The 141371-nt window shown below is 40.0% G+C and overlaps 11 protein-coding genes across 15 annotated transcripts; 6 read left to right on the plus strand and 5 right to left on the minus strand.

Moving 5' to 3' along the window:
* Window positions 1-1623: 1623 nt before the first annotated feature.
* LOC105926620 (carbonic anhydrase 4-like) lies at window positions 1624-53562 on the plus strand. Of its 2 annotated transcripts, XM_036141745.1 has the most exons (11): window positions 1624-1710; window positions 1839-1914; window positions 2556-2582; window positions 2665-2835; window positions 3748-3896; window positions 4801-4896; window positions 4971-5046; window positions 5129-5292; window positions 6545-6777; window positions 38419-38453; window positions 52639-53562. In XM_036141745.1, the coding sequence occupies exons 1-9, from the start codon at window positions 1663-1665 to the stop codon at window positions 6722-6724; spliced, it is 987 nt and encodes a 328-aa protein (XP_035997638.1). In that variant the 5' UTR covers window positions 1624-1662; the 3' UTR covers window positions 6725-6777; window positions 38419-38453; window positions 52639-53562. The 2 variants fall into 2 exon arrangements, with proteins under 2 accessions (XP_035997638.1, XP_035997637.1); XM_036141744.1 differs by lacking the exon at window positions 52639-53562 and having other exon boundaries at window positions 38419-39338.
* LOC118564318 (matrix metalloproteinase-17-like) lies at window positions 8530-12850 on the minus strand. The gene is made up of 3 exons (XM_036141749.1): window positions 12752-12850; window positions 11469-11762; window positions 8530-9337 (listed from the first exon to the last, which is right to left on the minus strand). Exons 1-3 carry the CDS (start codon window positions 12828-12830, stop codon window positions 9075-9077), a joined length of 636 nt encoding a protein of 211 aa, XP_035997642.1. The 5' UTR covers window positions 12831-12850; the 3' UTR covers window positions 8530-9074.
* Window positions 15094-23204, plus strand: LOC118564317 (carbonic anhydrase 4-like). Its single transcript, XM_036141747.1, has 9 exons — window positions 15094-15119; window positions 15248-15323; window positions 15965-15991; window positions 16074-16244; window positions 19081-19229; window positions 20155-20250; window positions 20326-20401; window positions 20484-20647; window positions 22088-23204. Exons 2-9 carry the CDS (start codon window positions 15248-15250, stop codon window positions 22262-22264), a joined length of 936 nt encoding a protein of 311 aa, XP_035997640.1. The 5' UTR covers window positions 15094-15119; the 3' UTR covers window positions 22265-23204.
* Window positions 24662-44778, minus strand: LOC118564411 (matrix metalloproteinase-17-like). Its single transcript, XM_036142565.1, has 4 exons — window positions 44677-44778; window positions 44444-44596; window positions 43161-43454; window positions 24662-24915 (listed from the first exon to the last, which is right to left on the minus strand). Exons 2-4 carry the CDS (start codon window positions 44520-44522, stop codon window positions 24662-24664), a joined length of 627 nt encoding a protein of 208 aa, XP_035998458.1. The 5' UTR covers window positions 44523-44596; window positions 44677-44778.
* LOC118564316 (carbonic anhydrase 4-like) lies at window positions 28605-38420 on the plus strand. Of its 3 annotated transcripts, none has more exons than XM_036141742.1 (9): window positions 28605-28626; window positions 33456-33531; window positions 34156-34182; window positions 34265-34435; window positions 35360-35508; window positions 36421-36516; window positions 36592-36667; window positions 36750-36913; window positions 38186-38420. In XM_036141742.1, exons 2-9 carry the CDS (start codon window positions 33456-33458, stop codon window positions 38363-38365), a joined length of 939 nt encoding a protein of 312 aa, XP_035997635.1. In that variant the 5' UTR covers window positions 28605-28626; the 3' UTR covers window positions 38366-38420. The 3 variants fall into 3 exon arrangements, with proteins under 3 accessions (XP_035997635.1, XP_035997634.1, XP_035997636.1); XM_036141741.1 differs by lacking the exon at window positions 28605-28626 and adding an exon at window positions 33241-33327; XM_036141743.1 differs by lacking the exons at window positions 28605-28626; window positions 33456-33531 and adding an exon at window positions 33950-34004.
* LOC118564412 (carbonic anhydrase 4-like) lies at window positions 44836-52625 on the plus strand. Its single transcript, XM_036142566.1, has 7 exons — window positions 44836-44845; window positions 47804-47974; window positions 49412-49560; window positions 50464-50559; window positions 50635-50710; window positions 50793-50956; window positions 52396-52625. The coding sequence occupies exons 1-7, from the start codon at window positions 44836-44838 to the stop codon at window positions 52570-52572; spliced, it is 843 nt and encodes a 280-aa protein (XP_035998459.1). The 3' UTR covers window positions 52573-52625.
* Window positions 53563-54218: 656 nt separating the features above from the next.
* Window positions 54219-74012, minus strand: mmp25b (matrix metallopeptidase 25b). Its single transcript, XM_036141737.1, has 11 exons — window positions 73915-74012; window positions 73709-73797; window positions 72459-72591; window positions 70951-71095; window positions 69054-69349; window positions 68761-68940; window positions 63626-63710; window positions 62500-62582; window positions 62266-62418; window positions 60983-61276; window positions 54219-55229 (listed from the first exon to the last, which is right to left on the minus strand). Exons 1-11 carry the CDS (start codon window positions 73934-73936, stop codon window positions 54967-54969), a joined length of 1743 nt encoding a protein of 580 aa, XP_035997630.1. The 5' UTR covers window positions 73937-74012; the 3' UTR covers window positions 54219-54966.
* Window positions 74013-92102: 18090 nt separating this feature from the next.
* Window positions 92103-101293, minus strand: pax10 (paired box 10). The gene is made up of 8 exons (XM_012863051.3): window positions 100741-101293; window positions 99756-99958; window positions 98615-98818; window positions 96442-96524; window positions 96206-96365; window positions 95389-95462; window positions 92371-92503; window positions 92103-92286 (listed from the first exon to the last, which is right to left on the minus strand). The coding sequence occupies exons 1-8, from the start codon at window positions 101181-101183 to the stop codon at window positions 92186-92188; spliced, it is 1401 nt and encodes a 466-aa protein (XP_012718505.2). The 5' UTR covers window positions 101184-101293; the 3' UTR covers window positions 92103-92185.
* An 11804-nt stretch (window positions 101294-113097) lies between these two features.
* On the plus strand, window positions 113098-120693 carry zgc:92313 (serine protease). Its single transcript, XM_012863089.3, has 6 exons — window positions 113098-113410; window positions 113588-113700; window positions 113890-113966; window positions 115823-116094; window positions 119705-119871; window positions 119982-120693. Exons 1-6 carry the CDS (start codon window positions 113365-113367, stop codon window positions 120228-120230), a joined length of 924 nt encoding a protein of 307 aa, XP_012718543.2. The 5' UTR covers window positions 113098-113364; the 3' UTR covers window positions 120231-120693.
* Window positions 120577-133107, minus strand: mapk7 (mitogen-activated protein kinase 7). 2 transcript variants are annotated; one of them, XM_021316730.2, is made up of 7 exons: window positions 132985-133107; window positions 131075-131349; window positions 130806-130971; window positions 129172-130643; window positions 124696-125750; window positions 124465-124595; window positions 120577-120940 (listed from the first exon to the last, which is right to left on the minus strand). In XM_021316730.2, the coding sequence occupies exons 2-7, from the start codon at window positions 131340-131342 to the stop codon at window positions 120793-120795; spliced, it is 3240 nt and encodes a 1079-aa protein (XP_021172405.2). In that variant the 5' UTR covers window positions 131343-131349; window positions 132985-133107; the 3' UTR covers window positions 120577-120792. The 2 variants fall into 2 exon arrangements, with proteins under 2 accessions (XP_021172405.2, XP_021172406.2); XM_021316731.2 differs by having other exon boundaries at window positions 132849-133106.
* Window positions 133108-134354: 1247 nt separating this feature from the next.
* On the plus strand, window positions 134355-136822 carry vkorc1 (vitamin K epoxide reductase complex, subunit 1). Its single transcript, XM_012863092.3, has 3 exons — window positions 134355-134647; window positions 136211-136320; window positions 136470-136822. Exons 1-3 carry the CDS (start codon window positions 134466-134468, stop codon window positions 136679-136681), a joined length of 504 nt encoding a protein of 167 aa, XP_012718546.2. The 5' UTR covers window positions 134355-134465; the 3' UTR covers window positions 136682-136822.
* Window positions 136823-141371: the final 4549 nt, after the last annotated feature.

Here is a 141371-nt window from a genome sequence, read left to right on the forward strand (position 1 = left end):
AGAACTCTGGCTGAACATTTGACCTCTTTCCATATCTGAGGTAGAACTCACGTAAAAGGTTTTTTTCAATTGTCCGACATTTTGCAGACTTTTAAGTATAGTCCGTACATTTTTAATAAGGGTGCAGTCAAGGACACTCCAGCTCAATGTTAGCGTAGTTTAGCCATTCCTAAACCAGTTTTAATGCATCTTTGGCATCATTGTCCTGGCAGAGAAGCAGTTGTGTCCAGATTTATGCCTCTGATCTCTACACACGACAGCCAAGCAGTTAGGATGTTCAGTAACCACCAGCCTCCAGCCTGCCATACCATCATAGTTATTGTTCACAGCGTTAATGTTGCCTTGGGTCTTTTAATGCCTCTTTTAGGGTCAGCTCAGGCAACTTGGTACAAAGCTCTGTCACCCAAACATGAAGGCCACACCGCGGGCCCTGAGGAGTGTGCGGACCTGGATGGTCATCCAGGGCCTCTGACTGGAAGGAGTCCAGATGTTTTTTTTTTTTTTTTTTTTTAGTCACATTCTTGATAGAGAACTGGATACAGTCCAAATAAGCCCCTTGCTGTCTGTCCTGTAGTTTTCCCAGTGCGTTCTCAGGCCAGGTTGCAACAGTCTTTTTGGTGGGACTGGCCCCGGGTCTTAGGGGTGGTGTAGGTTGGGAAAAGTAGGAGCGAAAGATGATCTGACTGGCTAAGGATTTGGAGGGGTGCAGCTCTTTAAGTGTGTCTGATGTTGGTGTAAGCATGATCCAAAAATGTTCTCTCCCCTTGTAGAACATTTAACATTTTGGTAAAACTTTGGGAGTGTAGTCTTTTAGTTTGGCCCTGTTAAAGTCCCCATAAATTACTTGAACATCGTTGGGGTGGACCACTGCTGTTTATTAATGGTGTTTAGAAGGAGCGAGAGCGCTGAGAGAGAGGCGCTACGATCATAACCGTTAGCGTTCTCTGCAGAAAAAAAACGTCCGGCATCTAACAGACATGTTTCCTGTTCTTTTAATAGACCCATCAGAAATATTATAAATCTGGTTAAAAGCTTAAATACAGCCACTCTAAAGGTGACCGCCATGCTAATTTGAGTTTTTTATGGTTGATTGGAACTGATCTTCTTCCCATTCCTATGGAAATACATCATACACCTTCACTGAACAAGTTTCTGAGATATGGAAGAAATATAGTCTCAATAGAATAAAACATCTGATTCAAATGAGAGTATATTTCTTCCTTAAATAAAGAGGTCAATTTTTTTTAAAATATGCAGACAAGTTATTCTGAAAGAGATAATTCTTAAATTTTTCTTTTCTGTGGTGAAGGTTTCCAGCAAACCCTCAGACTGCTAGTTTTTGTTATTTTGAAACTTTTATGCTTATTATTAATGGTCATCAATCAGGAAATGACTGAATGCACCAGAGAGCTGACACGCAAAAAGTGAACCAACGCAGTATCCAATTTATGTTAACATTTCATGTCCAGTTAACACACAAAGTGTTTACTGGGTCACTTTTCCCGAACCTAAATAACACATGTAAGGCCTTTCAGGTTTGTAGACAACCTGTATGTTCTTTTCACAAGTCATCATGTCAGATGGTGACATCATCTAATTTAGGAAAGGGTGTGGAACTCTAAAATGCAGAAATAAGCTGGATGAAAACTATAAAAGGGGAGTATGAGGCTGGACAGCAGATATCTCAGAGGAAACATCGCTACTGCAAAGGTAGGACAGTTGGAGAGGCTTAACATTCTTACTTTAATAACATTGACTGCAAATAAAAAATATATTCTATGGTCTTTATTTGTATAGCGATGAGTAACATCTTTAACTCATGTTTTTCTCTTCCTCAGATGAATTTGCTTGCAGTTATTGCTGTTGCTGTGTGTGTCCTAGCACCACATGCTGACTGCGCATCAGATAACATCGGTAAAAATCCCTTGTCAGACCTGGCTTGTGTTTGAAGTTATATGCCATCTACTGGTTATTAACTGTGCTTGAATTGATATTAGATATATACTGGTTGGTCTGTGTGGTAATATTCATTTATTGTTATGTTTTTTCACAGAAACGTCTTTTATATTCAGAATTGTCTGTAGTGTCACAGTCTTCTCAGAGCTGAGACACAACAGGAATGTTCAAGGTCTTCTCCGTCTCCTATCTGCAGGCCTGTTGCATTTAGACGCACGCCTGAAACCAAAACACACTGTTCTAGCGTATTACACTGAATGAACCTTGCGGAGGCTGGTGCACCCACAGTGTTTGCGTAGAGCCAATTAGATTGCATTTTGTGCTGAAGTCCAGCCTATTGTACAAGGTGCCTTTGGCCCAAGAAGATAAGTATGTGATGTATTCTGATGACGATGGTCTTTCTACGGATAGAGTCCCTCGGCGTACATTTTGGTATGTGACCAAAATGAATTAGACTTTGGCTTCTGAGAGCATAGGTCTCTGACTCCTTTCCCCAAAAACTGGGTGATAGATAAAGCTAAAATCAATGCAGAATAATTGTTCCTATTCTCTGGGTCAAACTGCCCCTCACTGAACTAACTGGCTTATTTCTCTTCCAGCCTGGTGTTACCACCACCCATGCTGCAGTAAGTATCCACTTTTCGCCTCTCTGCGCTCCATCCTCTCGCTCTCTTTGCTCCAGCCGCTTAAACAGCTTCTCTCCTGCAGACTACCGCACCTGGCCGGCCATTGCTCCTCAGTTCTGCAATGGAACACGTCAGTCCCCCATCAACATCGTGCCAGCTGCGGCAAAGGGGAACAGTGACCTGGTGGAGTTCAGCTTCAAGGGCTACGGCAACACCTACGCCTTGAAAACCATCGAGAACACCGGGAAGACGGGTATGTGGAGAGGCTGGGTTCGGCATTTCTTTATCCGTTCACGCTAAACGCGAGATTTCATTGGATCCTACTCATTACTGTTTTGTTGTTAAGAATGATTTGCTTGAATTTCTTTCTTATCAATTTCCATTTACTGAAAAAGTAACTATTTAAAATCATTTTACGGCTGTGTTTTTCAACCCTGGTGATCAGCGCGCTTGCTCGAAAGCTACTCTTCTGCCACTTCTAGACTTCTCCCTGCTCCAAGCACAGCAGTTGATTTAATTCAGGTGTGTTGGAGAAGGGCTGAATCTAAACATTGCATTAAATTCAATTCAGTTAAATTTTATCTATATATATATACATAGCCCAATAGCCTCTCACTCGCATGCTGTCCAGCTCTGCAAATGAGCTAATTAATGAGCTGCGTGTTGAATCAGGACATTGAAACCACTGTTCTAGGTTCAGAAAGTACACTGCATGGTTTTAAAAGGGTTTAATTGTACACTTGAAAGTAAAAATTCATAACCACCTTAAGACTTTAGGTCACGCATATACCAGGAAGTTAATTTGATTGATTATAAGTCCACTTATTTGCTGTTTTTCTTTTACCATGAGTGAGAAAACACCAACTGTATGACATCTGTAGCTAGCTACTATACTGGGCGGATGGAAAGTATAGTTGGAGAACAATTTATTCTAAAATCTAACTGGATATAAATGTAACAGAGACATTTTAGTTTGCATTCATAAAATATCAGTTGCCTGGGATGAATTCCACTTTCCTACCAGAACTCTTGCAGCATCGGCTACTTTCTGCCAAATCTGTGCCTAAGTCTTGTTTTTGCAGCAGCAAAAAAAATGTTTATCTACGGTCAGAGGCAATGTTTTCTTGGACTATGAGTTTATATTTTTTTTTATTTATTCTTATAGTTAAAGTGACCTTAAAAAGAGGCATCCAGATCTCAGGGGGAGACTTGTCTGAATGCTACGACAGCCTGCAGTTCCATCTTCACTGGGGAAACGGAGCCGCTTACCCCGGGTCAGAACATACTGTGGACGGCAAGCGCTACCCCATGGAGGTATTTCCAGTCTTTCTCTAAACTTTTTATTACTTAATAAAAAAATTGATGTGTCCTCTCTGGCAGTTTCGCACTCTGAATTGCTTTCATAGTGCCAAAGAGAACCTCACAGATTTACATACAGGTGGAGCATTACTGCTTTTGCTATAGTGCTCAGCTTGATACGCATGCAAAAAACTTTTTTTGGACATTATTTTGGGATTATTTCAAATTCAATGGACACAGAAATGGAAAGGTAACAAAGATTGAAAGGAAAGGCGAAGGGAGAGAAGGTGACAAAAATAGAGCAGAGAATACAAAATAACATCCCTGGAGTCTGCTCCTACACCTGCAGAGAGAGATATATAAAGAACAACAAAACAAACAGAAGAAGTATCACAGGTACAAACAACCAATAGCTATGATGACATCACCGAAAAATAGGCATCTTGTATTTAATACAAGATGTGTCCAGTGACAGCCAAAGCTAATAATAGGGTTTATCTGTAAGCACCGGAATCAAAGCACCTGTAGGTGTTTGTGAGGGTGTGCTTGTATATGTAAGGTTTGTCCATAATGAAAATGCTCAATATTGGTTGTAAGAAACCAAAGACCCTCCCCCAGTCAGACACTGCAGAGACCAGAGCCCTAGACATTCAAAAGGACAGCCACAGGACAGGACAGGACCAACGCAGGGGCCGCTGCCTTCTCCATCCCAGAGGAGAGCTCCCAGCAGCCGCAGTGCAGCAGCCTCTGGGGCTGCAGAAGCCTGCTATGGCAGAGCAGATCCAGCCATGGGTCCAGACACCCGAGACCTGAGACTGCCCTTCAGCAGAACCCCGGCAGAGCCAGGGGGGTTTGTAAACTTTTTAGACTATACTATATTATCTTGCTTTAAAAATGTTTTGTTTTATTCCTCCCTCAGCTACACATTGTACACATCAAATCCTCCTTCAAGAGAAACACCGATCTTGCTGTTGCTGATTCTGAGGGAGTTGCTGTTCTTGGTTTCTTTATTGAGGTAAGCAGAGATGATCTGAAGTGAGAGCTTTTTTTCTCTACAGCTGCTTTATCAGCATCTCTTTGCTTTTAAAGGAGCTGCCAGGTACGAGAAACCAGCCAGCCAGCTGGAAGACCTTGACCTCCTACTTGTCAGATGTCTCGTTGGCTGGTAAGACTGACCTCCTCTGAGACTTATTTGTGAGTCTGTTTAAGTGCAAGTGTCTTATTTCAGTGGTCATTTCTCTCCTCAGGCCAGAAGTCAAGAATAAAATATAGGATTTCTCTGGACGATCTTCTCTCTGGGGTGGACCGCTCAAAGTACTATCGCTACCTCGGCTCCTTGACCACCCCTACCTGTGATGAGGCTGTGGTTTGGACCGTGTTCAAGGAGCCAATTAAAGTCAGCAAAAACTTGGTAAGCATCATCATAGGGGGTCCAAATTCATATATATATATATATATATATATATATATATATATATATATATATATATATATATATATATAACCTGCAATGGTCACAGAAATAGCTTGAACCTTAGTGATGTAATAAAAAATGAACTAATTAGCATCACAGGTGTCTAGTTACAATCTTGTAACTAGCAATGATGCTAATTAGGACTACAGGTATTCACTGTGCTGTTTGGTGACATGGTGTGTACCACACTCAACATGGACCAGAGGGAGCGAAGGAAAGAGTTGTCTCACTACATTAGAAAGGAAATTATAGACAAGCATGTTAAAGGTTAATGCTATAAGACCATCTCCAGGCAGATTGATGTTCCCGTGACTGAAGTTGCACATATTATTCAGAAATGTAAGATCCATTGGACTGTAACCATAAAATAAATTATAAAAAGGCCAGACAGGAATTTGCCAAGCTACATGTTGACAAGCAACAATGCTTTTGGGAGAATGTCTTTTGGACAGATGAGACAAAAATAGGAACTTTTGGCCAAGGCACATCAGTTCTGTGTTCACAGACGGGAAAATAAAGCATATCAAGAAAAGAACATTGTCCCTGCTGTGAATCATGGAGGAGGCTCTGTGATGTTCTGGGGCTGCTTTTCTTCCTCTGGCACAGGGTGTCTTGACTCTCTGCAGGATGCAATGAACCCTAGAGAGAAATATGCTACCCAGTGTCAGAAAGCTTGGTCTCAGTCGCAGGTTGTGGGTCTTGCAACAGGATAAGAACCCAAAACAAACAGCTAAAAACATTCAAGAATGGCTAAGAGGAAACTTTCGACTATTCTGAAGTGGCCTTCTATGAGCCCTGACCTAAGTCCTGTTGAGCATCTTTTGAAGGTGCTGAAACACGCCGTCTGGAAAAGGCTCCCTTCAAAGCTGATACAACTAGAGCAGTTTGCTCATGGGTAGTGGGCCAGAATACCTGATGAGAGGTCCAGAAGTCTCATTGACAGGAAGCTTTTGATTGCAGTGATTGCCTCAAAAGGCTGTGCAACAAAATGTTAAGTTAAGGGTACCATCATTGTTGTCCCGGCCATTTCCATGAGTTTAGTTTTTATAAATCATTCTGTTGAAGCATGGTTGAAAAGCAATGTCTGACTTTCATTTGTTCATTTGTATATCATTTTTATTTATTATTACTTTTGTCAGATTTAAGTTCTTTATGCGAAGGAGTCTAATTTTTGTAAATGTCCCCCCAGATTGACCTCTTCAGCACAAGGCTGCACATAGGTGACACGCCCTATTCACCTCTCATGGTTAATGTGTTTCGAGGCATCCAGCCATCGCAGCCAGTCTCAACGCAGCCGTCCTGCACCATACCTCACCGCCTTCTGAAAAAAAAGGGGACAGGCTGGGCTTTTTTCTGGGGAGAAAACTAAAAAGCTAAGGTCACAGCTCAACCAGTGTTTGAACTATCCTACTTTGGAATCAAATGTGCGTAAAAAGCTTCAACTGCTGTAAAACATCAATGCATATGTAATAGTTTTTGTTCATTCCTTGTTGTTCTTCTTCTTCTAATGACAATAAGTTTTATTTACAAAGCACCATTCAGAACACTCAAGGACACTGTTCAGAACAAGCAGAACAATAAAGATAAAACATTCAACAGTGAAAGTTACAATGAACCGGTAATCAGAGAAAGAATGCACTATGCTTCAGCTTTTTTGATATCTTTTATCATTTTCATAAACTTCCTTCTTAAAATGTTTTGCATTTCAATCACATTAGAATTGGTCCAGCTCAATTTATTAAAATTCTAAACTCCTTAAAGCTGGTCTACATCGTTCTGTTCTAATATGAAAATCTTTCAAACCCAGTTTTGTGATTTATGAAACTTTTATTTGCCTATTTCAGCTTCATGTACTTAGTATACAGCATTACCTAAACTTTAGGTCAGTTCCTTTTTGACTATTTAGGTTTTTCAAAAGATATTTTGTCTTTCTTTTGCCAAAATTTGTATTAATTCTTTCAAATTCAATAAATGCTACTTTATCGGTTTTCTCTTCTTGAGCACTTTTCTGTAGGAGTTTGCGCTTCTATAGCAATCAGCTGCAGCTGATGCCTTGATTCTGAAATATTTCCTTCATTTCTTTCACCCTTCAACAGAAGGTTTTGCAGACTTCTGTCTGTTATTCCACTTTAGCTTTCAGTTTTTTTGTTGATCAGCTGACAGCTTAGCTGTTGTTAATATTTATGCTCCTGTCAAAGTAAGAATTGGTTCATCTGATCATGGAATAAAGTGGGTTTGATTATTTGAGCATTTGTACTGTGTGGATTAAATGCATGCATTTATTTAGAGATTTAAGGCACACATAAGAATTAATTTCTAGATAAACATCTAGGTGGTGACGCATTTTTCCTACCGATGTCACGTTATGAGGCACCACCCCCTCTGGGGGGGATTCCTACACGATGCTGGAAAAGACTTAAAATTCTCACAAACACTTAATTGTTGCTGCTAAGGGTTGCCCAATTAGGTTTAGGGGTAATCACTTTTTCACACAGGGCCACGTAGGTTTAGATTTTCTTTTTCCCTTAATAATAACAATTTTTATTTAAAAACTGCATTTTTGTGTTTAGTTGTGTTGTTTTTGGCTAAAATGTGAATGTGTTTGATACTCTGTAACAAACAAATGCAAAAAAACAGGCAAATGAAATTATCTGCCAATTGAAATAGATTTTTGCACTTAAAATGAGAACAACTCATCTCCATCATCTGATTTCAAGTGCAGTATATTTAATTATCTTATGTTAGGGGTGAAAATACTCATTCCATTGGTAGCTTACCTTGTTAAGCTGCTCAATTTAAGGACAAATACACACTTTTCAAGAAAATGTTACTTACTTTTAGTTTCCTTTTTGCAGTGTGAAAGGTTCTGGGAAACAAGGTTCAGGGTAGCCTAGTCACAACTTTTAGACCTGACAAAATTTGTATGCACAAAAACCCGCTGTCTGTTCTTGTAAAAAGAAAAAAGCCAAATAGTGAAAGGTTCTGATTACATTTTTGAATATTTGGGAATTATATGCTTAACAGTTGTTTTTGCTTTTTTGCACACCTGCAGTTCCATTGAAACAAACATTTATAGTCCATCTGGGAGAATCTCTGAAAATGTGTTTTTTTTTGTTAATTTTGTTAATTAAGCAGTGCAGCTACATAGCTTGCATTTAGACAGATACACGCCAACCCTTAAGCCTTACAGACAAAGACAAGGAAATTCAGATAATTACCAACCTTTGAGCTCCACAAACAGCATTACAAAGTGTACAAAATCCAGTTATCACATTTCTAATTGTAATAATATCAAAACTGCATGAACTTATAAATAATCTGTTAAATACATTTTTTAAACACATCTACAAATAAAAAATAACAGTTAGATTTGGAAATGAAATGAAGGTGGCTTAACTGTCATAACCATCTTAATTTGCATGGCTGGATCAGATATGGAGTTAAAAGGATCGCTCCACTTGCTGAATGGTGGTGCTAAATACCAGTCAATCCCAAAGAGACTTTATTTTTGTCCATTTTTATCCTGCAAACATGTGAAACTGAAGCAAGATGGGAGCGTATTGCTGTTTCCGGGCTGTCAACGACACATTCTGAGCAGTAACAAAACAAACCTCTCTGCAAGCAGACCCTCTAATAACTCATCTAAGGCTGAATGATGGTTAAAAAAAGGGTTTCTTCTATAATTCAGTGCAGCAAAAACAGGTTCCCTAAATAATCCACTAATTATTTAGGGAAATCAACGCGTTAAACATCAGCAGGACAGCAGCCAGGATCAGATAGTCGTTCCTCAGTGACAGAGAAGATCTGCTGAAGGCACAGGCACATTCCTTTGGATCTCCAGAAACCTCCGGAGTGAACGTAGGAGGAGGACCTGGACAACGCAGCCAGTCTATGGCGGTGGACTTGGGGGATACGTATTCCTGGTTTATCCCTCCGTTTTTGAGCACCCAGTAGAAGTCGTCCTTGAAGAAGTAGGCGTCTCCTGGAGAACAAGGACGGCAGCAACTTTCAGTGAGGAAAAGGGCAACCAGAAACGCTTCACCTGAGCGACACGCGAGCGCATCAACAAGAACAAACTGTAAACTGATCTGCCTCTATAATAATGTTTGGTGATTACATTTGCAGATTCCTCTTCTGTCCCATGGATCTTAAACCTTGGTGTTTTCCCAGAAACAGTTAGAATCCATCAGGGGTTTGATTCCTGACTTCTGCTTCATGGCTGCTGTGGACAAAGGCCTCTACAGCCCCAGAAAAACGTATTAAAGTTGTAGTGGTGTGGTGATGAGTAGAATCCTAGTCAATTGGTTAATGTAACATTGTGCCAAAGACAGTAGCTTGTTGTGACTCTTGAGGCAACAGCTCTAAGAAACTGTTAAACAACATCTTTATAAGTTCAAAGACAGAAATTAATCAATGGAAGACAATAATTCTAGGTATTTTACAAATATATTGAAGATATTTTTGAGTGCTGATGATCTAATGACTAGTGTATGTTCTACATAAACACTGACATGAACTTGCAGAACAGCAGCTCTTGAGGACAGGAAATGGGCAGCCCTAATTTAGGGGAAAACATGCAAATATTCATGCATATTTATATAAATTACATCAAGATCAAATCGTGTTGCATTCTTAAAGAGCAGGACTGTTAGAGACACATGCTGCCTGTTGAAATCTGGTGGAAACTTTTGACACAGATAAAAGAATGTTACAAGTCACAAGTCAAGTAGAATTAATGATTTCTAAATTCGAACCATGTGCTTTTTAAAATCTTGTTTGCAGCTATTTGCTTGCAGACATTAAATATGTGCTGATATTAAATATGTGCCGATATTAAATATGTGCCGACATTAATGAAACAGCGTTGCTTTGTAAATGTGTCCACTGTGTATCGCTTGCTCCATTAAAACCTCTGCACACAAATTTGGTCAATCCTTGAGAAAAGACCTGATCACTGTGGCGAGGTTTTTATTTTTTAACTCGTCATCATCTGCTCAGAATCAAGTTTGTGAAGGTCTTGTGTTCCTTCTAAAAACTCGCCCATATTCGCCACATTGGCAAAAGTGCTTAAGTCGGAGGCAACCGGACTTCCGCTCAGTTTCTCTAAAAACCTTTCGACACCTCTTCAGAAGTCTTTGTCAATGCAGAATTTAGAAAAATTCCCGGACAGGTGTTGAAACGTTTTCAGAAAAAAATTACAGAAAGTCCTCCGATTTGAGCCAGTTTGCTGTTGCGATGACCCGAATAACGGAGAATTTGCGCAGGCAATCGCCACATTGTTATTTAGAACATCTCATTTTATTGTGATCTCCCACTGGGTTTACCACGTTTTTAGTTCATCTTCGTCAACATGTCAGATAGACTGGTGTCATTCATATAAAAATGTTATTTTGTTTATCTGCCTGCACTCGTCACTGAAAATGATGATAGAAATAAACTCGCTTGTAGCTCATGTCCAGATGTGGGCAGTAACTAGATAGGAACTTTTTGAAAACAATCATCTTTTAGGAGTACTTTTACTACACTGTGCTCTTTACATTTACTTGAGTAATATTATTTCAAAAATATCAGGACTCTTACTTGAGTGAAAGTTTTGGCTACTCTACCCACCATGAGTAGCTTCACTGAATAAAGAACATAAAAATGCACCAAACACACACCTATAATTTATGTTACTGGAAGTACATTGCACTGTTCTAACATACTGGATACACATTAACTGCTGTAAAGTATTGGTCTAGTGTGTTATGTTGAAAAAAAATCAGAAAAGTGTTTCTCCTGTCTCTTTTAGTTTATTTGTAATTGTTTTTTTGTTGTTGTTGTAGTCTTTAAAACACCAGAATTTGTACTTTATATTTTGGTCTGTCCAGTTAGATCACTTTTAAATATCGTATCAGATGTTATGATTAGTTACTCAGTACTTTAGCAGCCTTCCTACCTAATACTTTTTTTTTTTACTTTTACTTGAGTAATTTCTTACTTGGCTGCTTTTTACTTTTACTTGAGTAAAAATATGTGCTGCTCTTACAGTAATTGAGTTCAGTTTTTGCTAACTCCACCACTGTTTATGTCACACCTTCACAGCATATTTGTGCAAGCGAGCAGATTACTACCTTCCCCAAAGGTGATGATGTCATCCATGTGGGTTGGCATTCCCGTCCAGAGGTCGTTACTCCGCGGGTAGTTGGCATCTGGCTCCTTGGTCGTCTGCTCGGCGTTCTGGCCTTCCTCAAACCTCCAGAACTGCCCCCCACTGAACAGGTAGGTTTTGCCGTTGTGGGCCCAGACGAAGGCAGCATCCACCCTGTCCACCTTGGTGCCGCTCGGCGTCCGCATGTTCCAGTCGGACAGGGGCCGAGGGTAGCCACTCATGGCAATCGTGTCTTTGAAGACCCAGTACTGAGAGCCTGAACACGTGGAGGGAACATGTCTGAGTCAAAATGGTTCAAAACACTTTGTGGCTATCTGTTTGGAGGCAGTGCCTCGCTAAAAAATATTCACACCCCTCAACCTTTTGCATATGTTGTGATATTACAACCACAAATATCAATGATTTTCACTGGGATTTAATGTGACTGAACAAAACAAATCAGTAGAAAATTGGGAGTTAGAAGGAATATGAAACGTGGTTTTAATTTTGTGTTGTTTTATTTTTACAAAAGAAACTCCTGAAAAGTGCAGAGTACAAATTTCTTAATCACCCTTTACACTGATGACCCTGAACAAAATCCAAGGCAGCCACCCACCTTTAGCAAAGTGTTTTCAAAGAAAGATGGACCTGAAATGACTTTTTATCGTTATTTTGAAAAGAACTAGACTCCTTTCTTTTAATAAGGTAAAGATGCAAAACCCTTTTTAAATTTTGGATCTACAATGATTTACTCATCCCATTCCTACAAAAACTTTACATTATTTAATTTGTTAAATAGAAATATAGCATGCTGAATTCACAATATATTTTTTCTAACTTTAGATATTTTTTCCCCTTCTTTTTAGGCCCATGAGTACTTTTGGCTTGACCTGTTTTGGCAGATGTGACAAAATGTTTTCACACCATTGATCTAAACTGGCAGCAAGAATATTAATAATCAGAGAAGCAGCCAAGAGATCCTCGGCATCTCTGGAGGAGCTGCTGAGATTCACAGCTCAATAAGAGCTAAGAATATTCAATAAGATTCAATGAGTACAAATGAACCTTAGAGAACCAAGTTGGTCTTAATGCTGAAATAGTTTATATCAACGAAAACTCCCTCCCTGCATTCTTTTGAAATGGAACAAACATGTCAGCGTATATTAGTCACGGTCACACCTTCTGCTGCCAAATGGAGCTACAGATCGAGCTACGTCATCAGCCGAAGCAGCATGGACTCTATCCGCAGCTTTTTGTCACCCGTACCAATGAAGAAGATGATTCTGCTGTCACTCTTCCTCTCATAAACGGCGTCAACCTTGTTTGTCCCTTTTGGAAGGCCCATCCAAAAGTTTGTGATCAGAGCCGGCCTTAAGGACACCAAGGAGCCATCTCGCTTGGTCCTCCAGAAATGTGCACCTTTTCAAGAAAAGAGAGTTGAAGCTGTTTGTTTTTGACACGCATTTAGAGGAAACCTTTCTTCACATGGTTTTTCTTACCTCTAAAGAAGAAGACCTCTCCTCTGATGTTTGCTACTGCATCAAAGCCTCCCTGGTATCTCTCACCGAATGAAGGCTCAGGTCTGGGACAGGGAGAGTTTAGTTAAACTCAGATTTGTTTGAATGCAGTTTTAGTAAAGCGCCACTAGATGGCGCAACATGATCAAAGGTGGCCACAGCAAAGCTCTGACAGCCTTGTTGTGACCCGGCAAAAGCCACAGCTTCAGTCAGAAGTTTGCATACATCCATAATCTGCAGGAATATAACGATTTTTAAAAAAATAATAAAAATAAAACTATATTGCCGTGGATAGATACTGCAACATACCGATTTAAATTAGAAATGAAAATAAAATTGGGTGTAAAAGTTTGACTATATTGTTACATATTATACATAAACCTCCAATAATACAGTGTTTGGATAAATCTGTGTTTCTAGTCAGGGACACCACAAAGTTTTAGGCAGACATCAACAAGCTTCTGTCAGAACTCTGGCTGAACATTTGACCTCTTTCCATATCTGAGGTAGAACTCATGTAAAAGATTTCTTTCAATTGTCCGACATTTTGCTGACTTTTAAGTATAGTCCGTACATTTTTAATAAGGGTGCAGTCAAGGACACTCCAGCTTAATGTTAGCATAGTTTAGCCATTTCTAAACCAGTTTTAATGCATCTTTGGCATCATTGTCCTGATGGAGGAGCAGTTGTGTCCAGATTTATGCCTCTGATCTCCACACATGACAGCCAAGCAGTTAGGATGTTCATGAACCACCAGCCTCCAGCCTGCCATACCATCAGCGTTGTTGTTCACAGCGTTAATGTTGCCTTGGGTCTTTTAATGCCTCTTTTAGGGCCAGCTCAGGCAACTTGGTACAAAGCTCTGTCACCCAAACATGAAGGCCACACCGCAGGCCCTGAGGAGTGTGCGGACCTGGCTGGTCATCCAGGGCCTCTGACTGGAAGGAGTCCAGATGTTTTTTTTTTTAGTCACATTCTTGATAGAGAACTGGATACAGTCCAAATAAGCCCCTTGCTGTCTGTCCTGTAGTTTTCCCAGTGTGTTCTCAGGCCAGGTTGCAACAGTCTTTTTGGTGGGATGGCCCCGGGTCTTAGTTGGTGGTGTAGGTTGGTAAAAGTAGGAGCGAAAGATGATCTGACTGGCTAAGGATTTGGAGGGGTGCAGCTCTTTAAGTGTGCCTGATCTTGGTGTAAGCATGACCCAAAAATATTCTCTCCCGTTGTAGTACGTGAACATCGTTGGGGTGGACCACTGCTGTTCATTAATGGGGTTTAGAAGGAGCGAGAGCGCTGAGAGAGAGGCGTTATGATCATAACCGTTAGCTTTCTCGGCACAAAAAAAAACGTCCGGCATCTAACAGACATGTTTCCTGTTCTTTAAATAGACCCATCAGAATTATTATAAATCTGGTTAAAAGCTTAAATACAGCCACCCTAGAGGTGACCGCCATGCTAATTTGAGTTTTTTTATGATTGATTGGAACTGATCTTCTTCCCATTCCTATAGAAATACATCATACACCTTCACTGAACAAGTTTCTGAGATATGGAAGAAATATAGTCTCAATAGAATAAAACATCTGATTCTAATGAGAGTATATTTCTTCCTTAAATAAAGAGGTCAATTTTTTTAACAACAGAACATTTTTTAAAAATATGCAGACAAGTTATTCTGCAAGAGATAATTCTTAAATTTTTCTTTTCTGTGGTGAAGGTTTCCAGCAAACCCTCAGACTGCTAGTTTTTTTTTTATTTTGAAACTTTAATGATTATTATTAATGGTCATCAATCAGGAAATGACTGAATGCACCAGAGAGCCGACACGCAAAAAGTGAACCAACGCAGTATCCAATTTATGTTAACATTTCATGTCCAGTTAACACACAAAGTGTTTACTGGGTCACTTTTCCCGAACCTAAATAACACATGTAAGGCATTTCAGATTTGTAGACAACCTGTATGTTCTTTTTAAAAGTCATCATGTCAGATGGTGACATCATCTAATTTAGGAAAGGGTGGGGAACTCTAAAATGCAGAAATAAGCTGGATGAAAACTATAAAAGGGGAGTACGAGGCTGGACAGCAGATATCTCAGAGGAAACATCGCTACTGCAAAGGTAGGGCAGTTGAAGAGGCTTAACATTCTTACTTTAATAACATTGACTGCAAATAAAAAATATATTCCATGGTCTTCATTTGTATAGCGATGAGTAACATCTTTAACACATGTTTTTCTCTCCCTCAGATGAATTTGCTTGCAGTTATTGCTGTTGCTGTGTGTGTCCTAGCACCACGTGCTGACTGCGCATCAGATAACATCGGTAAAAATCCCTTGTCAGACCTGGCTTGTGTTTGAAGTTATATGCCATCTACTGGTTATTAACTGTGCTTGAATTGATATTAGATATATACTGGTTGGTCTGTGTGGTAATATTCATTTATTGTTATGTTTTTTCACAGAAACGTCTTTTATATTCAGAATTGTCTGTAGTGTCACAGTCTTCTCAGAGCTGAGACACAACAGGAATGTTCAAGGTCTTCTCCGTCTCCTATCTGCAGGCCTGTTGCATTTAGACGCACGCCTGAAACCAAAAAACACTGTTCTAGCATATTACACTGAATGGACCTTGCGGAGGCTGGTGCACCCACAGTGTTTGCGTAGAGCCAATTAGATTGCATTTTGTGCTGAAGTCCAGCCTATTGTACAAGGTGCCTTTGGCCCAAGAACATAAGTATGTGTTGTATTGTGATGACGATGGTCTTTCTACGGATAGAGTCCCTCGGCGTAAATTTTGATATGTGGCCAAAATAAATTAGACTTTGGCTTCTGAGAGCATAGGTCTCTGACTCCTTTCCCCAAAAACTGGGTGATAGATAAAGCTAAAATCAATGCAGAATAATTGTTCCTATTCTCAGGGTCAAACTGCCCCTCACTGAACTAACTGGCTTATTTCTCTTCCAGCCTGGTGTTACCACCACCCATGCTGCAGTAAGTATCCGCTTTTTGCCTCTCTGCGCTCCATCCTCTCGCTCTCTTTGCTCCAGCCGCTAAGACCGCGTCTCTCCTGCAGACTACCGCACCTGGCCGGCCATTGCTCCTCAGTTCTGCAATGGAACGCGTCAGTCCCCCATCAACATCGTGTCAGCTGCGGCAAAGGGGAACAGTGACCTGGTGGAGTTCAGCTTCAAGGGCTACGGCAACACCTACGCCTTGAAAACCATCGAGAACACCGGGAAGACGGGTATGTGGAGGGGCTGGGTTCGGCATTTCGTTATCCGTTCACGCTAAACGCGAGATTTCATTGGATCCTCCTTATTACTGTTTTGTTGTTAAGAATGATTTGCTTGAATTTCTTTCTTATCAATTAACATTTACTGAAAAAGTAACTATTTAAAATCATTTTACAGCTGTGTTTGTCAACCCTGGTGATCAGCGCGCTTGCTTTGAATTGGTGGCTGATAAACAGGCTGCTGTAGAGCTTTCAGTCACTGGAATCTGGTGCCATAAAGCAGGGCAGTGTGTAACCCTGAAGCACCTATCAAACACTCTTTAACCCTCCTATTATGTTCATTTGTTAGGAACAGCAATGCTGTTCCCGGGTCAGTTTGACCCGGTGCATCTTTAATTATCCAAAAGATGTCTGAAACCAAAAAAATCCTAACAAGCATTGTTAATATTTCATTACTAACTCCATTACTAACTATTCTATCAATATTTAGTGCAATGGTGTTCCTTACCTCTAACAGGTAATGATCCAATTATGATAATTCACTCGTTCTTCAAAAAAAAACCTGCATGTTCAAACTTTTTTTAATGTTTCACTACTTTATTACTTTTGAAAGACCAACATATAAAACACAATAGTTTTACACAACATTGAAACTTAACATTTAAATTTTGTTTTACATACATACACTGTTTATGAACCAGAAAATAACAAAATCGCAATACAACAAACAAGCAATTGCAATATGAACAAGGTGTATGTGCGTGTGTGTCTGTCTGTCTGCCTGTCTGTACATCTACACAGCACAGGTGTGACATGTCATCACACTGTGCTTTGTGCAAATTAATTGTGCACATTTCGCGCAGGTCATGCTTGTCTTGACATCGTCAGATGGCCTGCAGACCTGGCTCCTCTTCCTCTTTCTTTTCCCCTCAGCAGCAACCTATAAACAAGAGGACCATGATTATTTTACTATGGTGTCTTTTTGCTGATCCCAAGACACACACAACTCACTCTCATACACTTATACACACACATGCACACACACACACATTTACTTACTTACTTATTGGTGTACTTGATGCAGTCCTCTCCTGGATCTCCCTCACCGTGGCTGCAGCGGCTGTGGTCCTTGGCAGGTGCTGCCTCCATTGGATGTGCGGTGTCACAAGCGCCTTCCCCAGCTCCTTGAGAAAGATGCGCCTCTTGTACAGCTTTGACACATTCCAGTCAGAAAATATCTCCGTCCAGATGATAAATGCATTGTAGGCTGATACAACGATCATGTTATAAAAGATGACCAATGGCCAGCGCGCAGTCATCCGTTCGGTGCTGTAGTACCTTGTCACTTTGTCTAAGTTGTCTAACCCCCTTTTTGGTGGCATTGTAATCAAGGATCATGCTTGGTTTCTGGTCCTCTATTGCGCCGATTTCAGCATTTTTGTGCAAAGTGCTCATGAGCACAACATTTTTTGCCTTTTTGGGGCAGTAAGACACTAGGGCTGTGGTGTCTGTGAAGGCAAACATGGAAGATTGAGGGGCCCTGTCCTTGATTACCAGCAGCTCAGCAGGGAGTTCAGCCCTGTTCTTTCGGACAGTTCCGACCATAGTAAGCTTTCTCTTTAGAAGCTCCTGACCCAAGTTGTAGTTTGTGAAAAAATTGTCACAGGTTATGTTCTGTCCCCTGAGACCCTGTGCCATGTCGAGCACGACCCTTGTGCCCTGATTCTTCCCTTATTCCTCCAACTGGCTTTCCAGTGTAAACCTGCATGTTCAATGCATAGCTGGTGTTTGCATCACATGCTGCCCAGATTTTTAGGCATGTATTGCCTAAATGGGCAGCGACCTCTGAATGCCACCAGTCTTTCATCCACTGTGTGTGTGTGTGTGTGTGTGTGTGTGTGTGTGTGTGTGTGTGTGTGTGTGTGTGTGTGTGTGTGTGTGTGTGTGTGTGTGTGTGTGAGAGATTGGGGTGAAACATGTCTCACAGTTGCAAAGAAAGAAATAGTGTGACATTTCTGACACCCTTTTACCTCCAGTTTGACTGCTGGGTCAAATTGACCCGAACAGTATCTATGTGATATAAACATACAGGGGGTGGTTGCAAATATGTGAGATGAACCATTTTCATATTATATGTTGATTACACTATTTAAGGCAAGCAGAAGAAGTTTCATACTAAAAAAATACTTTTAACTATTTTTCCTAGATCTTCAAACTTTAAAACGGGTCAATTTGACCCGCAACATAACAGGAGGGTTAAAGTGAAAGATTCAAACTGTAACTTTGTGCTTCAGTCCAGCCTACCGATCAAAACTTTGAGCCTGTGTGTCAGCCTCTTTCAGACCTGAAGTCAGCGTTTCATCCACACATTGCTCTGATTTTCATAAACCAGGTGTCTTGAACTTCAATCCTTGAGAGCTACTCTCCTGCCACTTTTAGACTTCTCCCTGCTCCAAGCACAGTAGTTGATTGATACCAGGAAGTTAATCTGATTATTTATAAGTCCACTTATTTGCTGTTTTTCTTTTACCTTGAGTGAGAAAACACCGACTGTTTGACATCTGTAGCTAGCTACTATACAGGGTGGATGGAAAGTATAGTTGGAGAACAATTTATTCTAAAATCTAACTGGATATAAATGTAACAGACATTTTAGTTTGCATTCATAAAATATCAGTTGCCTGGGATGAATTCCACTTTCCTACCAGAACTCTTGCAGCATCGGCTACATTCTGCCAAGTCTGTGCCTAAGTCTTGTTTTTGCAGCAGCAAAAAAAATGTTTATCTAGGGTCAGAGGCAATGTTTTCTTGGACTATGAGTTTATATTTTTTTTATTTATTCTTATAGTCAAAGTGACCTTAAATAGAGGCATCCAGATCTCAGGGGGAGACTTGTCTGAGAGCTACGACAGCCTGCAGTTCCATCTTCACTGGGGAAATGGAGCCGCTTACCCCGGGTCAGAACATACTGTGGACGGCAAGCGCTACCCCATGGAGGTATTTCCAGTTTTTCTCTAAACTTTTTATTACTTAATAAAGAAAATTGATGTGTCCTCTCTGGCAGTTTCGCACTCTGAATTGCTTTCATAGTGCCAAAGAGAACCTCACAGATTTACATACAGGTGGAGCATTACTGCTTTTTCTATAGTGCTCAGCTTGATACGCATGCAAAAAACTTTTTTTGGACATTATTTAGGGATTATTTCAAATTCAATGGAACAGAAATGGAAAGGTTATAAAGATTGAAAGGAAAGGAGAAAGGTGAAGCAAAATGTTAAAAGAGAGAGAAGGTGACAAAAATAGAGCAGAGAATACAAGATAACATCCCTGGAGTCTGCTCCTACACCTGCAGAGAGATATATATAAAGAACAACAAAACAAACAGAAGAAGTATCACAGGTACAAACAACTAATAGCTATGATGACATCATCGAAAAATAGGCATCTTGTATTTAATACAAGATGTGTCCAGTGACAGCCAAAGCTAATAATAGGGTTTATCTGTAAGCACCGCAGTCAAAGCACCTGTAGGTGTTTGTGAGGGTGTACTTGCATATGTAAGGTTTGTCCATAATGAAAATGCTCAATATTGGTTGTAAGGAACCAAAGACCCTCCCCCAGTCAGACACTGCAGAGACCAGAGCCCTAGACATTCAAAAGAACAGCCACAGGACAGGACAGGACCAACGCAGGGGCCGCTGCCTTCCCCATCCCAGAGGAGAGCTCCCAGCAGCCGCAGTGCAGCAGCCTCTGGGGCTGCAGAAGCCTGCTATGGCAGAGCAGATCCAGCCATGGGTCCAGACACCCGAGACCTGAGACTGCCCTTCAGCAGAACCCCGGCAGAGCCAAGGGGGTTTGTAAACTTTTTAGACTATACTATATTATCTTGCTTAAAAAATGTTTTGTTTTGTTCCTCCCTCAGCTACACATTGTACACATCAAATCCTCCTTCAAGAGAAACACCGATCTTGCTGTTGCTGATTCTGAGGGAGTTGCTGTTCTTGGTTTCTTCATCGAGGTAAGCAGAGATGATCTGAAGTGAGAGCTTTTTTTTCTGTACAGCTACTTTATCAGCATCTCTTTGCTTTTAAAGGAGCTGCCAGATACGAGAAACCAGCCAGCCAGCTGGAAGACCTTGACCTCCTACTTGTCAGATGTCTCGTTGGCTGGTAAGACTGACCTCCTCTGAGACTTATTTGTGAGTCTGTTTAAGTGCAAATGTCTTATTTCAGTGGTCATTTCTCACCTCAGGCCAGAAGTCAAGAATAAAATATAGGATTTCTCTGGACGATCTTCTCTCTGGGGTGGACCGCTCAAAGTACTACCGCTACCTCGGCTCCTTGACCACCCCTACCTGTGATGAGGCTGTGGTTTGGACCGTGTTCAAGGAGCCAATTAAAGTCAGCAAAAACTTGGTGAGCGTCATCATAGAGTTTCCCAATTCATATATATATATATATATATATATATATATATATATATACACAAACGCAAAAAATTGTTGGTACCCGCAATGGTCCCAGAAATAACTACAGGTAGGACTACAGGTATTCACTGTGCTGTTTGGTGACATGGTGTGTACCACACTCAACATGGACCAAAAGGAGCGAAGGAAAGAGTTGTCTCATTAGATTAGAAAGGAAATTATAGCCAAGCATGTTAAAGGTGGAGGCTATCAGACCATCTCTAGGCAGATTGTTGCACATATTATTCAGAAATGTAAGATCCATTGGACTGTAACCAACCTCCTGGACGTGGCTGCAGGAGGAAAACTGATGACAAATCAAAGAGACGGATATTATAAATGGTAACAAAAGAGCCAAGAAAAACTTCTAAAGATATTAAAGGTGAGCTTCAACCTACAGGAACATCAGTGTCAGATCGTACCGTCCATTGTTGGAGTTAAAGTGGACTTAATGGGAGACGACCAAAGAGGACACCATTGTTGAAAATAAATTATAAAAAGGCCAGACTGGAATTTGCCAAGCTACATGTTGACAAGCAACAATGCTTTTGGGAGAATGTCTTTTGGACAGATGAGATAAAAATAGGAACTTTTGGCCAAGGCACATCAGCTCTGTGTTCACAGACGGGAAAATGAAGCATATCAAGAAAAGAACATTGTCCCTGCTGTGAATCATGGAGGAGGCTCTGTGATGTTCTGGGGCTGCTTTGCTTCATCTGGCACAGGGTGTCTTGAATCTCTGCAGGGTGCAATGAACCCTAGAGAGAAATATGCTGCCCAGTGTCAGAAAGCTTGGTCTCAGTCGCAGATCTTGCAACAGTATTAGAACCCAAACCACAGCTAAAAACATCCAAGAATGAAAACTTTGGACTATTCTGAAGTGGCCTTCTATGAGCCCTGACCTAAGTCCTGTTGAGCATGTTAGGAAGGAGCTGAAACACGCCGTCTGGAAAAGGCTCCCTTTAAACCTGATACAACTAGAGCAGTTTTCTCATGGGTAGTGGGCCAGAATACCTGATGAGAGGTCCAGAAGTCTCATTGGCAGGAAGCTTTTGATTGCAGTGATTGCCTCAAAAGGCTGTGCAACAAAATGTTAAGTTAACGGTACCATCATTGTTGTCCTGGCCATTTCCATGACTTTAGTTTTTATAAATCATTCTGTTGAAGCATGGTTGAAAAGCAATGTCTGACTTTCATTTGTTCATTTGTATATCATTTTTATTTATTATTACTTTAGTCAGATTCAAGTTCTTTATGGGACCATTATGGGTTTTTCTTTCATTTGACGAGGGGAACCAACAATTCTGTCCGTGTGTGTGTGTGTTTGTGTGTGTGTGTGTGTGTATATACAATCTTCCCAGGAATCTAATTTTTGTAAATGTCCCCCCAGATTGACCTCTTCAGCACAAGGCTGCACATAGGTGACACGCCCTATTCGCCTCTCATGGTTAATGTGTTTCGAGGCATCCAGCCATCACAGCCAGTCTCAACGCAGCCGTCTTGCACCAAACCTCACCACCTTCTGCCTAAGTGGGACAAGCTGGGCTTTTTACTGGGGAGAAACTAAAAAGCTAAGGTCACAGCTCAACCAGTGTTTGAACTATCCTACCTTGGAATCAAATGTAAAAAGCTTTTATACATTTCTTGTATTTATAGACTTGCCTGTCTTCAACTGCTGTACAACATCAATGCATTTGTAACAGTTTTTGTTCATTCCTTGTTGTTGTTCTTCTTGTAATGACAATAAGTTTTATTTACAAAGCACCATTCAGAACACTCAAGGACACTGTTCAGAACAAGCAGAACAATAAAGATAAAACATTGAACAATGAAAGTTACAATGAACCGGTAATCAGAGAAAGAATGCACTACGCTTCAGCTATTTTGATATCTTTTATCATTTTCAAAAACTTCCTTCTTAAAATGTTTTGCATTTCAATCACATTAGAATTGGTCCAGCTCAATTTATTAAAATTCTAAACTCCTTAAAGCTGGTCTACATCGTTCTATTCTAATATGAAAATCTTTCAAACCCAGTTTTGTGATTTATGAAACTTTTATCTGCCTATTTCAGCTTCATGTACTTAGTACACAGCATTACCTAAACTTTAGGTCAGTTCCTTTTTGACTATTTAGGTTTTTCAAAAGATATTTTGTCTTTCTTTTGCCAAAGTTTGTATTAATTCTTTCAAATTCAATAAATGCTACTTTATCAGTTTTCTCTTCTTAAGCACTTTTCTGTAGGAGTTTGCGCTTCTATAGCAATCAGCTGCAGCTGATGCCTTGATTCTGAAATATTTCCTTCATTTTTTTCACCCTTCAACAGAAGGTTATGCAGACTTCTGTCTGTTATTCCACTTTAGCTTTCAGTTTTTCTGTTGATCAGCTGACAGCTTAGCTGTTGTTAATGTTTATGCTCCTGTCAAAGTAAGAATTGGTTCATCTGATCATGGAATAAAGTGGGTTTGATTATTTGAGCATTTGTACTGTGTGGATTAAATGCATGCATTTATTTAGAGAATTAAGGCACACATAAGGATTCATTTGCAAAATACAGATAAACATCTGTATTTTGGTGGTGACGCATTTTTCCTACCGATGTCACGTTATGAGGCACCATCCCCTCTGGGGGGGATTCCTACACGACGCTGGAAAAGACTCAAAGTTCTCACAAACACATAATTGTTGCTGCTAAGGGTTGCCCAATTAGGTTTAGGGTTAATCACTTTTTCACACAGGGCCACATAGATTTAGATCTTCTTTTTCCCTTAATAATAACAACCTTCATTTAAAAACTGCATTTTTGTGTTTACTTGTGTTGTTTTTGGCTAAAATGTGGATGTGTTTGATGCTCTGCAACAAACAAATGCAAAAAAGCAGGCAAATGAAATTATCTGCCAATTGAAATAGATTTTTGCACTTAAAATGAGAACAACTCATCTCCATCATCTGATTTCAAGTGCAGTATTTTTAATTATCTTATGTTAGGGGTGAAAATATTCATTCCATTGGTAGCTTACCTCGTTTACCTGCTCAATGTAAGGACAAATACACACTTTTTAAGAAAATGTTACTTACTTTTAGTTCCCTTTTTGCAGTGTAAAAGGTTCTGGGAAACAAGGTTCAGGGTAGCCTAGTCACAACTTTTAGACCTGACAAAATTTGTATGCACAAAAACCCGCTGTCTGTTCTTGTAAAAAGAAAAAAGCCAAACAGTGAAAGGTTCTTATTACATTTTTGAATATTTGGGAATTATTTGCTTAACAGTTGTTTTTGCTTTTTTGCACACCTGCAGTTCCATTGAAACAAACATTTATAGTCCATCTGGGAGAATCTCTGAAAATGTGTTGTTGTATTTTTTGGTAATTTTGTTAATTAAGCGGTGCAGCTACAAAGCTTGCATTTAGACAGATACACACCAAGCCTTAAGCCTTACAGACAAAGACAAGGAAATTCAGATAATTACCAACGTTTGAGCTCCACGAACAGCATTACAAAGTGTACAAAATCCAGTTATCACATTTCTAATTGTAATAATACCAACTTATAAATTATCTGTTAAATACATTTTTTAAACACATCTACAAATAAAAATGAACATTTAGACTTGGAAATGAAATGAAGGCGGCTTAACTGTCATAACCATCTTAATTTGCATGGCTGGATCAGATATGGAGTTAAAAGGATGGCTCCACTTGCTGAATGGTGGTGCTAAATACCAGTCTCTCCCAAAGAGACTTCATTTTTGTCCATTTTTATCCTGCAAACATGTGAAACTGAAGCAAGATGGGAGCGTATTGCTGTTTCCGGGCTGTCAACGACACATTCTGAGCAGTAATAACACAAACTTCTCTGCAATCAGACCCTCTAATAACTCATCTAAGGCTGAATGATGGTTAAAAAAAGGGTTTCTTCTATAATTCAGTGCAGCAAAAACAGGTTCCCTAAATAATCCACTAATTATTTAGGAAATCAACGCGTTAAACATCAGCATGACAGAAGCCAGGATCAGATAGTCGTTCCTCAGTGACAGAGACGATCTGCTGAAGGCACAGGCACATTCCTTTGGATCATCAGAAACCTCCGGAGTGAACGTAGGAGGAGGACCTGGACAACGCAGCCAGTCTATGGCGGTGGACTTGGGGGAGACGTATTCCTGGTTTATCCCTCCGTTTTTGAGCACCCAGTAGAAGTCATCCTTGAAGAAGTAGGCGTCTCCTGGAGAACAAGGACGGCAGCAACTTTCAGTGACCAAAAGGGCAACCAGAAACGCTTCACCTGAGCGACACGCGAACGCATCAACAAGAACAAACTGTAAACCGATCTGCCTCCATAGTAATGTTTGGTGATTACATTTGTAGATTCCTCTTCTGTCCCATGCATCCTAAACCTTGGTGTTTTCCCAGAATCAGTTAGAGTCCATCAGGGGTTTGATTCCTGACTTCTGCTTCATGGCTGCTGTGGATACAGGCCTCTACTGCCCCAGAAAAACGTGGTGTGGTGATAAGTAGAATCCTAGTCAATTGGTTAATGTAACATTGTGCCAAAGACAGTAGCTTGTTGTGACTCTTGAGGCAATAGCTCTAAGAAACTGTTAAACAACATCTTTATAAGTTCAAAGACAGAAATTAATCAATAGAAGACAATAATTCTAGGTATTTTACAAATATATTGAAGATATTTTCGAGTGCTGATGTTTTAATGACTAGTGTATGTTCTACATAAACACAATGTACACAATGTAAGGTTTACTTTATTTTAGGATTAATTTGGGAACTAATTCTGATTTGCTTAAGTAGCTTTGGTTGTTCAACAATGTTAGAACGTTTTCAAAAAGCTCTCCTGCTCGCTGCTTTGTTTTGTAGAACCTTGGCATACTTGAACAGTAACAGCATGGTGTAAATATTTTGTCTTTTCGGTGCAGAACAGCACCTATCTTTCTTTAAAAAAAAGAGGGAGAGAGGGAAAAGGCTTTCACATGGAAAGGCTTTCTTTTTCTGAGTTGGGTTTTCAAAATAAAACGGGAAATGACATGAAACGAATATGTTGATGAACTTATGTTGCAGAGAAGTTCAACTGTCAGACAACAACAGTTAAGACACACATTAAAAGCATTCTGTTAAGAATTATTATGAATTTACTGCAGATACATTTGAACTTAAAGATTACTCTTTTAACTAATAATTAAATTGCAGAATTCTGAGAGCTAAATAATTGTGGACAGAAATATCTTGAATGTGAAAGTGCTTGGAGAATGTTTAATAAATGACACATGAAAGGGGTTTTGATAAGAACACAAATTACACCTTGTTTCTGTTCTCCAGTGGAAACAAGGACTTGTGTCTGCAGACCATCTTCACAAAGTGTTTTATTAGAGAGAAATGCAAAATAAAATGCTCAGTGCCCATCTAGAACTGAACATTCGTTACCATCCAGCACAATCGTCCAACCTGCGAGGAGGAACCAGAAGAGGACTAGGGATGAAGAAGCCAGAGAACTCTGATTCCTTATTCTTCAACGGGAGGAGTTGCCTGAAGAGACCCTAAACACGATTAGATTATTTTCTGCCTTGTGCCATTAAAAAGGCCTGAAGGCTTTCTTAACTTTGCGTTCTTGACATTTAGGACTCTTCTCATATTGTGTTGCTGTTTGTTTAACTGCTCTGTTCCACTGACTCACATGTTCGATTTTTTTGTGTTATGAGATCTACACTTTAATGTTACATCATGTTGATCAATATGGGTTTTATGGTAAAAAATGGAAACTGTTTGCTTCAGACACACAAGGATCTATGGTTATGCACCTTTTGATTTGATATAGGAAGAACCAGGATCAGATTGGCTCTAAAGATCCTTTTAATATTAGCTGGTAATGTTAACACTTAGATTCAATACAGGGTTTTCAGACTCAGATTGGCCGAGAGCAGATCTCCCTGGGAGGGGGGCCTTGCCAGTTTTTACTGCCCCCTAGGGGTAGCTTTTTCTGGGGTTCCCCTGGTTAATGTAACATTGTGCCAAAGACAGTTGCTTGTTGTGACTCTTGAGGCAATAGCTCTAAGAAACTGTTAAACAACATCTTTATAAGTGCAAAGACAGAAATTAATCAATAGAAGACAATAATTCTGGGTGTTTTACAAATATATTGAAGATATTTTTGAGTGCTGATGATCTAATGACTAGTATATGTTCTACATAAACACTGACATGAACTTGCAGAACAGCAGCTCTTGAGGACTGGAGTTGGGCAGCCCTAATTTAGGGGAAAACATGCAAATATTCATGCATATTTATATAAATTACATCAAGATCAAATCGTGTTGCATTCCTAAAGAGCAGGACTGTTAGAGACACATGCTGCCTGTTGAAATCTGGTGGAAACTTTTGACACAGATAAAAGAATGTCACAAGTCAAGTAGAAATAATGATTTCTAAATCCGAACCATGTGCTTTTTAAAATCTTGTTTGCAGCTATTTGCTTGCAGACATTAAATATGTGGCGACATTAAATATGTGCTGATATTAAATATGTGCCGACATTAAATATGTGCTGACATTAATGAAACGCTTTGTAAATGTGTCCACTGTGTATCACTTGCTCCATTAAAACCTCTGCCCACACATTTGGTCAATCCTTGAGAAAAGACCTGATCACTGTGGCGAGGTTTTTATTTTTAAACTCGTCATCATCTGCTCAGAATCAAGTTTGTGAAGGTCTTGTGTTCCTTTTAAACTAAACTCCCCCATATTCGCCACATTGGCAAACGCGCTTAAGTCGGAGTCAACGGGACTTCCGCTCAGTTTGTCTAAAAACTTTTCGACACCTCTCCAGAAGTCTTTGTCAATGCAGAATTTAGAAAATTCAGGTGTTGAAACGTTTTCAGAAAAAAAAGGCACAGAAAGTCCTCCGATTTGAGCCAGTTTGCTGTTGCGATGACCGAATAACTGAGAACTTGCACAGGCAACATTTTTAATTAGAACATCTCATTTTATTGTAATCTCCCACTGGTTTTACCACATGTTTTTAGTTCTTCGTCGTCAACATGTCACATAGAGATGGGTGTCATTCATATAAAAATATTTTGTTTATCTGCCTGCACTTACAGCACTTTGAATTGTCTTGTCACTGAAAATGATGATAGAAATAAACTCGCTTGTAGCTCATGTTCAGATGTGGGTAGTAACTAGATAGGAACTTTTTGAACAAAATCGAGTTTTAGGAGTACTTTTACTACACTGTGCTCTTTACTTTTACTTGAGTAATATTATTTCAAAAATATCAGGACTCTTACTGTCATGTTTTGTTATTGAACCCGAACACAACCACAACAGAGTAAAGTTTTAACAGTTTATTGAAGTTTGTGGATAGTGGAGGAAGGAACCAAGAGTCTGTGCTGAGCTGAAGCAGGAGGATGGTGAAGGCAGGAACTGGCAAGCGGGACGGAGCCAGGGCACGGAGGCAGCAGAACCAGAAGCACAGCAGAATGGAGACTTGGAACCAGGTTTGACCAGCAGCACGACAGAATGGAGACTTGGAATCAGGCTACAGCAGGCTGGCGGAGAATGGAGGAACTTCAGACTGGACGAGACTGGATGAGGTGAGCAGCAGAAACAAAAGTAAACAGGAAAACAGAACGAACCAACGAGGAATGACAGACTGCAGTGAGCTTAAGTAGTGAGGCTGACAGGTGTGCTGAATGCTGGCTGATTAGTAGCTGACAGGTGTGGATGATTACTGAACCGGAGACTGGAGCTGTATGGAAGGTGGAAAGTGTCTGAGTCTGTGCATGGTGTAGCAGACAGGCTGCATCATGACACTTACTTAAGTGAAAGTTTTGGCTACTCTACCCACCATGAGTAACTTCACTGAATAAAGAACATACATTTCGAAGGACGCAGCCGCCGAATTAAGACGCAGCTACAGTTTAACCAGGCAAGGTTAAGTTAGAAGTTTTTGTTTAACAGTACTCAACTAAAGCATTAATTGGCTATATTCAACATATGCAATTAATGATGTGATGGTCTGTGTTGTTGAAATAACTGATATGCTCATCTTTTTGCCATTGTTCACCAATCCTAAAAATGAGTTGTCACTAATTGTCTTGTAGATGTTTAATGTGCCAACCTCACTTTGAAACTATGTAGGCTAAATTCAAATGAAAATATGAAATAATACAATGCAACATACATTGACTTAAATTGTATTATTGTGTATACTAGGTCATCAAATCAGTGTCAGTTAACGCTGTCAACTAGGTTGCCTGTAGGGATTTTTAACGTCCAGCAGGTGTCAGTATTCAGTGACATAATATCGGCACAGTATCAGTACAGTTTGGCAACGCGTCGAAACACTTCATGACGCCTCATTGACCCATCACTACTGCTCAGCTACCCGCTGAACAGCTCACAGAAGCAGGAGTATTACTCAACTTTATTTTAGCTTATCCTGTCAAATGCTACAACGCTAAACCGCTATTTCAGTAGTGTGTATGAAAGCTTTTCAGTAGTGTTTATGAAAGCTTTTCAGTAGTGTATATGAAAGCTTTTCAGTAGTGTATATAAAAGCTTTTCAGTAGTGTATATGAAAGCTGTTCAGTAGTGTATATAAAAGCTTTTCAGTAGAGTTTATGAAAGCTTTTCAGTAGTGTATATAAAAGCTTTTCAATAATGTATGTAAAAGCTTTTCAGTAGTGTTTATAAAAGCGTTTCAGTAGTGTATATGAAAGGTAAAGCTTTTCACCAGTTTATATGAACAGTTCTCACTACTTTGTATGAGAACGTTTGAGTAGGTTATATAAGAGGTAAATGTTTTCACTAGTTTATGTGAGAGCTTTTCACTAATGTTTGTGCACGGTTTTCACTATATTATATGGAAGAGTTTAACTTAACAGGTGTATATGGAAGTTAATTTTGATTTATGTCCCTGGGGGCACCCCATAAACATCAATGATTTTCACTGGGATTTAACTGACTGAACAAAACAAAGCAGTAGAAAATTGGGAGTTAGAAGGAATATGAAACGTGGTTTTAATTTTGTGTTTTTTTTACAAAAGAAACTCCTGAAAAGTGCGGAGTGCAAATTTCTTAATCACCCTCTACGCTGATGACCCTGAACAAAATCCAAGGCAGCCACCCACCTTTAGGAGTCACCTTGTTTGTAAATGGAGACCACCTGAGTTTAATGTAATCTCAGTGTAAATCCCATTGTTCTGATTCTGGCCTCTGAGGTTCGTTAGAGAACGTTAAAGAAAACAAGCATCATGGACACCAATGAACCCAGCAGACCGGTCAGAGGGGGGAGGTTCTGGTCCAGTTTACAGCAGGGTCAGGTTCTAAAACAAAATCCCACACTTTGAACATCTCCCAGAGCTCTGATCAATCCATCATCTGGACAGAGGATGGACCACCTGCAGACCTACCAGGACACGGACGTCCACCTAATGCAGGCAGGTCCAAGATGTGGCCCAGGGGCCATTTGTGGCAAATTTAGCTCTCCAGCACAGTTGTCTGATGCAGATGGAGGCTTTTTACTATCAATTATGGTAAAAATGTATTTGAATGTATTTATCAAACGCAAAGTGTTTTCAAAGAAAGATGGACCTGAAATAATTTTTTATCGTTATTTTGAGAAGAACTGGACTCCTTTCTTTTAATAAGGTAAAGATGCAAAACCCTTTTTAAATTTTGGATCTACAATGATTTACTCATTCCGTTCCTACAAAAACTTACATTATTTAATTTGTTAAATAGAAATATAGCATGCTGAATTCACAATATATTTTTTCTAACTTTAGATTTTTTTTTTCTTTTTTTTTAGGCCCATGAGTGCTTTTGATTTGACCTTTTTGGCAAGCGTGACAAAATGTTTTCACACCACTGATCTAAACTGGCAGCAAGAATATTAATAATCAGAGAAGCAGCCAAGAGGTCCTTGGCATCTTTGAAGGAGCTGCTGAGATTCACAGCTCAATAAGAGCTAAGAATATTCAATAAGATTCAATGAGTACAAATGAACCTTAGAGAACTAAGTTGGTCTTATTGCTGAAATAATTTATATCAACGAAAACTCCCTCCCTGCATTCTTTTGAAATGGAACAAACATGTCAGCGTATATTAGCCACGGTCACACCTTCTGCTCCCAAACGGAGCTACTGATCGAGCTACGTCATCAGCCGAAGCAGCATGGACTCTATCCGCAGCTTTTTGTCACCCGTACCAATGAAGAAGATGATTCTGCTGTCACTCTTCCTCTCATAAATGGCGTCGACCTTGTTTGTCCCTTTTGGAAGGCCCATCCAAAAGTTTGTGATCAGAGCCGGCCTCAAGGACACCAAGGAGCCATCTCGCTTGGTCCTCCAGAAATGTGCACCTTTTCAAGAAAAGAGAGTTGAAGCTGTTTGTTTTTGACACGCATTTAGAGGAAACCTTTCTTCACATGGTTTTTCTTACCTCTAAAGAAGAAGACCTCTCCTCTGATGTTTGCTACTGCATCAAAGCCTCCCTGGCATCTCTCACCGAATGAAGGCTCAGGACTGGGACAGGGAGAGTTTAGTTAAACTCAGATTTGTTTGAATGCAGTTTTAGTAAAGCACCACTAGATGACGCAACATGATCAAAGGTGACCACAGCAAAGCTCTGACAGCCTTGTTGTGACTGGGCAAAAGCTACAGCTTCAGTCAGAAGTTTGCATACATCCATAATCTGCAGGAATATAACGATTTTAAAAAAAATAATAAAAATAAAACTATATTGCCGTGGATAGATACTGCAACATACCGATTTAAATTAGAAATGAAAATGAAATTGGGTGTAAAAGTTTGACTATATTGTTACATATTATACATAAACCTCCAATAATACAGTGTTTGGATAAATCTGTGTTTCTAGTCAGGGGCGCCACAAAGTTTTTGGTAGACATCAACAAGCTTCTGTCAGAACTCTGGCTGAACATTTGACCTCTTTCCATATCTGAGGTAGAACTCACGTAAAAGGTTTCTTTCAATTGTCCGACATTTTGCAGACTTTTAAGTATAGTCCGTACATTTTTAATAAGGGTGCAGTCAAGGACACTCCAGCTCAATGTTAGCGTAGTTTAGCCATTCCTAAACCAGTTTTAATGCATCTTTGGCATCATTGTCCTGATGGAGGAGCAGTTGTGTCCAGATTTATGCCTCTGATCTCCACACATGACAGCCAAGCAGTTAGGATGTTCAGTAACCACCAGCCTCCAGCCTGCCATACCATCATAGTTATTGTTCACAGCGTTAATGTTGCCTTGGGTCTTTTAATGCCTCTTTTAGGGTCAGCTCAGGCAACTTTGTACAAAGCTCTGTCACCAAAACATGAAGGCAACACCGTGGGCCCTGAGGAGTGTGCGGACCTGGCTGGTCATCCAGGGCCTCTGACTGGAAGGAGTCCAGATGTTTTTTTTTTAGTCACATTCTTGATAGAGAACTGGATACAGTCCAAATAAGCCCCTTGCTGTCTGTCCTGTAGTTTTCCCAGTGCGTTCTCAGGCCAGGTTGCAACAGTCTTTTTGGTGGGACTGGCCCCGGGTCTTAGGGGTGGTGTAGGTTGGGAAAAGTAGGAGCGAAAGATGATCTGACTGGCTAAGGATTTGGAGGGGTGCAGGTCTTTAAGTGTGTCTGATGTTGGTGTAAGCATGATCCAAAAATGTTCTCTCCCCTTGTAGAACATTTAACATTTTGGTAAAACTTTGGGAGTGTAGTCTTTTAGTTTGGCCCTGTTAAAGTCCCCATAAATTACGTGAACATCGTTGGGGTGGACCACTGCTGTTCATTAATGGCGTTTAGAAGGAGCGAGAGTGCTGAGAGAGAGGCGCTATGATCAAAACCGTTAGCTTTCTCTGCAGAAAAAAAACGTCCGGCATCTAACAGACATGTTTCCAGTTCTTTTAATAGACCCATCAGAATTATTATAAATCTGGTTAAAAGCTTAAATACAGCCACCCTAGAGGTGACCGCCATGCTAATTTGAGTTTTTTATGGTTGATTGGAACTGATCTTCTTCCCATTCCTATGGAAATACATCATACACCTTCACTGAACAAGTTTCTGAGATATGGAAGAAATATAGTCTCAATAGAATAAAACATCTGATTCAAATGAGAGTATATTTCTTCCTTAAATAAAGAGGTCAATTTTTAAAAAAATATGCAGACAAGTTATTCTGAAAGAGATAATTCTTAAATTTTTCTTTTCTGTGGTGAAGGTTTCCAGCAAACGCTCAGACTGCTAGTTTTTTTTTTATTTTGAAACTTTAATGATTATTATTAATGGTCATCAATCAGGAAATGACTGAATGCACCAGAGAGCTGACACGCAAAAAGTGAACCAACGCAGTATCCAATTTATGTTAACATTTCAAGTCCAGTTAACACACAAAGTGTTTACTGGGTCACTTTTCCCAAACCTAAATAACACATGTAAGGCCTTTCAGGTTTGTAGACAACCTGTATGTTCTTTTCACAAGTCATCATTTCAGATGGTGACATCATCTAATTTAGAAAAGGGTGTGGAACTCTAAAATGCAGAAATAAGCTGGATGAAAACTATAAAAGGGGAGTATGAGGCTGGACAGCAGATATCTCAGAGGAAACATCGCTACTGCAAAGGTAGGACAGTTGGAGAGGCTTAACATTCTTACTTTAATAACATTGACTGCAAATAAAAAATATATTCTATGGTCTTTATTTGTATAGCGGTGAGTAACATCTTTAACTCATGTTTTTCTCTTCCTCAGATGAATTTGCTTGCAGTTATTGCTGTTGCTGTGTGTGTCCTAGCACCACATGCTGACTGCGCATCAGATAACATCGGTAAAAATCCCTTGTCAGACCTGGCTTGTGTTTGAAGTTATATGCCATCTACTGGTTATTAACTGTGCTTGAATTGATATTAGATATATACTGGTTGGTCTGTGTGGTAATATTCATTTATTGTTATGTTTTTTCACAGAAACGTCTTTTATATTCAGAATTGTCTGTAGTGTCACAGTCTTCTCAGAGCTGAGACACAACAGGAATGTTCAAGGTCTTCTCCGTCTCCTATCTGCAGGCCTGTTGCATTTAGACGCACGCCTGAAACCAAAACACACTGTTCTAGCGTATTACACTGAATGAACCTTGCGGAGGCTGGTGCACCCACAGTGTTTGCGTAGAGCCAATTAGATTGCATTTTGTGCTGAAGTCCAGCCTATTGTACAAGGTGCCTTTGCCCAAGAAGATAAGTATGTGATGTATTCTGATGACGATGGTCTTTCTACGGATAGAGTCCCTCGGCGTACATTTTGATATGTGACCAAAATGAATTAGACTTTGGCTTCTGACTCCTTTCCCCAAAAACTGGGTGATAGATAAAGCTAAAATCAATGCAGAATACTTGTTCCTATTCTCTGGGTCAAACTGCCCCTCACTGAACTAACTGGCTTATTTCTCTTCCAGCCTGGTGTTACCACCACCCATGCTGCAGTAAGTATCCGCTTTTTGCCTCTCTGCGCTCCATCCTCTCGCTCTCTTTGCTCCAGCCGCTAAGACCGCGTCTCTCCTGCAGACTACCGCACCTGGCCGGCCATTGCTCCTCAGTTCTGCAATGGAACGCGTCAGTCCCCCATCAACATCGTGTCAGCTGCGGCAAAGGGGAACAGTGACCTGGTGGAGTTCAGCTTCAAGGGCTACGGCAACACCTACGCCTTGAAAACCATCGAGAACACCGGGAAGACGGGTATGTGGAGAGGCTGGGTTCGGCATTTCGTTATCCGTTCCCGCTAAACGCGAGATTTCATTGGATCCTACTTATTACTGTTTTGTTGTTAAGAATGATTTGCTTGAATTTCTTTCTTATCAATTTCCATTTACTGAAAAAGTAACTATTTAAAATCATTTTACGGCTGTGTTTTTCAACCCTGGTGATCAGCGCGCTTGCTTGAAAGCTACTCTTCTGCCACTTCTAGACTTCTCCCTGCTCCAAGCACAGCAGTTGATTTAATTCAGGTGTGTTGGAGAAGGGCTGAATCTAAATATTGCATTAAATTCAATTCAGTTAAATTTTATCTATATATATATACATAGCCCAATAGCCTCTCACTCGCATGCTGTCCAGCTCTGCAAATGAGCTAATTAATAAGCTGCGTGTTGAATCAGAACATTGAAACCACTGTTCTAGGTTCAGAAAGTACACTGCATGGTTTTAAAAGGGTTTAATTGTACACTTGAAAGTAAAAATTCATAACCACCTTAAGACTTTAGGTCACGTATATACCAGGAAGTTAATTTGATTGATTATAAGTCCACTTATTTGCTGTTTTTCTTTTACCATGAGTGAGAAAACACCGACTGTATGACATCTGTAGCTAGCTACTATACTGGGCGGATGGAAAGTATAGTTGGAGAACAATTTATTCTAAAATCTAACCGGATATAAATGTAACAGAGACATTTTAGTTTGCATTCATAAAATATCAGTTGCCTGGGATGAATTCCACTTTCCTACCAGAACTCTTGCAGCATCGGCTACTTTCGGCCAAATCTGTTCCTAAGTCTTGTTTTTGCAGCAGCAAAACATTTTTTATCTACGGTCAGAGGCAATGTTTTCTTGGCATGCAGTCATTTGGACTATGAGTTTATCTTTGTTTATTTATTCTTATAGTTAAAGTGACCTTAAATAGAGGCATCCAGATCTCAGGGGGAGACTTGTCTGAGAGCTACGACAGCCTGCAGTTCCATCTTCACTGGGGAAACGGAGCCGCTTACCCCGGGTCAGAACATACTGTGGACGGCAAGCGCTACCCCATGGAGGTATTTCCAGTCTTTCTCTAAACTTTTTGTTACTTAATAAAAAAATTTATGTGTCCTCTCTGGCAGTTTCGCACTCTGAATTGCTTTCATAGTGCCAAAGAGAACCTCACAGATTTACATACAGGTGGAGCATTACTACTTTTGCTATAGTGCTCAGTTTGATACGCATGCAAAAAACTTTTTTTGGACATTATTTTGGGATTATTTCAAATTCAATGGACACAGAAATGGAAAGGTAATAAAGATTGAAAGGAAAGGAGAAAGGTGAAGCAAACTGTTAAAAGGGAGAGAAGGTGACAAATATAGAGCAGAGAATACAAGATAACATCCCTGGAGTCTGCTCCTACACCTTCAGAGAGAGATATATAAAGAACAACAAAACAAACAGAAGAAGTATCACAGGTACAAACAACGCCTATGATGACATCACCGAAAAATAGGCATCTTGTATTTAATACAAGATGTGTCCAGTGACAGCCAAAGCTAATAATAGGGTTCATCTGTAAGCACCGGAATCAAAGCACCTGTAGGTGTTTGTGAGGGTGTGCTTGTATATGTAAGGTTTGTCCATAATGAAAAGGCTCAATATTGGTTGTAAGGAACCAAAGACCCTCCCCCAGTCAGACACTGCAGAGACCAGAGCCCTAGACATTCAAAAGGACAGCCACAGGACAGGACAGGACCAACGCAGGGGCCGCTGCCTTCTCCATCCCAGAGGAGAGCTCCCAGCAGCCGCAGTGCAGCAGCCTCTGGGGCTGCAGAAGCCTGCCATGGCAGAGCAGATCCAGCCATGGGTCCAGACACTAGACTGCCCTTCAGCAGAACCCCGGCAGAGCCAAGGGGGTTTGTAAACTTTTTAGACTATACTATATTATCTTGCTTAAAAAATGTTTTGTTTTATTCCTCCCTCAGCTACACATTGTACACATCAAATCCTCCTTCAAGAGAAACACCGATCTTGCTGTTGCTGATTCTGAGGGAGTTGCTGTTCTTGGTTTCTTTATTGAGGTAAGCAGAGATGATCTGAAGTGAGAGCTTTTTTTTCTGTACAGCTACTTTATCAGCATCTCTTTGCTTTTAAAGGAGCTGCCAGATACGAGAAACCAGCCAGCCAGCTGGAAGACCTTGACCTCCTACTTGTCAGATGTCTCGTTGGCTGGTAAGACTGACCTCCTCTGAGACTTATTTGTGAGTTTGTTTAAGTGCACGTGTCTCATTTCAGTGGTCATTTCTCTCCTCAGGCCAGAAGTCAAGAATAAAATATAGGATTTCTCTGGACGATCTTCTCTCTGGGGTGGACCGCTCAAAGTACTATCGCTACCTCGGCTCCTTGACCACCCCTACCTGTGATGAGGCTGTGGTTTGGACCATGTTCAAGGAGCCAATTAAAGTCAGCAAAAACTTGGTGAGCATCATCATAGGGGGTCCAAATTCATATATATATATATATATATATATATATATATATATATATATATATATATATATATATATATATATATATATATATATATATAACCTGCAATGGTCACAGAAATAGCTTGAACCTTAGTGATGTAATAAAAAATGAACTAATTAGCATCACAGGTGTCTAGTTACAATCTTGTAACTAGCAATGATGCTAATTAGGACTACAGGTATTCACTGTGCTGTTTGGTGACATGGTGTGTACCACACTCAACATGGACCAGAGGGAGCGAAGGAAAGAGTTGTCTCACTACATTAGAAAGGAAATTATAGACAAGCATGTTAAAGGTTAATGCTATAAGACCATCTCCAGGCAGATTGATGTTCCCGTGACTGAAGTTGCACATATTATTCAGAAATGTAAGATCCATTGGACTGTAACCATAAAATAAATTATAAAAAGGCCAGACAGGAATTTGCCAAGCTACATGTTGACAAGCAACAATGCTTTTGGGAGAATGTCTTTTGGACAGATGAGACAAAAATAGGAACTTTTGGCCAAGGCACATCAGTTCTGTGTTCACAGACGGGAAAATGTAGCATATCAAGAAAAGAACATTGTCCCTGCTGTGAATCATGGAGGAGGCTCTGTGATGTTCTGGGGCTGCTTTTCTTCATCTGGCACAGGGTGTCTTGACTCTCTGCAGGATGCAATGAACCCTAGAGAGAAATATGCTACCCAGTGTCAGAAAGCTTGGTCTCAGTCGCAGGTTGTGGGTCTTGCAACAGGATAAGAACCCAAAACAAACAGCTAAAAACATTCAAGAATGGCTAAGAGGAAACTTTCGACTATTCTGAAGTGGCCTTCTATGAGCCCTGACCTAAGTCCTGTTGAGCATCTTTTGAAGGTGCTGAAACACGCCGTCTGGAAAAGGCTCCCTTCAAAGCTGATACAACTAGAGCAGTTTGCTCATGGGTAGTGGGCCAGAATACCTGCTGAGAGGTCCAGAAGTCTCATTGACAAGAAGCTTTTGATTGCAGTGATTGCCTCAAAAGGCTGTGCAACAAAATGTTAAGTTAAGGGTACCATCATTGTTGTCCCGGCCATTTCCATGAGTTTAGTTTTTATAAATCATTCTGTTGAAGCATGGTTGAAAAGCAATGTCTGACTTTCATTTGTTCATTTGTATATCATTTTTATTTATTATTACTTTTGTCAGATTTAAGTTCTTTATGCGAAGGAGTCTAATTTTTGTAAATGTCCCCCCAGATTGACCTCTTCAGCACAAGGCTGCACATAGGTGACACGCCCTATTCACCTCTCATGGTTAATGTGTTTCGAGGCATCCAGCCATCACAGCCAGTCTCAACGCAGCCGTCCTGCACCAAACCTCACCGCCTTCTGAAAAAAAAGGGGACAGGCTGGGCTTTTTTCTGGGGAGAAAACTAAAAAGCTAAGGTCACAGCTCAACCAGTGTTTGAACTATCCTACTTTGGAATCAAATGTGCGTAAAAAGCTAAATACTTAGCTTTTATAAATTTCTTGTATTTATAGACTTGCCTGTCTTCAACTGCTGTAAAACATCAATGCATATGTAATAGTTTTTGTTCATTCCTTGTTGTTCTTCTTCTTCTAATGACAATAAGTTTTATTTACAAAGCACCATTCAGAACACTCAAGGACACTGTTCAGAACAAGCAGAACAATAAAGATAAAACATTCAACAGTGAAAGTTACAATGAACCGGTAATCAGAGAAAGAATGCACTATGCTTCAGCTTTTTTGATATCTTTTATCATTTTCATAAACTTCCTTCTTAAAATGTTTTGCATTTCAATCACATTAGAATTGGTCCAGCTCAATTTATTAAAATTCTAAACTCCTTAAAGCTGGTCTACATCGTTCTGTTCTAATATGAAAATCTTTCAAACCCAGTTTTGTGATTTATGAAACTTTTATTTGCCTATTTCAGCTTCATGTACTTAGTATACAGCATTACCTAAACTTTAGGTCAGTTCCTTTTTGACTATTTAGGTTTTTCAAAAGATATTTTGTCTTTCTTTTGCCAAAATTTGTATTAATTCTTTCAAATTCAATAAATGCTACTTTATCGGTTTTCTCTTCTTGAGCACTTTTCTGTAGGAGTTTGCGCTTCTATAGCAATCAGCTGCAGCTGATGCCTTGATTCTGAAATATTTCCTTCATTTCTTTCACCCTTCAACAGAAGGTTTTGCAGACTTCTGTCTGTTATTCCACTTTAGCTTTCAGTTTTTTTGTTGATCAGCTGACAGCTTAGCTGTTGTTAATATTTATGCTCCTGTCAAAGTAAGAATTGGTTCATCTGATCATGGAATAAAGTGGGTTTGATTATTTGAGCATTTGTACTGTGTGGATTAAATGCATGCATTTATTTAGAGATTTAAGGCACACATAAGAATTAATTTCTAGATAAACATCTAGGTGGTGACGCATTTTTCCTACCGATGTCACGTTATGAGGCACCACCCCCTCTGGGGGGGATTCCTACACGATGCTGGAAAAGACTTAAAATTCTCACAAACACTTAATTGTTGCTGCTAAGGGTTGCCCAATTAGGTTTAGGGTTAATCACTTTTTCACACAGGGCCACGTAGGTTTAGATTTTCTTTTTCCCTTAATAATAACAACCTTTATTTAAAAACTGCATTTTTGTGTTTAGTTGTGTTGTTTTTGGCTAAAATGTGAATGTGTTTGATACTCTGCAACAAACAAATGCAAAAAAACAGGCAAATGAAATTATCTGCCAATTGAAATAGATTTTTGCACTTAAAATGAGAACAACTCATCTCCATCATCTGATTTCAAGTGCAGTATATTTAATTATCTTATGTTAGGGGTGAAAATACTCATTCCATTGGTAGCTTACCTTGTTAAGCTGCTCAATTTAAGGACAAATACACACTTTTCAAGAAAATGTTACTTACTTTTAGTTTCCTTTTTGCAGTGTGAAAGGTTCTGGGAAACAAGGTTCAGGGTAGCCTAGTCACAACTTTTAGACCTGACAAAATTTGTATGCACAAAAACCCGCTGTCTGTTCTTGTAAAAAGAAAAAAGCCAAATAGTGAAAGGTTCTGATTACATTTTTGAATATTTGGGAATTATATGCTTAACAGTTGTTTTTGCTTTTTTGCACACCTGCAGTTCCATTGAAACAAACATTTATAGTCCATCTGGGAGAATCTCTGAAAATGTGTTTTTTTTGTTAATTTTGTTAATTAAGCGGTGCAGCTACATAGCTTGCATTTAGACAGATACATGCCAACCCTTAAGCCTTACAGACAAAGACAAGGAAATTCAGATAATTACCAACCTTTGAGCTCCACAAACAGCATTACAAAGTGTACAAAATCCAGTTATCACATTTCTAATTGTAATAATATCAAAACTGCATGAACTTATAAATAATCTGTTAAATACATTTTTTAAACACATCTACAAATAAAAAATAACAGTTAGATTTGGAAATGAAATGAAGGTGGCTTAACTGTCATAACCATCTTAATTTGCATGGCTGGATCAGATATGGAGTTAAAAGGATCGCTCCACTTGCTGAATGGTGGTGCTAAATACCAGTCAATCCCAAAGAGACTTTATTTTTGTCCATTTTTATCCTGCAAACATGTGAAACTGAAGCAAGATGGGAGCGTATTGCTGTTTCCGGGCTGTCAACGACACATTCTGAGCAGTAACAAAACAAACCTCTCTGCAAGCAGACCCTCTAATAACCCATCTAAGGCTGAATGATGGTTAAAAAAGGGTTTCTTCTATAATTCAGTGCAGCAAAAACAGGTTCCCTAAATAATCCACTAATTATTTAGGGAAATCAACGCGTTAAACATCAGCAGGACAGCAGCCAGGATCAGATAGTCGTTCCTCAGTGACAGAGAAGATCTGCTGAAGGCACAGGCACATTCCTTTGGATCATCAGAAACCTCCGGAGTGAACGTAGGAGGAGGACCTGGACAATGCAGCCAGTCTATGGCGGTGGACTTGGGGGAGACGTATTCCTGGTTTATCCCTCCGTTTTTGAGCACCCAGTAGAAGTCGTCCTTGAAGAAGTAGGCGTCTCCTGGAGAACAAGGACGGCAGCAACTTTCAGTGAGGAAAAGGGCAACCAGAAACGCTTCACCTGAGCGACACGCGAGCGCATCAACAAGAACAAACTGTAAACTGATCTGCCTCTATAATAATGTTTGGTGATTACATTTGCAGATTCCTCTTCTGTCCCATGGATCTTAAACCTTGGTGTTTTCCCAGAAACAGTTAGAATCCATCAGGGGTTTGATTCCTGACTTCTGCTTCATGGCTGCTGTGGACAAAGGCCTCTACTGCCCCAGAAAAACGTATTAAAGTTGTAGTGGTGTGGTGATGAGTAGAATCCTAGTCAATTGGTTAATGTAACATTGTGCCAAAGACAGTAGCTTGTTGTGACTCTTGAGGCAACAGCTCTAAGAAACTGTTAAACAACATCTTTATAAGTTCAAAGACAGAAATTAATCAATGGAAGACAATAATTCTAGGTATTTTACAAATATATTGAAGATATTTTTGAGTGCTGATGATCTAATGACTAGTATATGTTCTACATAAACACTGACATGAACTTGCAGAACAGCAGCTCTTGAGGACTGGAGTTGGGCAGCCCTAATTTAGGGGAAAACATGCAAATATTCATGCATATTTATATAAATTACATCAAGATCAAATCGTGTTGCATTCTTAAAGAGCAGGACTGTTAGAGACACATGCTGCCTGTTGAAATCTGGTGGAAACTTTTGACACAGATAAAAGAATGTTACAAGTCACAAGTCAAGTAGAATTAATGATTTCTAAATTCGAACCATGTGCTTTTTAAAATCTTGTTTGCAGCTATTTGCTTGCAGACATTAAATATGTGCTGATATTAAATATGTGCCGATATTAAATATGTGCCGACATTAATGAAACAGCGTTGCTTTGTAAATGTGTCCACTGTGTATCGCTTGCTCCATTAAAACCTCTGCACACAAATTTGGTCAATCCTTGAGAAAAGACCTGATCACTGTGGCGAGGTTTTTATTTTTTAACTCGTCATCATCTGCTCAGAATCAAGTTTGTGAAGGTCTTGTGTTCCTTCTAAAAACTCGCCCATATTCGCCACATTGGCAAAAGTGCTTAAGTCGGAGGCAACCGGACTTCCGCTCAGTTTCTCTAAAAACCTTTCGACACCTCTTCAGAAGTCTTTGTCAATGCAGAATTTAGAAAAATTCCCGGACAGGTGTTGAGACGTTTTCAGAAAAAAATTACAGAAAGTCCTCCGATTTGAGCCAGTTTGCTGTTGCGATGACCCGAATAACGGAGAATTTGCGCAGGCAATCGCCACATTGTTATTTAGAACATCTAATTTTATTGTGATCTCCCACTGGGTTTACCACGTTTTTAGTTCATCTTCGTCAACATGTCAGATAGACTGGTGTCATTCATATAAAAATGTTATTTTGTTTATCTGCCTGCACTCGTCACTGAAAATGATGATAGAAATAAACTCGCTTGTAGCTCATGTCCAGATGTGGGCAGTAACTAGATAGGAACTTTTTGAAAACAATCATCTTTTAGGAGTAGCCTACTTTTACTACACTGTGCTCTTTACTTTTACTTGAGTAATATTATTTCAAAAATATCAGGACTCTTACTTGAGTGAAAGTTTTGGCTACTCTACCCACCATGAGTAGCTTCACTGAATAAAGAACATAAAAATGCACCAAACACACACCTATAATTTATGTTACTGGAAGTACATTGCACTGTTCTAACATACTGGATACACATTAACTGCTGTAAAGTATTGGTCTAGTGTGTTATGTTGAAAAAAAATCAGAAAAGTGTTTCTCCTGTCTCTTTTAGTTTATTTGTAATTGTTTTTTTGTTGTTGTTGTAGTCTTTAAAACACCAGAATTTGTACTTTATATTTTGGTCTGTCCAGTTAGATCACTTTTAAATATCGTATCAGATGTTATGATTAGTTACTCAGTACTTTAGCAGCCTTCCTACCTAATACTTTTTTTTTTTACTTTTACTTGAGTAATTTCTTACTTGGCTGCTTTTTACTTTTACTTGAGTAAAAATATGTGCTGCTCTTACAGTAATTGAGTTCAGTTTTTGCTAACTCCACCACTGTTTATGTCACACCTTCACAGCATATTTGTGCAAGCGAGCAGATTACTACCTTCCCCAAAGGTGATGATGTCATCCATGTGGGTTGGCATTCCCGTCCAGAGGTCGTTACTCCGCGGGTAGTTGGCATCTGGCTCCTTGGTCGTCTGCTCGGCGTTCTGGCCTTCCTCAAACCTCCAGAACTGCCCCCCACTGAACAGGTAGGTTTTGCCGTTGTGGGCCCAGACGAAGGCAGCATCCACCCTGTCCACCTTGGTGCCGCTCGGCGTCCGCATGTTCCAGTCGGACAGGGGCCGAGGGTAGCCACTCATGGCAATCGTGTCTTTGAAGACCCAGTACTGAGAGCCTGAACACGTGGAGGGAACATGTCTGAGTCAAAATGGTTCAAAACACTTTGTGGCTATCTGTTTGGAGGCAGTGCCTCGCTAAAAAATATTCACACCCCTCAACCTTTTGCATATGTTGTGATATTACAACCACAAATATCAATGATTTTCACTGGGATTTAATGTGACTGAACAAAACAAATCAGTAGAAAATTGGGAGTTAGAAGGAATATGAAACGTGGTTTTAATTTTGTGTTGTTTTATTTTTACAAAAGAAACTCCTGAAAAGTGCAGAGTACAAATTTCTTAATCACCCTTTACACTGATGACCCTGAACAAAATCCAAGGCAGCCACCCACCTTTAGCAAAGTGTTTTCAAAGAAAGATGGACCTGAAATGACTTTTTATCGTTATTTTGAAAAGAACTAGACTCCTTTCTTTTAATAAGGTAAAGATGCAAAACCCTTTTTAAATTTTGGATCTACAATGATTTACTCATCCCATTCCTACAAAAACTTTACATTATTTAATTTGTTAAATAGAAATATAGCATGCTGAATTCACAATATATTTTTTCTAACTTTAGATATTTTTTCCCCTTCTTTTTAGGCCCATGAGTACTTTTGGCTTGACCTGTTTTGGCAGATGTGACAAAATGTTTTCACACCATTGATCTAAACTGGCAGCAAGAATATTAATAATCAGAGAAGCAGCCAAGAGATCCTCGGCATCTCTGGAGGAGCTGCTGAGATTCACAGCTCAATAAGAGCTAAGAATATTCAATAAGATTCAATGAGTACAAATGAACCTTAGAGAACCAAGTTGGTCTTAATGCTGAAATAGTTTATATCAACGAAAACTCCCTCCCTGCATTCTTTTGAAATGGAACAAACATGTCAGCGTATATTAGCCACGGTCACACCTTCTGCTGCCAAATGGAGCTACAGATCGAGCTACGTCATCAGCCGAAGCAGCATGGACTCTATCCGCAGCTTTTTGTCACCCGTACCAATGAAGAAGATGATTCTGCTGTCACTCTTCCTCTCATAAACGGCGTCAACCTTGTTTGTCCCTTTTGGAAGGCCCATCCAAAAGTTTGTGATCAGAGCCGGCCTCAAGGACACCAAGGAGCCATCTCGCTTGGTCCTCCAGAAATGTGCACCTTTTCAAGAAAAGAGAGTTGAAGCTGTTTGTTTTTGACACGCATTTAGAGGAAACCTTTCTTCACATGGTTTTTCTTACCTCTAAAGAAGAAGACCTCTCCTCTGATGTTTGCTACTGCATCAAAGCCTCCCTGGCATCTCTCACCGAATGATGGCTCAGGACTGAGACAGGGAGAGTTTAGTTAAACTCAGATTTGTTTGAATGCAGTTTTAGTAAAGCGCCACTAGATGGCGCAACATGATCAAAGGTGACCACAGCAAAGCTCTGACAGCCTTGTTGTGACCCGGCAAAAGCCACAGCTTCAGTCAGAAGTTTGCATACATCCATAATCTGCAGGAATATAACGATTTTTAAAAAAATAATAAAAATAAAACTATATTGCCGTGGATAGATACTGCAACATACCGATTTAAATTAGAAATGAAAATGAAATTGGGTGTAAAAGTTTGACTATATTGTTACATATTATACATAAACCTCCAATAATACAGTGTTTGGATAAATCTGTGTTTCTAGTCAGAGGCGCCACAAAGTTTTTGGTAGACATCAACAAGCTTCTGTCAGAACTCTGGCTGAACATTTGACCTCTTTCCATATCTGAGGTAGAACTCACGTAAAAGGTTTCTTTCAATTGTCCGACATTTTGCAGACTTTTAAGTATAGTCCGTACATTTTTAATAAGGGTGCAGTCAAGGACACTCCAGCTCAATGTTAGCGTAGTTTAGTCATTCCTAAACCAGTTTTAATGCATCTTTGGCATCATTGTCCTGATGGAGGAGCAGTTGTGTCCAGATTTATGCCTCTGATCTCCACACATGACAGCCAAGCAGTTAGGATGTTCAGTAACCACCAGCCTCCAGCCTGCCATACCATCATAGTTATTGTTCACAGCGTTAATGTTGCCTTGGGTCTTTTAATGCCTCTTTTAGGGTCAGCTCAGGCAACTTGGTACAAAGCTCTGTCACCAAAACATGAAGGCAACACCGTGGGCCCTGAGGAGTGTGCGGACCTGGCTGGTCATCCAGGGCCTCTGACTGGAAGGAGTCCAGATGTTTTTTTTTTAGTCACATTCTTGATAGAGAACTGGATACAGTCCAAATAAGCCCCTTGCTGTCTGTCCTGTAGTTTTCCCAGTGCGTTCTCAGGCCAGGTTGCAACAGTCTTTTTGGTGGGACTGGCCCCGGGTCTTAGGGGTGGTGTAGGTTGGGAAAAGTAGGAGCGAAAGATGATCTGACTGGCTAAGGATTTGGAGGGGTGCAGGTCTTTAAGTGTGTCTGATGTTGGTGTAAGCATGATCCAAAAATGTTCTCTCCCCTTGTAGAACATTTAACATTTTGGTAAAACTTTGGGAGTGTAGTCTTTTAGTTTGGCCCTGTTAAAGTCCCCATAAATTACGTGAACATCGTTGGGGTGGACCACTGCTGTTCATTAATGGCGTTTAGAAGGAGCGAGAGCGCTGAGAGAGAGGCGCTACGATCATAACCGTTAGCTTTCTCTGCAGAAAAAAAACGTCCGGCATCTAACAGACATGTTTCCAGTTCTTTTAATAGACCCATCAGAATTATTATAAATCTGGTTAAAAGCTTAAATACAGCCACCCTAGAGGTGACCGCCATGCTAATTTGAGTTTTTTATGGTTGATTGGAACTGATCTTCTTCCCATTCCTATGGAAATACATCATACACCTTCACTGAACAAGTTTCTGAGATATGGAAGAAATATAGTCTCAATAGAATAAAACATCTGATTCAAATGAGAGTATATTTCTTCCTTAAATAAAGAGGTCAATTTTTAAAAAAATATGCAGACAAGTTATTCTGAAAGAGATAATTCTTAAATTTTTCTTTTCTGTGGTGAAGGTTTCCAGCAAACGCTCAGACTGCTAGTTTTTTTTTTATTTTGAAACTTTAATGATTATTATTAATGGTCATCAATCAGGAAATGACTGAATGCACCAGAGAGCTGACACGCAAAAAGTGAACCAACGCAGTATCCAATTTATGTTAACATTTCAAGTCCAGTTAACACACAAAGTGTTTACTGGGTCACTTTTCCCGAACCTAAATAACACATGTAAGGCATTTCAGGATTTGTAGACAACCTGTATGTTCTTTTTCACAAGTCATCATGTCAGATGGTGACATCATCTAATTTAGGAAAGGGTGTGGAACTCTAAAATGCAGAAATAAGCTGGATGAAAACTATAAAAGGGGAGTACTGAGGCTGGACAGCAGATATCTCAGAGGAAACATCGCTACTGCAAAGGTAGGGCAGTTGAAGAGGCTTAACATTCTTACTTTAATAACATTGACTGCAAATAAAAAATATATTCCATGGTCTTCATTTGTATAGCGATGAGTAACATCTTTAACATCATGTTTTTCTCTCCCTCAGATGAATTTGCTTGCAGTTATTGCTGTTGCTGTGTGTGTCCTAGCACCACAGTGCTGACTGCGCATCAGATAACATCGGTAAAAATCCCTTGTCAGACCTGGCTTGTGTTTGAAGTTATATGCCATCTACTGGTTATTAACTGTGCTTGAATTGATATTAGATATATACTGGTTGGTCTGTGTGGTAATATTCATTTATTGTTATGTTTTTTCACAGAAACGTCTTTTATATTCAGAATTGTCTGTAGTGTCACAGTCTTCTCAGAGCTGAGACACAACAGGAATGTTCAAGGTCTTCTCCGTCTCCTATCTGCAGGCCTGTTGCATTTAGACGCACGCCTGAAACCAAAACACACTGTTCTAGCGTATTACACTGAATGAACCTTGCGGAGGCTGGTGCGCCCACAATATTTGCGTAGAGCCAATTAGATTGCATTTTGTGCTGAAGTCCAGCCTATTGTACAAGGTGCCTTTGCCCAAGAAGATAAGTATGTGATGTATTCTGATGACGATGGTCTTTCTACGGATAGAGTCCCTCGGCGTACATTTTGATATGTGACCAAAATGAATTAGACTTTGGCTTCTGACTCCTTTCCCCAAAAACTGGGTGATAGATAAAGCTAAAATCAATGCAGAATACTTGTTCCTATTCTCTGGGTCAAACTGCCCCTCACTGAACTAACTGGCTTATTTCTCTTCCAGCCTGGTGTTACCACCACCCATGCTGCAGTAAGTATCCGCTTTTTGCCTCTCTGCGCTCCATCCTCTCGCTCTCTTTGCTCCAGCCGCTAAGACCGCGTCTCTCCTGCAGACTACCGCACCTGGCCGGCCATTGCTCCTCAGTTCTGCAATGGAACGCGTCAGTCCCCCATCAACATCGTGCCAGCTGCGGCAAAGGGGAACAGTGACCTGGTGGAGTTCAGCTTCAAGGGCTACGGCAACACCTACGCCTTGAAAACCATCGAGAACACCGGGAAGACGGGTATGTGGAGGGGCTGGGTTCGGCATTTCGTTATCCGTTCACGCTAAACTCGAGATTTCATTGGATCCTCCTTATTACTGTTTTATTGTTAAGAATGATTTGCTTGAATTTCTTTCTTATCAATTTCCATTTACTGAAAAAGTAACTATTTAAAATCATTTTACAGCTGTGTTTTTCAACCCTGGTGATCAGCGCGCTTGCTTTGAATTGGTGGCTGATAAACAGGCTGCTGTAGAGCTTTCAGTCACTGGAATCAGGTGCCATAAAGCAGGGCAGTGTGTATCCCTGAAGCACCTATCAAACACTCTTTAAAGTGAAAGATTCAAACTGTAACTTTGTGCTTCAGTCCAGCCTAAAAAGACACGACTTCAACTTTGAGCCTGTGTGTCAGCCTCTTTCAGACCTGAAGTCAGCGTTTCATCCACACATTGCTCTGACTTTCATAAACTAGGAGTCTTGAACTTCAATCCTTGAGAGCTACTTTCCTGCCACTTTTAGACTTCTCCCTGCTCCAAGCACAGCAGTTGATTGATACCAGGAAGTTAATCTGATTAATTATAAGTCCACTTATTTGCTGTTTTTCTTTTACCTTGAGTGAGAAAACACCGACTGTATTATTATTATTTTTATTATTCCTTTATTTAACCAGGAAAAGTCCCATTGAGATTAACAATCTCTTTTTCAAGGGAGTCCTGGCCAAGATAGCGGCAAAAGATTACATTACAATTTACATTACAGTTTACAATAACATCTATCTAAATTAGAATTTCATAAAACAGTTACAAACCATAGATCTTATTTCCAAACCTTTGAGCAATCGTTTAAAATGTCCAATCGGAATCAAATCCTTCAACTTCCAGTCTTTCTGAAGATTGTTCCATGCTGTGGGGGCAGAGTACTGAAAAGCTGTCTTTCCAGCTTCAGTGCGGATACTAGGTACAGACAGAAGCAGAAACTCTTGAGAACGTAGAGAATACAGTCCAGCCGCTCTTGGTTGAATGTACTCAGAGGTATGAGGGGAGCAGACGCAGAATACCCTTATAAATGATCATATACCAGTGAGTGAGTCTACGTGTCTCTAATGCTGGCCAGCCCACACGTATATAAAGTTCACAGTGGTGTGTGCGAGGCTTACAATTTGTGTATGACATCTGTAGCTAGCTACTATACAGGGTGGATGGAAAGTATAGTTGGAGAACAATTTATTCTAAAATCTAACTGGATATAAATGTAACAGACATTTTAGTTTGCATTCATAAAATATCAGTTGCCTGGGATGAATTCCACTTTCCTACCAGAACTCTTGCAGCATCGGCAACATTCTGCCAAGTCTGTGCCTAAGTCTTGTTTTTGCAGCAGCAAAAAAAATGTTTATCTAGGGTCAGAGGCAATGTTTTCTTGAACTATGAGTTTATATTTTTTTATTTATTCTTATAGTCAAAGTGACCTTAAATAGAGGCATCCAGATCTCAGGGGGAGACTTGTCTGAGAGCTACGACAGCCTGCAGTTCCATCTTCACTGGGGAAATGGAGCCGCTTACCCCGGGTCAGAACATACTGTGGACGGCAAGCGCTACCCCATGGAGGTATTTCCAGTTTTTCTCTAAACTTTTTATTACTTAATAAAAAAAATGATGTGTCCTCTCTGGCAGTTTCGCACTCTGAATTGCTTTCATAGTGCCAAAGAGAACCTCACAGATTTACATACAGGTGGAGCATTACTGCTTTTTCTATAGTGCTCAGCTTGATACGCATGCAAAAAACTTTTTTTGGACATTATTTAGGGATTATTTCAAATTCAATGGACACAGAAATGGAAAGGTAACAAAGATTGAAAGGAAAGGCGAAGGGAGAGAAGGTGACAAAAATAGAGCAGAGAATACAAAATAACATCCCTGGAGTCTGCTCCTACACCTGCAGAGAGAGATATATAAAGAACAACAAAACAAACAGAAGAAGTATCACAGGTACAAACAACCAATAGCTATGATGACATCACCGAAAAATAGGCATCTTGTATTTAATACAAGATGTGTCCAGTGACAGCTAAAGCTAATAATAGGGTTTATCTGTAAGCACCGGAATCAAAGCACCTGTAGGTGTTTGTGAGGGTGTGCTTGTATATGTAAGGTTTGTCCATAATGAAAATGCTCAATATTGGTTGTAAGGAACCAAAAACCCTCCCCCAGTCAGACACTGCAGAGACCAGAGCCCTAGACATTCAAAAGGACAGCCACAGGACAGGACAGGACCAACGCAGGGGCCGCTGCCTTCTCCATCCCAGAGGAGAGCTCCCAGCAGCCGCAGTGCAGCAGCCTCTGGGGCTGCAGAAGCCTGCTATGGCAGAGCAGATCCAGCCATGGGTCCAGACACCCGAGACCTGAGACTGCCCTTCAGCAGAACCCCGGCAGAGCCAGGGGGTTTTTAAACTTTTTAGACTATACTATATTATCTTGCTTTAAAAATGTTTTGTTTTATTCCTCCCTCAGCTACACATTGTACACATCAAATCCTCCTTCAAGAGAAACACCGATCTTGCTGTTGCTGATTCTGAGGGAGTTGCTGTTCTTGGTTTCTTTATTGAGGTAAGCAGAGATGATCTGAAGTGAGAGCTTTTTTTTCTGTACAGCTACTTTATCAGCATCTCTTTGCTTTTAAAGGAGCTGCCAGATACGAGAAACCAGCCAGCCAGCTGGAAGACCTTGACCTCCTACTTGTCAGATGTCTCGTTGGCTGGTAAGACTGACCTCCTCTGAGACTTATTTGTGAGTCTGTTTAAGTGCAAGTGGCGCATTTCAGTGGTCATTTCTCTCCTCAGGCCAGAAGTCAAGAATAAAACATAGGATTTCTCTGGACGATCTTCTCTCTGGGGTGGACCGCTCAAAGTACTACCGCTACCTCGGCTCCTTGACCACCCCTACCTGTGATGAGGCTGTGGTTTGGACCGTGTTCAAGGAGCCAATTAAAGTCAGCAAAAACTTGGTGAGCATCATCATAGGGGGTCCAAATTCATATATATATATATATATATATATATATATATATATATATATATATATATATATATATATATATATATATATATATATATATATATATATATATATATATATATATATACAAACGCACAACATTGTTGGTACCCTTGTTTAATGAAAGAAGAACCTGCAATGGTCACAGAAATAACTTGAACCTTAGCGATGTAATAAAAAAAATTTCTATGAAAATGAACTAATTAGCATCACAGATGTCTAGTTACAATCTTGTAACTAGCAATGATGCTAATTAGGACTACAGGTATTCACTGTGCTGTTTGGTGACATGGTGTGTACCACACTCAACATGGACCAGAGGGAGCGAAGGAAAGACTTGTCTCATTAGATTAGAAAGGAAATTATAGACAAGCATGTTAAAGTTTAATGCTATAAGACCATCTCCAGGCAGATTGATGTTCCCGTGACTGAAGTTGCGCATATTATTCAGAAATGTAAGATCCATTGGACTGTAACCATAAAATAAATTATACAAGGCCAGACGGGAATTTGCCAAGCTACATGTTGACAAGCAACAATGCTTTTGGGAGAATGTCTTTTGGACAGATGAGACAAAAATAGGAACTTTTGGCCAAGTCACATCAGCTCTGTGTTCACAGACGGGAAAATAAAGCATATCAAGAAAAGAACATTGTCCCTGCTGTGAATCATGGAGGAGGCTCTGTTATGTTCTCGGGCTGCTTTGCTTCATCTGGCATAGGGTGTCTTGAATCTCTGCAGGGTGTAATGAACCCTAGAGAGAAATATGCTGCCCAGTGTCAGAAAGCTTGGTCTCAGTCGCAGGTTGTGGGTCTTGCAACAGCATAAGAACCCAAAACAAACAGCTAAAAACATTCAAGAATGGCTAAGAGGAAACTTTGGACTATTCTGAAGTGGCCTTCTATTAGCCCTGACCTAAGTCCTGCTGAGCATCTTTGGAAGGTGCTGAAACACGCCGTCTGGAAAAGGCTCCCTTCAAACCTGATACAACTAGAGCAGTTTGCTCATGAGGAGTGGGCCAGAATACCTGATGAGAGGTCCAGAAGTCTCATTGGCAGGAAGCTTTTGATTGCAGTGATTGCCTCAAAAGGCTGTGCAACAAAATGTTAAGTTAAGGGTACCATCATTGTTGTCCTGGCCATTTCCATGACTTTAGTTTTTATAAATCATTCTGTTGAAGCATGGTTGAAAAGCAATGTCTGACTTTCATTTGTTCATTTGTATATCATTTTTATTTATTATTACTTTAGTCAGATTCAAGTTCTTTATGGGACCATTATGGGTTTTTCTTTCATTTGACGAGGGGAACCAACAATTCTGTCCGTGTGTGTGTGTGTGTGTGTATATACAATCTTCCCAGGAATCTAATTTTTGTAAATGTCCCCCCAGATTGACCTCTTCAGCACAAGGCTGCACATAGGTGACACGCCCTATTCGCCTCTCATGGTTAATGTGTTTCGAGGCATCCAGCCATCACAGCCAGTCTCAACGCAGCCGTCCTGCACCAAACCTCACCACCTTCTGCCTAAGTGGGACAAGCTGGGCTTTTTACTGGGGAGAAACTAAAAAGCTAAGGTCACAGCTCAACCAGTGTTTGAACTATCCTACCTTGGAATCAAAAAGCTTTTATACATTTCTTGTATTTATAGACTTGCCTGTCTTCAACTGCTGTACAACATCAATGCATTTGTAACAGTTTTTGTTCATTCCTTGTTGTTCTTCTTCTTGTAATGACAATAAGTTTTATTTACAAAGCACCATTCAGAACACTCAAGGACACTGTTCAGAACAAGCAGAACAATAAAGATAAAACATTTAACAATGAAAGTTACAATGAACCGGTAATCAGAGAAAGAATGCACTACGCTTCAGCTATTTTGATATATTTTATCATTTTCAGAAACTTCCTTCTTAAAATGTTTTGCATTTCAATCACATTAGAATTGGTCCAGCTCAATTTATTAAAATTCTAAACTCCTTAAACCTGGTCTACATCGTTCTATTCTAATATGAAAATCTTTCAAACCCAGTTTTGTGATTTATGAAACTTTTATCTCCCCATTTCAGCTTCATGTACTTAGTACACAGCATTACCTAAACTTTAGGTCAGTTCCTTTTTGACTATTTAGGTTTTTCAAAAGATATTTTGTCTTTCTTTTGCCAAAGTTTGTATTAATTCTTTCAAATTCAATAAATGCTACTTTATTGGTTTTCTCTTCTTAAGCACTTTTCTGTAGGAGTTTGCGCTTCTATAGCAATCAGCTGCAGCTGATACCTTGATTCTGAAATATTTCCTTCATTTTTTTTCACCCTTCAACAGGAGGTTATGCAGACTTCTGTCTGTTACTCCACTTTAGCTTTCAGTTTTTCTGTTGATCAGCTGACAGCTTAGCTGTTGTTAATGTTTATGCTCCTGTCAAAGTAAGAATTGGTTCATCTGATCATGGAATAAAGTGGGTTTGATTATTTGAGCATTTGTACTGTGTGGATTAAATGCATGCATTTATTTAGAGATTTAAGGCACACATAAGGATTAATTTGCAAAATACAGATAAATATCTGTATTTTGGTGGTGACGCATTTTTCCTACTGATGTCACGTTATGAGGCACCATCCCCTCTGGGGGGGATTCCTACATGACGCTGGAAAAGACTCAAAGTTCTCACAAACACATAATTGTTGCTGCTAAGGGTTGCCCAATTAGGTTTAGGGTTAATCACTTTTTCACACAGGGCCACGTAGATTTATATCTTCTTTTTCCCTTAATAATAACAACTTTCATTTAAAAACTGCATTTTTGTGTTTACTTGTGTTGTTTTTTGCTAAAATGTGGATGTGTTTGATGCTCTGCAACAAACAAATGCAAAAAAGCAGGCAAATGAGATTATCTGCCAATTGAAATAGATTTTTGCACTTAAAATGAGAACAACTCATCTCCATCATCTGATGTCAAGTGCAGTATTTTTAATTATCTTATGTTAGGGGTGAAAATATTCATTCCATTGGTAGCTTACCTCGTTTACCTGCTCAATGTAAGGACAAATACACACTTTTTAAGAAAATGTTACTTACTTTTAGTTCCCTTTTTGCAGTGTGAAAGGTTCTGGGAAACAAGGTTCAGGGTAGCCTAGTCACAACTTTTAGACCTGACAAAATTTGTATGCACAAAAACCCGCTGTCTGTTCTTGTAAAAAGAAAAAAGCCAAACAGTGAAAGGTTCTTATTACATTTTTGAATATTTGGGAATTATTTGCTTAACAGTTGTTTTTGCTTTTTTGCACACCTGCAGTTCCATTGAAACAAACATTTATAGTCCTTTTGGGAGAATCTCTGAAAATGTGTTTGTTTGTTTTTTTTGGTAATTTTGTTAATTAAGCGGTGCAGCTACAAAGCTTGCATTTAGACAGATACACACCAAGCCTTAAGCCTTACAGACAAAGACAAGGAAATTCAGATAATTACCAACATTTGAGCTCCACGAACAGCATTACAAAGTGTACAAAATCCAGTTATCACATTTCTAATTGTAATAACAAAACTGCATGAACTTATAAATAATCTGTTAAATACATTTTTTAAACACATTTACAAATAAAAATGAACAGTTAAATTTGGAAATGAAATGAAGGCGGCTTAACTGTCATAACCATCTTAATTTGCATGGCTGGATCAGATATGGAGTTAAAAGTATGGCTCCACTTGCTGAATGGTGGTGCTAAATACCAGTCTCTCCCAAAGAGACTTCAGTTTTGTCCATTTTTATCCTGCAAACATGTGAAACTGAAGCAAGATGGGAGCGTATTGCTGTTTCCAGGCTGTCAACGACACATTCTGAGCAGTAATAACACAAACTTCTCTGCAAGCAGACCCTCTAATAACTCATCTAAGGCTGAATGATGGTTAAAAAAAGGGTTTCTTCTATAATTCAGTGCAGCAAAAACAGGTTCCCTAAATAATCCACTAATTATTTAGGGAAATCAACGCGTTAAACATCAGCATGACAGCAGCCAGGATCAGATAGTCGTTCCTCAGTGACAGAGACGATCTGCTGAAGGAACAGGCACATTCCTTTGGATCTCCAGAAACCTCCGGAGTGAACGTAGGAGGAGGACCTGGACAACGCAGCCAGTCTATGGCGGTGGACTTGGGGGATACGTATTCCTGGTTTATCCCTCCGTTTTTGAGCACCCAGTAGAAGTCATCCTTGAAGAAGTAGGCGTCTCCTGGAGAACAAGGATGGCAGCAACTTTCAGTAAGGAAAAGGGCAACCAGAAACGCTTCACCTGAGCGACACGCGAACGCATCAACAAGAACAAACTGTAAACCGATCTGCCTCTATAATAATGTTTGGTGATTACATTTGCAGATTCCTCTTCAGTCCCATGCATCTTAAACCTTGGTTTAAGATGCATGCATTTCACTTCAGATTTTTTCGTACACAATTAAAACAAAACACACATTACGAAACACATTAAGATTATGTAAAGGTGGAAAACTTTTAAAGAAGTAACTTGATGGAATCATAGAGCAACTTAATAAAATAAGTGGGTATTATATCAACAGTTCAATAAATGAATTAATTCGTTTTCACTATATAAGTAGAGTAATGTGAACTTTTACAGTAAATAGCATTTCATTTAATGAACATCTTGGAGTAAGCTGAATTCTGCTACTCTGGCAGGCATCAATAAAACGCAAAGAAAAGGTTACTGGCTAAAATGGGTAAGGTTGCAATAAAATTAGCATAATGACACATCCTACTAACTAACGTGGGTAAATTAAGGATTAAAGCATCAATGTACAATGGTTACCATATTTATGGAGATTTAATATCTCTCGACTAGAACACAAATATCTCAATAGTCTTATTAACCAGTTAAACCTCCTAAGGGGAAAAAACACATAACACTGAGTTTAGCAAACCTTTAACCTGGCGGCTTTTAGATCGGGATAATTTAATTGTTATTGTCTTACATACAGAAAATAAGTAAGATTACTTCAATTAGAATAAATTATGGGGACATTTTGGATCTGGTCAGGATGGTTAGGGGCCTGTGATGATAAAAGGGTAACAGCTTGGAGATGTATCAGTGAATGAGGGTTTTCTCTGAGGAACATCAAAGCAGCAAAGACACCCACATTGGAACTCCTGTTGTGTAAAGAACATCTTGAACGGGACATAAGGTGAGATCCTTACAATGAAAGATGTTCCACACAGGGGGGTGTGGAAACCGTTGGGGCATGGCACCCAGGGACGAGCTGCTGTGGTTTGGAGCTGTTGTGAACTTGACACAGCTGGTGGAACCAGGGTGGAACCAGAGAGACGACGACGTGGTCCCACAGGTTACTTGACACCTAACACTAACTGTAAAGGGTTCTGGGTTTTCAGGGTTGCTGAAAACAGAAAGCTTCAGAGAACCTTAACCTTTCCTGACCAGGCACTCAAAACACATAGATCAGATTACCAAGGCCTAGACTAATAGGAACGCAGAGATGCGTTCATCCAAGAACTTCTTAATCAAAGTCCTCAATCCTCAGTTTAAGAAGATAAATAAATAAATAATCACAATGTACACAATGTAAGGTTTACTTTATTTTAGGATTAATTTGGGAACTAATTCTGATTTGCTTAAGTAGCTTTTGTTGTTCAACAATGTTAGAACGTTTTCAAAAAGCTCTCCTGCTCACTGCTTTGTTTTGTAGAACCTTGGCATGCTTGAACGGTAACAGCATGGTCTAAATATTTTGTCTTTTCGGTGCAGAACAGCACCTCACTTTCTTTAAAAAAAAAAGAGGGAGAGAGGGAAAAGGCTTTCACATGGAAAGGCTTTCTTTTTCTGAGTTGGGTTTTCAAAATAAAACGGGAAATGACATGAAACGAATATGTTGATGAACCTATGTTGCAGAGAAGTTCAACTGTCAGACAACAACAGTTAAGACACACATTAAAAGCATTCTGTTAAGAATTATTATGAATTTACTGCAGATACATTTGAACTTAAAGATTACTCTTTTAACTAATAATTAAATTGCAGAATTCTGAGAGCTAAATAATTGTGGACAGAAATATCTTTAATTGTGAAAGTGCTTGGAGAATGTTTAATAAATGACACATGAAAGGGGTTTTGATAAGAACACTAATTACACCTTGTTTCTGTTCTCCAGTGGAAACAAGGACTCGTGTCTGCAGACCATCTTCACAAAGTGTTTTATTAGAGAGAAATACAAAATAAAATGCTCAGTGCCCATCCAGAACTGAACATTCGTTACCATCCAGCTCAATCATCCAGCCTGCGAGGAGGAACCAGAAGAGGATCTGGGGATGAAGAAGCCAGAGAACTCTGATTCCTTATTCTTCAACGGGAGGAGTTGCCTGAAGAGACCCTAAGCGCAATTAGATTATTTTCTGCCTTGTGCCATTAAAAAGGCCTGAAGGCTTTCTTAACTTTGCGTTCTTGACGTTTAGGACTCTTCTCATATTGTGTTGCTGTTTGTTTAACTGCTCTGTTCCACTGACTCACATGTTTGATTTTTTTTTGTGTTATGAGATCTACACTTTAATGTTACATCATGTTGATCAATATGGGTTTTATGGTAACAAGTGGAAACTGTTTGCTTCAGACACACAAGGATCTATGGTTATGCACCTTTTGATTTGATATAGGAAGAACCAGGATCAGATTGGCTCTAAAGATCCTTTAATATTAGCTGGTAATGATAACACATAGATTCAATACAGGGTTTTCAGGCTCAGATTGGCCGAGAGCAGATTTCCCTGGGAGGGGGGCTTGCCAGTTTTTACTGCCCCCTAGGGGTAGCTTTTTCTGGAGTTCCCCTGCCCGCACTGAACCTCTCCTGCCTTTGCTCCTGGTGTTGTAAGTTTGGAGTGGTGGATTATTGTCCATCGTAGGGGTGAGTGGAGAAAGGAGTAGGAGGGTATTCAGGGTGGGGAAGAGTAGACGGATTCGACTTTGGTTACTGAACAGGTTTAGCTTACCATAGTCTAATGTAATTTTAAAATAATGTGCGCATAGGTACCTAAAACAGGCCTTACCTAATTAGATGAATCCAAAATTGTGGACAAAAGCTAAATCTTTGATCTTGTGTGTTAAAGCTCTATGAAGCATTCATGTTGATCTGTACTAAAAGTTCCAGCACTACCCGGTTCCAACACGGGAACCCGTTGGGTCCCACTTTACGAGTTTACAGAAATGGTTCCTCTGTGCTTTGTTCACATTTTCAAGCGATGGGTCATCTTGTTTTGTCTTGATGCTGACGACGCCATCATCAAAAAAAAAAAAAAGAGAGGAATGTTATAAGAATTATTATTCTGAAGTCACTATGGCCTCACACCACTCGGACAGAGGAGGCCTGGAGACCTGATGATCCACTGTTTTCTGATTCCAAGGCCAAATGCTGCAGCTGCTGAGGGATACTGATTGTTTACGATAGACTGTCTTTGTTTTGTCTCATGGGAAGGCCACGGTGCAGTATTAGGGGAAGCCCGAAAAGCGACACAGGCAGAGACAGGGCAGACAGAGACTGCAGCGGAACCGTGGGGTGCGATTACTTTCCAACTATGTGAATCTCTGCTCTGTTTCTCAATAAAGGTGCTGGAACGTAATACCACCGTCTCGTCATTTAGTAAAGATGGGAACTCAGTTACTATTGCTTAGAATTCCACCCAAAACTCCCATAACACTATGGCCTCACATCACTCAGACATAGGAGGCCTGGAGACCTGATGTCTGTGTATAAGATCCACTGTTGCTGAGTGCAAGGCTGAATGCTGCATAGAATGATTATTGTCTATGATAGACTGTCTTTGTTATGTCTCAAACCAAGGCCATGGTGCAGTATTAGGGGAAGCCCGAAAAGCGAGGCAGGCAGAGACAGGGCAGATGCAGACGGGACCGTGGGGTGCGATTTACTTCCCAACGATGTGAATCTCTGCTCTGTTTCTCAATAAAGGTGCTGGAACTATATCACTCCACCGGTCTCCTTCTTCAGTAACTCAGGGAGGTCAGTTATCTGTTCAGAACTCCCATAACAATTCCCAGAATCAGTTAGAGTCCATCAGGGGTTTGATTCCTGACTTCTGCTTCATGGCTGCTGTGGATAAAGGCCTCTACTGCCCCAGAAAAACGTGGTGTGGTGATGAGTCAATTGGTTAATGTAACATTGTGCCAAAGACAGTTGCTTGTTGTGACTCTTGAGGCAATAGCTCTAAAAAAACTGTTAAACAACATCTTTATAAGTGCAAAGACAGAAATTAATCTATAGAAGACAATAATTCTGGGTATTTTACAAATATATTGAAGATATTTTTGAGTGCTGATGATCTAATGACTAGTATATGTTCTACATAAAAAACTGACATGAACTTGCAGAACAGCAGCTCTTGAGGACTGGAGTTGGGCAGCCCTAATTTAGAGGAAAACATGCAAATATTCATGCATATTTATATAAATTACATCAAGATCAAATCGTGTTGCATTCCTAAAGAGCAGGACTGTTAGAGACACATGCTGCCTGTAGAAATCTGGTGGAAACTTTTGACACAGATAAAAGAATGTCACAAGTCACAAGTAAAGTAGAATTAATGATTTCTAAATTCGAACCATGTGCTTTTTAAAATCTTGTTTGCAGCTATTTGCTTGTAGACATTAAATATGTGCTGATATTAAATATGTGCCGATATTAAATATGTGCCGACATTAATGAAACGGCGTCGCTTTGTAAATGTGTCCACTGTGTATCACTTGCTCCATTAAAACCTCTGCACACAAATTTGGTCAATCCTTGAGAAAAGACCTGATCACTGTAGCGAGGTTTTTATTTTTAACTCGTCATCATCTGCTCAGAATCAACTTTGTGAAGGTGTTGTGTTCCTTCTAAACTAAACTCGCCCATATCCGCCACATTGGCAAACGTGCTTAAGTCGGAGGCAACTTCCGCTCAGTTTCTCTAAAACTTTTCGACACCTCTCCAGAAGTCTTTGTCAATGCAGAATTTAGAAAAATTCCCGGACAGGTGTTGAAACGTTTTCAGAAAAAAAGACCGAAAGTCTTCCGATTTGAGCCAGTTTTCTGTTGCGATGACCCGAATAACGGAGAATTTGCACAGGCAATCGCCACATTGTTATTTAGAACATCTCATTTTATTGTGATCTCCCACTGGGTTTACCACATGTTTTTAGTTAATCGTCGTCAACATGTCAGATAGACTGGTGTCATTCATATAAAAATATTATTTTGTTTATCTGCCTGCACTTGTCACTGAAAATGATGATAGAAATAAACTCGCTTGTAGCTCATGTCCAGATGTGGGTAGTAACTAGATAGGAACTTTTTGAACAAAATCATCTTTTAGGAGTACTTTTACTACACTGTGCTCTTTACTTTTACTTGAGTAATATTATTTCAAAAATATCAGGACTCTTACTTGAGTGAAGGTTTTGGCTACTCTACCCACCATGAGTAAGTTCACTAAATAAAGAACATAAAAATGCACCAAACACATACCTATAATTTATGTTACTGGAAGTACATTGCACTGTTCTAACATACTGGATACACATTAACTGCTGTAAAGTATTGGTCTAGCGTGTTACGTTGAAAGAAAATGAGAAAAGTGGTTCTCCTGTCTCTTTTAGTTTATTTGTAATTGTTTTTGTTGTTGTTGTTGTAGTCTTTAAAACAACAGAATTTGTACTTTATATTTTGGTCTGTCCAGTTAGATCACTTTTAAATATCGTATCAGATGTTATGATTAGTTACTCGGTACTTTAGCAGCCTTCCTACCTAATACTTTTTTTTTACATTTACTTGAGTAATTTCTTACTTGACTGCTTTTTACTTTTACTTGAGTAAAAATATGTGCTGCTCTCACAGTAATTGAGTTCAGTTTTTGCTAACTCCACCACTGCTTATGTCACACCTTCACAGCATATTTGTGCAAGCGAGCAGATTACTACCTTCCCCAAAGGTGATGATGTCATCCATGTGGGTTGGCATTCCCGTCCAGAGGTCGTTACTCCGCGGGTAGTTGGCATCTGGCTCCTTGGTCGTCTGCTCGGCATTCTGGCCTTCTTCAAACCTCCAGAACTGCCCCCCACTGAACAGATAGGTCTTGCCGTTGTGGGCCCAGACGAAGGCCGCATCCACCCTGTCCACCTTGGTGCCGCTCGACGTCCGCATGTTCCAGTCGGACAGGGGCCGAGGGTAGCCGCTCATGGCAATTGTGTCTTTGAAGACCCAGTACTGAGAGCCTGAACACGTGGAGGGAACATGTCTGAGTCAAAATGGTTAAAAACACTTTGTGGCTATCTGTTTGGAGGCAGTGCCTCGCTAAAAGATATTCACACCCCTCAACCTTTTGCATATGTTGTGACATTACAACCACAGACATCAATGATTTTCACTGGGATTTAATCTGACTGAACGAAACTAAGCAGTAGAAAATTGGGAGTTAGAAGGAAAATTATATGTGGTTTTAATTTTGTGTTTTTTTTTTTACAAAAGAAACTCCTGAAAAGTGCGGAGTGCAAATTTCTTAATCAGCCTTTACGCTGATGACCCTGAACAAAATCCAAGGCAGCCACCCACCTGTAGCAAAGTGTTTTCAAAGAAAGATGGACCTGAAATAATTTTTTAATCGTTATTTTGAAAAGATCTGGAATCCTTTCTTTTAATAAGGTAAAGATGCAAAACCCTTTTTAAATTTTGGATCTACAATGATTTACTCATTCCGTTCCTACAAAAACTTTACATTATTTAATTTGTTAAATAGTAATATAGCATGCTGAATTCACAATATATTTTTTCTAACTTTAGATATTTTTTTTTCATTTTTTTTAGGCCATGGGTACTTTTGGCTTGACCTGTTTTGGCAGATGTGACAAAATATTTGTCACACCACTGATCTAAACTGGCAGCAAGAATATTAATAATCAGAGAAGCAGCCAAGAGGTCCTCGGGATCTCTGGAGGAGCTGCTGAGATTCACAGCTCAATAAGAGCTAAGAATATTCAATAAGATTCAATGAGTACAAATGAACCTTAGAGAACTAAGTTGGTCTTAATGCTGAAATAGTTTAAATCAATGAAAACTCCCTCCCTGCATTCTTTTGAAATGGAACAAACATGTCAGCGTATATTAGCCACGGTCACACCTACTGCTCCCAAACGGAGCTACAGATCGAGCTACGTCATCAGCCGAAGCAGCATGGACTCTATTCGCAGCTTTTTGTCACCCGTACCAATGAAGAAGATGATCCTGCTGTCACTCTTCCTCTCATAAACGGCGTCGACCTTGTTTGTCCCTTTTGGAAGGCCCATCCAAAAGTTTGTGATCAGAGCCGGCCTCAAGGACACCAAGGAGCCATCTCGCTGGGTCCTCCAGAAATGTGCACCTTTTCAAGAAAAGAGAGTTGAACCGTTTTCGTTTTTGACACGCATTTAGAGGAAACTTTTCTTCACATGGTTTTTCTTACCTCTAAAGAAGAAGACCTCTCCTCTGATGTTTGCTACTGCATCAAAGCCTCCCTGGCATCTCTCACCGAATGATGGCTCAGGACTGAGACAGGGAGAGTTTAGTTAAACTCAGATTTGTTTGAATGCAGTTTCAGTAAAGCGCCACTAGATGGCGCAACATGATCAAAGGTGACCACAGCAAAGCTCTGACAGCCTTGTTGTGACCCGGCAAAAGCTACAGCAGTCAGAAGTTTGCATACATCCATAATCTGCAGGAATACAATGATTTTTTAAATAAAAAATAAAACTATATTGCTGTGGATAGATACTGCAACATACCAATTTAAATTAGAAACGAAAATGAAATTGGGTGTAAATGTTTGACTATATTGTTACATATTATACATAAACCTCCAATAATACAGTGTTTGGATAAATCTGTGTTTCTAGTCAGGGACACCACAAAGTTTTTGGTAGACATCAACAAGCTTCTGTCAGAACTCTGGCTGAACATTTGACCTCTTTCCATATCTGAGGTAGAACTCATGTAAAAGGTTTCTTTCAATTGTCCGACATTTTGCAGACTTTTGCATGACAAGAGGAACGTTTGGAGGCAACACAAGGCTGTCAAACACAACGACACATCTTATCATGTAATCTCAACCTCTTATCTATAAGCTCAACAGTTAGATGCTTCAGATTTGAGTAGAGGTGGGTGTGAATAATGGTCCGAAACACATTAGAACTGGTTTTGGAAGGAATAAATCAGCAAAACACTAAATTGTGGACTATGTTTAACATTCGGATCTCTGCCTGGAAGCCAAGACATTTACCATAGCTCTCCCAATACTTGTAAGAAGAGTGGTGGAATATGTGGACAGACTTATGTCAGGACCTTGTTGATTGTTTCCAAAAGACAGAAGTTTCTCAGAAACGTGTTCAGTGAAGTTTTAAGATGCACTTCCATAGAAATGAGAAGAAGAACCGTTCCAATCAATCATAAAACCCCAAATTAGCATGGCGCTCACCTCCAGGGTGGCTGCATTTAAACTTCTGACCAGAATCTTAACAATTCACATGGGTCTATTTGTGAGAACCGGAAAGCAAATACTGAGAACGTGTCGGGTTTAATCATTTTGAACTCACAGCCTTGTAGGTCTCGGGGGAGGTGGACTTGGAAAGAGCGGTGGGTCGGGTTTATCTCCTCCTGGATGTGTTTGGTCTCTCACGCCTGAAACACAGAATAATGACATGGAATGGGAACTGAAAGCTGATGACAGTATGAGAAATGGTGGAGGAACCAGCGTTCTTCTCAGTCGGTGTTGTTTCTGACACAGGATGCAACCTGCTGCTCTTTGTTTCCTGAGAGGGGGACTTCTGCTCGGCACGGCTGCATCTGTGCACGTCAGTACTGATTAATAGCTGATTCTTTCAGGGCGTGCTTTTTAACTTAAAAAGAAGCCAGCATTATTTTTTATGCTCGTTTTGGAAGAAAGTAGCTCTAAATTCATAGCCAAAGACAACCATAGATTTGTGGATAAAATCCAAGATCCCAAAAATGGTGAACAATGTTTATTTTGTGTATTTTGATTACCAGCAAAACCCTTTGAGCTGGAATTTGATTTTGAACAATCTAAATAAGCTTAACTCTTCCATCAAAGTGACTGTGGAATGAGATTTTCTTCTGAATTAAAATAAAACACACACTTATCTAATAAATGTATAGCTTCAGCTCATGATTTTACATATTTTAACTTTTTTGTTTTACTTTGCTGAAGTATTATCAGCAATGTGACAAATGACTCTGTAAAAGGAAACTTTTAAAATCGAAAACGTTTGTGCTCAGTCTATTCAACACATAAAACACTGCTTAGAAACAAAAAAGGAAATCTAAATTAAGTCTTCAGTCTCACACTTCAAACACTCGTCTCACACTTCAAACACTCAACAGTGATCAGACGAGCCGTTCATTTGTCAGATTCTTTGATCCAAAGCTTCTGGAGATGATAAATGTTTTCGATCTTCCCTCCATCCTACGAGTCAAGGGTCATGAAAGGCGCAGCTAGCATCTCTGCAGACGCCCCACATCCAGGACACAAACTGTTTTGACTTCTAACATCAGGTTGCTGCTACAGAAAAGTATTTTTAAAAACCACAGAGAGTTTCTTTCCCCAGGCCACCGCTGATGAGCACTAGGAACCCCTTACAGCCCGAGTTTCCACGACCACAGCCTACCTTACTTTTTTTGGTTTCTTTACACATATAAAAATGTCTCTACATACACATACATACTGTTCCTTTTATATTTTAGCAGATATCCTTTCTCTATATTTAAGCTTAACGTCATTATGCGGTGCACACGTGAAACTGACGTCAAATTCCTTTTTTTTTTTTCTTTTTTTTTTTTTTTTTTACAAAAAATTGGGCCAGTAAATCTGAATCTGATTTGGAATATTGTATTTTTGGAACATAAAGCAGTGACTTCTGTCTTTTCTGCATGAAGCAGGAAGAAATCGTCACCCATTCGACATTATGAACCTAACGGCTCTAAAACAGAAGGGAAGCACAAAGAACAAAAACACGTCAAAGATGCCCTCCAAACCTGCAGGTATCCTAACTGGGATTTTGCCAAATCAGCAAGAAAGTCCAAAAGACCCGCTGCAGAACATAATGGTGAGAAGCTTAAACACAAAAACATGGTCATCTCATATGTTGCTGGAGTCTCTGAAAAACTCAAGAGGATTTTCTCCAAACACAAAATCCCAGAACATTTCAAACCAAACAGGACCCTCAGACAGAGGCTGGTGCATCCCAAGGACAAATCCCCCAAACCTAAGATGAGCGGAGTGGTTTATGCAGTTCAGTGTAGTGAGGAATGTTCTGATCTTTATATTGGAGAGACCAAACAACCTCTCCACAGACGCATGGTTCAACACAGGAGAGCTACCTCCTCAGGACAAGACTCTGCTGTCCACCCACATCTTAAGGACAAAGGACACTCTGTGAGGACCAACATGTTCACATTTTGGACAAAAAAGTGAAGGAAGCCATTTACGTTAAGAGAGAAAAAACAACCTTAAACGGAGGATAAGGCCTTAGGTTCCAACTCTCAAAAACTTATAATACAGCTATAGGGTTGATTCCGGCCGATCATCACCTCACCGCCATATGGGTGATCAAAACATCGTTCCTGTAAGCCAGGTCAATAACGACCCTAACGACTTCCTATTACTAAGGGGGTGGACTGGTTTCGGTTCAATTTGCATGTTATCTAAGCCACTACGAGCCCTTTGCTGGGCAGTACTATAAAGCTCGGAACTCCACTCTACTCCGGATTTTTTGAATTGAGAAAGTTTCCTGGAAAGGAAGTGAAACGTCTTCAAACTTCGGAAAAAAGTCCAGTTGTTTTGTTTTTTTACTTTTTTGGAACGACCATGACCTGGATGACTGAGAATCTTCACCAGCTAATGGCTCTTGCAATATAACAGATGAGATTTGACGTTTGATGGAAATAATGTGGTCCCTGTGGTTCCTAAAGTGAGGCTATGGCCTCCACCACAGGTAGTAACCACACAAAGTTGAAGAATAACCTCCAAGAAACCGAATAAACACACCGAATCCTTCCTTGCACCGTGTTTTTGCCATAATTATTAGAAAAACAACAAAAACATGTTTGTTGGTGCGGTCTGTATTCCCTTGTTTAATCTGTCTATGTTTGTACATTAACCACGAATGGCTGGGGGGGCAACTTTCTTATTTTGTGGACAGGAGGAAGAAAAGTTTGATAGCCTTTGATACGTAAGGAATGACACTTTTAATATTTCTGTTACAGGAGTCCCTGATAAAACTAAACTCCTCATACCTGTTGTTGTTGTTGTTGTTGTTGTTATAGTCTCAGTGTTTTTACTGCTGATTGAATGAATCCTGGTTTTACCCCAATAATCCAATGGTTTCTTTACCCATTTGAATGATGTTCATAGTGGCAAAACTGTATTGGCTGCTGCAGCTTTTTATGTATTTTTTTTTTTATTTAACCTTTATCTATTCAGGAAAGTCCCACTGAGATTACTAATATTTTTTTCAAGGGAGTCCTGGCCATGACACAGATCATGACAATTCAATACATTACAGACCTTTTCAGATGTAGAACACCTTCATAAATGAACATTGAGTGAGTCTACAATTATCCAGTGCTGGCCAGCCCACATGTGAGTAAAGTTCACAGTGGCGTGCGAGGCTTACAGTTTGTGATAAACCACAGTGATAAACAGAGGTCAGTAGTTTCTATACTTAATTTGGGGCATTTATATAAATGAGGTCACCATAATCCAGAATAGGTGTGTAAATATTGCAGCTACAAGTTTCCTTTTTGCATTGAAAAAAAAAACAGAGGCTATTTCAGAAATAAAAGCCAATTCTCAGTCTCGGTTTCCAAACCAAATGTCCAACATGGCCTTTAAAACTAAGATTGGCATCAATTAAAATACCTAGATATTTAAAAGATTTAACTCTTTCGATTTCTGCCCCGGAGATAGGCACCAGCACCCCCCGCGACCCCATGAGGGATAAAGCGGTTTAGAAAATGGATGGATGGATGGATGGATGGATTTCTGCCCCTTGAAAAGTGACAGCTGGAGGACTTATCTGTGGATTGCTCTTTGTCCTTGAGAGTAACATCAACTTGCTCGTATTTGCATATAAAGTAAGATCCAGCTGTAGAAACATGCTCTGAACTATGTTAAAAGCATTTTGTAATGTAGAGACACTGGCACTAAGAGATTTTGCAAAGCTGTACATAAGCACATCTACAGATGTAACTTTCTGACCTGGTCTGCACACTTTGCTCAGAAAACTCTGTGGGGAATTGATTCAGAGAGAGCAGCTGAAACCTTACTACATTTTACCACGTCCAACACAAACAACACAAAGTTTATGAAGCCAGGACACTTTCTTTGTTGGTCTTGTCCACACAGTTAACGGGAGCTGTACTGAAATATGTTTGACAACGTGATCAACAGGTCGTATCAAAACAAAGACTAAACAAACTAATGTTAGCTTAGCACTATAGCTAATATCTCCATAGAAAATGTTGAGAGTAAGACAACAGTTTATGAAGAAGTGTAGCTGTATGTGCTGGATGGAAATCTCTTTAGCAACAAAGGATGAAGCAATAAATAATTGTGGTTTTCAGGACATTGTCGTCATCTCTATAATCTAGATAAATGTGTGTTGGAGCAGCACATTAAAGCTGCGCTGTAGAAACTCCTGCTACGATTTTAGGCCGTCTTTAATTTAAAAACAACTTAAATGCTGCGTTGGCTTCAGATGGTAAATAGACTTACTGAGCAAGACAATAACAACGCTGTCAAAATTTTCCTATTACATGATTTTTTATGCCAGATAGTAGCTTTCTCACACCTGGAGAAAATGCTAATAAAAAAACAAACTTGAAAAGGTTTGAATTACAGTTGAAACCTCCGTTCTATTGTATGGCATTACATTTGACTGTTTGTTCATTTTAACTTCTAATGTTGTATTCATTTATTTGAAATATTCCTTTTGTTCAGTGCTTTGGTCATTACCTGCTGTTCCTCTAGCGCTTCATAAATAAATTTGGCTTAGTAAGTTTGTTTTGTATGTTTTTTCGGGTCTGCATCAACATGGACACCACAACTAACTACCGAGAAATAGATTAGTAAGCTGTTAAAAATAAAACATCTAGAGGGTAAATTAAAAATTTGTGGCCAAACCACAGGAAATCAGTAAGGTGAGCAGCAGTGAGATAGCTGACGTCTACGGAGGTCACAGAGCAAGTGGGCAGCTCTAAAATTAAAAGCTAGATGTTTTATCTCAGGGCTGCACAGTGGGTAGCAATGTTGCCTTGCAGGAAGAAGGTCCTGGGTTTGAGTCCAACCCTTGCCCTGGGTCTTTCTGCATGGAGTTTGCATGTTCTCCCTGTGCATGCATCCAAGTACTCTGGCTTCCTCCCACAGTCCAAAAACATGACTGTGAACTCTTAACATAAACAAACATGCAAAATGAACTATTTACCCGGATGCAACTTTTGTAAATCAAAAACCTGGTTGTTTTTGGCTTTGCTTAAAATGACATGAGGGCCATTACAATTAATAAATTGTAAGTCTATTACTTAATTAAAATAATTTCCAAGTATGTGAGCCAATTTCAAAATATGGGATGAGTTGTTTTACGTTTGCCCCAGTCTTAATGTAGCATAACTCTAATGCAGGACCTCTCCATGACTCTCTCTGGGTGGCACTGACCGTACAGCTGCTGGATGGCCAGCCTGTCGTCCAAACTCAGCTTGAACTGTGAAATATCGTCAACAGGACCCTGGTAATACGGCCTCATGATGGACGGATCGGACGAGGAATGGGAGAGTCCCAGAGCATGGCCGAACTCATGCACCGCTACCGTGAACAGGTCAGTGGTGCTGCTGTCACCTGTGGAAGTGGGAACACACAAAAACAACAATGAGGTCAGGGAGCTTTTGGGTTTCTGTTGCCGACTATAAATCCACATCTGCTACAACAGCCATCATGGTAGTAATAAATACCGTTGTAGCTCCAGATTTCATGGTCATCAAAGTGTGTGTCGCCAGAGACTTCATCTATGCCGGGAAAGAAGGCGTGGGCCAGCGTGCCGCCCCGCCCGTCGAATGGGTATCCATCGTTATGAAGCAAGCTGGCAAAAGATACTCTGATGTCCCCTCCAGCCGCGTTCTCCCCGCTGCCAGCCGGCTGCTGCTGCCAGAAGTTCAGCGGAGTGGCGTCGCTCCAGGCTTTCAAGGCGTGAGTCAGGAGAGAATTCACCAAGTCTTTCGGAACGGGGGACGTCGGATAGCTGTGGATGCTGCAAATAAGAGGAAAACTTTTCACCCATCAGCATCCTTTGCTTTTACATTTGAGCTTGACAAAAAAAATCTATACTATTGAAAAGTTTCTTTATTCGACTAACTCAGTTTACAAAGCGAAAGGCATTATATAGATTAATTACCAATAGACTGATATTTTCAGACCTTTACACTTAATTATGAGGATTTTTGGGTTACATATTATGAAAACAGGTTGTAAATCAGCCCCGCCTGAGGGTTTTTTAGCATAAGTTACACCACTGCAGTATCTTTAAGTCACAACTATAATCAGGCCACTCTAACATGAAAAACCTAAGTGTGCGTGAACTTCTGGTCATGACCATCAAGATCCCGGAGGTGACAATAGAGGGGAGTGGTTAGAGCACAGAGCTTCGGTCCCAGAGGTTCTGATTTCAACTCCCACCAGCTGCCATTCTGGGTCCCTGAGCAAGACCCTTAACCCCCGATTGCTCCCCAGGCGCCGCATAGTGGCAGCCCACTGCTCTCCAAGGGGATGGGTTAAGATGCAGAAGTGAAATTCTCCATTGTGAGATCAATAAAGTTCAATTATTATTATTAAGATGTTTGTCTGAAAAAGTGTGCTTGTGATCTTCTTTGGTCAGCAGTGGTTTTGGCCTCGTAACTCCACCATTTTTGCTTGGCCTTTTCTTAAAAAAACATGGACTCTGACCTCCACTGAGGTCAGTGAAGCCAGCACTGCTTTAGATATAGTTAAGGGTTCTTCTCTGATCTCCTGGTTGAGTTGTTAATGCACCCTTTTGGTCATTTTGGTTTATTGGCCACGGTTTCCCTACTGTTCCCTTTTTTCTCCACAAGTGGTCCCTGCTGTGGTTTTCTGGAGAACCAACATCTTACGAATGGTTTTTCAATCATTTCCACATTGATCGTAATATCATCTTTATTGTCATTGCAATATATATCCCATCCCCTTGGGGAGCAAGCTGGGGTTATAGATCTTGCTCAGGGACACAGAGTGGCAGTCTGTGGGAGTTGAACCCAGAACCTCTGGAACACATGCACAATGCTCTAACCACACCACCCCATATAATCATCCATCAATGATTTTGTTTCTCATATGTTCTGGAGTTTTGAAGTTCTGGAGTTTCTTTAGATTAAAGCATGATGTGTTATTTTCTTTTAGCCTACTTCGTGTTGTCAGACAAGTTCTGCTTAAGTTATTTCCTGATTCCACAGGCCAGGCATTAATCAGACCAGGGTAAAGTCAAAGAAATCGATCTCATCATTGGGGGATTGCAAGGTGGCAAGAACTTTTTCAGATAAATACTGGTTTTAACGTTTTAAACTTAACTGGTTTTTAAGTTAAATTATCATGTTTGGACAACTCTTCCCTCTTATAAAATAAAATAATTTAAAAACTGCTTTTTATTTATTTTGATCTCTGTTATTAAAATTATTTTGACAGTGTTAAACATTTAATAAAATGTAAAATGTTAAAATGTACTTTGCTGTTCTCCGCAGCAATGTACATGAAGATCTATTAATACGGCCTGCGGTTGAAAAATATGACCAATGATTCATTCACTCGTGGTCTAAACCGCTGCGTGACGGGAAAACCCACCTCCATGTGAGGTCTGTCTTGTGCCATTTAAGACCTGACAGAGCGTATCTCTTCCTGCGCCTCCTCCTCCTCCTCATGTCCTCGCCTCCAACGACGTCTGGGAGCGAGCATCGCGGCGTAGACATGAGCTTCAGCGTTTCGCTGTCTGGAGGAAGAGTTAATGACATGTCATGTGTTTGACCTGAACATATGAGGAGAACTTAGAGACGTTATTGGACTCCATATACAGGGCTTTACAAAACTATAAACAAGAAACACCAATGTGTCTTAAAGGGATTTCATTTGTTACAGCATAATTGATGGGGTTGTGGAGCGATAGTCTGCATGTAGGCCAGGAGTTGTACGCGGGCTTCCTTTGAACGATGCCTTTTACTCACCTCTCTTCTGAAAAGACCAGATTTGTGGATGACTAATACTTGCTGTGTCAACAGATTCTCCCATCTGAGCAGTGGATTTCTACAGCTCCTCCAGAATAATAAATGATCAATGGTCTCCTTGTTCATCCTGTCAGTCCAGGTGAACGTCCATGGCCTGGTAGTTCTACAGGAGGTCCATTCTCTCTCCAGGTCCAGATGATGGATTCAGTGGGGATTTCTAGTCCAAATTTAGCAGGGGGGCCAGGGTGGGGCCAGTGTTTTTTCACAGGGGCACAGAACAAAAGATTGGGGGGGGGGGGGGGGGGGGGACTTAACAGGTCAACATTTCATTGTTTAATATATTAAGCCAAAGAGCCAATTGTGCCTGTGGAACTGCAGGTTGCAGACCCCTGATCTTTTCTCAATACAGTGGGAGCTTAATGTGAAACAGCTTAATTTTCTTATTATTGTTATTTTTTTATATTTATTTTTTAATTATATTGTTATTTTATTATTGGGTAAAAACATACATGAAAAAAAAAATACAACTGATCCAAATGACCAGTCAGTCACGGTATCTTTGTCAGCATTTATCATCCAAAGAAATTTAATACCATGTTTTTAGTACAGGGGCCATAACAGGGGCCAGGAACAGTTCTACAGGGGCACAGGCCCCTGTCTAGAACCGCCCCTGGATGGATTGATCAGAGCTCTGGGAGATGTTCAAAGCTTGGGATGTTGTTTTAGAACTTAATTCACCTAAAAATTGGACCAGAACTTTCACCCTGACCTGTCTGCTGGGTTCCCTGGTCTTCATGATACTGTTTGATGCTCACTAAAGTCCAGAAAATCTGGATTTAGAGTAAGTTAAAAACAGACTGTAACAAATTCTTAAGGCATTTATTATGCTGGGTTTTCTTTAGGGGTGCCGGAGCAAAGGGGGCTGAATTCAAAGCATGCCACACTTTTCAGATTAATGCTCTAACAGCCTTGTATTCTTACCCTTTCACTGTCCAATGAAACTTACTTCTGTGTCGTTATGTCAGATAAAATCCCAATGAAACACACCGATGGCAGCGGCTGCAGCAGCCGGGTTTTGGAAGGCCCTGCATGGAAAACGTCATGCAGATACGATGTTTAGGTGTGTTTTACCAATAATGCCGGTTTCCCGGATCCCTCCAAATCTTTGCATGACACGAATGGCTTGCTCAATCCCCTCTTTGGTCTGCAGTTTGCTGGTGCGTGGGTCCGGAGGAGGAAGGTAGCCGTATCTGCTCAGCCAGTCCTAAACAGAAATAAGGAAACTAGAACAAATTAAGCAATTTCCTGAAAGAATGAACATATTGAGCATCTAAAAAAAAAACTGATTTTTTTTTTTTTTTTTTTTTTTTTGCTTGTAGTACTCATTACTTGTCAACAATGACAAACAGATTACTGTTACCACTGAGTCATAAAGCAGCATTTAGGCCATCAGTGTTGAAAAAACCTCTCCTCATTGGACAAGTTAGATATCAATTGTTTTACACAGAACAATAAGAAAGAGAAGGGATGTGAGTGAAGACTTGCTACGAGAAATCTCGTTTCTTAACAGTGATTTTGAAACCAGTTGTTCTTCTTTGGTGCCTCCACCCTGATTTCAACGTTTGATGTTGAGAGCTGAGAGGAAAAGGAGTTGTAACTGTTTCTCTGTGGTTTTTTAACACATTCATGTTTGGCTTTCCTTTCTGATTCTACCTGAATGAATCTCAGCTTTTGGACATTGTTTTACAGCAAAGCCCACAATTTCTTTTAAAATCAATATAAAACAGTAAACGCTCTTGGGAGGGAAGTGAAAATCTCCCTTTCTGAATAAATGACACATAACTATCTCATAAATGTAAAGTTGTGCAAAAATAAGTAATAAGGATGTTTTTCGGGAACTGTTACTGAGAAGTTCAAAGTTTTTCCTCAAGCCATTAGTTGACTCAGCTGGTATTATTATTATTATTATTATTATTATTATTATTATTATTATTATTATTATTATTATTATTATTATTATTATCATTATCATTATTATTATTATTATTATTATTATTATTATTATTATTGCTTTGTGATTAATGTTAAGTGATTCAGCAAAAAGTATGTTTTTTTTCCCAGATTTCCAAAAAAAAAGCTTTTCATGCGTATTTGATGAGTAATTCAGCCGTAGTCTACGCGTTGACCTCGCTTTGTTAATAGGCGTCATGTTAAGAACACATTCATGCTTTTGGAATATTAATATACATGCAGATGAGTCACAAACATTACATACAGCACAAGCACAATTCCGGTTATTTTTCTCTACATTAAATGAAAAGAGGTTTGCAGCGCATCGTGCGCCTGGAAAGCCACCCAGGCGGCTCCAGTTGGCCCCTCACCACCGCTCTGCTGTACTGATTGAGCTCCGCCGCGGCGCGTCCCGCGGAGTTCAGCATCACTATCCACAGCAGAAGCTCCAGCTCCATCCCTGCAAACAAAAAGCGCGCCGTTAATCGCTAAAAAAAAAAAAAAAAAAAAACTTTGGCAACTCCGACATTCCCCGCTGTCTCCGTGAACCGTCCCAAAGCGAGGAGACGAAGCTCACCGCGGTTTCTCATCCGGAGCATCCTCTTGTCTCTGGGGACTAGGCTGGGCTGATCGATGCGCTCCTTCTGGCTGCAGGGCGAAGCTTTGCAGCGTCTCTTATTTCTGAGGGTGGGAACTTCCCTAGATGTTAAACTGAAACCATGTACGGCAGCCTTGCCGTGATATTTATTCTTCATTTGACTCTGATCACACTTGGGTTTCCAGTTGCCCTCATACTGAAAATAATGTGTGGTCCATACTGGTGTGTGAAATGTAAAAGTGATTAAAAAACGGTTATTAAATTGGGTGTATGGGGGAAGATCAATATATAGCGCTTGTAAAGTAAGAAAACACAAGACATATTTTGTAAATTCTTTAGGCTGCCACTAAAATCTGAAAGGTGTGGAGTGCTTTTTTGTTCTGCCACCTTTGCTCTCATGACTCCGACAGAAAATCCAGTTCAGGTGGCTTCAGAAGACTCCTGATTCATAATTAGTGTCCTGATCTCCAGGTTTTGACTTTGCTGTTGTCTTTCCTAGGTTTTGTTTTCTCTGGTTATTTCTTAGCTGTTTGAGTTTTTGCCGTTGCTTCATGTTTTTGTTGATTCCTGTTTATATTTTGGTGGCTACCATTTTGATTAGGGTTAGTGTACAGGGTCTGTGTACATTCTGTATTGCTTCCTGTTTTATTCCTTTAATGTGTTTCCCCCCAGTTCCTGCTCTTTGCTCTCCTCCCCTCAGCTCATCTGTGTTCATCGGTCTCAGCCGTTCCTCCTGAATAAATTCACCTGTTTCTGCCTCACTTTTCTCCTCCCTGCATCAGTATATATTCTCTCTGACTCTCTTTGTTCCCCGCTGGTTTCTTCCATCTGATTTCACGCTCCCTTATTTTCAGCTCAGCCTTATTTTCCTTTGCCTCCTTTCTCGTAGTAGTTTTTAGTTCTTGTGCTTTCTCTTCAGTCTCCTTTTGTCTTAGACATATTGTAAGTTCTCTTTTTATTATTAAGCTTTTTGCCACCACCACACTCTGCACTCGGTCCGTCTTAAGCCCCATCATGCCGATTAGAGCCAAGATACATGGGTTTTCACCCATCCATTCATCCAACCATCTATCCGTTTGCTGTACCTTATCTGTGAAATTAGAAAATAACGCATAATGCAGTTGTAATTGTAATTGTAGATTCACTTCACACTCAGTGGATTAATGGGTTAATGTTGCTTAATATGATTATGGCAAATAAAAAGCACAAATTTCTCAAAAGGACTTTTTTGTTGTTCTCTTGAGCAAACTCCCAGTGAAATACAGTGGTGTGTGTTTACTGTTACAAAATATGAAAAGCACAAATTAAAAGGCTAAAATGTTTTCTTCAAGCCTGTGTAACAGCTTAAAAATTAAAGTACATTTAACATAAGGCCATATGTGAGTAAAGCATGGATAAACTAAGTATCCAATGTGTATTAGTAAATATTGAGTTTCTTCTTAAATCTTCTCTTAACTGGTTGAGTTTAGATGATTTTAAGATTTTCCAACAGAATCAGTAGCCATATTTACGTGCACACACAAAATTTCACGATTGGATTAGGATTAAATAATCGGATTGTACTGTTTATATGGGCACATAATCAATTAATCCGTTCATAATGTACACGTATATGCATCTGGCTTTATGCAGAATATAACCATGCAGCATTATCAAATATCCCTAAAAAAAAAAACACAGAAAAAGTACTTCCGTCTTTGCTAAACAATAAAAAAAGAACAGTAAACAAAGCAGAATTATACAAGTTTGTTTGTCTTCCGAGCGCCCAGGCTGGACTTGCACGATGTTCTAATTATGGTTGAAACGTTACTGAGTAAGCAACAATTTTGAACTCTTTTATTTTGTCGAACAGAAAGGTTTATCAGGAGTTTTGCTTCCTGACGTATTTCCGCCGCTCGCCAATGCAGAAGTTTGTCACGTTTACGTCGGGCGCACATGCGCACTCGGGTTAGTTTGCCACATTCGGAATAACTTAATCCTGCGTTTAAATGGATGTTGATCGGATTATCAATCGGCATTAACCACCGTCTCATTCGGAATATAATTTCATTCCGATTGAACTTAATCTGAATATATTCCGATTGGCTTGTTTACATGACACCTTTTTGTTCCAATCGGCCCTTTATTCCAATGACTATTTGTCCATGTAAACGTAACTAGTTTCAACCTCTAAATATCCCTTGTATCTAAAATGTATCTAATATAAAAAAAAAAAATTATTGCATTTGAGCCCCAAAATGCAGCATCTGTCTCTTTCCTCCTGGGTCAAGACGGTTTTCCAGGCTCACACGGTGTGTCTGAACTGCTCCTCTCCTCTGTGCCATTCCCATGAGCGACCCGTTAGGAATGCTTTGAGGAAGTTCCAATTCGGCACCAACGTCCACCCGGACTTTGACAAAGACATGATTACATCTCGCTGGTTAAAGGTGAAGGGTCTCAGCAGCTCTGACCTCAAGTTATAAATCAAAGGAACTCATTCTCTAATTCTGATCATTTTCTCACAAAAGTCTCTCAGATGAGGTGATAACATTTTATTTCCAGAAGTTCACAGGTCAGCTTTACTATGACATCATTATGGCCTGCAAAAAATAGTCTGAATGTTTTACAGATTTAGATTTTTTTCTGTAGTGGTATTTCTGGAAAAATAGGTCAAAATGAAAAGCATTCCAAAATTTCTTCAGAACTGCAGGATGTGCAGCCCTGGTAAAAATGTGAAAAACACCTGTAAAAGATCTAGTTATCGTGTATCATGATAAAAATAATCTTAAAGCAAAAAATGTAAAAAAAATAAATTAATTAAAAAATCCTACTATTTATTTTTTAACATTTATTTTGTTGGAAAAAAAAACATTAGGTATAATTATTTTTAAGTAATTTTGTGTGGATCCCTTTTGCTAGTAGGGCAGTGTTGTGATTTTATTTTATTGATGTATGTAACTCTGATCATATCTTGTCTGGATGCACCTGCATATTTCCCGTGTGAAAGAAGCTCTCATGCTCACAGATTCACTTTTGTGTTTCCACATCCAAGGACACAGAGAGGAGTTGAGTTAGATAGGAACTGGATCGTACCAGTGGCTGCACTCCTCTGACGATAACTCCCACTTTCTTCGTTAACCCAGAATGTATAAAAGTTAGTGTGTTCTTTTTCTCATTGCTCTGTTTCCTGACTGCGTTAGGGGACAGAGACATTCAAACGCTTATGCCTTTGAATTAAAATTAACTTAAAGACAAACGATGCATCATACGTTTTCATGAGTGGTGTGCTCACTTAATTGATAATTATTAATATCCATAACAATTTAGCGTTGTCGGCAGGATCTGACATGCCAGGAGGACTGCGTGGTGAGGGATAAGGACGCTTGGCTAGCCTGAAGACCTATCTTCAGTCCACCTACATTGAAAAAAGGGGAGTCCTGGAACCGGCCTGCAGCTCCTGGCTGATCGGATCCGAATCAAAGAAAATTCTGTAATGATTTCTGAGTGAGACACTACTCTAAACCATTTTATTGTACATTAACCATCATCTCCTAATACTTGTTTAATTTTCCAGAGTTGGTGGAGTGGGAACATCAGCGCGAGGGCCTGACCCTGTCTGGAGAACAGGGCTGGTCTATTGGTAACAATAGGACCAAGCAAGACAAAGGGTTTTGCGGGTGGTTTTAGCATTTCTACACCTCATAAAGGAGAAAGCCAGGACGGGCAGACGTGCCGCCTGTGGTAAAAAAAAATGGGTTCCGGAACCTCAAAGGCCTCGGGGGTTTCTCCCCCTCCTCCAGAGTGGAGATGATTGTGTTGAATGTGCTTTCATTTGGTAAGATAAGTTATAATAAGTTATTATAAGTTTATAAGTATAATAGGTTTATAGGTCAGTTTCTAAGTTTATAAGTTATAAATCAGTCAAATAAGGTTAAACAGTTGATGGAGAGAGACTATGTAAAAATGAATAAAGTGCTGCAATGAATGCTAAAACTAAATTCTGAACTGAAACAGAGGGCAGGGGGAAATATTTTTCTGGTGACATGGTAACAGACATGACAATACTGGTTGTGCTGCTAATGACCCCTTGTTTAAAATTACATATAGACATGTGGTGCTTCACCCTCCTTTCCATATGCTCCATTGCAGGTGGAGCTGCAGTCCCTCCAGGTGGCTGACCCGGATCTGGACTCCTGTCCCCCTCCGAGAAGACATCAACCTGTTCAACAGTATGCGGACCGAGGCGAGGCTGCAGAGCGAGGTGAGCTCAGCAAGCAGGGCGGCTCTGACGGAACAGCAGGTGAAAACTACGGGAGGATCCCTCCCTCATCAGACCCAGTCACTACCAAGGCAGAGCAGACACAAGAGTCATCTCAAAGCCAGAACTGGACTTTATTCGCACCTCTCTGTTTTTCACATGCAAGAGAAATGGGAAACAGCGAGTAAACCAAGGACTGATTCATCCATGCTGGAGGTGACGGGAGCGAATGAAGCCCATGTTTAGACCAAGGACTGCAGCTGACATCCAGGCCAGCGCTGCCCTCCTCCCTAATCCCAGAGAGGAAGGACAAAGGTTTGCTGCAGAAAGTGAACTTTGTCTGGAGACTGGAGTCAAGTTTTGCATCTGGCTGATTCAAAGAAACGTGCTCTGCTGTAATGTCATCAGTGGAGGAAAGAAAAATAAGAGACACTGATCTGCACAAGGTTGCCCTAATCCTGTTTTCTGATGGATCTCAACGAGGAAGATTTAACCATCGTGGACATGGTCGTGCACGTCAGGGCATAGGTTGTGGACAGTGGTCTCGTTCTAATGCATGTCACAACTGTGGAGAATTGCAACATTGGAAGAACGATTGGCCGCTGGAACCGCAGCAGCCTGGTGCCGGCAACTGACAGGTGGGGGATCGGACCCTGGATCCGGAGGCCAACCTCGTTGAGAAGGGACCTGCCAAGGGGCATGAGGTTTCACACACACACACACACACACACACACACACACACACACACACACACACACACACACCGCTACACCTGTGTTTGAATGCTGAAATGGTACCTGCTTCTACTGATCCACATAGTTTGCTCACAAAGGCCATCACACACTTAGAATGTGCCACAGCTGCTACAACAGGCACGTATCTCCACACAAAAAACCCTGTCCTTTTTAAAAAAAAATGCCTTTAAAAAGGTTTTCTACGCTAGTAATAGGTGAAGAAATTTATTTTGTTGTTGACTCGGGTGCAACTCACTTTTATCTGCTAAATGTATCAAGGAACAGCCAAAGCTCAGTGGCTGCTATGTTTATTCTGTCTCAGCTTTCAGTTAGGGAAAGTTTTTGTGTTTCTTTTAAAGTGTTTCACTCTGCAGGGAGTGAAGCTGAAGCATTTTTTTTTTTTGTGTCTCGTCTGTGTCCTTTAAATGTTATGGGTAGAGCTTTGATGTGTAGATTGGACATTATCATTTCAACCTCTGACGGACTGACGGTTCACACTCAGGACTCTGACTTTACTGCAGTACTTTGGGCCCCAGATAAATCTTTGTATGCATACGAATGGAAGCTTCCAGCTGCTCCTGTGCCTTAACATTTTGTCTCAGCAGTAAATGCTGTGACACCTGACAGTGACATAATGATTCAGATGACTTACATAGTATTTCCCTTGTGTCTGACAGACTTGACTTTGACTTGTGGAAACTTTCTCATTTAATACATTGATGATTTGTTAATCTGTACCGAATCAGCTAATCAATACAGGACAGACATGTTGAAATAGCTTTAACATCTCTATAAAAAAGGCCATAAAGTCTCAAAATCTAAATGCAGTTTTGCAGGAGGAAGTCACATTTTTGGGCCATGTTCTTTCACATAAAAGCAAAAAGTAGTCACCTCAGCGGATCAAAGCGGCTCTAAAAATCCTAAAACAAATCACAAAGAAACAAATTATTTCATTTCTGGGTATGACAGGTTACTGCAGAGCTCACATTCCAAACTACTGCAAGCTTGAATCTCCGTTGGCTGCTTTAATACACGGACGGGGACTGGCAGCTGCTGGTAGAATCACATGGACGTCTGAGGCAGAACTGGCTTTCTCTGCTCTGAAAGCAGCCTTGTCCTCTGCACCGGTGCTGGCTTTGCCAAACTCTGACAAACCATTTATTTAAATGATGGATAAAAATCTGGTTTTATGTCATATGTTTTGTTGCAATCTCATGGTGACAAATTGCGACCTGTGGCCTATTATTCCATTAAATTTCACGCTGTTCCAGCTGGTTTACCTGGTTGTTTGTGAGCTATTGCTGCAGCTTAGAAAACAGTGTTAGCGTCACGTGACATTGTTGGCTACAACTCTCTGACAGTTTTTGTTCCACATTCTGTTTCCATCATCCTCCTGGAACAAAAGACTTCTTATTTATCAGCAGCAAGGTGGCTTAAACCTTCCTAAATTTTATTGGACATGCCTAACATGACTGTAAAACGATGCAGTATTTTAAACACAGCCACACTTCTGCCTACAGAGGAGGATGAGTAAAGTCATGACTGAGCAGCTGTCTTAAATGTTGTTTGTACCCCTCGTCCTGACTTACAAGACATCCCTTTGTCTAACACCGACCTCGTATTGTATGTTGACGGCTCCTCCTCCCGTTCTGCTCCAGGTTTAAACTGAGATGGGTTTGCTGTGTGTTCTGACTCAGGTGTTTTACGCTCGGGTCCTTTACAGCACTCCTATTCTGCTCAAACAGCTCAACTCATCGCCTTAACTGAGGCTTGTAAGTTGGTGGAAGAAAAAAACTGTGGTATGGACACATGAATTGGATCACACGTCCAGAGGGGCGATGATGGATATGGTTAAAAAATATTGGTACACAAATGGGTTTTAAGTGGTAGCTGAAAATTACTGCAAAAAGTATTAGATCTGTGCTTCTTACAACCCGTCTAGGGTTCCTGCACAGCCACAAACTGCACATACGCCTCTACAATTTCCATTCCAACATCTGATAATGGATTTCATTAAGCTGACACCTGTTGAATGAAATAAATATTGTCTAGTGGTCGTGGACATGTTTTCCATGTATGTTGAAGCTTTTCCAATGAAACACGCAGACAGCAGAGCCGTCGCTAAAGCCTTATTAATGGAGATCCTTCCATGCTGGGGGGTCCAGGAGTTAATTTCCAGTGATAATGGGACACATTTTGTAAACAAAGCGCTGCAGGAAATCAGCAAACTTCTGAGTTTCTAATTAATAATAATAATTGAACATTATTGATCTCACAGTGGATAAATTCACTTCTGCATCTTAACCCATCCCCTTGGGGAGCAGTGGGCTGCCACTGTGCGGCGCCTGGGGAACAAACTGGGGTTAAGGGTCTTGCTCAGGGACCCAGAGTGCAGGCTGTGGGGATCGAACCAGGTACTTGCATCCTTCTCTGAGTGCAAGCACACTGCTCTAACCACTAGACCAACACTCCACCTTAATTAAAAACATATTGTGTTTATCATCTGAATCAGGAGTAGCTGTAGAAAAGGAAAAGTTCACCATAAAAAGCAAACTGGCTAAATGTTTTGAAGAAACATATTTATCTTGGCCAAAAGCTCTCCCCCTGGTTCTCTTGTACATGCGGATGAGAAATAGATGCAGAGCTAATCTAAGTCCTTTGAAATTCTTTATGCGAGCACAGGGGAGGAGGACCCAATACTAACTTATCCACAATAATAACTGCTCATTTTAAATATTCAATGTTAGAATATTGTAAGGTTCTGTCACGTTTTTTTTTTTTCTCTTTCCCATCAGGCCGTGAGAGCTGCATTAATCCCAGTGGCTGATAAAATCCTGCACCAGTTCCGGCCAGGACAGTGGGTGCTGATCCGAGACACCAGAAGGAGCCGCTGGAGAGACAAGCGTTGGACTGGTCCGTTCCAGATCCTGCTGGTGACCCACAATGCCATGAAGGTCCAAGGAAGGAACACCTGGATCCATGCCACACAGTGCAAAGTGTTCCAAGGAACACCACCTGAGCAGCATCCGGATCCAAACCCTCTGCCTACAGAGGGTTCCAACGACCGCCCACCTGTGCCAGGCCGGAAACAGGGCAGCGAGACGCAAGAGTCAGCGGGATTTTTATTTAGTTTTTCGTTTCTGTTTATACAAAAAAAAAGAAAAAAAAAAGTACTGAGTACCAGAAGAAAGGACAATCGACTCTGCAGCCAAGATCAACATGCAGCGGTATGGAAGACTGAAGTTTTTAAAACTAGTGACTAGCATCACACTCGTTTTTATCACTCCTGTGCTCACTGGAGAAAAGGTACAGCACGAACAATTTGTGACTAAACTGAGTAATCACACCAATCACACCCATCGGCTGACTTGAAGAGAGCCTCATCACTTCAGTGACTTTCAATATCATGCTCATAACATCTAGTGACAACTAATGCATCAGACTGTACGGAAAACAAGAAATGACAGTTATGTTTGTTCTTTGATTCTACATGCTTTTGATAATAACCATTGTTAGTACCTGTTTCTGTTGACACTGCCTATATTCTAGCAACCTTTTTCCCTAGTCATCAATCTAACAGGTTAGAGACCATTTTACACCATAAGACCGAAAGGATACGTAAGTTTTTTGATGTGACTAATTTAACTTGTGCCATAACAGAAACTCTTTACAGGTTTCGAGGTAGTAGACATCTGTTTAGAGCAGTAAGAATCCGCACCTGACTTTCAGGGAATGACAGTAGATTGTAAAGTAATCATACCTGCTTCATGTGCAATGACCCATAGAAATCACTCCTCCAAGTCATGTGTGGTTAGATCTGACCCTTATACAATTCCAGGATCTTCATTTCCACCACGCTATGTTTTAACCCTTAATTTTACAGCTTTGCCAGACGGAAGTAAACTGCATTGTACAGATAACTTAACATTTTCCCAGCAGAGATGGATTTTCATGTCTTAAGAACATGGTTTGGATGTGTGGAATTAGATAATATTTGTATCTGCCTGCTGATTGGTCTGGGGTGTACTTTTTAGCTCATTTACTACCTGCCATTACTACGTATGATTCAATTTACCTGTTACTGGAACAGAAGGCAAGGCTTAAACAGCAAAAGGGATCTTGGGTACTTTATTTCCTCATTATGGTGTTACTAATGCAGCACATAGAATCAATGACTTGTCTGTTGAGTTAGAAAATCTCACTGCTTTAGCTGAAAAAGGTTTCTCCTCTCTGACAAAGGAACAACAGGCTATCAGAACAATGACCTTGCAAAACAGACTGGCTCTAGATTACCTACTAGCTGAGAAAGGTGGTGTTTGTCACGTAACTGGGGAACAATGCTGCACTTTTATTCCTGATGTGTCTAACAACACGACCAATATCCATGATAAATTACAACAGTTGCTGACAATCCAGCAGGAAGAAAATACTGGTTCATCCTGCGATCCTGTGTTTTGGCTCGTTTCTGGTGGTTGGACCTCCTGGTTGATAAAGATTGGAGGAATTCTATTTTCTTTTTGATTTAGATTTTTCTTTCATGTTGTATTGTTCCAATGGTTAAGAGAACGGTAATGAAAATGACTTATGCCACTATGCTGAAGATCAATAATGATGCAGACGTGCTTTCTGTTTATACTGACCATGATTTGGAGAAGTATGATGTTTCTGAATTAAAAGATGATGACTAGTACTGATGAAGATGGATTTTACATTACCTAGACTGATCTAATGATGTAATAACTCTAAGCCAGATGGGGAGTTGATACTGATGTTCAGCATTCTAGTATTTTCAAATTCAGTAAGATGTATGTTTTAACATTTTCTAAGTATTTTTTTATTTTATTTTCTTTATCTTTCACTTTGCTTATGTTTTTTTTTTTACTATTACAGGCTCACAGTGTTTGAAAATTTTCTTTATTATGTGATGATTTCAGCATCAGAAGAGAGGATTGTTGTGAAAATGTTTTTGATGTATGTAACTCTGATTGTAATGTTCTGAGGAAAAGGACCCAGAATTCAGCCAGACCAGCAGAGGTTTCTTAAAAAAAGCTCTTTAATCACCAACTCAAAAAAACAGGGGAAAAATCCAAACAGACTGTTGAACAAAAAGATGACACAAAAAATAAACAAACAAGCAGGGCAGACAAGGCAGGAACAGACCGGACAGAATGGCTCAGGTTTCTGGAGGAAAAGGGGCAAAAAAAATCCAAAAAGCAAACCTAACATACATAATTTGCAGGAGGAGACTCACCCATAAACTCAACAGGACAACCTGGCACTGATGTCTGGTCTCAGCAGTTTATATGGAGGTGGAATCAGGTGAAACCAGTGAGAGGTGATTGCAGCAGGGGTGGAGTTAGGCAGGTGTGCAGAGTAAGTAATTAGACCAGACATCAGTGCCGAGGCTCAAAACAGGAACAGATCACAATTTCAAAACCTAAACTAAGAAGCATCTGAAGACATAACTAAAACAGTAAGCACGAACCTAAACAAGAATCCAAACTAAACAGAACTCACAGATTCACTATTGTGTTTCCACATCCAAGGACACAGAGAGGAGTTGAGTTAGATAGGAACTGGATCGTACCAGTGGCTGCACTCCTCTGACGATAACTCCCACTTTCTTTGTTAACCCAGAATGTATAAAAGTTAGTGTGTTCTTTTTCTCATTGCTCTGTTTCCTGACTGCGTTAGGGGACAGAGACATTTAAACGCTTATGCCTTTGAATTAAAATAACTTAAAGACAAACGATGCATCATTTGTTTTCATGAGTGGTGTGCTCACTTAATTGATAATTATTAATATCCATAACAGGCAGCCTTTAGTTTTATCCTGTAAAGGCATACAGCCACGTTACATCCTTATACCAAAAAGACCAAATTCCAGTCATGATAAAATAAGGCTATATACTCCAAGCGTCCATTAACTCTTGCATAAAATGCCGGATTAATATGTTTTTAAAAAGCACCTTGTGCCCAATGTTAATATAGCAGAGAAGTTGTGATGCTGTGGGCCTAGTTTTAAAAGCAACAGGGAAACTTGATCAAGTCCACATCATCGTGACCTCAGAAAAATCTGATGTACTCTGTCAGAAAACTGAAATGATCAAAAAGTTGTGAATACCCTCCCTCCATGTTCATTTCAGGTCCAAGGCATAAATTCAACAGAAAACCTGTAGGGTGAGCAGAGGAGAGAGTGAGCCAATTTAGTTCACTGGGTATTTTCTTCTACGTATTTCCTGGTCCATGAAGATCAGCAGACATCTGCCTCACATTAATGGTAAGTTCTCTTCTCTTTCTCTACCTTCCTGTTTCAGTGTCCGTTTAACATGAAATATCCCTGCATAAATTATAATTAAGCTCTTTGCATTTATAAACGAAGTGGAGCGAAAGGTGAAAGCAGTAAGGCTCCACTTGTGAAAGCAAAGTTAAGACAACAATTCTTATTGCTACACTGCCAGACACGACACACACATAAAAAATACATAAATATATAATTTCCTAAAAATGGGTCAGATTTATCTTCACTAGTTTCACTAGTGGTTTTGTTAAAGTATTTATAATATTTGATAATAAAATCTTTTGGATTGGAACATTTTTATTACTGGAAATGCAGTCAAAAGAACATAATCATTGTGGAAAAGTTTTAAATTAATTAGTGAATATTATGCTCACTTTTAAACAGGAAGTTTTTATCCATTCATGCTCCATAGAAATCTCACAGTTCAGGGTGCAGATGACGCTGCATTGAGCTGAAGTGCTCTGGCATTTCCTGTCTCATCTTAAAGTCCCATTATGTTTGCAGGTCCTCATCTTTATCCTCACTGCAAACCATCCACAGCATTATCTCCCATCTTCCTCCCTCCCCTTCCTCCTCTCCTCTTGTCTTTAATTTCTGTTCATCCCCCATGGCCCAAGTGAGTCACGCCATTAGCACATAATGTAGCCCTGCTAATGGTTGACCAGTTTCCATCATGTCCATTCCTTATGTCCGTCCTGTGGAAAAATAAACCGGCTTTTTTAGCTGCTCAGTGTTTACGGTGTGCCCCACTGACACACTGATTGTCAGGAAATTGGGCTGCAAAGCAAGAAGCTTGTGAACCAAGACCGTTGTTCATATTTGTTCTTCATCTAGGCGTATATATCCAAACCACCTTATTGATTCCTGCGAAGCTCAGGCTGCTGCAACATGATACCAGTACTTTATGTCATAAGCAATGAAATTCCATTTAGGCTCTTTTCCATTTACATATTCAGCATATATAATTTAGAAGGGGTTGTGTATCCATCATCCAAAATGTTAATATTTCTTACTTTTTTAAGGTGTTCTGTTCTTAAGATTTCGCAGAAAACATCGGATCATAAAGACGCATTACTTGGTGTCTAGGGCTGGACGATAATTCAATATCAATATATATCGATCGATAGACGTATATCGATGAAAAAATGGTTGATAAAAAGTTCAATAGAATAACAGTTTTTTTTCCCTTTTGCATTCTATCCATGTTACATATATAACAGTCATTACTTCCTCCCAACAATCACAAACGCAGACCCGGGATTGCTCTGTCATCAAGCTCCGCCCCCTTCAAAGAGTTCAGAGAGCACATCTTTTTTATTTTTTTTTTATTTTATTTTTCAGTTTAGGTAAAAAGTTGGTTGGCTTTCTATTTTATCAATATGCTTTTTTTCTATATCGTCCAGCCCTATTGTCCCAGATTAATTTGCATTTTGGTAGCTAGATAGAGCACACTGGACTTTGGAGTGGGCTAAACAGCTGAGTGCATGGGATCTTTGCTGAAAAATCCTAATTAAAGACAATAAAGTGATCAACTTTACTCTTAAATTGGTAAAAGATACATAAAGTCATTAATTTGGCTTTACAATTTTAGAAATTGCCATTTGATTTCCGTAGCCCAAAGTATTTGCTGACCTCTCGAGATTATTGAATTCAGGTGATTAAATCAATTGGGAATTTCAGCACATTACCGTGATACTATCCCACCTGTGCAAAAAGTCCCGCTGTGCCACATCCTCTCTGCTAAATATTCCACATTTAATTGTTATGAGGTATGAAGGTGATTGGGAAAGGCAGCAATGAAGGGGTAGGCCATGTAAAGCAGGCTCACTGGATGCTGATGAGCAGAGTCTGCTTAGGTCACTCACCTTCTGCAGGTTGAGTAGGTGAACTTCGTGTTGCCCAGGATCAGTGCGTGGCTTTTATTGAAAGGGTTTTCATGTCTGAGCAGCTGCATTCACGCCTTACATTATCAAGTGCAATACCAAGCACCGGATGCAGTCATGTAAAGCACACCGCCTCTGGACCCCAGAGCAGTGGAAACATGTCCTGGATGTGATAAATCATGGATCTGTCTGGCAGTCCGATAGACCGGTCTGGGTTTTGCACTTTCCAGTAGAACAGCTGTTGCCTGACCGCATGGTGTCAGCTGTACAGTTTGGTTGAGGAAGGATCATGATGTGGGGCTGTTTGTCAGGAGCTCAGCCCCTCGGTTCCAGTGAAAGGAACTCTGGATGCTGCAGCACATCAAGACACTTTGGGCAATTTCATGCTCAATTTTCCCTTTACAGATAAGGTAAAAGGAAAAATGCAAAGAAATACAGAGAAATAAACCGCAAAGTAAAACATATAAATACAACTAGAATGGGTTTACCAAACTTCACATCCTACTCTGTATATGGCAAGTCTACTTGAAGCCAAACATTTAAGTGAGTTAAATTGCTCTTTGGTTTCCAAACTTGATTGAATTACGGTTACATTTTAATTAATTTTTAGTTTTCATCAAATGAAACATGATTGTAAGGCCCTAAAGTCTAATTTTGACAGAAGGAACATATTTGTCCTTCCATAATGCGATGACCAGGTATTTATTCTTTTATCATGCAGAAACAAAATACTGTGATAATTGCATAGAAAAGCATGGCTTTAAATAAGTCTCTAATTTATTATGTCTTTCCATTTTTTCTTCCAGACTTTTGTTGCAGATTTATCATAACAGCTTCACTTGTTCCAAAGAAACTTCTCACTACAGTTCCTGTCAAAAGTTTACATGCACTTAACATGATCATGGAGATTTTTATATATTTTGGCCTTTTATTGATTAATTTAAACATTTTTTTAGAAGGTGGGATGGTAGTTAAAGCTCACACTTTTTGGAGTTGTCATATTTTGTTAATTTGTTTGGTTTTCTGGAATTGATACAGCTTTTGAGCATAGTTAAAAAATAATTAATAATTAATAATTGAGCTTTCATCCCAAAGCTTGATGGTTTTCCTCCTTGAACCCGTCAAAAAAGCAGTTTAAATGTTATCTATGGACTGAATTTATAAATATATAATTTCTTGTGATGACGAGCTCTCAAAGCGCTACACTAGAGCCACATTCACCCAGTGGCACTCAGATCCACACACCGATACACTGATATAGTAGACAACTTGGGTGGAGTTCAAGGGAATTTGCCAAGTTGGGGAAGCTGCAACCAAACCCACAACCTACCAATTGCAAGGCAGCTACTGCCCCCACTGAACCGCAATCGTGTTCAGGGCTGTTGTTTAACTGGAAAACCATCCAGGTATTGTATTTGAAGGGAAGTTGGAGAATGTAGAGGTAGTCCTCCATTTCACCACTCATTTTGTGACAATGATAGTGAAAAGACCTCCCCAGAATGATGCTGCCACTACCATGCTTAAAACCTGGTGTTTTCACACTTAAAGACCTCAGCTTCAATCCTCCCAATGTTGTTCTTGCCCTTGTGGCCACATCACTGCGTCTTTGTGTGATCTGACCAGAAGCAGCATCTCCAGAAGTTATTTAAGTTGTCCATGTGGCCTTCCCTAAATTAACCGGATGCTCTTTCAGTGCATTATTAATTGACTCCAGCGTGGACGGCTGAGTGGTTTTGAACCAGCTTCCAGTTTATGACAAGCATGAGCCGCTGCGGTTCCTGGGTCGTTCTTAAACACAGAAAATCCACAATGAATTTGTCAAATTCTTGTTTAGCTGTAAGTTGTGTTCTCATTTCAACCTGGAAACAGCTTAAAAAGCATCACACTTATGATGTCTGCATGTTAAAATGACCAGAACTCTACTTATTCAGCTGATGGAGGCTTATTTTTTTTTAGCAATCATGTTTTCTAATTCAAAACTCTAAATGTTATTTTAATATTTAAATTATCTATTGCTATTTTTCTCTTTTGCAGGTAGAGCACTTTGATTTTTTTAACATTTAATTGCAATTGTTTCAGCCGATGTTTTAGTTGATCACTACATATAAGTTTTGTTATATCAAAAATGGGTTAAAACAACATTAAGCAACCCACATGTTCTGATAATATCAGTGTATTTTATAAAACATCTTAATATATATCATCTGTAAGGGCTTAAGTTGAGTAAAATACATCACAAACGCACATCTTAAGTTTGTCACACATCGTTTTATTTTCATTAAAGGGATCCAAGGCCTTCACAAAAAAGGGGTTGACTCTTGGTAGCTATAGAGTACTAACACAACACGTGACAACAATGAAACCCCAACACAAATGAACTGTGAGAACGAGTGAAAACACAAATAAATAGGAGTCTTTAAGGACATTTCATATGAGTTGCATCAACAGAACCAGCGGTCAGAGGAAAAAACAGAGCAGAGCCTAAATATCTGCAAAAGTACAATAAAGGCTTCTGTACAATACTTGATTTGTTTCTGAGTAGCTGATTGTCTCTAGCGCCATCTTTTGGTCATGCACAGTTGTTTCAAGTCGTTGCTGTTAAGATTCACAGAGCTGCTTTGGTTTCACAGTTGGTTCATTCTGACCCAGTTTTCCTCCAGCTTTGATTGTCGCGTTAAAACGTTTGCATTTTGGTTTGAGGTGCAAGTAAACCTGATGTAAAAGCGTCATTAAAGATGCACAAAACGGTCAAAAAAAGCTCTGTGAATCACAGTTTTTAGTCACTGGTTTGCTCTTTACAAGCTGCTGTTGATGTTTAACTGAACAGATAAAAATATTCTCCCAATTAATGTCAAATATAGAGGAAATTCAGAGCTTTGCTGCATGTTTCTCGGCTAAACTATTGACAGATTGGCAAAATTTCTATTCTGACTGATCAACTTGTGCTTTAAGGATGATTGGAGCCCATATCAAGCTACATTCCTCCCACTGATAACACCTGGCAGTCTTCCACAGGTATCTTTTTCACCAACACACGTCCAGATGTCTGTACAAAAATATGCGGTCTCAGTGCAGTCAGGATAGGCAGGATTTACACTTTTTTTATGGTAGATTTTCAAAGGTTTTAAGTACAAGTGATTGCCATAAGCGAGTCTAAAATCTTCACAGTAGTCTCACAGCTTACGCTTAGGGAACAAGCTAGTTCATCACAATATGGTTAAGCTGCTCAAGTAACAAGAAACAGTGGTCACACTTCACAATACGCCTGATGCTGGTTAGGACCCTACACTGTTGGAGTCCGGGGACAAATCTGCCAAAATTAGATGCAGTTTGGTATTAATCTTGGTCATTTTAATCAAAAATATTCATACCTTTTTAATGTTTTCAAAGCGGGAACTCTGCAACCACCAACGTGAATGTATTTTATTGGGGACGGACATTATGTTGCAGACCAACTCAAAGCATTGCATTATTATGAATCAGAAAAAAATATATTGATGGTTTTTTTTAAACTTTTCACACATAAAACCCTGAAAATGTGTTTTCTATTCAGCCTCCTGTATGTTGACCCCCCCCCCCCCCCCAAATGAATCGCTGTGCAGCAACTATCCTTTAGAAGTAGCCTAGAGGCAGTCAGTATAATAATAATCCTCTTAATTGTAACTTTGTACACTCCAGTGTGTTTAACACCTTTTAGGGAGCAGTGGGCTGCCACTGTGCGGTGCCCAGGGAGCATTCTGGGGTCGAGGGTCTTGCTCAGGGACCCAGAGTGGCAGTTTGTAGGATTTGAACCAGGGAACTTGCAAACTTCTCAGGTTGTAAACTCTCTGCTCTAACCACCAGGCCACCTCCCCCTAGTTTAAACGAACCTGTGCTGCGAAAAAAAACTGCTAATTGTTTTGAGGACGCTGTTAACAAAAAAAAAACATCATGAAGTCCAAAGTACACATCAGATTAATCCGGCTTTTGTAGAAAACCGTCAAGAAGAAAGCCGTCGTTGGAAGAACGTCGTGAGAAGTTGAGTTTTCAGTTTGCCACAAGAAATTATCTCTTTGATCGGTTCTGCACCGTTATGTGTTTGTAGCGAAGGAGAAGAAGACTGTGAGCCGACAAAAATAGGTGCAAATCGCTCACAGGATTGATGTTCAGGGTGGTTTTTGAACGTATTTTGTGCAATTTGCTCCATGTATCCAGTGCAGAAATGAAACAAATAGCCAAGCAAAAGCGTTGCATAAAATGAAGATGATGGCACTGATTTATGATTTCCCCACAATGAGTGAAGGAAAATTAACCGTGCACATCACGATAGCCAGGGAAAGCATGGTGTTGACAACATCATGCTGTGGGGATGCTTTTCTTCAGCAGGGGAGCTGGGAAGATGGATGGAGCCAAATGCAGGAGAATCCTGAAGGAAAACCTAAAAAAACTGAGACTGGGGTGGAGGACATCAACCCAAAAACAAGCAGAGCTACAATGGAACAGCTTAGACTAAAGCATCCATGTGTTAGAGTGGCCTAGTCAAAGCACAGACTATTTGAGACTGCTAAATCTGACTAAGCTTGGGTTAGTTTGTAAAGCAGTCTCTAGAGGTGGAAAGCTGGTAAAGGCATATCCTAAACGCCTTAGAGCTTTCACCCAAAAGCAGGAAAAGGAGGTAGCAAAGGGGGTTGAATTTCACAATTAGGCACCTGTTGTGTTGATCTATCACATACAATCCCAGTAAAATACATTGAAGCTTGTGGTTGTAATGTGACAAAATATGAAAAGTTAAAAATGTGTAAATACATCTAAATACATCCTCCTTTGGCCCTGCTTCTCCAGCTCTCCAGTAAATTGGTCAGCCCGTGTCCAGAGACAACACCAGTACCAGCAGAGTACTGTGAAGTGCAACCAAAGCTGCTTTTGGTTGATTCTGTAAACATTTAATGCATTTCGGGGTCTGCAACCCTTCAAGGCTTCTCTATAGCTCAGACCTGTGCTTCCTTAAAACATGTATCCTAATCTTGTTACGTTGACAGGACTTTTACATGCCCTTCTTCCTCCTCCTCTTCCTCATCCTCCTCCTCCTTCTGTCCATCAGCGATCGTCTGGAGCTCACTGTAATCTGGCCCAGTACTGCCCCAGGTTCTGACTCATACTCTGCGGCTCAGTTCCTGGGACCTGGACCGGCACCGAAACCCCGGGTGATATGAGCCCTGAGAGGAAAACAAGCGTTCCCGTTTGAGGCGCACCGCGGTGACCTGAAATGGATGAAGCAGCCGTTCCCACCGCTCACTCACCTGTGTTGGAGCTGGCTGAGGGCGGAGTCTGCAGGTGAGGGGAGGAGTACGCCGACGAGTCAAAGCTGCGGGGCGCAGAGGGTGATGGAGGTAACATGCAGGAGTACGAGGAGGCTGACTGGGGAGGAATAGACTGAGAAAAAAAAAATGCTGATCAGCTTGACAAGAAAACACGATCATGAGGTAGAAAGGTGCGACCTACAGCCACAGGTGCAGAAAACACCCTGCAGCATCCAGACAGCTGTAAGCAGAGGTGGGTAGAGTAGCAAAAACTTCTTTTCAAGCAAAATTAGCTCCAGCTCAATATATTTTCACTTAAGTAGAAGTAAAACGCCTAAAATTTAGTCTGATAAGAGTAAAAATGTGCCGGTTAGGAAGACTGATTAGCTACCGAGTCTTGAGTAGTACTGTTTAATCTGATTGAATTTATGGAAAGCAAGTAACTATACAAAATATACAAAATAAAAATGATGTGCAGGTTCTGGTACTTTAAATAATAAAATATAAATGCATATTAATCACATCATTTCAAAATGATATATTCAGGCAGAAAAAAGACACGTTTCTGAATCTCAGTTTTCCACAACTTAAAACCTTTAAAAGAAGCCTTACAGAAGGTTGTTTACAAGTGTTGGAACAGAGAGAAGTACACCCAGCAGTAATATCTACTCTACTTTCCTTTGACCTCCTAATGGCACAACAGATAGAAAATAACAGAACAATGAAGCAAACCACAAGTCTCACCAGGTGTGGAAACGTGTGAGTCTGGTTTATTAAAACTTCTTTTTTCTTCATTTAGCAAAGAACCTAGAGGAGCCAGACACTGTTCTCCACTTACTTCATGACAATATCATTCAAATAGAAGATAAATGTATGTAGAATTTTTTTATAGAAAATTACTTTAAAATTAAAGGCAACTAGAGTCGACCCATCTCTGGTTGTAAGCAGCACAAGCAAGGTTTAGGTTTAATCACTTCGAGAAGTTTGTAATACAGGATTGTAGAGCAGGGATGGTCTGAAAATATGTTTTACTCAATATTAGGTATTTCCAATTTTTTATTTTTTACACAAATTATTGCATTAATACATTGTCCAGCAGTTACTGGGCAACAGACTAAGAGACCAATTAACTGAATTGCAAGTCAACAGCATATAATAATAATAATAATAATAATAATAATAATAATAATAATAATAATAATAATAATAATAATAATAATGACTTATTGCTAAATATTTTGTCAAATGTAAGGAGTGGCATAAATAAACATTGTATGTGCCTAAAAATTTAAAAAAAAAATACACATAACTCTGAGCATAGAAAGAAATAGTTATATTAAAATTTGACGTTATACATAATCCTTTTTAGATATGTTATATATATATATATATATATATATATATATATATATATAGCTCTACAATCATTAAAGGTTTCTAAACAGTTATTTTGCTACATTACAAGCAGGGTGATAAGTAAGGTAAGTTTTAAGAAATTCAGTTTTTCTTTATTCTAATTGAAATGCAACTGATGAAGTCTGTTAGAAGATGACGTGTCCAGATTCCTTGTATAAATGCTTTGGGGAACCTAAATTTATTGTAGCACTAATTTAGTCTTTAGCTGCTTAATCCCAAAAGGGGCATCTTTAGAAAGTGCTCAATGGGGGGTGTGGGGCCACAGATAATCTTGGTGTGAAACAAGAAGCCATTTTAGGAGTTTTTAGACCAATACTGAGTCACTGAAATTCAGAAGCAGATTGTTCTGCAGGCTTAAAAAAAAACCACCATAACCAAAGTACATAAAAAAATGAAAGGCTACAATGGAGTAAATGGTGTCCCCCTCTTTTGCTAACTTAGTTTCCATAAAAGAAAACATATTTATTGTGCCAAATAAACATGGGTCATCTAATCTGCAAATGCCAGATATGCAGATTAGGTAAAGGCTCTAACTGAAGCAGCTTGTAATGCAATGGTGTTTTCATTATAAAATTAGTAGTAGATATACTGTATTTATTTATTTATTTATGGCGCTCAGCCTGCAGATGTAGAGAACTTCAGTAAAAATGTGCAGTAATGTAATTTTCTGGAGTGGCTTAAAGCTTTGTAGAGGTGTTGCGTTTTTTTCTGGAGCCCCTAACTCACCTTTAACAAAATTTTTATATTTATTTGAGTATTTCTCATCATCAAAAACTATTGTCTGTTTTTATGGTTACAGTTTGCAGGCTCAGCTGTTTTCATTAATCTGTAAAAGAATCCAACAACCCCCACCTCTGTAGATAGTAGAGTGAAAAATTATAAGCAAGGATTTTGCTACAAAGAGATGTAAGGTGCAGTCAAAAATGTATGGAGCTAAAACAGCGACAGCTTGCAGCGACATTTTGAAAAGAGGTTTGGCAATGAAAATCAAACACTGAAAAATCTAATATTGAAAAATCACTTGTAATGACATCAAAAAAGAGATTGGGCATTGAAAAATTAGACATTGAAAAGTCAAAACATTGTTAGCATTGTCACTACAAGCTGCCACTGTTTTGACGTTAGGGGGCGGGGCTAAATTGAAGGCCCATTCATGGGCCCTCCATTTTTCCGGTACTCATCATCTACCTGCATTGAACTTATGGAAAGCTCCGGTCAAGTACCGCTGCTCGACCACTAGAAAGGATATTATTATCATTAATATTAACTTGATTAGCTTATACAGCTAATAATTGTAGTGACATGGAGCTGAACCAGTGACAGCAGGTAAACCAGCGCCAGCTTGTAGTGACGTTGTAGCTGAAGGAACTCTGCAGTTACACTGAAAACATCAAATATTGAAAAAAAAAAAGCTGCAGCATAAATTGAGAATATCACCATAAGTTTTTACTTTCTAACAATGTTTGACTTTTCAGTGTCTAATGTTTCAATGCCAAATTTCTTTTTCGATGTCGCCGCAAGCTGTCACTGTTTTAGCCCCATAGCGATGCTGCTCTGAATGTGGCCTAGTGTTGCTGAATGATGGGATGCTGCATGTCCAACCTGGACTCCAGGTGAGAAAACAGACAGCGAGCTGTAGCTGGGCAGGGACGACTCCGTCTGGCTCAACATGGACCCTGCAGAAACAGAGAGATGGCGGTGAGCACGCACACCACTGAGCTATATGATACACTGGAGTGCTGAATTTGCCGAAAAACTGAAGTCACTGGCCGCCATCTTGCTACTCCCTACTCTCACAGAATCCCATAGGATTTGGTTGCAACAACAAGCAGTTTTCTGGCTGAGTGAAAACGTTTCACAGGTAATTCTACAGTCAGTGGATGTACTAACACTATCAACTACTAGGAAATTAGGTGCTGAAATATTTTACATGTTATTTGTATTAAATATACATATATGTATATATAAATATTTGTACATGTATATATGTATATATATGTATACATATATGTTTTTGTATATTGTTATTTATATATTTATAAATGTTATATATATATTTAAATGAATAAAATGCAAAATATTTCAGCACATGACTTTCTCAGTACTTAAAGGTTTTAGAACATAACATAAAAGTGACACACACACACACGCACGCGCACGCACACATCCTGAGGTGGGAATATTTAATAGGGATGCGTCCTAATGGAGGAACTCTAATGCTTTTCCTGCGTGTTGAATGTCAAACAGGAGCGCCGTAATTACAAACTACTAAAATATTCCTGTCACCGAATGTTTAAATCATGGGGAGCAAATGTAAACTCCTGCTCCTGGTGCCGTGGGTGCGCCGCCGGAGCGAGCTGATGAGCGCAGGGGATCCTGCAGGCGCGCCGCCGCCGCCGCCGCCGCCGCCGCTGCGTACCTGAGCTGCTGCCGTGCTGCTGATGGTGGTAGACGGACGTGTTGAAGGAGGTGCTCAGTGGGGCCTGGCTCTGCGAGCAGGAGGTGACGCCGCCCGACCTCCTCTGGTTGCGCAGCTTCTCCTCCCTCCGCCACTTGGCTCTCCGGTTGGAAAACCACACCTGCCAATCAGAGGCCGGGTCAGACCCATTTCCCCCTCCTCAGCACACTGGGTCTAAACCGAGCAGAGCTCCTCACCTGTATCCTGGCCTCAGGTAAGTCGATCTTGTTCGCCAGCCGCTCCCTGGCGAACACATCTGGGTAATGTGTCCTTTCAAACTCTGCGGAGGATATTGTTGAACACGCGTCACAACATGCGGGCGGGAAATGACAGGATTGGGCAGCGGCTTGCTCTGAAGCTGCTGCTCATCTCCACACCAGGCGGATCAGTTCAGCAGATTTTGGCAGATTATGGTGCATGTTGAGAAATGGCATCGCTAATTACGTTTTAAGGGAACCTTCAATCCAGGAAGTTGAGCTTCTGTGCTTACCACCCGTTTTGAAATATTTATCTGTTGCACTCTGTATCAATTATTTATCCACGTGGAACACGCACAAAGTTCAACTGAAAGGATTCAAGTTGAGGAGCTGCCTAAGCACTTTATTTCAAAGCAGGGCTGCGCTGAACTGAGCAGCAGAGAAGTCCTCTTTGGTTTGGATCTCATCAGCGCTGGTTTCAGATTGTATTCTATTCAGTTCAGATGCACCAGCAGAACCAAACCGGGGACTAAATCAGGAACTGATGTTCTGCTGATGTTGCTGTGGTTGACAAGCTGACCTCACCCTGCCTGCTGACCGTCGTCCTGATCTCCAGCTTTTCTGCTCCAGCTTCAGAGAAAGCTTCAAACTGCAGAGTTTGGCCTGACGATACAAAACCTGGTCGTTTAAAATTTAAACCGGATCCATGAACCGCAGCCTAGGAGGGTTTCCCGCTATCAAAGGTTTTACGAGCGGTGGTTTCTAAACCGCTTCAATTTTCTGTCTTCTGAGCAGAAGGAGATGCCAGAGAAAGTGCTGAGGCTCCTAGTTAGCTGGAGGCAGGATAGAGCAACCCTCCTTACTGCTGCTGTGCACTGGCAGTCAGCTGGCTGAAGGAAACCTGTTTTAGTCATGCTTGCAGAAAAGACCAATTTGCCTTTTCTGCTATATTTCTGTTGCCAAAAATGATGACAGACGTAGTTTAGAGTAAAAATTACATATTTGTGTCTGCAACGCTCAAGTAAAATACCTTTTTTTCCTAGATTTCTGAAGCCTTATATTCACTATGCAACAGGACCAGATTTGACAAAAAAGGAAAAATGGGGGTGAAACTGTGTTGTCATTGATGTTCTTCTGTAAGGCACACAATTGATGCTGTTGTTATTTTAATTTTTGTTACATGGCCAAAAACAAACGAAACAAACCTGTAAAATGAAAGTATCCTGGTAAATTAAAGCTGTTTTAAAACTAGTGTATAACTAGAGGAAGGCTCTCCCCCTCATTTTGCTGAGTACTGCCGGTCAGCTGGATGAACAGAAGGCTATTATGGGTTTTTTTGCTTGCAAGGACGATAAGTTTGGTCATTTGAGAATAATTCCATTTTTGGTTTAATTTTCTTATGTAGAAAAAGTGAAAACGTTGTACTTTATCACATAATAAGAATCTCATATCAGCTGGTGCCTAAATGTAAATTAAGGTATTAGATTAAGCTGATGTATATTAAAACCATGCATTTAAGTTAATGCATAGTTTAAAAAAAAAAAAGATAATCTTGGCTCTATAGATTAAATCTGTGTAAAAAAAATTGCTCTAATTGGCTCCGTTATAACTGGCATCTGTGTCAACACATCTTTGTTATTGTGCGTCGGCTGTGCACTGAGGTCAGTGTACCTCATTAATGTCATTTGCACAGACTGACCACAGCGATACGTTTCTGCTCGGGTGCACCGTGGACACTGAGTTCTTATTTAGCTGGAGGGCCCTGCGCAGCCACATCCAGTCAAGGGTGCCTCTCTGATGCCTCTCAGCGGACGTGAGGGCCGCATCGCGCTGCATAACACGGCCACAGTAATGATGCGTTATCAGAATATCTGCTGCATTACGTTGCCAGAGGCGCTTTTGGAACGGATCGGGAATATTTGTGGAGTTAAGATAGGGGACGATTTGCATCTGGAACTGACGACGGCGAGGACTTGTTTGGCCCGCGGAGGTGCTTATAAAGATCATGACCTGCCAAAATAAGCAAACGCGTATTTTGTTTGTGGAGCTGCAGTTAATCAAAGAGCTGTAAAACCAGGTGCTAGCCCTGTATCGGATGACAGAGGTGCTGTAGATCCCCTCCTGCCCTCTGAGAAGCAGAAGGTTTAAGGTTTGCGTGCTTGCACGGTCTGACCTTTCTCCAGAGCCTCGATCTGCTCCTGTGTGAAGCTGGTCCTGTTCCTCTGTAGCTTCCTCTTGAGCTGCAGCCTCAGCTGAGACTCCTCGCCTTCGTCCCGCTCCACAGGGACTCCTCCTCCTCCTCCCCCTCTTCCAGATCCTCCTCCCCCCGCCTCTCCCCCCATGCTGCCCTCTGTGTCCAGCATGCAGCCCTCGGACACTGCCAGGGAGGAGAGAGAAAACATACAAGTCTAAACACTTCTTTTTTGGAAGATATGTCATATTTTAGGATTACAGAATGTTAGAAGCGGTGCGGGTGTTAAACTAATGATGCCCTCTTTCTGGCCCCCGCGCCACGATCCACACACTCCCCGACAAAAAAACTAACTTTTTACATTGTGTCTTAAGCCATCCATCCATTTTCTTCGCCTGTTTTAGCCTCTCAAGCTTGCAGGGAGCTGGTGTCCATCCCCAGTGGTCATTGGGCGAGAGGCAAGTTACTTCCTGGACACGTCGCATCCAAACCCATAAGAGCTAAAACTATTCTGCTCTCTCTGATGTTGTGTCTTGTGCTTCATTAGAATCCTTTTTAAATAGATTTACACGGACAGATCGGTCTGTAAGCAGCATTAAATAATTCAGCCCTAGTTTTGTTTTGCAATCTTTGCACTGACCTCAGTTTAAGGTTGTATTGATGCCAAGAAAGCAATAAAAAATAGCCAATTTTATGTTTTTACAAACAGTATAAAGGTTTAAAGAATCTAAACACATGTTTAAAACACACTCTGGTTTGTGTAGAACAATCCCTCTAAAGGTTTGACTGGTCTAAGTCAAACCTCTCCCCCACAAAACTGCCTCTAAAGTAGCCTTTGAAATTCAGAAACTGTACCTACACCAAACGCAACACAAGGGGCGCCCACTTCCCGCTGACCCAACATGCAAACAAGCAGCACAATCTTGTTCGTGTGGCAAATGACGAGCCATTTCTGCCCAGCGGGGTGCAGGTGGCAGCCCCCCCCAGGCCATGGCACCCAGGGCAGTGAGCCACGTCTCCCACAGGTTAGCAGGTTGGTGCAGCGGGAACAAGCGTTTAATCCACTCCTAGAATCCTCCCATCAGACATTAACCAACCGACGTGCGCTTCTTCCGCTCCTCACCTGTGCTGTGTTGCGTCTGAACGCCGGTGGGGTCATGGTACCAGTTGTTGGGCCCGCTCCAGTTGGAGCCACTCTGCAGGTTCAGCATGGTTAACTTCTCATACATGCTACGAGCGTCCAGACCACCATGGAGAGAAATGAAGGAGCCCCGGTCCTTTGCGTGTGATCGCCCCTGTTTGCTCCTCTCCGCCTCCTTGGATCCGCTTCGAAACGGCAGCAAAACAAAGAAAAGAAGGAGAAGGAGGGGTTCCTATCGCATGAGTTCACACATGGTTGGCATTGTGGCGAATTAGCCTCATGATGACAGACATAAATGGAGTTAGTTACATGCTCGCTGTCGTAACGTGTGTGTGTTATACATTGCAATGCTAGTATACCACGGGGAGAGGAGGTACATTAGAACCCACTCTGAGAGCCAAGACATTTGACTTGCTTTTAGCACTGTTTTCGCTGGAGAACTTAAGCTTGCATGCACTTAAAAAATGAGCCAGACAAACATGAAACTAGGAATTTCTATGAAACAAATAAACTGCCTTTGCACATGTATGAAACTGGGGCAAATGCATGAGCGGTAATTTTGATAAGTCATAAAAATCAATGTTCTACAAGCCAAAAAATGCTGCAAATTAAGATGTGTTGTGAAAGAGAGAAGTTAATCACATAGTTCTTGCAAGTAGGATCTTTTCACAACTCCCGTTTTATCTTATATAAGAGTGCGAGACAGGAGGGTAAAGCAAATCTACATCAAAATGAGTCAAATTACCTAAACGATTGAAGCCATAAACTGCCAAAGGTCAAGTTGGTTTTATACGGCTTCCACAAAAAATTTAATTAATCAATTTTTCAGACGGAACCTGGAAAAATGTACCACTGATGGTAACTCCGTTCTCTCTAAAGGTCCCCTCCCCTCTAAAAAAAAGAAATAAAAATAAAACAATCATATGAAGCATTTAAAAGCTTAAAAGATTCGATTTCACCAACTTACCAAGTTGAGCAGGTAGAACGAGACGGGGGTCCTGAGAGTTCCTCTCCTCCTCGGTGGACCTTTATTCCCCCAACGTCCGGCTTTGCTGACAACTGCGTGTGTGTGTGTGTTGGGAAGGAGAGCGCAGGGAGAAAGATGAAGAGAGTTGGACAGGGTGAGATAGAGTGAAAGAGGGAGGAGAGGGATGGAGGGAGGGTGGGCTCTGGAGAGAAATGCGTCTGCGGGCACTCGTGTCCTCCGAGCGATGGGGAGAGAGAGGAAGAGGAAGAGAGGAAGGGAGAGGGAGCCACCGAGGGGTGACAAAGTGAGTCAACATCAGTGTCAAGTTTGAACTTAATGCCAGCGAGAGGAGGAGGGGGGGAGGCTGAGAGAGTGGAGCATAAAGCACAGATAATGGAAAGATAGGGGATGATAAATAGATGATGGGGTTCAATTTTAGCCATAAATTACACATAAATACTGAGCAAAATCAGCAGGGAAGTATTTTCAGACCAGACTGTGTTGGATCGGCTTAAATCTGTATTTAGTGCTTCGTTTGTAATCGGTTTTGCCTTTGTTTTGTGTAGGCCTTAAAATAATTCATATACGTTTTGGCACACATTTTGGCATTTTCACCAAAGCTCGAAAAATACTTAAAAGTGCAAAAAATAAAAGATGGGATTGATACAATTTGTAATTGATTTCTAATATTTCAGTTGGTATTTAAATATGTTAAAAAAGGATAAACGCAATAAATTAAATTCTGTTTTGTTTCGTCTCTGCGGCTCTTTTTATGGTTGGCCAATAAAATAAAACTGGAAAACATTTGAAAGCGAAATTTAAAAAAACGGTCATTTAAAAATATTTCTGATGATTTTAATAAAACAACTTATCAGTTTCTTTAATGTGAAAATTGATTTATATTTATTTGCCAATTAAATTAAGTTTTAATTAGAATAAAAACACGTCTTGGTTCACATGACCTGGCCTGAATGGAAAATGGCTGAATGTTATTTTTTCGAGATGGCAAAAAATACCTTAAAAGATTATTTAATCATATTTAAGCTCTGAAGATGGGAGGAAATTTTAGAAAGGAAACATAAAAATGTGGACGCAGCGTCCTAAGAAATGCTCTGAAACAATCTAAGCTGCTGTTTTCACCCCATTAACGTCCACTGCAGCTTCAACCATAAAGGCCTCTTTGGGTAAAGGGTTTTAGAAGGACAACTATTAAATGCATTAAAAACGAACTCCTGATTGAAAAATAAAGTTTGTCTCCCTTGTTTTTATGTATGGGAAAAGAGCCGATTGGGACTGATGATGATCTGGGTGACACTAAAGGAGCGATGAAGTCAGGTGATTACCAAATCCTCTGAGCATGGATGGAAATAAGAGAACTGAAGATGCTTTTTTGGATGAGAAATGAAACATCTTCATGAAACAGGACAAGGCGCCTTTTACCCAAATACTCCTCCCCACATGTATGCTATCACCTTCTGGATGACTGAGAATCTGCACCAGCGTGTGAGTACCAAGGGAAATGTGTCCACAAGTGTCGCAAAACTTTTTTGTAGGTAAAATTAATTTGTCTTCCACCCAGAAAACATCCTGAAGCAGACATCTGACGTCTCCGTGTTAGAGAAGGAAAACAGGACTGGTTTTAGACCAGAACGCCAGACAGTGATGACCTTCAGAGAGCTGGACAGAAATAGCTAAAACAACGCCTTCTTTTCTGTTTTGTTTTGCAATTTCAGTAAAGAAAATGTCTGCAGGCACATATCTGGTCAACTTGCTCTAATCCTTGAAGATATTGTAGATTGTTATTGAAATTGTAGTTTTCATTATGTTGCACATTTAATAAAAAAACATGAATGTCATAGAGAGACACATTTATCTGATTATTAGGGTTATTTGGTTTTATGTTTTCCTACAGTCCATTTGTTCATAACCCCCAGGCTATTTAGTCCAAGGCGCACAGCATTCTTTAAAAACTTCACTTCCTTTAGTGAATTTTCCTGTCAGATGTTGAACAGATGTAAACACTGCAGTCAGGTAGGTTTCCTTAAAAACACTGTAGCTGAATCTGAATCTATCTAAAAGACTGAATCGCATCAGTATGAGCCGGACTAATATAATTCCACATTTCTATTGAACTGAATATGAAGGCCATCTGTTTGTCTTGCAAATTCTTTTTTGTATATTGCAGTTATATAAAAACACGGATTCAACTTTTATGGAATCTAAGTGTCATTAAAGTATAACCAAATCAACAGCGTTGATTTTTGACTTTCCATGGCATGTGTCAGAGATCATGATTATATCAAGTGTAAAGAGTTAATTGAACAGTTTAAGAAGAGTCGGTTCGGTCTATTTTAACCCAGGAGACGGCCTAAAGATTCAGTTTCTCCATGAACATTAAGGGCACCCGCCTTAAAAACAGCGATGTGCTAAAAACATACACTTACACAGTGTTCAGTGTCACCATAAGGTGGCGGGAGAGGTGCCGATGGTTTAAACTATTATCAAAAATGCATTTTGACTTTAAGAACGCAATAGATTTGTATTGTTTTGACTGAGATTCTTCACATGTTAATGCATCTTATTTGGATTGTATTCAGCCATCACCATGTGGCGCATGATTGTGAAGTGGAAGAGAACCAGGAATTAATTTTCAATAGTTTTCAAGAATCTGAAAAGTGTGGTGTGCATTTAAATTTCCTAAAACTACCATTTGTTACAGTTATACCTGCAAGTCTTTTGTCTCTACAAGTGTTGCACAATGCAACTACTGATCTTTCTTCTTTGCAAAACAGCTAAAGCTGAGTGAACATCTATAAACATCAAGATTTCATCAAGATCCTTTGTTGGAATTAGGTCAGGACTTTGACTAGGCCATTCTAACACTCAAGCCAAAATGCGCGGAAGAAAGGACACAGGAAAAAATAAGAAACTAAAAGAACCACAACCGTGGACCTCCAGAGAACTCCACCAACACTGCCTCCCCTTTGTCATCCTCAACAACACTGTATCTGCTGTGGGTCACTTCTGGATCTTAGGAACCACCCTCTCCCTGGACCTGAGTTTGTCCTCACACATAGACACTCTCGAGAAGAAGGCCCAGCAGAGACTAGACTTCCTGCAGCAAATCAGGAAATACAACCTTCCACAGGTGCTGCCGGTCAGCTTCTACTCTCCCATCATTCAGGCTGTCCTGGTTTGGCTCATCCACAAAACAAAAGCAACCCAAACTGCAAAGAACAATCGGGTCTATGAAGAGGATCATCAGGGCTGAACTTCCCTCCATCCAGGACTTGTACAGGTCCAGGGTCAGGAAGAGGGCAGCGAACATCTCTGCAGGCCCCCCACATCCTGGACCCCGACTGTTTAGACTTTTCCCTCCAGGTCGGCGCTACAGAGCCCACACTGAACACCTCACAGCCGGAGTAGTCAGATACACTGCCTTAAAACAAAATAAGTGTATTTTATTTTCACAACTCTAAACCTTTCCTTTACTTTACATGAAAAGCTTTTTATGTGTATATATATATATATATATATATATATTTTTTTTTTTTTTTATGTGTATGTGTATATATATATATATATTTTTTTATGTGTATGTATATATATATATATATATATATATATATATATATATATATATATATATATATATATATATATATATATATATTTTTATGTGTATGTGTATATATATATATATATACATATATATATATATATATATATATATATATATATATTTTTTTTTTTTTTTTTTTTTATGTGTATGTATGTATATATATATGTATGTATGTATGTATGTATGTATGTATGTATGTATGTATGTATGTATGTATGTATGTATGTATGTATGTATGTGTGTGTGTGTGTGTGTGTGTGTGTGTGTGTGTGTGTGTGTGTGTGTGTGAGCGCTGTAATAGAAGTCATATTCCTTGATTGTGCACAAATCATGGCAGAATAAAGCTGATTCTGATTCTGAACACAATATGGCAAAACCCTGTGGCAGTAATAAGAACTGAATATGTCAAGACCTTTTGAACCTAAATAAGTACCAAGAGATTAAAGCAAGATCATCTTACCTGCTTTTCTTCTCTTCGGGGGAATTGCATGAAAACAAATCTCAGAAATCCACTCGGGTCTTATTTCTTTGTACTAAGTAATTTCTCTTCTCCTCACAAACACAAACACGGTTTGCTTCATGCGACTCTCAGCCATGTTCAAAGTCTACGGTGAGAGCAGCAGAGCTACAATGAACGGGTAACCGCTAACCTAGCTACTAAGCTAACGGAATACATAAACACTAAAAGTGCGCATGCACAGCCAGCAAGCGGAAACTCAGAAGGAAAGACCACAGACACTGGCATTATGCAAGCATGTCAGAATGATGGCATGTGGAACAACCAATAGATGAGGTGATTCCCCCAGAACCTGAGGGACAGAGGGGATGAGAGCAGGACCAGAACTCTAACCGATCTCTGCCATATGGACCAAACGGCAGAGATTGGATGTAGTTTTTACAGGCCTACAGCTCCCACAGAGAACGAGTTTTTTTAACCTCCTTTTTGTGAATACATATAGCATTTACTACTTTCAGGATGGATGAACAATTTTACCCAGTATAACAAGAAGTTTTTCTGACCAGGATTACCACCTATAGCTTTAATCAATACCCAAACACAAATGAAAACCTCCAAAGATCGTAACAGTTACAGGTTTCCCTCGTACAAATAAGTACAGTGGTGATAACGTCTGCAGGTAAGTTTTCTTATCATAGAATTCAGACAGAAATGAAGAGGAAAGACATTTTTTTTATTCACGAGGACTGAAATGTTAGGAAAAGGAAAAAAACAATATTTGGTTAAGGGTTAATTTGTAAACCTGTTCTCCTCATATGTTTGCATCTCTTTTCTCCAGCATTGTTGATATTGCGCTCCTCTGGACTGAGCCGCTCTGCCCACAATTGTTAAGCGGCTTCTAAAGATGCCGTAATCCTTAAAACGCCCATGTTCTGTTCCCGGCCGCTCCACACAAACACGCACGCTTTGTGCCGAGCTGTGGAACAACGAACACGGGCCCTCTGTGGGCCTCAGAGCAGGTTAAAGGAGCCCCATCCAGGAACTGCAGCCGATGGACACACGTGGCCCGACGTGGGGTGGAAACGGTGACGCAGGTATGACGGCGTGTACGGCGGAGTCAGAGAGAGGGCCGAGCAGAAGCAGGGTTTAAATATATCTCTATGCAGCGGCAGGGAGAGATGGAAGATGGAGACGAGAGAGGCAGAGGGGAGGAAAAAGAGAGAGTGAGGAGGAAGTGTATGACTTTGGGGTGGGTGCAGGGGCTTGGGGATGGGGAGGGTGCCAGCTTGTTTTATTTCCGGTTGACAAGACTTTGCGCTCCCTTTCTCTCTGTCGCTCCCTCTCTCTTTCATACTCTGCTATTCTTTCGCTGCTGCCCCCATTGCACCCCCCCACCCACCCCCACTTCTCTGTTACTTTCCTGCAAGACGCGCCTTGGAGAAAAGAAAGGACTTGACAAGTTCAAAGGTAAAAAGAACAGTGGTGCAAGATGCATGCAGACACTCCACTTAAGCAAAAGAACTACAACACTTGATTAAAAGTTTCTTACTTAGTTACAAGTAAAGTGCACCCTGCAGCTTGCAAACAGCGTGCAATGCTTTCCTCAGTTTATTTATGTATTTATTTATTTATTTATTTTTGGAGGAAGTGTTTTGCACAAAAGGAGTGTATTTGTGTAACTGATTAAAGAGAAACTCAGTCCAGCTTCTTTTCCTGCTTTTGGGGAGGTAGTTTCTTTAGTGCTAAGGGCTCATTTTGTCCAGTACAGTTCAATTTGATTTATAAAGCTCCAAATTACAACAAATGTCATTACAGAATTAAAAAAAAATGTTTTTTATTTAGTTATTTAACGAAATTCTGCTTCATATCAGTCCTATTTGTTCAAAAGCAACTAGGGGAGTCATGTTTAAATTCAGTTACATACAGTCCAATTAATCCTAATTATAGGGTAATCAAGGTCATTTGATCATATAATCCAAACATGTAAACATATATATATATATATTTTTTTTTTTTCGTTAAACTAATAATCCAACTTTCAAACAACTGACTTTTTAGAGTGTATTTATTTATAATTATCTTAGTTATCCTTGACTGCCGATCTAAGGAGGCCCAGCGAGTTGTTTTCAAACGGAAAATAAATGAACAGATTAAAATCAGACGCCGCTGCGCATCTTTGAGTTAGAATTCCAAGGCCTTAGAAGAGCAAAGATGTCAAACTCAGGTCCAACTGCTTGTTGATGTGTCGCTCCTCCAGAACAACTGATCCAAATGCTTGAATGTCCTCATTAAGTCATCAAGTTCTGCAGAGGCCTGATAAGAAATTATCGTTTCATTGAGGTGCACTGAACCAAAAAATGACCTAAAACATGCAGAATATGACTGAAAAATGACTTTGGACTCTTAGACTCTATGTACAAGAACCGGAGATAAAAAAAAGGATTTTTAAAATCTAGATAAGTATCTCTGTAATAATCGATAATATATATCATGATTATAATAAATAAAATATTAACTCAAGGACTGTTAGTGTCAGCAAGCAGTTGCAATGCATAACAAAACCTTATTGTGATGCTCTCCTATTTATATGAACACTTGCGGTTGCTTCTGATGGCTTTAAGCATTTAGCCTTTTTTCCAGCTTGCAGCCACATTTCATACTTACACAATTTCATTTCATACCTTCATGGTTCCCTTTCATACCTGCAATAAGATTATCTCGTATGCATCCTCACTGTGGTGTATCAGTTTATTTTTAGTTGTAGTCAAGCATTTTCATTATTATGGAGAGAAATTGTAACAAAAAATGTGAAATTTCTCATGTAATTTAATAAAATGTTTTTATCATTATTATTATTTATTATACTCTATTCCTATTTATTTGCGTTTTGTTTGGGCCAGTTAGTGATTGGTACTCCTGATCAAATTAATAGAGCTCTAAGCAGACTAGCATTGTTAGATTTTGCCACATTTCTAAGTAGTAGCCTATATAGGAGAATAAATTCCATTGAGCTGTATTAATTTTTATTTATACAGCACAAATCTCAAGGGTCCAGTCCCTAATACTAAAAGGAGAAAGCTGAAAATGATAAAAAGAAATAATCCTCTCTGTTGTTCAAGTTTGTTGACACTTATTTTTCTTTACAGTTTTTCTCCAAAGTGACACATTTTTAAAACAGGACATGGAAATAAATAAAACAAAAGTTATTATCCATCAGCACTGTTAGATTTGCTGAAGGCTGCAATATACCTACAGTTTCCATTCTTACTAAGAAATCTTTTTTTTTTCTAGTTTGAAGTAGAAAAGAATCAGAGGTGTGGACCTTGACTTGATGACTTGAGAATTTATTTGGTTTATTCAGAAAAGACTTGTGACTTAACTTGGACTTGAGTCTCTTTACCTGAAGTGACTTGATGCTCTCATTATTGTCAAAAGTTGGATTAGGAAGCCTCTAACAGCTGCTGACCAGCAAACGGTCGGGTTCACCCTGAACAAGCTGCCAGTCCACATTTTAGCTGTTTTTTTTAATGTAAAGTGTTTCAGGAATGGTTCATTTTGTCTCATCAATGACTTAAAATGTAAACAATAGGACTAAGACCTGACTTTAAACTTAGTCTTGACTTAAAACCTGACAATAAAGACTTGAGACTTACTTGTAACTAAAGCAATGACTTGGTCCACGTCTGGAAAAAAACAACAATATCAAAAAGGTCTATAATAATTTAAACTACATGTGTAAAAGTCAACCCCATCCTTCGACTCCAATATGGCTGCCTTTGCATTTTAAAATTCTCTCTTGCAGCTGTAAAACATCATATTTTCACCTCTGATGATTTAAATCTCATTTAAAAAATTTCACACACTGATCACTTTTCAGCCAATTTTATATAAACAGGTTGCTATGATACCTGAAAGTACACAGTTCACATAAGCTGTTATTAGCTTGAATTGCTAACAGTGCTTATCTTAGTGAGCGTGTCAATTAGCAAACCCAGCTTAGTTGGGTTTGAATCCATTACCAGACCCAAGTTACAGCTCAACGATTATTTTATCAGCTGAATCTACCGTAAACAATGTGGGCACGTATCCATGGACCTTTCACTCAAAGTGCCTTTATGATGGAAAATGAGGAGTTTAACTAACCAGGATCAACTAGTACCCATTTTCAGACAGAATTAATCAAACTTTATTCAGTGTCACACAAACTGCTTTGCAAAGGTTGAGAAAAAATGGATTGAATTTAGAAAAGCAATGAAGTTAAAGTCACCTAAAACCATAAATAAACACACAAAAACTAAATATCAAACATTATAATCGATCATAAAATATATATATAATCAAAAACATGACATTACTTGTCAAAATTATTAACGTAAATAGAATAAAAATAACAGAACATCTATAATTTGTACCTGTTTATCCTTGTAGGGTTGCGGTGGCGGGGGCCAGATTTTATAAAAACTGCTAATAACGACAACTGAAATAAAATGATAAAACAGAAGAGATAATAAATAGCTGTAAACTTCAACTATATCCCAATCTGTTTGTTTTTAAAAACAAACATTTTATGCATAAATACGCCCGGCATTGGATTTGTATTGGCCACCAAGGCGTACGTATTTTTTTTAACTACCCTAGGTTCAGCTTGTGTATACAAACTACATAAACTACAATCTAAAGAGGTGGGCTTTCTTTTTAAACTTTTTATTTTTTTTACTGTAACCTTGATAAGTGATCAAACTGAGTGTTGGACTAAAGCCATCTTGCAGTTCTGCCTTTGACAACTACACCATAAACCACTGATTATCGTAATGATTCACCAGGTTACCTGCATGTCAATAAAACTGGGCTTCCTGAGCTTAAATGTCCAGGAGCCCTATATTTGTTTCTATATTTGAGTAACCATAAAAAAAGAGTTACTATTATTCAATTAATCCAACAATAAAACCTATAAACGACGCGTTTTTGGTGGTGGACGGTGCTCTGCTTCAGCTGCTTGCTTTCAAGCTGCTAACCCTTTTGTTTTTCTTACTGTGTTTCAGTTGTTGGAATTTGGTTGAACCTATGTGATCCCTGTGCGTGCGGAGCGCAGTAATGCATGCGTGTGTGTGTGTGTGTGTGTGTGTGTGTGTGTGTGTGTGTGTGTGTGTGTGTGTGTGTGTGTGTGTGTGAGGTGCCGCGTGCTTCACTGCAAAGATTTATGTTGCTCCAGGACATGCATTTTTTTTTTTAGTGCATCTTGTTAGTTCATTCCTGTCACCTCTCTTGCTCTCCCTCCCTCCATCCCTTGCTTTTTCAGCACTGAAGGGGGGATGGGGAAGTGGGGGGGGGGAGGCCTGGTGGTGGTGGAGGCAGTCACCATGGTTACCGTGCCACGACAAATATTCATCAAGTTGTTGGAATAAAAACAAATGGGAGTGCATTATAATTGCTCTTACTGACTGGGATCCAATAATGCCTTCATATATTATGAGTGAGGGGAGGCAGAGTGGGAGGGCCTGCATCACACAAACGCCTCTGGTGATGAAAATCTATTTAAAAAGTGAATATCTGACCTGTAGGCGCGCGGCATGTGGCACACACACACCAAGGCGCGTTTGGCCTCTTTCTGCGTAACTTTACCTTCCCTGATACCTGTTTATGGGATTCAGTGGGAGGACTGTCGTGGGTCTCTCTCTTTTTTCTTTTCTTTCTTTGTCCCTCCATCTCTCGCTCCTCCTGTACTGTTGTGTAGCCTCGGGCGATACTGTGATGTGTCCTCCCTCTGTCCCTCCCTCCCGCTCCCTCTCTCTCTGTCCCTGTCACCTTCAATTGCTCTTTGAAACTAGACACACTGCCTGGGGCAGGGAGGGACGGAGGGGGGAGAAAGGGAGGGAGGGGGACGCAGGAAGAGAGGATAAAAGGGGAGACAGACAGCTTTATAGACACACAGAAGGAATAAGCACTCTGTGACATGTAAAACAAACAGGATTACGACAGCCCAGGTTTAAAAAAAAAAAAAAAAACGATCAGGTTCTTGTTTTTATTCTAATCAAATAATAAAACACTTGATTATCACAGATCTTAAGAGATTAGGAGGACTAATTCAGCTGAATCTGGGGAGTGTTTGACCCTTGACCTGCTTGTGTGGATGCCCATGAACACAATGAATAAGGTTCCTGTTAAGGGCATGCTTCTTAATTCGCAGAACAGAGGCTGCTAAACGGGTTTGATGCAGGGTGGGAAAGAGTGGAATTACTAAACGCTGACAAAAACAGAGCTGAAGTTTGCAATCTTTAAGATCTCATAATTTTTTTTTTGTTGTTTCTTTTTTATAGTACCAGCTAAACCCATCTCATTCTCTTTTTGTTTTGGGTGGCTGTACCAACCATAATCTATCTATCTATCTATCTATCTATCTATCTATCTATCTATCTATCTATCTATCTATCTATCTATATATATATATATATATATATATATATATATATATATATATATATATATATATATATATATATATATATATACTGTATATATACAAGCCTTATGAACAAGGCCAAGAGCCGCCCGTGAAACTGGACACTGTCTCTCTCCCCCATTCAGGACTTTTAAGCTTCTGCGTTACATTGAGGCACAGTCTGCTGAGTATATACAGCTTCCGTATATATATCCTTTTACTCCTTATTTTACTGTATTCTTATTTTTTGTCTGCACCATCAATACCAGGTCAAATTCCTTGTAAGTGCAAACCTACTTGGCGATTAAACTTGATTCTGATTCTGATTTGCTCTAACGCTCTTTCAAGTATATCTTTAAAACAGCTAAACTGTTGATTTTAAAATACTTTTAATAAGCTCAAATGTTAATTTTGATCAGGCTTTAAAGTTCAGTAATAATATAAAATCAACTACAAATACAAACAGAAGGTATTTATTTGAATCATCATTGAATCATGCTGTAATAGAGAGCATCATTAGAGACGCCATTTCTACCTGGTTTGGTAACCTGTCTGTCCAAATGAAGGCCAAACCTACTTGTTTTACTCAAAGAACTATGAAGTTGATGGGAGTCAAGCAGCATGCCTCACTTCAGACCATCTTTAATGAAACAATAACCAGACAGGCCCAGACAATCATTTCAAACCCCACTTATATTCTTTATTCAGAGTATCAGCTTCTTCCTGCAGGTCGACGTCTTAGAGTTCCTGCTTGTAGACTGAACCACTATAAGAAGTCATTTGTTCTGCTTTCCATTAAAGCAATAAACAGCATCAAACAGTAAATTGTGGAAGTAGACAATGGTATTTAGAACTCTAAACTAAAGTGACATGCTTCTTTTATGTATTAATTTTTTTAATAATGGAATTTTTTATGGTGGTGTTTTTATGTGTGAATGTAGTGTGACAGCCATGGTTTGGACTATGCAGCAGCCAGAGTCGGTACCCAAGACAAATTCCCTTTGGGACAGTAAAGTTCATCCTCATCATTATCCTTATGGCATCATCTTACTTATGAATTTACTACAAATTCCTTGGATTGCAGTTGCTGAGAAATGCTAAAAGGTTTGGTTTGAGGTTGAGAATCGTTGCGATTCCCATTCTTCTTATTCTTCTACTCCAAATGTATCCACATTCCCCTGTGACAATGTGTCATCTCACATATGTTATCCTATTTAACATAGAAATTGCTGTGCTTTTATGCAAAACTATCATATTTATGCCTCCAAGATACCCTATTGTATCCTCTTCGTTGGGGTTTTGAAACAGTTTATATATATATATATATATATATGATTTAAGCTTTTTATTAACATCGACTACAAAAGTTTTTTTTCAATAATGTAGTCAATATTTTGTTTGTTCAGTACTTCTTTGAAATGTCTCCTTTCTGGTTTTGCTTAATAAAGCCGACATACTATCACACTTATGACTATTTTATCCAATTTAAATTATTGCCACTAACTTTACTGTATGTACTGATGCACTATTGTCTTTTTTTTTTTCATTTCAATATTGTGGTATTGGATACACTGTTGCTCCAGTACGCCTTGATTCTGGACCATCAGTAAATAAACAAAAAAGAGCATCCGAAAATATAAATAAACATTCTAGAACAAGTTTTTTTCTAATTTTCGGTTGAGTTGTACTCAAGCATTTTTTGTTTGTTAGTTTTGTCTATAAAATTATACATTTTCTGGTCAAAAGCCGACCTGCAAAGAACGCAATTCGTCAGTGCAATTTTCGGTTAATATAATTGGCTCAGGTGTGTCATGTGGGCGGGATAAGATGATTGGGTGTGACGTACCACCCAGGTAACTGGTTCCTGTGTTGAAACTGTTACTCGGAACTGAGCAGAAACCGCCGTTTGCTTTGAACAAGCCCGGAGGCGTAACGGATTTCTGTCGGTAGCTTTTAAGGAAGGAGATGTAACTTTTATAAACTTTAGGTTCTGTTGTGACACCACAGGAGGAGGATTACATGTAGGGTTTCTACGATTTAGTAAAATAAGCAGCTTCAAACTACTTGGAGTTTTTTTAACGTGTTTTGTCGACGAAACGCCTCAAAATGGCGACAAAGTTACTGTTTTCTCTCATTTTTGGGTGCGTAACAGGTGAGTGAAGAGCGCAGGGTCTTCCTGTTGCTCCCCCCACTCCTCCTTCACCTGTTCCTTTGTCTGCTTCATAAACAGACACCGTGTACTCTTGGCTTATTCTTAGCTCTTTGAGCTTAGTGGTAGTTAAATGTCGTCGAGCCCTGTTCCTCGGTCACAAATGCGCATTTTATGCAGGTTTGTTGGGCTCTTCGGCCCAGGAATGTGGGCGTCCGCCGATGAAGGAGGACAGGATTGTTGGAGGGCAGGACGCCTCAGATGGGGCTTGGCCGTGGCAGGTTGATATTCAGGTGAGTCCCCATTAAAACAGAGATTTAGGCTTTCACCCACTGGATAAACAGCCGTGCCTGTTGGTTAGCTTTACGCGTGGTTTAGTCTGGGGTTTCTTTGCTGAGCTGACCTGCTGAGAGAGGGATTTGTCTATGATGCACAAATGACTCACTGTTTTCTTTTTTTTTTCCCTTCCTCTCTGCCTCCAGAACTCTAATGAGCATATCTGTGGAGGCTCTCTCATTACGACGGACTGGGTCCTATCAGCTGCGCATTGCTTCCCCAAGTAAGAAAGCCCTACCCAGACACTATCAGCTGCTAAACTACTTTGCTTTTTCTTCTTCTCTCTTGTCTAAATGGCTGTTTCATCACATCAAACGTGTCTGGGCACCTCAAAATGTAATATTTAAAATACAGATTATGTATTGATCCTTATTCAACTTGTGACACCAAAATAGGTCATTTAAACCTGTAAATGGCTGAATTTATATCCAGTTGTCAGATGCTAACTTTGCCTTATTTAATTCATTTGAGTATAGCAACTAGTGGTAAATGAAGCAAATATTCATTTTCTTTTTGTGAATGCTATTACTCAAACCTGGCAACAACATCATCTGTGTGTAAAACGGGTGAAAATATTGTCATAGTAGTTGGGAATATTGTGACGACAACGTCTGTTGCAACATGTTCTTCTTTCCACTCTTATCTGTTCTTCCATCACTGATAGTGATGACGTCAAGAAAGAAAAATAGGGTAATGCGTGTTAATAACCAACATTGCCACATGTTGGTTATTAATTTATTTGAAATGCTCAATTTAATTTTTATTTAAAATTTTCAAGAATAAATAAATAATAAAAAAAAGCTTTTCTATATTTGTCGTGATATGGATTAGTCTGAGGGGGGAAATGGATAGAGGCCCTGAAACCCAACATTAAAGGCACCATGACCCAAGGTTTGACCAAGTGATTTCAAAAAAAGGTGCTCAAGCGTAGGAAAAGTCATTAGTATTCAAGTTGCTGTTGAATCACGCCTTTTCTAATGTAACAAAGTCAAGCCATCAAGTCCAAGTCAACACCTGTGACGATGGCATAGGAGAACGGCTGTTGTTGAAGTCAGTGTAAACCAAAGAAAATAAAAACGAAGACTACGGACCTTGCTTCAGAGTTATCCTAAGCCATGCTTGGATTTTAAATCACTGCATCACCTTTATTTTCTTTTTCTTTTTTTCTTTTTACACTCTTCTGTTCAATTCTATCCAAGATTGCTTTTATTGTCCCTGTTAAGAAACTTGTTTTGGTCAAGTGATGCTGGGCGAAAACTAGATGTAGTAGAAATGGTGCACAATTAACTCTAAAAGACAGTGTAACATAAAATACAGGTCATTAAAATTTGTATATGTAAATTGTTAAGCACATTTTAAGATTGAAAACATAGGGGCAACCTGCATACTGAAGCTGTCCAGATCAAACGACAAACCTCCCACCTTCTTGTTTTTGCATTTTTAATGAAAAGGAGACAAAGGAGTTTGGAAAGCAGTTTTCCATTTGGCCAGCCTGTATCTTTCTCACCAATAGCAGTTTGAATTACACAGCATAACCCTTTTTTTTTTTTTTTTTAGTTGCAGACAGGTTTCCATACCCAGCCTCTATGCTGAACCGTAATAAGCTCTCCATCCCTCCCTGGTAGCGGAGGAGCGTGATCTTTTTACTAACCCCAAATAATCAGACGTCCTCTGCTGCAGTTTGAAACAGATTTTTTTTTTTTTTTTTTTTTATTGCTTGATTCAAGAAAACATGTCTATATGGACCCCCATCTCTCCGACCGTCTGAACGTAAAGTGGATTTTAGTCACCTTGGAGTCGAACACCATTTCTTCTTTCACCTTTACGATAGAGTGGCTGTTGTCACGCCAGCGTACAAAGCCGGTGGTTTCTGAAGGAGGGAATGAACTAAAATCTTTGAGTAGCATACTGAGGGTTTCTGCGTTTTCAGAACATTTGAAGATAAAATTATGGTGCAATGTGGTATAAAATATTCAAAAGCTATTAATTCATTAATCATTTTACACAAAGATCAGTAAAAATGTATAATAAGCCCTTTGTTTTCTTGCTTAACGTAACAAATTTGGTATCCTCTTCCAGTCCATCCGATTTGAACACTTACATCATATACATCGGACGGTACCAGCTGGGTGGGTTGAACCCGCAACAGTCGACGCATCGCCTGCGCCGCATAGTGATTCCACCTGATTACCAAGACCCCAATGAGGGCAAAGATATCGCTCTGCTGCAGCTGTCCAACCCTGTGAAATGGTCTGACTACATCCATCCGGTGTGTTTGCCCACGCCGGGCACGTTGTTCCCCGCTGGCATGAACTGCTACGTCACCGGCTGGGGAAACATCCGCGAAGACGGTAAACCTCGCCGATTTCTTCTCGTCTTGTTCCAGGTTCATTCCTGCAGAAATCAGAAAAAGTAAATGTGTCACTTTTCAGCTCAAGGAGGGAGTTGGGCTCTTTGTTTTATTCATTGCACATGCTGTGATGTATTTTCACTATTTCTGTTAAACATAAAAAGCATGAAGTCCAGTGAGCAGGATCCATTTAAAAGTAAACGGTCTTAGCATTAGCAAAGCCTTAGCTTAAGCAGTATGGACAACGAAGACGGTGATAACAAGGACTATTCAGACACGTATGTTGTTCAGGTCAGTGAGAGGAGATAAAGGGAAACTGGATTAAACAGAACAAGTTCACGCTACAGTTGACATGACAGAACAATTACAACTTTCTTGATTTAAAAACCCATCCTTTAAAGTGCCTCCCCATTTTCTTAGATGTGCAGTACATGCTAGTTTGCAGCCTCTACTTCCTGTTTATTACAGTCATGCCTAATGTCAACTTTTGACAATGTTACACTTAGCGTAGCCTGGTTAATTTGCTTACAAACCAGTGGATGGAAACACGCCTCATTTGCTGCTTTCTTTTCTTTCTTGCATCATTTTAAGTTTCCTTAAAATTGTCATTCATGACAATTGGATGGAAACATGGCTACTGTGAACCACCCTGGACAGTGGAGGACGTCCAGTAGGCCAGTGAGTTATGTAGCGGGTTTAATGAGAAGACGCGGCGGCTAGGCATGGGTACTGAATTCGGCGACTGAATCCCGTCGATACTACCGGGTACCGATTCACGTTAAATCAAACGGCACCTAAACGCATCACTGTGACGCTGAGGGAGTAGAAAAGTAGGCGATTGTCCATGCTGAACATGAACACAGTATTGCACGCACAACAGTGTGATGACGTCCGCAGCCGCTGGTTCAGTCAACAAAGTACAGCTGATAGAAAGCGTGTCTCCACTTTTCAAAATGCGCAGCAGATTCAGCTCGCTGCAATATTTGTGAGGCGAAAGTACAAAGGCAGCAGCGGGAATCTGAGGAAGCACCTGGTCACTGCTGCCAAGCTAGCAAATTTCTCGTTGTTTTTTTTTAGCACTTTTCAGACCGCACCCAGCGACTTCTTTTCAAAAAAGCAACTAGCGGAAAAATCTAGCATCTTTCTTTTTGTTATTGATGACTTCGCATGAAAGTAACAATCGTTCTGGAGTTATTGTCTTTGGAGAGCCAAGCTCTGTCTCACAGACAGCAGCTTTCTGCCTGCAGTCAGAGCAAAGAGAGCAGAGAGGAGAGCCTCTCTGTTCCCTTATCGTAAATGTGCCCTGCCCTGATTTACAAACTGGGATAAAATGTTTTTAGTACATACATTTTCTTCTCTGAAACTGTTGCACTAAAACAATTCCCTGAATTTTATTCACACATCCTGTATTGATCTTGTTCGCTCTGTGCCTCTAACTGTTGTTTTGGAAAAACTTTGTTTTATTATTGCATCGCCTTTAATTATTTTTCAGGCATGTACTAAAATTAATAAGTTGTTTAATATGGTTAATTTGTAGATCCAAACAAGTTTATATATTGAGAAATAAACATGTTAAACGGAAAATTTGATTTTATTGGTAAACTAACATTTATTACTGCGTAAACACACAAAAGTACAGAAAATGGGTAAAGTTAAGTGCCGGTATCGATTCCCGGGTACCGAGTATCTGTACCCTATCGGTTCAAATGTGAAAGGTAACCTTCCATAGTGACGACCACTCTCAATCTAGCCGCTGATGCGAGTGTCTGCTGGACTGGAGCAAGCGTCAGGCGTGAGGAGTGGTTGTTTAAAAGGAAACCGCTTCATAACTGGAGACAACCCACCTCTTCTTGGAGAATCTTTGGCTCAGATTTCTCTTTTTCTGCAAAACGATGTTTCAGGTCGCTAGATACACAAGCAGCAGACTGAACTCTACTTGGGATCCTGGGTTTCTCAGAAGATGCAGTCTTTTACTCGGCCAGCGAGTTAAAGACGGGTCACCCCTGAGTCCTCCCCAACGCAGCCTGTGGAGAGCTGCAGGCAGAGAGGGAACTCTCTAGGCACAGATTTTACAGGGATTCCAGTGGTGACTCGTCCTTCCTGGGAGCTGTCAGGAAAAATGGGTTAATTCAGCCCTTTTACCAGTCTCTCTGGCTCAACACATATCCAAAAAAGGGTATTTAGCCAGAAATGTTAGTCATGGGGATGACTCCTCCATTAGACAGCTGTCCAGCCGCGTCACTGAAAGCCTCCACAAGGAGGCTAAGCCACTAAAGGTTTAGAAAGAAATTGGGTTTTTACAGAGTGCAGTGTCCAAGCATAAGGATGGCAAACTGAGTGGATGGAAAATGTGTGGTAGAAAGGTGGAAAAGCAGCAGGGATGGCAGAAGTCTTGGGAGGATTGTAGCAGAACAAGGTTCTGACTGCAGCTGCAGTTAAAACTTTAGGGACTACAATATACAGACTTATCCAGGATCGTGGGCTACAACTGTCACCTTCCTCGTCTTAACCCACTTTTTAACTAGAGAGAAAAAATATCAGATATTAAAACTGACATTGCAAATCATACCCCCAAAGTTTGGAGATATGGTTGAGGTGCACAATCCGTTGTGGTGAATTGTGGTTGGTTTCACTGTTTTTTTTTTTTCAGCCAATCCATCTAGCAGGAAATCTTGAGAGCATTTCATGCTTCCTTCTTCTGAGAGACTTTCTAAATGATTACCAGCTGGACTTTAACGACCCAGTAGAAAACTAGAGCACTGTTCAGGGGAAGACTGGCCACCAGATCTAACAATGTACATGAGCTGATGGCCGCTTTAAGCAAGCTGGGCTTCCAGAACCTCACAGGCTGCATTGATGCTGTTATTTACATGTCAAATGCAAGGTCCGCTGGCCAAATTCGGCAATTTTCTGGCCCTCAAGAGCCAAAAAAGGCATATTGTGTCATAAAATAGAGGCATATATCCTTTTAAAGTGCATAAAGTGGCTAAAACTGTCTTCTATAGTGAATGTTTATTTATTTTATTTTTTTTACTGTGAAGTAACAGCATCCTGCCACTAGATGTCAGTTTTTCCACAACACATTAAAACAACCCAATGTCCAAAAAGACAGTGATTCAAAATTATGTTTAAAGTTTAACTCACCCCAATAACTTTTTTTTTTTTTTGCAGATAAACTGTTCAAATGGGACTAAGGGATGTTACTGTGATTTTTATTTATTTATTAATATTTCTATGAACTGGAATGAAATTATGAAATCAAAAGTATCTATACAGGTGCAACTGGCCCTTTTTAATGACTTCATGATGCCAAATTGATCCAATATAGAAATGAGTTTGACACGCCTGGTGTAATTCATGTCATATTAAATATCTTGACAAAGCAACATTTAAATTCTCATTAGCTCTAAGCCATAATAAACTCAAATTAACATTAAAATTAACACAAATACATACTTGAAATGTATCACTGTGCAATGAATGGGTTTCACTTACTGGATTAAACTTTTAAATATTCTAATGTAAGACGATAATGTGGTTGATAACTGTTTTTAAAAATATATATTATGTTAGAAATTCACCTATGATTCATTAGGTTCTCTCCTCTTTAGTCCCTCTGCCAGGAATTGGGACTCTGCAGGAAGTGCAAGTGCCAATCATCTCTCAGAGCTCCTGTCAGGAGATGTACAACACATCTCCTGACCCGTCGGAGCAGGTGAACATTCTGGATGACATGATCTGTGCAGGATACCAGGAGGGCGGCAAAGATTCCTGCCAGGTACTGTTGGATCAGCCGTTTGTGTGTTCGCAGAACCTCCACTGGCTAGACCTTGTCTGAGTGCATCGACGCCGCCGAGGTGTAATCTGAATCTGTCTTCATCTCCTCAGGGGGATTCAGGAGGGCCCCTGGTCTGCCAGATGGTGAATGGGACCTGGGTGCAAGCTGGGGTGGTGAGTTTTGGACTGGGCTGCGCTAAACAAAACAAGCCAGGCGTGTACACCAGGCTGACCAGCTACACGGACTTCATCCAGTCCACAATACCAGAGGTCCAACTGTTCGGAGGAGCTGGTCGGTGCTTGGCTCCTGCTTTGTTGGTTAGCTGCCTGTGCACTCTCCTGATGCTGATGCTAACTTAAGAGATAAAAAGTATCAAACTGTCTTTATTGGAGGGGAGCATAAAAGTCTTATGAAGGAATTAAATTGTCTTGAATAGCCTTAATCAAATCTGTATCCCAAATGCACATAAAGCCATACGGAACTTTACCAGATATTTTTTTTAAATGAATGAAAATATTTTTAGATTTGATTAAAAGTAAAATTGACGTCAGAATTATGAAAAATAAATAAAAGCTTGATTAAGATCTTGTTTTACTGTTTACCTCTGACTCATCGGTTGACGTCACAGCTTTCTGAAAATTGCCTGTGGCATCGGAACCAGCTGTAGTCAAAGCTTGTAAAGTGGGAAATAAGGAGGTTTTTTTTAATGGAAAATAAAGTCCAGTTTCATTCCTAATCTCACATGTAGCACCCAAAGCAGCAGAAAGGTGGTACCAAAATGTTTTTATTACAGAATGCAGCACGATTTAAGAAATGTTTTCTTTACGTTGTCTATGGAAAATAAAATAAGAATGACTCGAAACATCTTTCTCAAGTTATTGGTTGTTAAAAACAAAAACACAAGGTGTCTTTGAGGTTGGCTCAGGCATCATGGGGGATGGTATCGGAGAGAATCATGGGCGAGCCGAGCTGCAACTCCTGCTGCAGCGACTCCAGGTCAGCTGGGGTCATGCGGTGGACCTCGCTCCAATCAGATAACAGCGAGGCGGAAAGGGGGGCCGAGTCGTAGCTGCCGGAGAAATGAAACAGTCAACATTTAAAGGAATCAAAAAAAAAAAAAAAAGGTTGTATTTTTCATGATCAGAATGTAGAACAATATACAAAACTTTTTACCAGATTGTTTTTTTTTAATAAATATGGAAAGCCATTTACTATTTTTTTTTTTTTTTAACTGTTACCTATGGCTTTTTGCAAAATGGGTTTTGTTCAGAACATTGTGAATGTGATCAGATACAAGGACAGGGGTGAAAACAAAAAAAAGTGGTCAATTCCCCATTAAAAAAAAAATATATATATATATATATATATATATATATATATATATATATATATATATATATATATATATATATATAAGAAATCCATAAGGCGTTCAGAAAGCTTGATGTGACAGTGGAAGAAAACAGTTTCCCATATCCTTAACAACCAAATATGTTGTATTTAAATATAAAATGTAATTTATCTTTAATAAGGTGGACTAATATCCAGATGGTGTGATGAGGATTACAGTGGAAAGATATTAAGAGGGCTGTAACAAATATCCACATCCTTGACTGGAAATACCAAATGACGTCACCCAAGACTAAACGGACCCACCAACTCGATACACTCTGAATATACGGTTTGATTTGGTCAAATAATATAAATTAGAAGGGCAAGACTGAGTTGATTTGCGTACTATGACAGATTTAGGCCAAGTTTATATGATCACAACCTTAGGATCTGGTGCAGGAAAGAGCTTATGGTCATGTGTATGTTAATAAAGGGAATATAAATGACTTTACAGGATTTAAATGTGAGGTATGGGCTAGAAAATAGGAACCACTTTTAGTACTTACAGTGATGCAGGATATTTTATAAGGGAAATATAACCTGTAACATTCCTGAATAGTGTAATTGACGTAATGATCAAGACATACAGCGGAACTAAATCTCAGTACTATATCCTTGAAACCTGAGACATTTAAAAGCTGATTCTACTCAAAACACTTAAGAGAAATGGGAGAGAAAACCGAATGCTAATGTTACTCCGGAGGAATGTTGCACTGTGTGTGAAATACAACACAACCACAAATTAAAGAACACACTGCAAAACGAGAACTAAAAGGAAGCAATATTTTCTTGAACTGAGTATCTGTCCTTGATTTGAGAAGTAAATAATGTTATCTGCCAATGGAATTTGAATTTTGACCCCTAAAATAAAATAATTAGATATGCTGCACTTGAAATAAAATGATGGAGATGAGTTGTTCCTATTTTAAGTGCAAAAACCTTATTCCATTGGCAGGTCAGTTAAACATGGCTGCTCAAATGAAGGAAAAATACACTCGTTTTAAGGAAATTTTACTTTCAGTTCCCTCTTCGCGATGTATGGGGTGGAAAAATCTGACCTTGTCATTTATCATACCTAAACTAAAAAGTAAACAGACAGGTTTCTGACATACCGGTTATTGGAGAGAGAGAAGCAGAAAAAACACACACCAGGGAGTGGCATAAACTTAACTCATTCTGGGAAAATATTAGCAACATAAGACATCCTGGGGTATGTAATACCCAGAGAATGTAAAATGATGTATCGTGGAAGCTTGAACGACTACATCATGGTAAAATATGGATATTTAATCAAAAATACTGATAACGTGTATATATAAATAAAAAAAGCAATAACAAAAACTGGAGTAAGACTGAACCTCCTTGTGTGACTCGATGGTTAGAGATTATTAGGGAGGTGTACACTCTGGAAAGAATGACACGTCGCCTCAAAATTAGATATTTTTGTGACAAAGAAGGAGAAATGGAGACAATGGCCGATACTAACAGCTGTAATCTTTTACTTTTAAGCACCTTGTGAACTGATCAGATAACCCTGTAACCACGACTGCTATGTTTATGACTTCACTTGCATGTTTAAAAAAAACCTTCAAGAAAAATAAGTTTCAAGAAGAAGAAATTAAAAGGCAGAATTGAACTTTTATTTTGGAATACTGTTGCTTCTCCCACTATGAAAAAGGGGCAAGAACTTTGTTTTAACGAAATCTGAAAGCCATCAACGTGTAACTCTATAAATCCAAATGTATCATGTTGGTTAGAAATATTTCTGAGCCCTCTACCTCTTTAACTAAGTCAGTATTTTTCACACCCTATATAAAATGCATAAAACATGAGGACATTTTATTTTTGATCTAATGTATCAATTATGATACAAGGAAAATTTGAAAGCTTGACATTTTTTTTTTTTAGAGCAACCAAAAAAGTTTTTTTTTTTAAATGTGACATTTCCCCACAAATACTTGTATCAGACTTTAAATGGATATTATTAACTGTCCATCTCAAAGTTTTGACAGTAATAAAGTAAAAATACTGTCACATCCTGTTCAAAAGGTGCATTTACCTGCACAACTGGAATACGTGTTTTGATTAAAAATCAACAGAAATAAACACTTGAAAACATCCATCTGTGTCCAATTAATCTATATGTGAACAGAGTTATTAAAATTACCTTTTTACTAATACGCTAATGTATTGAGATGCAACCCTGTAATGGATTCATATCTGCCCCAAATCTGGTGGACAGAGGTGAGAAGTAACTAGTTACATTTGAGTAACTTTTTGACCAAAATGTACTTTTAGGAGTAATTTTACTGTACTGTACTTTTTACCTTTACTGGAGTCATTATTACTCAAGTATCGCTATGCTTACTAGAGTAAAATTTCTGGTTACTCTAACTGCTGTGAGTAACATCAGGAGAAAAGAATATAATAATTTTAACCAAAAGAGACAAAACCTGAAGTTTATGTTTAAGTGAGACGTCTTATTTGTACACAAGCTTTATTATTTTAATGGTATTTTCTATCTGCTGAGCTCATTGAGCCATTTGGAGGTCAGATGAACGTACAGTAAACAGTAGATATTGTCATTGGAAACACTTTGCACTGTTCTAACATACTGGATATACATTAACTGCTGGAAGTATTGCTTTCAAGTTTAATGTTGGAAATAAATTATTTAGAAAAGTGTTTCTTTTGTCTTAAAAATACCAGCGTTTGCACATAACTTTATATTTCTCTATGTCCAATTACATTATTTTTAAATATTAAATCAGCTGTTATGATTAGGTACTCAGTACTTGAGTAGCCTTCTTGCTGAATACTTTTTTACTCTTACTTGAGTAATTTCTTGGCTGACAACATTTTACTTTTACTTGAGTAAAAATATGTTGAAGTAGTGCTACTCTTACTTATTTGGCTACTCTACCCACGTCTGGTTGTGGCCGATGTGTAAAATTGTGTCTGAATCTGTTGTTTGCTGCTGTTTGGGCCGCGACCCTCGTGTAAAGAAGCTTTTAATCCAAAAAGAGTGTGAAAGGTGTAAAGAAAGGGACGTAAAAACAAAAATCACAACGCTACGTTCTCCAAAGAACAGCAACCGAGGTTTAGATAAAACTCTACACTTGGAGTCAGAGAAACAGAAACGATGATCCCCGTTGGACAGAAACTCTAAAGCTGAGGCTGGGTAGGAAGACAAAACCTCACCTGTCCCGGTCACCGTGCTGCAGCTCTGTTAGAGGCTGGTTGAAAAGGTCATCCAGATCGAAGCCCACCCCGTACCCCGCCCCGCTGCCTTTGGGGGTGACCGAGAACACAGGAGGTAAAATGTCCTCTACCTGCCAGAGGAAAGGTGGAAAACATTGGGTCAGGTAAATTATTAACCCTTCATAACAAAGACGGCCGCAGCCCGGCGTAAACGTGAACAAAACCGCTCACCTGGGACTTTGAGAGCTGCAGCGTTACTGTGTGGATGTCAGGGGCAATAGAGGGTCCTTGTTGGCCCGTGTCTGTGAATCCTAAGCTGGGATGAGGCTGGGAGGGAACCCCTAAAGTCCCGCAGAGATGGTTTACACCAGGTGCTGCCGTTTTCTCACCCAAAGAAGAGCAAAGCTTCTCCAGGAGGCCCGTACTCGCAGTCAATGAGTTGAGGCTGTTCAGACCTCTGACGTCAGCGTTTCCATTGGTCTGTCTGATGGTTACCGAAGGAGCTTTGGACAAAAAGCTCTCCAGGGGCAGCAGGGGTGCCTGAGGTTTGGGGTCGGCCTGAGTTTGGCTCTGTGCTTGGAGCTGCGGCTGAAGGAAGCCGGCCGCCGGCTGAGGTGTGCCGCTGGGTTGCTGCGCTGGCCTGGTCTCCAGTCGTTGGCCGCTCCAGCTCCCCACGCCGTTGAATCCGCTTTCCCCGCTGGCCTCAGCGTGAGGCTGGAGTGCGTCGTTTTTAACATATCCGCCGGTGACAGCCATCATGTCCATCCCTCCCCGCACAGCAGCACCTACGTCTCCTGGAGGCTTCCTCTGGCTCATGGAGAAAGGTAACGCTAGCTGCTGGGCGGTGGGAGGCTGAAACGGTTTCACTTGAGAGATTAGCTGCTCGTGAGGCTGGATTTTCCTCGCCTCCAAGTTTGTTTTATTGTTCTCACTGATTCTTTGGGAACTCAGGCTACAATCCTTGGGTTTTCCGTCGTTGTTAGCAGTCTGGGATTTCTCGCTGCAGCTGTCCATCATCTTAGTCCAGCGCTGCAGGAGGCTTTTGTCGTCGTCGCTCAGCAGGACCCCGCCCAACGAATCCCCCTGTTTTTTCTCTTTTCTTTCCTTCTCCTTCATTTTTCTCTCCCTCTCCCGCGCTCGCTCCTGCCTCTTCCTCCTTTTCTCCTCCCTCTCTCGCTGCCGCTCCTGGGCCGTGACAGGCCGCCGCGACTCGGGGACCGAAGACAGCGCAGAGGACAAACCTCCTCCGGTGCCACCATCAACGCCTAGCGCCGAGGCGCCTCCATCTGCAAGACGGAAATGATATCAAGTCTTAGCAGTTCGTGTGTGAAAGAGCCTGGCAAAAGTATTCAAAATCTGAAAAGTGTGGTGTGCATCTGTATTAAGCCCCCGTTACTCATAAAATTAGTGCAATCTTAGCCTTCAGCATTGCAAAAGCAGATCTAAAAATAAGTAAAATGTTTGTTTTTGTCCTAGATTTGAGCAGGTAAATAATATCTGCCAATGGAATGAGTATTTCGACCCCTAAAATAAGATAATTAGACATCCTGCACTTGAAATAAGATGATGGAGATGAGTTGTTCCTATTTTAAGTGCAAAAGTCTTATTCCATTGGCAGATCATCTTATTTACCTGCTCAGATCAAGGACAGATACACTCATTTTAAGAAAATATTACTTATTTTTAGTTCTGTTTTTGCAGTGAGAAGTCACCTGATTAGTAAATTGAGTTTGTATAATCTGACTATGCAAATGCAGGTGTTCTCCGAAGGCCTCAGAGTTTTTTGGAGAACATAAAGAGAACAACCAGCATGACGAAGACCAAGGAACCCAGCAGACGGGTGAGGGAGGAAGTTGAGGTAGAGTTTAAACCAGGGTTGGGTTCTAAGACAACATCCCAAGCTTTAAACAGCTCACATCATTTGAAAATAGGAAAGAGTGAGGTACTGCTACAGACCTAGCAAGACATGGACGACCACCTCAATCAGGGTAGAACAACCTTTACAACCCTAAGAACCACAGAGCCATTTTGCCTTCAGTTCAGCAAAACAAAATGTCTTTAGAGCCAAAAAAAAAAAAAAGCAACATGCCCCTTTGAAACAGAACAGCTTGTTTTTATTTTTATTTTAAAAAAACTGAAGGAAATGTGTTCAGATTTTAAAATTAAACTTTTATCAAAATTGAAGTTGTTTTTTTGTTTTAAGGATTAATACATTTCCTTCAACGGGAGATTACATTTTTACAGGAAAAGTTTGCAACCTACTGAAAAAAATTACCTCTTTGAAAACAAAAAACAATTAGTGTTATTATTTGTGGAAATATTTTGCATATGTTCCATAAAGGCGCCCAGAAAAATAAACTAGCTAAATTGTTTTCAAATTATCTTTATATTTTAAAGCATTGCTCTGTTCTTTAGGAGGATGCAAGGAGCTGCAGGGTGCAGATAAGTGAAACTTATAGCCTGGCCAGCCAGACTGACTACGGGGTATAAGTCAGTCTGGTAAGGCTCCATATTCTCTGGTCTAAAAACAGGCTGGACCAATCACAGCGCGGGAGGCGGGACTTTACGATGCGTCACACTCAGCAGCAGAATAACCCATAATGCAGCAGCGCTTTTCTGTAATTATAACAGTCAAGATACATACAGAGATTTTTGTTGCTTGGTGCCTTGGAAAATTAAGAAAGTACATGTGAGTACTATGGCTGCACAATTAACCGCATTTGCAATATAATCGCAATTTAAAAAAAACGCAATTTCCAAATCGCAGAGGTCTGCAATTTTTGGCTACATAGCAATTAATGGATCAGACGTGTCCTTTAGGTGTCAGTAATTATGTTTAAAGTGGGTTTGCTCCACATGGAAGGGAAGAGAGCTGCAGCAGTGAGATAATCTAATTTTATTACTTGTTTTAGAGTTTTTATAACCGTACTGTTTTACCAGAAACTTTCAGGAATCTCACCACAGCGTTAAGTTCTGGTCAATCAGTTTAATACATAGACTTACTTGTTGGTTGAACTTTATGTTCAACAAGGATTGATGTCCAAATCAATTAAAAGCTGTTCTCTTGAATAATATTCTGATTAATAAAAAACATTAAAAGTTGTTGTTTTAAATAGTCCTTGTTTACAAACATCTTTATCTAGAGGCCATTTTTGTTGCTTGTGGTTAATGCAGAGAAATGTCAAAATCAAATCGCAGTTTTGGTTGAAATTTATCGTAGGTAGAACGCAATAATTTCTGAGTTGAGACGCAGCGGCTCTTTTAGCACCTAATCTGCACAGCAATGAAACAGGTTGATTTGTTGTTTGTATTTGTTTAAAAAGACATGATAAATTAAACTGAAAAAAAAATTGCATTAAATCGCAATATTAAGATTAAAAAAAAATCGCAATTCAATTATTTTCCAAAATCGTTCAGCCCTAGTGAGTTCACCACGTATCCTCAGATCTTTTTACAAAAGCGGCAAAAATTGTTTACTGGAGAGTTTTTTCAATGGCTTGCCATGTTTCACAGACTATAAATTACAAAAACAGAGCGCATTGCTTGTTTTTTTTTGTCTCACATCCATAGTTATCTGCTTGGTTCTAACCTGCTGACTTTGTTAGTCCCGCCTTTTAAATCAGGCTCTACCGGCTTCTTTCCAGACCGGCTTACACTGTGTATACGCCGTTAGTCAGGCTGGCTGACCAGGCTACGAAATGTCACCACTAGGGGCGCTGTTGAGCACTGCCTGTAGACCAAAACAAGTCGTGTATCAATCCCCGACTCTCTACCTCCACTTCAGCTGCAACCCTCTTCTCACCCGTCGCTACACGGCTCTGACGGCGGCATTTTACTTGGAGGGAGGGGCTAAGCCTTGAGTGGCAGCTGTTCACGTGCATGTGCGCTCACGCGCCGCTGGCCCGGCTATGTAAACAAGAGACTGGAGACCAACACAGAGAGATGGTGTCTGTCATTCCATACGTCATACCATATTCCTACCAAAAAGAGGCCTTTAGTTGTTCTTTTGTGCAGTTATTCAAAAGGGGACTTGGGGAAACTTCCGGAAAAATCGCAGACCCATGCTTTAAACACAGTGTCATAGTGAAGCACAATGGCGGCAGCATCATGCCATGGGGAAGCTTTCCTTCAGCATTGATGGTCAGAGATGATGAGAAGATAGAAGCTAAATCCAGGACAATTCTGGAAGAAAACCCAGTAGAAGCGGCTGAAGACTTGAGTCTCTGGTGGAGGTTCACCTTTATAAAAGGCAACCAGAGCTGCAGTGGGATGTTTTAGATCAAAATAAATTCATGTGGCAGAACAACCCAGTCAAAGTCTGGTCATAAGTCCAACTCAGAATCAGAAAACTGATGTTCATCTAATCTTACTGAGCCTCAGCTATTTGCTAAAGAACAATGGGCAAAAAAGTCGGTCTCTAGATGTGCAAAGCTGCTAGAGACACTCCCCAAAAGACGTGTAGCTGTAACTGCATTGAAATGAGGTTTAGCAAATATTGACCTATTGGAGCTGAACACAAATGCACACAAGACTTTTCTTTTTCTTTATTCGAAAACCATATATTGTTTAACAACCACTTAATTATTTTGCACTACTTCCTGTTGGTCTATCACTTATAAAACACGTTACGGTTTGAGATGGTAACGTTAAGACTTTAAGGTGTATGATGAATACTTTTGCAGTAAATTGCAGATATGATACACTTACCACCCCTGGCTTTATTTCTCAGAGCTGATTTTAACAGAGCTGCTTTCAGGGCAGCTTTGGTATCTTCAGAAATGGCGCCCTCCTTTCTGGTTCCCTCTGCAGGACGTGGAGGAGGCCTTGCATTCTTGGCCAGCGACTGTGAAAGAGACTGAGACAGAGACTGGGCCTGTGCTGCTGACAGAGACAGGGAAGACATGGTGGTTGGCAGCGGGGTCATGGTTTGTGCTTGTGAAGTGGGCTTGGAGGTGGGCTGGCTCTGGATGTTCGGTACTCCCTCCTGAGCCTCGCCATCTCTCATCGACTCTGACTGAGAGTCCTGAGCGGACACCGGTGTGGTTAGATCTATCGTCTCTGGCTGACCGCTGTCAGAGTTGGCACTGGGCATGTCCACGTCGACTGGACCGCTTTCGCTTTTACTGAGGAGGGGCAAATGATGGGGCGCACAGGGCGGGACAAGCTCAGCCTGGTTTGTAAATGCTTGGTTCACATCTGCTGGTGGGTTGTTTTGTTGTTGCTGGGATTTGATCTCTCTCATTTGCTGTTGCTGAATCTGTTTTGCTTCAAGGTGCCGCGCCATCGCGGCCAGTGTTTGCTTCGTCAGGTCGACAGTTGCTGGCTGGCTACTGCTTTGTTCTGCAGCTCCGCTGTTGATCCTCGGCAACGGCCTGAACTGCAGTCTTGGACGAGAATTCAGTTTCTTTTTGTGAAAGTCTTGAATTTCCATCAAAATAGCCTCCTTAATTTGTTCTTTGTTCATCGGAAGCTTGTCAAACTCAAAGTCAAAAGCTGGCACGCAAGTTGGCTCGTCGTCCGCGTCGTGATACTTGGACAGGTACGGATGGTCCAGGGCCTCCGTCACGCTGATGCGCTCCCGAGGATCGAACTGCAGCATGCCCCGCAGGAGGTCTAAAGCCGAGGCTTCGGCTTGTGGGTACAGTTTGGCCAGAGGCACGGGTGTCCGAGACGGGAGACTCTGGACATAGGAGCGCACCCTGTCAGCCCTGATGGCGGCGATTAAACTCTCAGGAGGAGTGCCTAACACGCTGAGAATGAGCTGGAGCTGGTGCGGGTAATGCTTCCCGGGGAAAAGCTGCTTGCGTCCCAACATCTCTGCAAAGATGCAGCCCACAGACCACATGTCAATGGCCAAACTGTAATGGTTGAGAGACAGCAGGAGCTCAGGGGCGCGGTACCATCGCGTTGCAACGTACTCCGTCATGAAGGAATAAGACTCCTCGGGGTGGGAGCTCAGACCCCTCGCCATGCCAAAGTCCCCGATTTTCAGTTCACAGTTTTCGTTCACCAGCAGGTTAGAGGGTTTAAGGTCACGGTGGATGACGTTGGCAGAGTGCACGTACTTAAGGCCGCGGAGGAGCTGGTAGAGGAAGTAGCGGGTGTGCTCAGGAGTTAGTGTCTGGGCAGAGTGAATGATCTGGTGCAGGTCGCTCTCCATAAGGTCCAACACCACGTATCTGCAAAGACAGGACCGCAGCACACAGATAAGCTAGGAACAGCAACTCAAGTCACATAAAAAGGGACCAAAACAAAGAAATGCACTACAGTGTGAGGAGGAAATGGGCTGTCCCTGTTACGAAAGGTTGACCCAAACGGCTTAAAAGCAATAAGGTACGTACACAGACTTAAAGGCGGAGTGAGGAAGGTTCGGCTGGAGGATGTCTTTGATGGCGATAATGTTGTCATGCTTGAAGTGTTTCAGGATCTTCAGTTCTCGCAACGTCCGCTTAGCGTTCGTCACCATTTCAAAAGCATTGGAGATCTTCTTTATTGCCACCTGCTGGCCTGTATAAGGTAAACGCAAGGAACAGAGTGGAAACGATCAAAGAGCAATTACAGGTAAACGAGGTGTTCACATTCGAGCACAGTAAGACATCAAGCTATCTACCGTTGTCCCGTCTTCTGGCAGACGAAACGACACCGTAGGCCCCGGTACCGATGGTTTCTATGACGTCGTACTCCTCTCCAACGTCAAACTTCACGTCCAGGGAGTGCGCCTTAAGCAGAGCCAGGTTTTTTGCTGCTATGCTGGTGTCGGCATTGCTGCCCGTCGCCTCGGCTCCACGCTGGTTCTGGTTCTGTCTGCCTTTGTCCGAGGCCATTTTTTCAGGGGAAGCCAAGCCAACTTTGGCACCCCCACCCTCTTTAGTCGACATATTGCTGCTGTGAGGAGAAACGCAAATTGAGAGGTGTTATGTGGAGTCACCTTTGAGTTTCTTTACGACATCAAAAACAGTCGATGAAACAACAAGTGTGTCAAATATTTCGCAGTTACTTGCACAAGTTTTGCAGAACACGCAATAACATTTACAAAAAACGCCAACGTGCATCAAGTCCCTTCTGATAGACTTCTAACAGATGCTGCACTTCCTTAATATGGGGGGTTAATATGGAAATTAATATGGAAATATAATTTTATGAAGCATTCAGGTTATTAAAGTATTTCTGATTCTGATTCTGACTGAGGTTCAGAATATATGTTGTTGTAAAATATGTTGGAGAATTTCTTTAAAAAAATTTAAATCAAGATTTCCACCAACTGCTGACTGAAGTAAAGTATTAAGAACACAAAACAGTCCTGCACAGTTAATATAATGACACAGCTTTGACCACATTTGTTGGTACCTTTGGCAAAGGTGTGCAAAGAAAATGTATGTTTTGTTGCTGCAATATCACAATGTTACAAAAAGAAACATCCTTTAGTTTTTGCAAAAAATGTCAATATGGAAACAAAAATCCCACATTAAGGAATAATTGCCTTTACAAAATCAACATATATTAGTTAAAGTTTTGTAGAAAAAACACATTAAATGGTTGAAGCACACAGATGGGGGATGTGTAAACAAAACACTCATTCTTAGTTTCATCTGATCAGAGCACATGATTTATGTTAGAGCCCCAGAAAAGTTTCACAGCAGACTTCTTGTGTTTACGTCTGTGACCCTTGGATAAAAAAGCCAATTTTTTAGGACCCCTTAATGGTCGGTATGGAGGAATGATAATGCCACTCTGTGCTGCAGTGAGATTTGGAGAGTTTTATTTTTTTACCTTTCTAGCTGTCCTGCTTGCTGAAGCAAAGCAGGATTGCAAAGATATAAACTTTCATATCTGTCAGTGTGAGACTCTGTTGTTGCAGTGAACGCTGATATATTTTTTTTTTTTTTTTGCTTCCACATGAAAAACGAATTATGGTTATAACAAGTTTCAGTGTATTACACAGCCATGCAGTGAGATTACAGAGCAGGATCATTAACAAACGCATTAACAACACAAATATGAAGAAACCTCAGAATCCAACTATGTGAAACTATGAATTTTTCTCAAAATATATTAATTTAGCCACATTTAAAAAGTCAGAAGTGACTTTATTACTGTTTTATGTATCATAGTATTTTGTGTGATTACAGCTTTATGACAGAGTCACCCCAGTCTCCTCTTATCAAGACCCGTAACATTTACTCGCTGAATTATGAAAAGAAAATGCTGAAATAAAAAGAACAGAATAAGAGATCGCTGCCTGAAATTTAACAGATTGAGGCCTGGTTTGTCTAAACGGGAAGAAAACCTGTAGCTCTCAGTAAAATGGCTAAAACAGACCCAGTTTTATAGCTGAAGAGAAAGACATGCCAGTTTAGCAAACAGCGACAAAGGATCAACCTTACCCAATTCTGAACGCATGGGCGTAGGCTAGACGTTACCTGAGGCTCTGGCTTCCTACGTACCGTTAAATCTGCTATTTCTCGGTTATGTAACAAAACGATGCAGTAAATTAATGCGATTTGAGAAAGTGTGACATACTTTCAGCTTGTGAGCGAAACAACAACGTCCATATCTCTGGTTTTAATCGCGGACCAGCACGATAATTCACTTGTTTTGTCTACCGCTTCCTCATCAACTTCCGGGTTTAGTTGGAGTGTCATGAGTCCCGACCAATCAGATGAGAGAGGAGAGGAGCAATCATCCAGTAAGCGCGCAGGACGCGCTTAGAGGCGGGGCATCATGCCATACAGACAGAGCTCTGTGTGATATTGTTTATTTATTCACGGGAGGTGACGTCGTTTTCCTAATTTTTCCAAAATTGGAGAAACATACTGGGAGTTATGGGGGTAAACTATGACGAAATCGAAACACGCATGTGTGTCTATATATATATATATATATATATATATATATATATATATATATATATATATATATATATATATATATATATATATATATATAATATACATATGAAATATAGATATATAGATATAGTTATAAATCTCTCTCTCTCTCTCTCTCTCTCTCTCTCTCTCTATATATATATATATATATATATATATATATATATATATACTGCTCAAAAAATATGCGTGTGTGTTTCATTAATGAAATTTATTTGTTAATATGAATTGCTATAATTGGTATAATTGGTATAAACTAACATTAATTAGTATAAATACTTTAACCTAAAGACTTCCCCCGTTTTGGTTCACAATCTAGGAAAGAGACTAAGTGCGACGTTACACATTATCTATTGCGACTTCTCCACAGCATCCTCATAATTCTCTCCTTTTCCGTTATCACACCTCATTCACTGTGAGCTACAGAATCTCCTGCGCAAAAACGGGGCTCAAGGGCAGGAAATGTCCACACAAATATCCAGATGTAATGTAGGTAGGAAGAGTGTGAATGCAGGGCGCCGTGAATATAATAGGTTGGCAAATCTTGCATCCAAGCCGTCCTTTCCATTTGTGATATTGTGACGTTTGAGATGTTGTTCAACTCGTAGCTACCTAACTGGGAAAATGTCCAAGTGTTCAATTTGTCTTATTTTAGAAACCAAATAATAATTATTTTTTGCACATGAGCAAACACAATAAAAACACTAATCCAAAATGACACAATACAGCAAACAATATCAAGTTCTTGACAATGATAATAACTGTAATTATTGGCTAAAATTACATTAAACAGCGGGGTTTAAAATTGCGCCACCTACTGCTAAGATCAAAAAATATATACAAGTAATTCTTGTCAAGTACAACAGGACAGTTAAACAAATTTTCTAACAGGCAGTCTAAAGTCGACAGTAAGCAATAAACGCCCATCTGGCTGAGCCAACATCTGGACCTGGCCGTCCAATAGCAGGTAGGGACAAAAGTCCAGCCAACCAATCAGAAGAGGGGATGTAACGCCCACAGTAAGAGGACACGTTAGATAAAAAAAGAGAAAAAATTGAAACTGCTGGGAGCGATTTCACTTCAGGGATCAACTGTTACTATAAGGGCGTCCACATGGCTGCGGCTCCGGGCATGCCGACATGGGAGCGCAAAGTGCGCATTCTTCTGGTTCTTCTGGGTCTGGTTCTGTCTGTGTACGCTCTCCATGTGGAGCTCTCCCGAGAGAGAGACCCAGAGTACAGGGCAATGTGCGACCTGGGAGAATCTGTGAGCTGCTCCAAGGTCTTCACCTCCAGGTAGGATTTTCCTTCTGCGTTTACCTGCAGAACACAAGGCGCGTAAACCACGTAGCCTGTTTTTGCATGCATGTGAGTCGGCATATCTAAAGGAGTTCAAGCCCCTTCCCCCGCTCACCCCCCCCCCCCCCCCTTCATTGCCACGTGTTGAAATTCCTTTCATGGGACATTTATCAGGTGCTGTTTAATATTGGATGAACAGAAAGGGATACCTCTTGAGAAGAATCTCTGTTTTCAGGATTGACTTGTTTTAATTCCCCTTGAGCTTTTTCACTTTTTATGTTACAACCAAAAAAAAAAAAAAACACAACAACAAAAAGTCTTTTTTGTTGATGGGGTTTTTATGTGATGGGCCAAACAAAAAATAATGTATACAGTTAAACTCAAAGATGCAGCGTACATTTGTACTCATCCCCCTCCAGACTTGACATTTTGTTTTGCTTCTTTTAGAGTACGTCTCTACCAGTTTTGCTAATTTAGAGATGGGAATTCTTGCACATTCTTCTTTGCAAAATGTCTAAGTCATATTGGAAAGCAAGCACCTGGACTTTGACTGGACCACTCTAACTCAATAATACTGTTTGACTAAAACCATTTGTGGTTAGCTCCTTGTGTTTAGCTGCTTGTCCCACTGGAAGCCCAACCTCCACTCCAGTGTCACGTCTTTCGTAACCTCTAACGGGTTTTCTTCCAGGACCGTCCCGTTTTTAGCTCCGTTCATCTTTCCATCAACGCTGAAGAAAAGCATTCCCACAGCGTGATGCTGCCACCACCATGTCTCAAGACAGGAAAACTCTGTTCAGGGCGATATGCTGTGATAGTTTTCCTTCACGCCAAAAAGCTGAATTCTGAGCTCATCTGACCACATCAAATTCTTCTTCATGTTTTTTGGGTTCACTGGGGCTTGTGGAAAACAGCACTGGGTCTTCTAGTGGCTTTCTATCAAAATGATCTTTCTTCAAACCCTTTTTTATAATAACTGTCCTGTCATCAGATTATTTCACCTTATCTGTGAACTTCCACAGCTCCCCCACAAATGCAATGGACCTCTTTGTCTACATGTACGACTCATGCTCTCCCTTAAAAGCCCGTTTGTTTAGGATTTATGTCCATGTGTTTGTAGATTGGTAGTTATCCAGCTCTGTTTCTACTCTACTCAGACCTGCAGGTACAGAACTTTCTCCCTGCTGTGTTCATTGGTCTTTGTGGTCCTGTTTGTTCACTGATGTTCTCTAACAAACCTCTGAGGTCTTCACAGAACAGCTGGATTCCTTCTGTGATTAACCCACTCACTGGGAGACTATTTCTTATGTAAAGGCAAATCCTTACACAAGGCTTTATTTAGGGGTGCTAGAATAAAGGGGGTTGAGAACACATGGACTTCAGATTTACATTTATTTCCTTCCACCTAACATTCATCTCAGAACAATGCATTTAAATTTGTGTTTGTAATGACCAAACGTGAAAAAGCAATATCAACACCTCTGCAAGGAACATTTTTTAAAATTATGTTTTTAAGAATGCATTGCCTTGACGCTACCGTTTCTTTTTTTTTTTTGGCAGATGGGGACGTGGTTTTGGTTTGGTCCAGCTCTTTTTGCCCAAAGACAGCGTTCTGAACCAGCCCAACAGCGTCCTCGGCATCCTGTTTTACACTCTGCAGATGGGCCTCGGTTAGTCTACCATTGTCCTTTGCAAATTATAGAGGAGGGATTTTAAGTGGAGAGTCTTGTTTTTTTATAGCTTGCTCTGCATGTGAGATTACAGGGGTTGATTTTTATATATAACCTAAACGAGTAAAATTTATTTAACTGTATTGCAGGATTGTGTCTGTCTAAAAAGGCTGTCCTGGCCTTGGTCCTCTCCTCCTGGGTGTCCGTGGCTGGCTCAATCTATCTGGCGTCAATTCTGGCCTTTGTTCTGGGAGACTTCTGTATGGTGTGTGTCTCAACGTATATCATCAATTTTGCGCTGCTCTACACCAACCTGAAGAGAAGGAAAGCAATTGATGGGATGAAAGAGAAGACGGGATAATAAATGCAACTTGCAAAGTTCATCGTTTGTTTAAGCCTAACCTGGGCCAAACTGGATTACTGTTTTTATACCTTTCATAATGAAATGATTGTTGCTGGAAAATCTGATAATTTTATTAATAAACTAAAAAACAATATATATATTTTTTTTGTCTAACATTTAGCATTTCTTACAGGCTTTAAACATTTTTTTTAAAACATCTTATAGTCTGATGTGGTTTTACCCTAGGGAATTTTACTATCGCTTCTGCAATTACCGAGGTTGACCAGTAGATGGCGACAAATACTAACTATTAATTCAGCGTCGTTAAAACAGGCTTGCAAACGACAACATTTCATGTCATCGATGTTAAATAATATAATTACAGGCTACAAAAATTGCTTTTCTAAATTAACACAATCGTGTTTAAGGACATAATTATAATACAAATTAAATACACAACTAACTGAATTTTAAGCTGAACGGTGTAGCTTTCTTTCTAAGAACAGAATAGAATAGAATAGAATATTCCTTTATTGTTACACAATGTGGAAATTCAGGTGAATCGGCAGCAAGTAAAATAAAAAATCCACAACATAAGAAAAAATATGCAGTTATTAAACATGTCTCACACAGATTAAATTAAATATTCAACTGAGGAGGATGACAGAGTAAATGGGCATGTATAATTATGCATAAAAAAAAGAGTTTTCAGAAAAAAAGAATTGCCAGGATTGCCAAAACTGTGTATGAAGAAGGAATAATATCATTTTTGGTTACTTTTGCCAGACTTAATATTTCTGATCAGCAGTAATTTACAGGACAACCTTCTACAAAAGCAGACTACAGACTACTATATATATCTCATATATTAGGAGATTTTTGAGCTGCTTCCCATATTCTTTTGTAATACGCCTCTCCCCTGAAAAAAGTGGCGTGGGCAAATGTCTCATAGCAGCTGAATTTTGTGTTTAGGTGATTTACAGTCAAAACAAAGATGTCTTGCATGTTCAAATAGAGATCGCACATGAAAAGAAAGAGTCTGGAGTCTCCTTGGCAAAACATGTGCAATGAGAGTAAACAGAAAGTAGACTCTCTTGTATTTCTAGACTTTTATTTATAAAGACATAATAAATAATGTCTTCAGCTGGTTCTAAAGTTATCTAACTCCAGGTGTACAATACTCAGTATTTCTAAGCAAAGATAAAATTAAACTTAGCTTCTTTCGTAGGATTTAGGAGTGACAGAACAAGCTATGTGGTGCTGATCACATCCACAAAGCGATCATCAGAAGGTGTGGCCACCTCTATAAAAGCAGAAGTTTAAACAGTTTGGTGGTCTGGGGCACACAGGTCTGTGTTAACACAATGTCAGGAAGGAAATGCATCAGCAAAGACTTCAGAGCAGCAGAGCAGTCTGCTTAATGATCCAGAAAGGGTTAGAAGGCCATTTCCAAACAGTTTGAAGTCCATCTTTCAATAGTGAGACAGAGAATTCACCAGTTGATCCGGTTTAAGACAGCTGCTAATCTAAATCTAAACTTTGAACATCCCAGCAATTTCCCTTCATGGTTGAGGTGTGCAATGTTTATAAAAATAACAAAGAAAACCAAGAGGTCCATTTTCCTGTCTCCAGCAGTCATTGGGTGAGATGTGAAGAACACTCTGGACAGGTCACTGGTCCAACACAGAGACATATAGGACAAACAACTGAGCACATATACATTCACATTTAAAGGCATTTTAGAGATCAAATCACCCAAAATGCATAATTTTGGACTCTGGGAGGAAGTCAGAGTACCCAAACTCAAAGAAGAAAACCCGGGCATGGATTCAAGTCCAAGACCTCCTGGTAGCCTGTTTATGGGAATCCAATTCCAGTAAGATTAAACAGGTATGGCGTTTTTTTGGGATTTTGAGAAAAGGTCTCCTCTCAGATAAACTTGGGTTTATGATGTAATAAATAAATCAGAAGACTTCTAGAGCAATGTCCTGAACACAGAGGAGACCAGAGTAGAGATGTTTGGCCATAATAGTGTGTTGTGCAATCAAGCCATGAGGACAAATCAAACTAAATTGTAAGCCACAAAGAACTGAGACTTTTACAGACCCCCACAGCAGGGTGCTATTGCTATATGAAGCAAAGCTGCCCCGGCCTTATCCTTCTCATTGCCTGTGGACCCTGTTGGAGAGATGAGTTGACACTGGAGAGACCTACAAACTTGCAGGGTCGGCCAAGCTGAGTACATCCCTGCCCTTTTCCAACATTGGAACTTGAAAAAAAACGACTGCCATGAAACAGACATTTTTTTTAGACATTGTTTATGATCTTTCTAAGCTGTGCAAGAGAAAAGCTGAGCCGGGAGCGGGGCACACCTCTGCTGCGCAGAGATCCACACGTGGCAGCCCCAGCCAGCAGCGCTAAGCTTCCTGCTGAGACCCGCATGAAGGAGTGGGAGCCGCCTCCTCACAGCCCCGCTTCGAGATACCCGCCTGTTTGCTGCTGAAATGACCAGCTTTAATGTTTGTGTCATTACGACCAAATAGAACTTACGGTCTTTTTAAATTAGCGCCGAATGTCTGCTAGCATAGCACTATTAGCTTTCCGGGTAACATCAGTGTGACCACCGAGTCAACGCAACTACGGTTCATTTTAAACATTAGGCTTGTTTTCTTTTCACTCCACCATCGTTCGATAGTGCTATGAGCGTTATTACAGCATTAATATGGAACATTAATGTCAATTTAATGGTCTTTTGCATAACTTTAGGGTTAACCCATCAAGTGACTGATTGCTACAGTGCTCCATAGCTTCTGGGAGGAATCAAGCGTCCTAAAGATATTTATTACACTGGGCACATCATTCTTTAAAATTATATTTTATCAAATAATGTTGTTTAACTCAGGATTTGCATTGTGAATGGGTTGAAACACATACCAAATGTTGTTCTAAATTAGTTTAACCTCATTACACATTCTTTGAGATGAGCTTTGGGTCTTTAACCCAGATCTACAGTGAACCAGGATTCACTGAATAATTTTGATGATGGTTTTCAACTCTCTTATTTTGTCCTTTTCTTTCTTTTGTGTTTACAGAGTTCGTTAGCTTATTTTTATCTTCATTTTTGCCTATTAGACAGAATTCGTCGATTGAAATATACTGTTAATTCAGATAAACAGCATTCTATAGTGATGTTTTCTGGATGTTCATTTTATTTCTGTTAATACATTCTTGAACTTGAAGAGAAGTTGTCATTCCTTTATTCTACATGTGTGCAGAGTTTGCTGTTAAAAGATCACCAGCGCTTGAATCATTCCTATTGTCCTGATCAGCTCTAGAGGTGGTATTCACCGGGCAGTACCTAACAGACCGAGAGTTATTTATTAAACATTAAATAACGTAAAACAGTGTGTAATAGCACAACAAGTGCCATATATGGTGAAAACCAAATACTGGATTTCAGCTCAAAGACCTCCTACCAGAATCAGAATAGTTTATTTGTCACAGCGTGTTACCAGGGCGGAATTCCACATTGCACATAACGATGGCAAAAACTGACAAACATACAATGAACAAGGGTTAAGGAGGAAAGTCATAGATAAAAATACCAGCTGTCAAGCATGGCGTGGAAGGGGTGATGGTTTGAGCTTGATACGCAGCCACAAGACCTAAACTCCTCAAAAGTCTCTGTTTACCAAGATATTCTTGAGTCATTCATGAGTCAGTATATGTCATCCGAAGCTTGGTTCATATTACACCATCATTTGAAAACTTTATTTTGCATTTGCTCGGGTTATGATCTAAAACTATTGAGTATGACAACAAGAAAGAAAAGCCAAAAGAGATGCATTATAAGCATTCATGAGGAGTACTATGAAGTGTCATTATAGACAAACTCTCCATAAGCACTTAGCATTAATAGGGCACAATAAACTATGTTACAACAGGTGGAGCATTGACATGCAAGGCTGGTGTTTCCTTATGTATTAACAGTCATGTATGAACAATATAAATGATCAAAAACAGGCAACATATGCAACTCCTAAAACAAGATGGCCAAAAATCACGGCTGATATTTAGCCCCTTATACAACACAAGATAAGTCTAAGATGCGTTCTTATACAAAAGATGAACAATTCCCCTATAATTCAGGATTTATTTAGAGATTAAGTCATTCGTACTTCTCAGTTCTGTTCTCCCTTCTGTAATCCATCTCCCCCTGTGGACTTTCACCCTGACGACATGCAGATGACATTGCTAAACTCCATAGTCGCTAGAAAAAAGACAGAGTTTACTTCATCATCATCTGCCTCGTCTCTAAAGGTGAAGCTCTTCCAGGACTGGAACCACCCAGTTCTCAGAAAAGTGACAGGTCAATAAAACCAGAGCCTAGGACACGGGTCTGGACAGCAGGTGGTCCGGTTTGGCCTTCACACAGTTTTGTTATGATGATATGCAGTTGTGACACATTCATTAGAGGGTATGGTCTCGTTAAAAGAATCAAGGTTTAGAGACTTCTTAATATGCTATTATGGGCAAGTTTAGCCAGCACCTTTGCATTGATCAGCCTTAGTTGAATCTTTTTAGATATATGTAAGTTTGTAATGTAGATCAGAAAATTTATATTATACCTTGTACTGTGGATATCATTACAGTTTTTAAGTAAATTAAAATGAATTTGGATTTTTTGGTACTGTTTTCATATAAAGAA

Source organism: Fundulus heteroclitus, chromosome 10 (assembly GCF_011125445.2).
Source record: "Fundulus heteroclitus isolate FHET01 chromosome 10, MU-UCD_Fhet_4.1, whole genome shotgun sequence".
Lineage (NCBI taxonomy): Eukaryota > Metazoa > Chordata > Actinopteri > Cyprinodontiformes > Fundulidae > Fundulus > Fundulus heteroclitus.

What these genes read in the sequence shown, in the direction of transcription:
- LOC118564411 (XM_036142565.1), bottom strand. Translation starts at nt 44,522, where the DNA reads ATGGGCCTTCCAAAAGGGACAAACAAGGTTGACGCCGTTTATGAGAGG. An exon ending in CAGAATCATCTTCTTCATTG is followed by an intron (nt 43,455 to 44,443) that starts GTACGGGTGACA and finishes CCACGTGTTCAG; the next exon opens with GCTCTCAGTACTGGGTCTTC. An exon ending in CATCATCACCTTTGGGGAAG is followed by an intron (nt 24,916 to 43,160) that starts GTAGTAATCTGC and finishes CTTGTTCTCCAG; the next exon opens with GAGACGCCTACTTCTTCAAG.
- mapk7 (XM_021316730.2), bottom strand. Translation starts at nt 131,342, where the DNA reads ATGTCGACTAAAGAGGGTGGGGGTGCCAAAGTTGGCTTGGCTTCCCCT. An exon ending in TGCCAGAAGACGGGACAACG is followed by an intron (nt 130,972 to 131,074) that starts GTAGATAGCTTG and finishes TACCTTATACAG; the next exon opens with GCCAGCAGGTGGCAATAAAG. An exon ending in CACTCCGCCTTTAAGTCTGT is followed by an intron (nt 130,644 to 130,805) that starts GTACGTACCTTA and finishes CTGTCTTTGCAG; the next exon opens with ATACGTGGTGTTGGACCTTA.
- zgc:92313 (XM_012863089.3), top strand. Translation starts at nt 113,365, where the DNA reads ATGGCGACAAAGTTACTGTTTTCTCTCATTTTTGGGTGCGTAACAG. An exon ending in GCTGCGCATTGCTTCCCCAA is followed by an intron (nt 113,967 to 115,822) that starts GTAAGAAAGCCC and finishes ATCCTCTTCCAG; the next exon opens with TCCATCCGATTTGAACACTT. An exon ending in GGGAAACATCCGCGAAGACG is followed by an intron (nt 116,095 to 119,704) that starts GTAAACCTCGCC and finishes TCTCCTCTTTAG; the next exon opens with TCCCTCTGCCAGGAATTGGG.
- vkorc1 (XM_012863092.3), top strand. Translation starts at nt 134,466, where the DNA reads ATGGCTGCGGCTCCGGGCATGCCGACATGGGAGCGCAAAGTGCGCATT. An exon ending in TCCAAGGTCTTCACCTCCAG is followed by an intron (nt 134,648 to 136,210) that starts GTAGGATTTTCC and finishes TTTTTTTGGCAG; the next exon opens with ATGGGGACGTGGTTTTGGTT. An exon ending in CACTCTGCAGATGGGCCTCG is followed by an intron (nt 136,321 to 136,469) that starts GTTAGTCTACCA and finishes ACTGTATTGCAG; the next exon opens with GATTGTGTCTGTCTAAAAAG.
- LOC118564412 (XM_036142566.1), top strand. An exon ending in GTCAGATGTCTCGTTGGCTG is followed by an intron (nt 50,711 to 50,792) that starts GTAAGACTGACC and finishes TTCTCTCCTCAG; the next exon opens with GCCAGAAGTCAAGAATAAAA. An exon ending in TTAAAGTCAGCAAAAACTTG is followed by an intron (nt 50,957 to 52,395) that starts GTGAGCATCATC and finishes ATGTCCCCCCAG; the next exon opens with ATTGACCTCTTCAGCACAAG.
- LOC118564318 (XM_036141749.1), bottom strand. Translation starts at nt 12,830, where the DNA reads ATGGGCCTTCCAAAAGGGACAAACAAGGTTGACGCCGTTTATGAGAGG. An exon ending in CAGAATCATCTTCTTCATTG is followed by an intron (nt 11,763 to 12,751) that starts GTACGGGTGACA and finishes CCACGTGTTCAG; the next exon opens with GCTCTCAGTACTGGGTCTTC. An exon ending in CATCATCACCTTTGGGGAAG is followed by an intron (nt 9,338 to 11,468) that starts GTAGTAATCTGC and finishes CTTGTTCTCCAG; the next exon opens with GAGACGCCTACTTCTTCAAG.
- LOC105926620 (XM_036141745.1), top strand. Translation starts at nt 1,663, where the DNA reads ATGAGGCTGGACAGCAGATATCTCAGAGGAAACATCGCTACTGCAAAG. An exon ending in GAAACATCGCTACTGCAAAG is followed by an intron (nt 1,711 to 1,838) that starts GTAGGACAGTTG and finishes TCTCTTCCTCAG; the next exon opens with ATGAATTTGCTTGCAGTTAT. An exon ending in TTACCACCACCCATGCTGCA is followed by an intron (nt 2,583 to 2,664) that starts GTAAGTATCCAC and finishes TCTCTCCTGCAG; the next exon opens with ACTACCGCACCTGGCCGGCC.
- mmp25b (XM_036141737.1), bottom strand. Translation starts at nt 73,936, where the DNA reads ATGCTCCGGATGAGAAACCGCG. An exon ending in ATCAGTACAGCAGAGCGGTG is followed by an intron (nt 72,592 to 73,708) that starts GTGAGGGGCCAA and finishes ATTTCTGTTTAG; the next exon opens with GACTGGCTGAGCAGATACGG. An exon ending in CATCATCACCTTTGGGGAAG is followed by an intron (nt 55,230 to 60,982) that starts GTAGTAATCTGC and finishes CTTGTTCTCCAG; the next exon opens with GAGACGCCTACTTCTTCAAG.
- LOC118564316 (XM_036141741.1), top strand. Translation starts at nt 33,280, where the DNA reads ATGAGGCTGGACAGCAGATATCTCAGAGGAAACATCGCTACTGCAAAG. An exon ending in GAAACATCGCTACTGCAAAG is followed by an intron (nt 33,328 to 33,455) that starts GTAGGACAGTTG and finishes TCTCTTCCTCAG; the next exon opens with ATGAATTTGCTTGCAGTTAT. An exon ending in GCAAGCGCTACCCCATGGAG is followed by an intron (nt 35,509 to 36,420) that starts GTATTTCCAGTC and finishes TTCCTCCCTCAG; the next exon opens with CTACACATTGTACACATCAA.
- pax10 (XM_012863051.3), bottom strand. Translation starts at nt 101,183, where the DNA reads ATGGCTAAAATTGAACCCCATCATCTATTTATCATCCCCTATCTTTCC. An exon ending in TCAGACGCAACACAGCACAG is followed by an intron (nt 98,819 to 99,755) that starts GTGAGGAGCGGA and finishes CCTCCCTGGCAG; the next exon opens with TGTCCGAGGGCTGCATGCTG. An exon ending in GCAGCACGGCAGCAGCTCAG is followed by an intron (nt 95,463 to 96,205) that starts GTACGCAGCGGC and finishes CTGTTTCTGCAG; the next exon opens with GGTCCATGTTGAGCCAGACG.
- LOC118564317 (XM_036141747.1), top strand. Translation starts at nt 15,248, where the DNA reads ATGAATTTGCTTGCAGTTATTGCTGTTGCTGTGTGTGTCCTAGCACCA. An exon ending in TTACCACCACCCATGCTGCA is followed by an intron (nt 15,992 to 16,073) that starts GTAAGTATCCGC and finishes TCTCTCCTGCAG; the next exon opens with ACTACCGCACCTGGCCGGCC. An exon ending in TTCTTGGTTTCTTCATCGAG is followed by an intron (nt 20,251 to 20,325) that starts GTAAGCAGAGAT and finishes TTGCTTTTAAAG; the next exon opens with GAGCTGCCAGATACGAGAAA.